At 40.8% G+C, this 144,179-nt stretch overlaps 1 protein-coding gene across 3 annotated transcripts; it reads right to left on the bottom strand.

Annotated features, from left to right (window-relative positions):
- Positions 1 to 32,967: 32,967 nt before the first annotated feature.
- Positions 32,968 to 116,123, bottom strand: CHST15 (carbohydrate sulfotransferase 15). 3 transcript variants are annotated; one of them, XM_045024906.1, is made up of 8 exons: positions 116,011 to 116,123; positions 62,764 to 63,841; positions 59,783 to 60,122; positions 54,812 to 54,958; positions 50,784 to 50,940; positions 41,546 to 41,702; positions 35,907 to 36,054; positions 32,968 to 34,656 (listed from the first exon to the last, which is right to left on the bottom strand). In XM_045024906.1, the coding sequence occupies exons 2-8, from the start codon at positions 63,304 to 63,306 to the stop codon at positions 34,466 to 34,468; spliced, it is 1,683 nt and encodes a 560-aa protein (XP_044880841.1). In that variant the 5' UTR covers positions 63,307 to 63,841; positions 116,011 to 116,123; the 3' UTR covers positions 32,968 to 34,465. The 3 variants fall into 3 exon arrangements, with proteins under 3 accessions (XP_044880841.1, XP_044880842.1, XP_044880840.1); XM_045024907.1 differs by lacking the exon at positions 116,011 to 116,123 and adding an exon at positions 115,482 to 115,597; XM_045024905.1 differs by lacking the exon at positions 116,011 to 116,123 and adding an exon at positions 114,526 to 114,858.
- Between the last annotated feature and the right edge of the window lie 28,056 nt (positions 116,124 to 144,179).

Here is a 144,179-nt window from a genome sequence, read left to right as displayed (position 1 = left end):
TGAGGAAATACATATGGTGTCACTGGTATGCTGTATGGGGGTAATCACTTATAACAATTATCTAGGCATGAGATACCCAACACATTTGGTAAGAAATGAGACTCCCATCGACTTATGTGGACTTTGGAGCAAGTCTAAGAACTAAATAATACCTTATCTAATAAGATTATGTAGAACACAACATTGCAAAGAAACCAAAGCCACATGCAAGATAGGATACCATATATTTTAGAGAAAATTTACCACTTCAGGATCTTAGATGCCACATGCAGATACAGCATACACTGCATTGCCCAAGTCCATGCATTCCCCTATGTACTATTCTTTCCAGATTTCTGCATCAGCTCATTCAGCTCCACTTTTCTTCCAGAGGTGTTTTGTGTTTTAAGCTCAGGCAATAGCAGAATTCCAAGATGAGCCAATAGCAGGGTTCTTCTGTAAATGATATGCATCAGTACTCAAAAGGAAATGTAGAACGGTAAGTAGCATTAGTGCTTATAACAGATATACTTTAGTTAAGAGGAGCTCTTGTAAGGATGCTTTGTTCAGTTTTTAGCATCATAAATCAAATTATCTGCTATCAGCAGTAGTTTCTCTGCCTTATTTTTACTTATTGTGGGGATTTTATTCACCTCCTAAAGCCTCCTAAACTGAAGGGAAAAGATGGAGTATTTTAATCATCACTGACTGTTCTGCTTACCAAACACATTATAAATGTCAGCCTTTCTAGTATTTCCATTTTGTAAACTCTCAATGCTGAAGAAACAGGCATCAGTTCCCAGCAGCTTAGGACCACCTGGAGCAAATTAGCATCAGAGTGTTTTAACAATTAGATGAGAACTTTTTCAAATAACTAGTGGGATTTGAAACAGAAGATAATCTTGCCAAACCTTTTAAAGTACATGAATTTTTGAAGACTCACCATTTTCTGCACTCCATCATTTCTAGATTTATGAGTAAGTTGGGTGCAATGTATCTCATTCGTTTTGACCAGTAGCTCTGAAAAGTGTCAGTAATCATAATGCTACTGTAAGAAGAGTTCTACCTGTTTGTTGCCAAATTGTGTCTGAACTGAATCAAAGGAAGGGGTGTACCCTTTGCAGGAGGCCACAGGAGTATCCCATCTTAGGGAATTTAGGGCCTGATCCAAAGTCTGTGAAACCTTAATTCAACCTCCTTGTGCATATGCCTTATGACACAGTCTCTAATTACATGATTAACAAGCTATGGTCACCTCGATGCAGAAATTATCAGCGAGGTTCTTTGGACTGTGTTATGCAGGAGGTCAGATTAGATTGTCATAATGGGCACTTCTGTCCTTAAAATCTATTTATCTGTGATCACATATTTTTTTTCCATAGGACCATCACTCTTACCCCCATCTTCTGCCCCCTCTCTCTCCTCCTGGCCCTAGCTTTTAGTCCCCTCCACCCCAGTCTATGGACCCTGTGCAGGGCCGGCTCCAGGTTTTCTGCCATCCCAAGTGGCAAAAAAAAAAAAGCCGCGGCAGCGCGATCACACCGCTCCACTCTTCGGTGGCAACTCCGCAGCAGGTCCTTTCCTCTGAGAGGGACTGAGGGACCTGCCACCGAATTGCCGCCGAAGACCCGGATGTGCCACCCCAATAGAGGCCAGAGTGCCGCCCCTTGGTATTGGCCACCCCAAGCACCTGCTTCTTTAGCTGGTGCCTGGAGCCGGCCCTGCCCCTGTGCTTCCACCTTGCAGCTAGCGCTTCCCCACTCACATTTGTCTCTGTTCTGCGGTGGTTCTCAAAGCGTGGGGTACGTCCCCCTAAGGGTCAGAGACAAATATTCAGTGGGGGGAGGAAGCGCCACACTTGCAGCCCTGCTCCGCCCCCCCCCATGCCAGCTCTGCCTCCAACCCCATGCGGCCCCCCCAGTCCCGCTCCACCTCCACCCTCACTCCCTCTCCATCCCCAAACCAGCTCCAATCCCAGTTGCAGCTTCACTCCATCCCCAGACCAGCTCTTCCCTCACTCCCTTTCTGCCTCCAAACCAGCCCCATCTCCAGCCAACGCTCCACTCCACCCCCTGCCTGGCTCTGCCATCACTCCCTTTCTGCCCCCAGACCAGCTCCATCCCCAGCCAACGCTCCACTCCGCCCCCGCCTGTCTCTGCCCCTCACTCCCTTTCTGCCCCCAGACCAGCCCCATCCCCAGCCAACGCTCCACTCCGCCCCCTGCCTGGCTCTGCCCTCACTCCCTTTCTGCCCCCCAGACCAGCCCCATCCCCAGCCAACGCTCCACTCCGCCCCCTGCCTGGCTCTGCCCTCACTCCCTTTCTGCCCCCCAGACCAGCCCCATCCCCAGCCAACGCTCCACTCTGCCCCCTGCCTGGCTCTGCCCTCACTCCCTTTCTGCCCCCCAAACCAGCTCTGTCCCCAGCCAATGCTCCACTCTGCCCCCTGCCTGTCTCTGCCCTCATTCCCTTTCTGTCCCCAGACCAGCCCCATCCCCAGCCAACGCTCCACTCCGCCCCCTGCCTGGCTCTGCCCTCACTCCCTTTCTGCCCCCCAGACCAGCCCCATCCCCAGCCAACGCTCCACTCTGCCCCCTGCCTGGCTCTGCCCTCACTCCCTTTCTGTCCCCAGCCAACGCTCCACTCCGCCCCCTGCCTGGCTCTGCCCTCACTCCCTTTCTGCCCCCCAAACCAGCTCTGTCCCCAGCCAATGCTGCACTCCGCCCCCTGCCTGGCTCTGCCCCTCATTCCCTTTCTGCCCCCCAGACTAGCTCCGCCTCTAGCCCAAGCTCCTCCCCTATCCCCTGTTCTGCCTCCAGCTCCACCTTCAGCCCAAGCTCCACTACTGAGGAAGCTTTAGTTGTGCGGGGGGCATGGAGCGGGGGCATGGACAGATTCCATTACTAGCAAGAGAGAGCATGACTGGAAAAGTCTGAGCACCACTGCCCATGTGCATTACAGTAAGGCAGCTTCTTCCTTCACCTCCAGGTTGCTTGGGCAGCAGCATGGGTAATATTAAGTCCACAGGAGAGAGTGTCCCAGTTCTCAGTTCCTGTGCCTGGTGCCACAGTGGCCTCTGGCACATAGGAGAAGCAATTGCAGAGAAAAACCCTTTCAGCCCCTGCATCCTCAGTTGGTCGGGAGGATGACACATGCACAAGCCAGTTAGCACATAGGTGCTGTGAGGGGATGGAGCATGCTCAGTGCAGACAGAACCTCTGGATAATTTAGCTGCCAATGCCATGCTGTCTGGAATGGCTCACAACTGTGAGTGCCAACCTCATGGCAGACTGTCAAAAAGCAGGGCAGACACCCCAAACTGGTGGTATGTTCTATAAGTAGATTTCACCAACCCAGTAACAAGTGTGAACTCCTGAAGCACTATACCAGTCTTACTATGGACTCAAAGACAGTCCCCTTGGGCACTCCAATATATCTTACCACCCAGGCAAATTGGACTAAGTGATAGTCGATTGCCATACACCAAAGATCACAAAAGAATCAAGTTGTTTCCAGACTCAAGAGATCAGTCCACTTACCCCAGGTTAATTTGTACATCTGATCTCACATGAAAACTAACGCTTGTAGGCAATCCTATAGTAAACTAACTAAGGATTTATTAACTAGAAAAAAGAAATAAATGAAATGCGGCATTTTAAAATGTTGAAATCAGTCCAAACACCTTATATCTATACTTTAACCCACACCTCAAAGACTTGAATCAAACTTTTAGTTCCTAAAAGCAGCAGTATTTTGTGTGTGTAGACTGATTGGCAAAATCTGGAAATTTGGCTCTCAACCCAAACTAAAGGCATAGTTTTCTTTTCTTTTCTTTTTTAGTTGAAAGATTATTTAACTTAACTAACAATTTTTCCCCAAAAAAGGAAGTAGATATGTCACATCAGTGGATTACACTTAATGGTAGCATTTATAATAATTGTTTCTGGAGATTTTGTTTGCTTGCAGTATCTGAACCCCAGGAATGAAGGAGGATTCCTTTGGAACCCTAGAATAAAAATCTCACATTTTAGAGATTAGCAAATAGATAATATATATTTCCCCTCATCCTTTAATTACGTTCTCTGAGCTCTTATTTTTTTCCCTCATGTTTTTTTTTGTTGGACATAATTTCTGATAGCCCAGTCTTATTTTATTTATGTGCCTGCAACAGTCTACAATTCTTGTTATAAGTACCAAGATCCTAAGGCTGGGTAAATTATACCACCACTGTGTCGGACCATTACTAAGATTCTGTCTACACTATGGACAGTGGCACAGTGGGTCTCCTGGCGGCATAATTAAACCACCGCCAGCAAGCAGCAGTAGCTATGTCGGCAGGAGAGTGTCTCCCACTGACATAGTGCTGTGCACACTGGTGCTTTTGTCAGCAAAACTTATGTTGATCAGCAGTGTGGTTTTTTTTTACACCTCTGACCGACAAAAGTTTTTCTGACAAAAGTGCTAGTGTAGACAAAGCCTTAATCTTGGTCAGTAGTTTTGGGATAGGATGACCCTCAGATGTATTTCAAATTATAACACAATAACCTTATTCTGAGAGGTCTGTTTACACTACCCTGAGATGATAAACCAGCTGAAGACTTGAACATAAGACTGTGGTCGTGTTATCCAGAATTTCATCAGTTAAAATGATTACAATTCAAGATGGGTTGGACCACTTGGGAGGGCCTCAGAGTTCCCTGTAAATGATTACACTTCCCTGTAAGACTATCGTGAGGCTGAACCATCCATTACATAAGTACCATAGATACCGCAAATGAAAAAGAATGATAAACAAACAGCTGCGCCTCTTGGGAAATGCCGCCCACTAAATGGCTTTTCCCATTGCTTAGAATAAAAGCATAACTACGGGATTGTTTGGATTAGACAGGCTGCTTGAAATTAATGATTCTTATCACATTTTCAGTCACTCTTTCGGAAAGGCATGGTAGCATCTCACTGAGACTTAGAAGATGGTTTTATGTTTACATTTTAAAGGTATATGCCTCACAGAACCTTACAGTGCCACATGCAGACCAGCTTAAGTGCATATACATAGCTAAAGTACAATATTTTCTCTCAAAAGAATATCTAATGCAGTACATGACTGTTTCTGTAATTTCGGTTTCCAAAAAAAAAATTTCTATTGGTTTCAATATGCAGTAAATCATCATAAACACAAGACGTCTGACTACAAAAATCCATTGCTTCTGTTACTATACATTTTAAATAGATTTTTAATATTTGAAGGGATTTTTAAACTCAGTAAATGTTACTCTACATATCCTTTCAGTATTTAATTTTTCTCTTATGACGAATTCACAGAAGTTGTTACTGAGCAATAATTCCTGGGTTTGTATCTCAGTTTATACATTCTAAGCATGCAATAACTGAAGGATGTCAATGCTAAAACATGATATTGTTTTGGTCTGTAATTTTGTTGATGTGTTATACAGTGCTACCAAGGGTCTAAGGATCATACCATATGAAATTAAATGCTACTTTCACCTTCATTTGTAATACTGGAAGTCTAAACTCATTCCTCTTCTTGACTTTTAGAAATACTGGACTGTGATCTCATGATTTGCCATAGGCCAAGCACATTGGGTCTGATCAATAAAAGGCCAGGAGGCCTCTGTGAAAAGCAATGGCATGGCAGGAAAAGGAACTGGTGATTCAGTACATGACATTCTCCCTCCGAGTCAGTGTTGAACCAATGTCCCATCATGGCATTAGCTGGCTCAGTGCACCCTGAGACACTGGTGTGTGATGAGATGGGCAATGGTATAGAGGCAAATAAGATGCTCCAGTTCCCCTCCCAGCCTTGGAACCAGAGCAAGTTAGAGCACTCTCAAGACTGTTCTAACTTGCACCTGGCTTCAGTGGCCTCCAAGGAGCTTTTCTGGCAGTCAGGAATCATTGGAGCACAAAGGGACACTGGCCACACCTCCCTCCTTCAGCTGGCATCTGCAAGTAAGATAGAACCATCTCTGCCAGCCCTATCATACCTGGGTGTTACCCTAAAGATGGTGAGATTAGGGTTCATGGTTAAAATATAACATGCAATACACAGAAGATATTATTAAAGTATTAGTAAACCACATGGGGAAATTGTTATATCCTTGGGGCAGCCGGTGTAGGAAGCAATCACTTGAGGCCAGAGAGCAGGCAGCTAACCAAAACCTCCATTTTATTTACAGATATACAGAGAGCTCACTCAGCCAGTTGAAACCGGCTGAGCTATCCCTTAATAGTCTAACTCAGTTGCCATAGTAACAAAACCCATGACAACCAAATACACAACAGAAATGGCTCCCATTAGTTTCAGAGGTGCACAGACTGGTGTTGAACTTTCTCACAGGGTTTTTGTGTATATATTATGTCTACTCATTGTCTGAATTATATTCTGCAGTGTTAGTCTGGGTCAAATTTATCATTACTATTCATACAATATATATTGCCGGGTTTGATACACATATATCCATAGATACTAACTGAATATTGAATTTAAGAGGATAATTCAGAATTGTTTGGCATTTTACGCAACTATCCTAAGTTATTATTGAGATATTTATTATTTATTGTTCTTTGCAAACATTTATAAGGCTGCCTAACCAGGGTGTTTGGACACATTTTAAATGGGGGCAGTTCTCATTATATTTGGGTAAATTTTAAATACAGCACTACCCACTCCCCACTCTCGTCCCCTGCTCCAGCAGTACAACTATCAAAAGCAATGATTCAAACAAACCTAGCAGCTTTAAGTTTACACTGGACATGCTCAGAAACTTAATATAGTCACTCCCTCATTAACATTACATCATCGCTTCAAGTGTATTCACTCCCACACTAGTAACATAATACCTTTTCTTACATCTTTCGGAGTGCAAAGCACAGCCTTGCTCTTTTCTCAAATATTTCCCTGGAGAGTATGAGGAAGCATGGGTACAGAAAGAGTCATGAATCTGTAGACACAGAAGGGATGATTAGCTTTTTTGGTTCACTTTTCAAACATATGGAGTAGTATAAAATCGTGTGTTTATTTAATTTTGTACATACTCTGCACAGATAATATTAACAGCAGGGGGTAGGAATGCAAGCCAAAATAGAGAAAGAACAGCTTAAAGAATATTTAAATAAGTTAGATGTACTCAAGTTGGCAGGACTTGATGAAATTCATCCTAGGGTACATAAGGATCTAGCTGAAGCAATCTCAGAACCATTTGCAATTATCTTTGAGAACTCCTGGAGGAAGAGTGAGGTCCCAGAGGACTGGACAAGGGCAAACATAGTACCTACCTTTAAAAGGGGGAACAAAGAGGATACCAGGAATTATAGACCAGTCAGCCTAACTTTGATACCTGGAAAGATACTGGAACAAATTATTAATCAATCAGTTTGTAAGCACCTAGAGGATAATAGGGCTACAAGGAATAGCCAGCATGTGTAACGCTGACAGACCTGGTCATCAGCGGGATAAGAACATAACATAAGAACATAAGAACGGCCGTACCGGGTCAGACCAAAGGTCCATCTAGCCCAGTATCCTGTCTACTGACAGTGGCCAATGCTAGGTGCCCCAGAGGGAGTGAACTTAACAGGCAATGATCAAGTGATCTCTCTCCTGCCATCCATCTCCATCCTCTGACAAATAGAGGCTAGGGACACCATTCCTTACCCATCCTACCTAATAGCCATTTATGGACTTAACCACCATGAATTTGGACTTAACCACCATGAATCAAACCAGGGACTTCTGGAGCTTAGTGCATGAGCCTCTGCAGCATGAGCTAAAAGCCAGCTGGCTGTTAAATAAGTAGCTCTACAGCCCTAACTCTCTCTAAGTCAGGGGTTCTCAAATTGGGGATCACAAGGTCATTACACGAGGGGTCGCGAGGTGTCAACCTCCACCCCAAACCCCTCTTGCCGCCAGCATTTATAATGGTGTTAAATATATTTAAAAGTGTGTTTAATTTATTGGGGCAGTCGCACTCAGAGGCTTGCTATGTGAAAGGGGTTGACAGTAAAAAAGTTTGAGACCCACTGCTCTAAGTGGTCTCGGTGCCACTAGATGGGGCAGAATACCACACCCAGGAGGTGTGTGGGTTACACATGGATTTGTCAAGAACAAATCATGCCAAACCAACCTAATTTCCTTCTTTGATGGGGTTACTGGCCTAGTGGATGAAGCTGTAGACATGATATATCTTGATTTTAGTATGGCTTTTTACACAGTCTCTTGTGACATTCTCATAAGCAAACTTGCAGTCTAGATGAAATTTCTGTAAGGTGGGTCCACAACTGGTTGAAAGTGTAGTTATCAGTGGTTCAGTGTCAAACTGGGGTGATGTAACTAGTGGCATCCCACAGGGGTCAGTTCTGGGCCTGGTACTATTCAATATTTTCACTAATGACTTGGATGAAGTGGCAAGCATGCTTAGAAAATTTGTGGATAATACCAACCTTGGAGAACAGCACTTTGGAGGACAGCATTAAAATTCAAAATAATCTTGACAAGTTGGAGAATCAGTCTGAATGCAACATGATAAAATTCAATAAAGATAAGTGCAAAGTATTTCACTTAGGAAGGAAAAAAACAAATGTACAACTACAGGATGGGGAATAACTAGCTAAGTAGTTTTACTTCTGAAAAGCATCTGTGGTTATAGTGGATCACAAATTGAATATGAGTCAACAATGTCAGGCAGTTGTGAAAAAGGCTAATATCATTTTGGGGTATATTAACAGGAATGTTGCATGTAGGGTGACCAGATAGCAAGTGTGAAAAATCGGGACGGGGGTGGGGGTAATAGGAGCCTGTATAGGAAAAAGCCCCAAATATTAGGACTGTCCCTATAAAATCGGGACATCTGGTCACCCTAGTTGCATGTAGGACATGGGAACTAACTTTCCTGCTCTACTTGGCACTGATAAGGCCTCAGCTGGAGTACTGTGTCCAATTCTGGGTTCCACCCTTTAGCAAAGATGTGGACAAATTGGAAAGAGTCTAGAAGTGAGCAACAGAATTGAAAAGAAGTTTAGAAAAACCTGACCTATGAGGAAATGTTAAAAAAACCTCGATATATTTAGTCTTGAGAGGAAAAAAAAACCACTGAGGTGGGACCTGATGCCGGTCTTCAAATAGGACTGTTAGAAAGAAGAGGGTGATCAATTGTTCTCGATGCCCACTGAAGGTAGAACAAGAAGTAATGGGCTTAATCTGCAGCAAGGGAGAGTTAGGTAAGATATTAGGCAAAACTTTCTAACTATAAGGATAGTTACGTATTGGACTAGGTTTCCAAGGGACGTTGTGCAATCCCCATCACTGAAAACTGGGTTGGACAAATATCTGACAGGGGTGGTTCAGCTTTACATGCTCCTGCCTCAGTGCAGGGGGCTGGACTTGATTACTTCTTGAGGTCCCTTTGTGATGTCCTGTGCCTTTAAATGTTTGAGCATTCTTCCCCACCTCAGTGAAATTCATCAGTTTCCTGCTGGTTTCAGTTTTGCTGTGTGAACAATTAACATTTCCACAGCAGGTAGCTGTGCTTAAATGAGCTCCTCTGTGTCTTTATCACCTTTTCTACTGGGTCCAGAGAGAACACCTTCCATCCCTACATTTCTATAATTGTATGATTTACACGGATCTTCATGGAAGTGACTCATTATATAGAGGAATAATGTTCTTATGGTACAGACACTCAGCTTGGATTTAGGAGAGGTGTGTTCAAGGCCTGACTCCACTATGGAGTTCCTGTGTGAACTTGGGCAAGTCTTTTAATCCCTTGGTGACTAATTTTCCCTGTATATCATGGGGATATATTAATATCCCCATCCTCTGTCTTGTCTATTCAGACTGTAACTTCTTTGGGAGAGGGATTGTCTTGCTATGCATATGTACAATGCCTGGTATACTGGGGATCCAATCTTGTTTATGACCTCTAGGCACCACAATAATAATTATTCTTATTTATCTTATAAATAAAAAATATAGCTGTAGTGACATATACACATGATGAACAGAGGGGTAAATATTGATTGCATCCACAGGAAATCACGCAGTGAAATCAGACATTAAGAATCATGAAAAGATACATTTTCAGATGAGTTTCACTAAAGTCACCATTTGCAGGCTCCATTTCAAGTAAACTTTTTGCAACCCCCTAATTTTGTTGCTACATTTGTTTGTGTGTGTGCATGCACGCGTGCAAGTGAATTCCAAGCACAAACACTAAGCATTGAATAGCTAAGTACAGTACGTTATTTAGCTAATACTTGTGTCTGTAGATTTTGTGGGTGGCAAAAAGCATGGGTTAAAATTTTGGTTACAAAGAAAAGGCCATTAAAACTAGAAGAAAAATTCTGAATTTAAAAATTCTTTAACAAATAAAGGGACTTCCTGCCCCTCCCCCAAATCTCACAACTAGCTCTGGAGGCTAACCTTTTGAAAATGTAGGCTGAGATGTCATATTAGGGTGAAAATTAGCAAAAAATTACAATGACCATCTTGTGCACAATGCATGAGGACTTACTGTGGTCATCTAGACTCTATAAATGACTAAATATAAGGAAAACAAAAAAAAACCCAACTGCGAAGATATTCATGATGATTTATTCATTTCAGATGTAGCTTCCACATGCACCTACATCAATCTAACCTGCAAACCTGATGCTTTGTTATTTGTATCAGTTCTGCTCATTAAAACAAGGCCGGTGTGAAAGATGCTTTGAAGATAACAAGGAACAAGAGTCTGCTTATCATGGAGAACTCGTGTGGGCTGCAGAAATGAAAATCTACAGAACTTGTCCAGGCTTCAGTCACTTTGAGGAAAACTAGGACAAATGTATCATGGCAAAATGGGACTAAGTGCAAATAAATAAAATACAATACTTTCTTTGTAGTGGAAATACCTTAGATTGACAATAAATTGAATGTAGCCTTAATAAATTAGGAGTGTTTTGCTCACTAAACAGTTCATAGACATAATACCAAACCGAAGTTAAACAAGGCCTCCTAAAAGAGTAATAGCACACAAAAGAAAGTTCATAGGCCTTTGTTAATATTGCTGGCATGCTCTAGGGAAAAATGTGAGGTACTGCCCTGGTAACCTGTGCTGTTAATTGAAACATTCTGTGCCCTGAAAGCAGGGAAGTTGATATTTGCTATAGATATTGCTCCATCGCTTTGAGTTCTGTTACTGCTTTCTCACCTTTTGAAGCATTAGTGCAGAAGACTCATATCTTCTGTTTGCAATTGATCCATACAAGCTAATGGATATATAATAAAAAATATTCAGTAAGAAACCTGGCTCAACTGCATGTCTATCAACCACAGGACTCCTTTGGGAGAGGGAACAACTGTGTGTAAAATGACAGTTAAGAAAAGAAAAGTATGTTTATCTTCTCTGGACAGAAATTTGATAAAACAGCCAAAATGGTTTCATTACACTTAGCTTCAAAGACGCACAGTAGCTGGCTGCTTTCAGATTGTTATACTGTTGTACCCATACTGGGTGAAAAAGTCTAATTTTCAAAGGACATGGTGAAGTATTTGAAGCCCACACTGAATATATTTTCCAAGTTGCATAGTTTAAAGGATTTTTCTGTTCGTCATATTACACTTTGATGTTGTTGTTTTTAAGTCCATTGATCCAGCAGGAAACAAGTTGGTCATTTGCAGCAGTGAAATTTCTCCCTACATTACCCCTACCAAAGGCCTTACAAAGCTGGCTAGGCTCTCTGAAAGCAGCTTTTGCTTTTCTCTGAGGCATTTGTCTTTGTGCTTGTACAGTCTCCTATTTGAGTAGAATCCCAACACCTGAAAAGTGGTCATGAATTTTGCCTCTCAACACCCCATGTGAGGTAGGGAACTTTTGTTATCTCTGCAGATGGAGAACCAGGGCACAAAGAGAATTCCTGGCATGCCCAAGATCACATAGGAAGTGTGTGATAGAGCCAGGAGTTGAACTGCCGTCTCCTGAGTCCTAGTGTAGTGCCTTAACTGCAAAACCCTCCTTCCTTTGCGTTAGTTACTGGTTAATACCTAGATATTTGATTCACTGGAGCAAATCTCTGATCCAACAAGGCACTTAATAAAAATTAAGAAAATTTACACAAAAATGTGTGCACATAGCACCACATTTTCAGTAGTGCTCAGGGCCACATTTTCAAGCACTCAGCAGTTAACACTGGGGACACCTTCAGCTTTACTATTATATATTATAAAATAGTTTAACTTAAAAATAATGAGTTAAAATGACATCGCTTTAGATCGAAGCTAATTTACCTTGGAATATAGCAGGTCTTGTGGGGATATCATAAACTCCCCTGGCTGACACACTTACAGTTTCAACCATTCTAGTCTCTGAGTCTCAACCCAGGATCATTTCTTAATTCCCTGAAGCCAAGTGAGGACAAGCAGCAGCCCATATTGTTCAAATGAAGAGTTCTTCGGTTCCCTTTACATTACAACTAAACTATTCTGGCCTGCTCCTGGAATCCCACTGAAGCAAAGTTGCCTCTGCTGAATACTAGAGCTGTATCTGGCCCTTTCATGGGTCTGGAACTTGAAACATCTAGTACTTCAAGTTCCTGAACCTCCCTACTAAAACCATTAACTTCCTGCCTCCTACTGCTCCTGCCTCCTACAGTTATCACATCCAAATTCTGAAGTTTCCGATTTTGATTGATTGCTGAATTGTTCTCTTTCAAACACACTTCTTAGTTCATGTTGTGTTTCTTTCAGCCCCACCTCAAATTACATAAAAATGCTCCCTTACAGGTATGTTAATTTCTGCTTAAGTAATACAGACTTTTATACTCATAAGGAATAAAGTCCTTTTAAAAACATTTCAGATGAATATAAGTATATGAAAACATTATATCGCAAATACAATAATCATAAATCATTATAAAAATATATTTTCCTTAAACCAAAGTTAAACTGCTCAGGACTGCCATCTAGTGACACTAAGGGGTGCATTTGACAAACAATCAAATTTCCAAAGCTGCCACAATAACTGTTATAACTATCCTTATAGATAGCATACATACTTAGCTTTGTGTTTGGAATAAATGTTTGGGGAATGATCCTGTTCTGTGAAACACAGCACTAACCAAATCTTTCATGGTACATGCCTGTGCAAGGATGGAGCCTTAAGTGTCTTTTGAGGAGTTATTGATGTTGCTTTTTAAAGTGTATTTACTTCTGCAGCATGGTAAAACTGAAAACCGCAAAAGATAGAGTTAAACAATCATTTCTTATTTCAATATACAGATATAAAAGCAAAACATGTTTGAGGCCTTAATACCACGCACATTGGGCGTATGACTTTGCCGGAAAATAAAAATGTTAAATATCTTTAAATAATTCAGTAAATTCATAAGCTAGTGGCTTTACATAAACACAAATGTGCTACAGAAATAAACGCATCTGTGAAGTAGATATATATAACAGATGTGTCAGTAGGGATGATGAGTTATTACTATGTCTTTTTTCTGTTGTATGATGCTGTGGGATGTATAAATAATGCATCTGAATAATAAACTGACAGAAGTAAGGCTGTCAGATTTAGGTTTGCCTCCAATATTCCCTAGCATCATAGGAAAATGGAGTTGTCACTTAGTGTCATCTAAATACTGTAATTTATTGTGTACAGATTTGGGGCCAGATTCTTCAGTGTAGTGGATTGGAATTATTTTTAATTTATACTGGTGTAGCTAAATGGCCAGACTATATATATATATATATATGTGTGCGTGTGTGTGTGTGAGAGAGAGAGAGAGAGAGATGTATGAGAGAAACAGGGGAAAAATCATAGCTAATGCAAATATCTATGTTTGGATACAGTCAATGCTAAGTCAAGTCTCTCAAGCCTTTTACTAAAACCACACAGATTAATGCTGTTCCAGTTCTTCTGTTTTTGTCCTTTTACACAACTCTCCCAGGGACTTTTTGTGCCGGTGAAACTGAATCTTCAAGTGGAGGAAAGGAAAGTAATAAATGTAACTGAAGTTGCCCCTCATGCTATCCCTTAGGGCTTTCATACAAGACCAAAAGGATGTGAATTCACAACACTCGTGTCTCATTTTAATGGCCCAGATTGTCTCACCAACATTACCCTCATGGAGAATCCTCTCCCCCCGCTCGCTACCCAAGGATCCCATCTTCCCACACAGAATATATTTGATGGGGAAGAGAGTCCCCTATAGCACCATTCCCTTGCCCTGGATGTCACAGAGTTACCTCCAGTGTGACGGTGGAATAGGTGGGGCATAAAGTGGAAGGCTGGGGTGTGCTAATGGAACATGCATTCTCAAGGTCCTCAGAAAAGTCAGCAGAGACTCAGTGCTGCTTGGGGTTTCATTAACAGTTCCACAGCCCTCCGCACTGGGGAAACCTTTACAGAGGTGTGTGTGTCCTGCACAGTGGCAGCTGGGGGAAGGACTAGAAATCTAGTGCCATTGGAACTATGTTCTTAGGGTGCCAAGGAGAGCCACATGGGGTCTTGGAGACAGTGGGGAAAGCCCCTGTGATGTATGACAGAATCACTTCCCATTTTTCAAGAGGGAGGGGCAGAACCCATCCTCACTCCTCTCCTGAAAAAATGACTCAAGACAAATTCTATGATGGAATCTTCCCAGATATTTCTTCTCCCGTGCATCCTTCCATGACAGGGTGTGACCGGTTCAGTTTGATTAGCCACAAACTCATAGTAACTTTCCAAATCCCATTCCTTTTCCTCACATTCCTTCCAACAGAAAGGGACCCAATGAAGTCCACCGCCAGCAGCAGCACTCTGGTATTAGCCTGTGCTGAACTTTCTCTAGTTCTTACATTAATGAGTCCTTTTTGATAATGCTAAATTTCCAGAAGTATCCTGCCCTCTTGTGGTACTTTGTTTCATTAATCCTGCACAAGTCCTTGACGATACTGTAACGGCAGCAGAAGTTTTAAAAAATGCACGTGGAACCAACTCTAAGCTGTATTTGTGTGCATAGGGGAGATGGATCATTGACCATTCCCGCTGTCCTTTGAGAACATTGCTTTGAAAGGCCCCGTAAGTGGGAGCAGGCTGTTAGAAACAACATTTTTGTAATTCCCGCCTCCAGGCCCAGCACCTCATCATTTCCATCAACAGCTTCAAACAGGGAAATCCAAAATTGTGAGGATGGCCTTTAAAATAAAAATTAAAACCTTCTTTTTGGCATCTGAAAATCTGCTGTGTTCTAACTCCCACCCAATCAGAACCCGCTTCTCTTGAACAGCTACTGTATGTCACTATCTATGAGTCAGGACAGAGAGAGTCACCTGAAAAAACTACTGGAATGGACCACAAAACAATGCCGATCTGAGTAAGATCATACAATCTAGCCCTTCCATGTGGAGTGGAGTGGAGTGGTACCAACCCTACAACAGTCACAGGACAAAACCATCCTACTGGTGCTCGGCAGAATGGCTCAAGATGAACAACTGCAGTACACAGTGAGCACTCGCTGCTGGTAGAGCTGAGAGAGAAATGGTTTTCCCATCCCACAAAACTTTTCAAGATTTCAAAAATTTTCCCACTGCACATCAGGACAAAGCCAACACCTTCCAAAGTTTTCCAGCAACACACACACACTCTAGGATAGCCAACAACCCATTGGTTATGCACTCCACTAGGATAATTAAATATTCATTGGGCCAAAGAGCTAGGACAACTGACTCTATAGCCCAGTGGTTAGGGCACTCATTTACAATGTAGGAAACCTAGGGTCAAGTTCCTGCTCCAAATAACATTTATTTATACAAAGTAGAATAGCTCCACCAGGGAAGATTGAGAAAGCACCCACCCCAGAATAGCCAATAGTCTGGTGGTTAGGTCACTGTGACCCAAAGACCTCTTGGCCACAGAGGGTACAGCAGGGCGGTGAAAAGGTTACAGGGATCCTCTGGGTCTTGCATCTACATACTAGTTCACCAAAGGATGTCATATAAGGTCTGTACTGAAAGCCTGTGTCACACTGGTCCTCATAATCATTGTGAAATGTACATATAAACATGTGTGAGGAGTTATGAACATATACAAAAAATTATGTTCTCTAGGTCTGTGAGCTAAGGCAAGTCACCAAAAGGTGATCCACATACTCCTGTCAGGCAAGGGGGGATGCTTATCTCTCTCTAGCTGTTCCTGGGCAAATTAAGTACAGTAGAATCTCAGAGTTACAAACATTTCAGGAACGGAGGTTGTTCCTTATTCTGTAATGTTTGTAACTCTGAACAAAACATTATGGTTGTTCTTTCAAAAGTTTACAACTAAACATTGACTTACTATAGCTTTGAAACTTTACTATGCAGAAGAAAAATGCTGCTTTTAACCATATTAATTTAAATGAAACACTCACAGAAGCAGTTTCCTTTCCTTGTCAAATCTTTTTTATAAACTTTCCCTTTTTTTAGCAGTTTACATTTAACACAGTACTGTGCTGTATTTGCTTTTTTTTTTTTTGGTCCCTGCTGCTTCCTGATTTCATACTTCCAGTTCCAAATGAGGTGTGTGGTTGACCGGTCAGTTCATAATTCTGGTGTTCATAACTCATAGGTTCTACTGTATTGTATGGTTCACACTAGATGCTTAGATACCAGCAGGCTATTGGCTATTCTGGTCTCTCTCTGGTTTTGACCAGACATTCCATCCTGTGCCTGAGAACTCTTTCCTGATGAAAGTTTTGTCAAAACTGGCACATTCCAACAAAAAGTTTTGGTTTTGATAAATTGGCATTTTCCAATGAAAAAATGGTTTGTCAAGAAACTCGCTACCAGCGGTAACTGCTGGTCTTCTGTAACAGTGTGCCCTGTTCTCCGACTAGCTTGATGGAAGCAAACTTACTAACTGGTTGGCTAACTGGCTATGCTCCCTGAGCTGGACAACTGCACTCCTATAATGGCTCCTAACTTCTCAAGGGGTCCATCTACACGGCAACATTTCACATCTGGTTTTCCAGTAGCTGTGCTGCAGGGTGCTAAGAACAGCATGAGTACTAGTGAAGAGAAGGACCAGGTGTTTTTATAATCTTGTCATGGAACTTTCACTCACCATAAGATCTGCCACATTATGCTCCTCCATGGGGATTTCTCATGTAATCTCAATGAACTGTCCACCACCACCACCAATGCCAAACACTGTCATTCAGTAAATATCTCCTCCAATGTTGTTGTAGCTGTGTTGGTCCCAAGATATGAACCTACAGAAATAAATCTTTCCCAATCTCCCTCTTCTGGCCTTCAAACAACTCCCGAATCTCACCAAGCCCAACATCCAAAGGAAGCTCCCCACAGACCAGGACACACCGACTCAAAGCAGCAACAGACCCCGCCAGAACAGCAGATGCAAAACCTGTAGACATATCTCCACTGCTACAATGATCAACACTCCCACAACACACTTTTCAAGATTCATGGGTCTTACACATGCCTATCAGACCATGTAGTATATCTCATGCAGTGCATCAAATGCCCCAATAACAACTATGTGGGTGAAACAAAACAACCACTGCATCCTCAAATGAACTCACTCAGAAAAATGATAAAAGACACCATATCATCTGTGGGTGAACATTTTTCACGAAGTGATCTCTTCATATCAGATTGTTCAATACGTCCTCAAAGGAAACCTGCACAACACCGTCAAAATGCAAGCCAGGAATTTAAATTCATAAATCTTCTAGACACCAAAAACCAGGGACTTAGCAGGAACACTGGCCTCATTGCTCATTATAACAATTTGTAACTCACCCCTCTGCCTGACTTCATTTTAAATGGTTTCCTGCAACGTTTCAACTCCTTATGCATAATAATCTAAATGATAATCCTCAATTGCCCACTTCAACATACGTGATTTATCCTTAACAATTTGTCCCAACTTGTATTTAGCTCAGACACTCTGATTTCCTTCCCTCGACCCGAAGAAGAGCTCAATGCCGCCCAAAGTCTTGTCCTTTCCATCAGCAGAAATTGGTCCAATACAAGATATTATCTCACCCACCTTGTCGCTCCATCATAAATGGTAATATAGAAACGAGAGAGAGGCGCCAGGGCCTATTCTTTGAGTTAATAGCTTTACCCCTGCAATATTTGTCGCCCAAATATTTGTCAGCCTCTTTACAACGATTTATAATAGTGACTTGTCTGGTGCCCTTGATAGTTTTAAACTACATATTAAATAACCTGTGTAAAATTCAAACCGACTATCGCTACCACCCACCCTTTCCTCTTCTTAAATTCATATATAGATTTACAAAAAGAACAGGAGGACTTGTGGCACCTTAGAGACTAACACATGTATTTGAGCATAAGCTTTCGTGGGCTACAGCCCACTTCATCGGATGCACAGAATGGAACATAGAGTAAGAAGATAGATATACATCCTCACACCTTCTTGTCAACTGTCTGGAATGGACCATCTTGATTATCACTACAAATTTTTTTTTCTCCTGCTGATAATAGCTCATCTTAATTAATTAGCCTCTTAGAGTTGGTATGGCAACTTCCATCTTTTCATGTTCTCTGTATGTATATCTATCTTCTTACTATATGTTCCATTCTATGCATCTAATGAAGTGGGCTGTAGCCCACGAAAGCTTATGCTCAAATGTGTTAGTCTCTAAGGTACCACAAGTACTCCTGTTCTTTTTGCAGATACAGACTAACACGGCTGCTACTCTGAAATATGTAGATTTAGCCTCTCTCCAGAATTCTTAATACTGCAGAATATCCCTTAATCTTATTTTCCCGCAGAGAATACAGATCAGAACTTTCTAACTCTTCATAATTTGTTCTTTCCCGAACTTGAAGAAAGGAAATGAAAGCATTTGCTGGAAGCAGCTGTAATGCAGTTTGACAGTGTGCAAGAAACTCTAGGGACCCTTTCTATCATGCCTCATTCCAGACCTGCACCTCCTTTGGTGTCATGATGCCAACTCTTATGATTTTGTCATAAATCTCATTATAATTATTGTTTTCCTTAAAGTCCCAGCTCCTGGAGTCAAGTAGATATGTGATTATTTCAGTCTTCATTCTTAAAGAAAAAGTAAGTTTCTAGCCCTCGTGGCTTTGAAGAAAGCTTCATAATGTGACCCAAGTGCACCCTAAAAGCTCAAAAAGCAGAAGGCAAATAAAAAGAACTCCAAATCTATTTTACATAATCTCATGATTTTAAAGCCAATATCATGATTTTTTGGTGAGCCAGACTTATGGTTTCTGAATATTTGGAGTTGGCAATACTGTTTGGTAGTTATTTCTGGGGCACTTCTGCAGTAGAGAATGACAGTGGTTCTGTGCCATGAACTGCAGAACGGGTTTGATGGTCTCTGGGTGTCTAAAATGAAACCTCCAAGGTCATGTTCACAATCAGACTGAGGACCCAATTCATCCTTAAGTTATTATTATTATTATTTATTTGTATTACCAAAGGAACTAGGAGCCCTAGTTATGGCCCACGACTCCATTGTGCTAGGCACTGAACAAACGCAGGACAAAAGGACAGTCTCTGCCCCAAGGAATTTACAATCTAAGTATAAGACAGGAGACAACAGACTGAGACAGGGGAGTACATATGAACAATGAGAACATACTGGTGAGTATGATAGACGGTGATATCTGTATACCAACAGCCTAGCCGCTGTCAAATTTGTTTAGGCATCATGGCAAAGGAGAGTTTTGAGGAGGGATTTGAAGATGAATAATGAGGCAGTTTTGTGGATGTCCACGGTGAGCATCTCTCAAGCTGTGGGGCAGCATGGGAGAAAGCACAAAGGTACTTGTATGAAATTTAACAAATAATCAGAAGTGAGCACTGACAGTTCAATAATGAATGAGAGATGATAGGTAGGGTGGGGGGATTAACCATCAAGGGCCTTAACAATGAATGCAAGCAGCTTATGTTTTATTCAATAGAGAGCGGGGAGCCATGGAGGGTTTCAAAGAGAGTGGTAGCATGATCAAAGCGATGGGTTAGGTAAGTGATCTTTGCAATAGCTTTCTCAATGGATCAGAATGGGGCAAAATTGCATTTGTCAAGGCCAGAGAGAAGGATATTTACAATGACAGAGATGCAAGAGGATGAGAGCTTGGATAAGAGTTTTAACTGTATGGATAGACAGAAAGGCTGTCTCTTAGAGATTTTATGCAGAAAGAATATGCAAGATGTAGCCATAATGAGGATCTAGAGGGAAGTCCAAGTCAAAGATGATGCCCAGGTTACTGATCTGGGTGACAGACAGATGGTGGTGTTGGCCATAGTGATCGAGTTCATCCCTATTCAGAAAAACCTGGAAGATATGCTTAACTTTAAGTATGTGCTTAAGTCCTGCTAAAGTCTGGGATTTAAGCACTTGCTGATGGTTAATCATGTGCTTAAGTGCTTTGCGGAATAAGGATGGATGACTGATTTGGGGCCAAGATAACTAAGTCTAGTTGGCAATAATTATTCTTTATTTAATAACTTTCTTCCGTTACCCTTTCTCCTTAATTGGTCACATAAACCCTGAAAACCATGACCATGTACAATGAATAATGTCAATATTACTTTTTTTCCTATTATGAACTGCTCCTATTCCAACTGTCCCAAGCTAAAGGAAAATTTTGATAAATACAAGGTTAGAATCCCAAATAATCACTTGAAATAATAAATCACAATACACCTCACTAAAATGTTATAAACATAGGACCAGCGCCATTAAAGGCATTCCAGCTACATCAGTTTACAGCACCCAGAAATATGACATGTTTGGTGTTTATAGGGTTTCTGTTAGTTTGTTTTTTCTTCTTTCTTGCAGTCATTTCAGCTTAAAAATTCAATTTTTCTCTTTTTTTTCCCTACAAGAAATAAAGTCTTTACTCTTTTTCTTATTTCTCAGTCTGATTTCTTTTATTTTTGGCTACATCTCCTGGTTTTATTTTCTTCAGTACAATTTTGACCTATCAATTTCTCTTACAACTCTAGGTTTTTATTTGGCTCAAGTGCATTTTTATGAGCTTTCTTTCTTCATTTTCACTCCTTTATACTGTTTTGTAAATGTTAGATATTGCATCTTTTTACTGCTCTTTTATTTAGAATTACACTGTTATTCCATATACTTCAGGAGAGTTATTCTGCACTGTGTCCTCTTTATGCATAGCTGATATAAGGTTGGGTAGTGCTTAGGGTTTGATTTTATAGAGGCCCATAATTATTTCTCACTCTCATGTCAAGTATTTCAATGTGTACTTCATTATTTCAGTCTCTTTATCCTTTATTTTGGTATAGAATCATAGAACCATAGGGCTAGAAGGGACCACAAAGCTCATCTTGTCTAACCTCCTGCCAAGATGCAGGATTTGTTGCATCTAAACCAGTGATACTCAGACCTCAGTGGTTCAGGAGCCAAATTAACAAACAACTTTAACCAAAAGATCCACAGTCGTGTGAATTCATTGTTTCATTTACTATAGTATGATATATTCAATTTTATACAGTATGACGGGAAATATTTAGTTATATATCATTCTCACAGCAAAATAACTGACCAAGTATTATTATTTTATCAACTTTATAACATAGTAAAAGCATCCTGATTGGTTAATCACTTAGATTGGTTAATAATTAAGTCACACAGTGTTTTAATATCATGTGCTGCAAAGAGCCGCAGGAGACAAATAAAGAACCATTTTCAGTTCCCAAGCCTCAGAGTATCACTGGTCTGAACCAGCCAAGACAGATGGCTATCCAGCCTCTTTTTGAAAACCTCCAGTGAAGGAGCTTCCATGACTTGCCTAGGCAGTTTGTTCCATTGTCCTACTGTTCTTACAGTTAAGAAGTTTTTCCTGAGATTTAATCTAAATCTGCTATGCTGTAGTTTGAACCCACTGCCTCTTGTCCTGCCCTATGTGGCAAGGGAGAACAACTTTTCTCCATCTTTTTAATGGCAGCCTTTCAAGTGTTTGAAGACCTCTATCATGTCCGCTCTTAATCTCCTCTTTCCCAAACTAAACATATCCAGTTCCTTCAGCCTTTGTTCATATGGCTTGCATTCCATCCCTTTGATCATCTTTGTGTCTCACCTCTGGATCCTTTCATAGAATCACAGAATATGAGGGTTGGAAGGGACCTCAGGAAGTCATCTAGTCCAACCTTCTGCTCAAAGTAGGACCAATCCCCAACTAAATCATCCCAGCCAGGGTTTTGTCAAGCTGGGCCTTAAAAACTTCTACGGAAGGAGATTCCTCCACCTCCCTAGGTAACCCACTCCAGTGCTTCACCACCCACCTAGAGAAAAAGTTTTTCCTAATGTCCAACCTAAACCTCACCCACTGCAACTTGAGACCATTGCTCCTTGTTCTGTCATCTGCTACCACTGAGAACAGTCTAGATCCATCCTCTTTGGAACCCCCTTTCAGGTAGCTGAAAGCAGCTATCAAATCCCATCTCATTCTTCTCTTCTGCAGACTAAATAATCCCAGTTCCCTCAGCCTCTCCTCATAAGTCATGTGCTCCAGCCCCCTGATAATTTTTGTTGGCTCCACTGGACTCTTTCCAATTTTTCCACATCCTTCTTGTAGTGTAGGTCCCAAAACTGGACACAGTACTCTAGATGAGGCCTCACCAATGCCGAATAGAGGGGAATGATCATATCCCTCGATCTGCTGGCCATACTCCTACTTATACAGCCCAAAATGCCGTTAGCCCTCTTGGCAACAAGGGCATGCTGTTGACTCATATCCAACTTCTTGTCCACTGTAACCCCTAGGTCCTTTTCTGCAGCACTGCTACCTAGCCACTCGGTCCCTAGTCTGTAGCAATGCATAGGATTCTTCCGTCCTAAGTGCAGGACTCTGCACTTGTCCTTGTTGAACCTCATCAGATTCCTTTTGGCCCAATCTTCTAATTTCTCTAGGTCCCTCTGTATCCTATCCCTACCCTCCAACATATCTACCACTCCTCCCAGTTTAGTGTCATCTGCAAACTTGCTGAGGGTGCAGTCCACGCCATCCTCCAGATCATTAATGAAGATATTGAACAAAACCGGTCCCAGGACGGACCCTTAGGGCACGTTGTTCTCTTATTTTCCACTTTATTTATTTTATACTAGTTTATCTTCATGCATATTTTATGGTAGTATGATTTTTTTTAATCTAACCTTTTTTTTTTGTATTTGTAACTCACTGTCCCATTTAAAAGTGGTTTCTTGACCCCAGCTATGATCTCATTTGACAGAATGACCAGATTGAATTCCAGAAACTTGTAGCATGTTCATTTTAGCCATCTTTTGGATACTGCATGAGGAGGAGGATCTGAAGGGGCAATAGCGAGTTGGCTAGATTTGATTCATGGCTGAAGTAAGAAGTAGCTACAAGTGGGTGTCACCCTGAGGATAGGATTGAGATGACAAAATTATGAAGAGAAATAAGTATATAAATAACTTTGACCCTTTGTATGGCTCCTTCCATATCAGAATTTCAAAGGTTAGATTGAAAACTAGAGAGAATTTAAAAAAAATAATTGTTAACATTATTGCAAATTTTGACTACTGTACAAACTGGAAAAAACAAAACAAAAAAGAAGGGGAGGGGAATGTTATAAAATATTTTGAATTTTTTCCCACAAATAATTTGTTTGAAGTTCCAAAAATCTGAGAACTTTTGACCAGCTCAGCTCTTTGCAAACAATAATCAATTGGGACTCACAATACCCCAGGATATAGGTAACCCCAACTATCTGATGGTCCCTGGGGAAATCCAAACATTTTGGGCAATGACGGGGACTGACCAACAGGTTTTAAGTCTGACCTCTCAGAGTTTCATTTCCCCTGGAGCTTACCCTTCAAATCCTGTTTGCTGGCTCCCTTGATAATATATATTGTGAGACAACTTCTTCAAGGCCACAAGTAGCGAGGTTGTGAGAACTCCCCTAGCTTGGAGTTCAGCGAAGAGGATCTGCTGCAGCCATCTAGCAATGCTGGTTGTCTCTGCTGGAGGAGACTGGAACTGTGCTGTGGAAGGTGTGGAGCACAGTAGAGGCAGGATATATTGGCTTAGGAAGTAAAACAACCACCAAGATGCATAATCACGCTCTGGTTCACCACGTTGGTTTTTTATTATTAAACCCTTTTTCAGGGGATAGAGAGATTAGGTAATTTACCCAAAATCACAAAAAGAGGAAATCCATGACAAAGCTGGGAATAGAAAATTTGAAAATCTTGAGAACTATGGCTGGTCTACACTAGGGGGGGTATCGATCTAAGATACGCAACTTCAGCTACGTGAATAGCGTAGCTGAAGTCGAAGTATCTTAGATCGATTTACCTCGGGTCCTCATGGCACGAGATCGACGTCCATGGCTCCCCGTGTCGACTCTGCTACTGCCGCTCACTCCGGTGGAGTTCCAGAGTCAACAGGAGCGCGTTCAGGGATCGATATATCACGTCTAGATGAGACACGATATATCGATCCCCGAAAAATCGATGGCTACCTGCTGATACGGCGGGTAGTCTGGACGTACCCCTAGTCTCTTGCTCTAATCACTAGATGATACTGCAGCATAAGATAAGTGAGGATAGGAGAGAGCATTGTCTGGCAGAGAAGAATCATATACAAATATGTGGGCAACACCTGAAATTCACACAGGTAGTATTCTCATGAGTCATCATTTCTGTGTGTTATTAAGGCCTGATTCGAAGCCACTGAAGTCAATGGAAAGATCCCAGTTGATTTTAAATGGGCCTTGATCAGGGCTGATAGCCTAAACAAACGCCATAGGAGTTATTGTCACATCACAGCACTGGCTCTCTGACGCCAACCCCTTCCCATCCAGCTTCAAATGCAATGCTGCCCCTTTCTTAACATAGAGGAAAAAAATTTAAAAGTGTGCAGCGCCTCAAATGTATTTCATTTAAAGAGAGCATGTGACTTAACCCATATTATTTTGTGACACTAAGAAGCAGTGTTCACTAATGGCTCATCTGTATTTTTCTTTAAAAAGGTGTCATATATAGGGTGACCAGACAGCAAGTGGGAAAAATCGGAACGGGGGTGGGGGGGTGATAGGAGCCTATATAAGAAAAATACCCTAAAATCAGGACTGTCCCTATAAAATCAGGACATCTGGTCACCCTAGCTATGTACCATAGCTCTCAGATGCCACAAGTGCCATGTGATGAGTTACCACAGCAACTGCTACTTTGGTAACAAATAGCAGGCTGAAAGCTCTTGTCGTTTGTACATGCTCTTTCATCATTTTCTCCCTAGATTTTCCATGTCTGTTATGCATAACCAAAAGGTGGCCACATACTGTACCATATTGGGGGAGAAGGAATTGGTAAACTTCAGGAAATAGTAAATTGTGCTTACAGCACATGTTCTGTGCTCTCTAAGCTTCCCCCCCCCTCCATTTCTGCAATCTACGCAGAAAATAATAAAATGATCTATGCATAAATACAGGTCTGAGAGAACTGTTGTTTTTTTTAAATCTGACTTCAAAGGCTCAAACTCAGATGGAATGATACTATTAAGATGTTTATCCATAGCTAGATACCAGTTATAATCAGGGACATCATTTGCAGGGTGCAGGGCCGGATTAACTCTCCTGGGGGCCGGAGGCTATTAGATTTTGTGGGGTCCCTGCATACATACAAGTCTTTTTCCTGGGAGGAAATGTGGGTGCAGGAGGGGATTCTGATCTGGGACAGGGGGTTAGGGTGAAGGAGGGGGTACGAGGTGCAGGCTCCGGCTGGGAGGCGCTTACCACAAGTGCCTCCCGGCCGGCGGCACAACAGGGCTCAGCCATGCCACTCCTGGAAGCGGCTGGCTGCTAGCACGTCTCTGCACGAGGGAGAAGAAGGGAGCAGGTCTCTGTATGCTGCCCACGCCCACAAGCTGTGGGGACAGTGCTGGGGGTGGGGGCAGTGCGCGGAGCCACATCTACCCCCCACCCCCTCACCAGGGGCCACAGAGCCATGCCAGCAGCCAGCCGATTCCAGGAGCGGTGTGCGGCTATGGCAGGCAGGCAGCCTGCCTGAGCGCCCCTTTTAGCGGCCCAGAGATTGCTGCGTGTGATTTATTTTTGCGGAACTCACCCTTGAGCCAGGGCCCTGGGCTGCAGCCCCTAAAGTCCCTGCCTTAATATGGCCACCTCCCACCCAGACTTCAGTGCAAAGATTAAAGGAGCAAAAATGCCATACATTTCTTATTTCTCCTCCAGTATGGGTCTGCGTATTTTCTGTGGCCTGAACTCCTTCTGGCCCCCTCACCGCCAACCACCGCCTGCCTTCCTGGAGCAACTTTAAGCCAACCCCACAAAGCTGAGCTGTCAGTTACAGCAAAAGAAGCATTTCAGATCTTCCGAGTGACAGTCTAGTAAGCTGGAAAATAGCTCTTGTGCATGACCGTTGGAAATGCATTACAAATGAGAAAGGGTTTTGTTGTTGTTTTGCAAAGTGAGCTTTTCCAATGTCACTTGAAATGGGAGGTACTCCCCATTTCTCACATAAGGCACTAACCAGTGAGTTGTGGCATTTTAGAGTACTTACAATACGATGGGACTGTTTCAAAGCCACCTGGAGTCAATGGAGATTCCCGTTGACTTCAGTGAGTGTCGGACCAATCTGTACAAACTCAGATTTAAATACTGCAGCTTTGCACCCCACGCTGGGCTGCTGCTGCTGCTGGTTAAGTTACAGTAACCTCCTTGGGCTGCCTTATGGACTGCAGCATGGCTTGGAATCTCTCCAACACTGTGTTGTGGCTCTGCTCCAGGCATGCTCCTGTGTCCCATCACCTGCCCCAGCCTGCTCTCCCTACAAGGGGGGCTTCTGAGAGGGTCCTCTGAGGTTAGCCCTATGGCTGCCTTCTGCAGTGCCTATGCAGGAACAATCCTGTCTTGCCAATTCCAGAGCGTTGAGAGACCCTTTATGCTACTCCAGCCCTTTTACTCAGAAGTATCCTCCAGCACTGCAAAGTACATGGATCACAAAAACTCTGGCTCCATGGGATTAGCCTGTGCCTTGTACCTCAGTCTCTGTTTTTATTTTGTTTTGCTTTGCCATATCAAAAAAAGCCTAGCCCACAAGAGCAAGCCGTTACAGTGAAATATATGCTTGCCCTGGAAGCAAGAGGTTGAGGACGAAGTGCCTCCAGTGCTGCTGAAATGCGTATATCTCACTACAACTCCTTGCCGAGGGTGCACTAGTGACAGCAGCACTTGCTCTTATGAAATGTTTTTGCTGGGCATTTAACTGATTGAGGCATTACGAAAATTATATGTACTTTGCACAGGCAATTGTTTTTATTGAGCGTAGGGATACTAAAATGGCAAAAAAATATCTCCTGCTTGTGAAATGTAATATGGTGATTACCACTTGGATCTTTTAAAAAAAATTAGTTCTGCTAAATGCAGCTTAATATATACACTGCAGGATCCTAATGCTGTATGGCATATTTGAGCCTGGCAATCCATTAGACCCCTGCCATGCAGACTTGACCAATAATCATTTTAAATGCCTTTGTATTGATGCAGTGCAGAGAGCAAGCAGAGTTTTTACGAAAGTTGATATTTAAGAATAGAGGTTCCCTGCAGAAGCTTACCAGTGCTGAAATCAACTGAGGCTAGTAACTGTTAAGGGACTGAAAATGTGGAGCCTGATTCAAAGCTCATAGACTCACAGTCTTTAAGGCCAGAAGGTACTATCCTGATCATCTAGGCCAGTGGTGGGCAAACTTTTTGGCCCGAGGGCCACATCGGAGTTGCGAAACGGTATGGAGGGCCGGGTAGGGAAGGCTGTGCCTCCCCAAACAGCCTGCCCCGCCACCTCCCACTTCTTGCCCCCGGACTGCCCCCCCAGAACCTCCAACCCATCCAACCCCCCTGCTCCTTGTCCCCTGACTGCCCCCTCCCGGGATCCCCGCCCCAACCTCAGGCTGCGGGAGAGGGGGAACAGCAAGGGAGGGGTCGGGGCCAGCCGGGAGCTCAGGGGCCGGGCAGGACGGCTCCGTGAGCCGTAGTTTGCCCACCTCTGATCTAGGCTGACCTCCTGCCCATCGCAGGCCATAGAACCTCATCACCCACTCCTGAAATAGGATCATAACCAAGTCCTCAAATCTTGATTTAAAGACTTCAAGTTACAGAGAATCCACCATTTACCAGCAAGTGACCTGTGCTGCACTCTACAGAGAAAGGTGAACCACCCCCCCCCCGAGTCTCTGACTGGGGAAAATTCCTTCTGACCCCACAATATGGCAGTTAGCCCCTGAGCATATGGGCAAGACTCACCAGCCAGACACCTGGAAAAAATTCTCTATAGTATCTCAGAGCCCACCCCATCTAGTGTCCCAGCTCTGGCTGTTGGAGATAATCGCTAATAGCAGTTGCAGATAGGCCATATGATATTGCAGGCAATGTCATCACACCATCCCCTTCGTACACTTATCAAGCTCAGTCTTTAAACACATGGAAACTTTCTATGGGGTTCAGTGGGTGTGGAATCAGGGCGATAAAGAACAACATAGATTGCCAGTGGAAGTGCTGACAGGCTTCGTACCAGAGCTGCTTTAGGATTTTGCACCACCACTCCCAGAGCCACAAGCATATTTTTAGCGACTGCTCTGCCCCATTCATTCTCCTTTGCCTGAGTAAGTGCATCTCCAAGTATCGATTACTATTACTAAGCAGCAGCCTTCACAGTCCTGTGCTGAATTAAGACTTTTGGGTCCCTGGCACAGGTTTGGCAATTGCCAGAAGTTGGCTCTACCTTTAATGAGATCTGTGCTAATGAACCCTTCGGTACAGAAGTCGACATTTTATCACCGTCTATTATCTGAGCTACAGTAAAAAAGAATCTTTTAGAATGAGGCAACATGGTCTAGACTCAGAGCCTCAGTTTCCCCACTTCTAAAATGGGGATAGCAATACTTTTCCTCTGAGAAGCATTGTGAAGAATAATTCATCAGTGGACATAAGCCTGAAAGCCACACACACACAGAACTCCCACTGAGTGGACAGGGGAGCTCGGTGAGTGCCAGTTTCTGCCAATGTCAAAGCTCCCACTGACTTAACTGGCACTGGAACAAAGTCATAGTATTCTTACGGGATCAGTGCTCCATAGATGGTTCGGCTTGTGCTCACAGTGGATTGTACCAATGGAATCTGGAGGACAAGGGCCTCTGGTGGGGGAAAGCCCACTTGGAAGGCATTTGTTGCAGCATGATATGCCTGCAGTGACTTCTCTGAAGGGAACCACCCATGGACAAAACCGGACTTAACTCATCTCCCAGACAGTATCTCCTGGCAGGGCTAAGAAGGAGCTGGAGCTAAAATGCAAAGCTATCCTTCCCGCGGTGGAGCCCGTGGGGGAGAGCATCTGTGCAAATGCTGCATGTCATTCACCAGTGCCTGGGTCTCTATTACTGGAAGGATGTGAAATTTGAATCTTTCTGCACCAGCAGGGCTGAATTAAATCCTTGAAATGTGAAGCATCGTCATTGTATCAAAGACTGAAAATGTATCCATTTGGAGTGGACGTTAGCAAATTTGCATAAGACCTCATGACAGTAATTAAAAAAGGTTTAGCACTTCCTTTTCCATCCCCTGCAGACACAGGGTTGAGAAATAAATTCCTGTTTTATACAGTAGGACAAATATTTGTGTAACTGAAATATTCTTATTTTACTCAGAGAAAATATAAGTTGGTTCATTGGACAAAATATTATTTCCCCACATTGACCATAAGGTGGCACTGCAACATAAGCATTTTTTTCTAAACTAGGAACCATAATATTTCAAAAACATGACGAAACACAGTCACTCCACAGTACAGCATGTTAATATTAAACATGCCTGTATTAGATTTACATGTTGTATCTACATGAATCACTTTCTGCCACACAGTTTTGTCTTGCCTGTTATAGAAGACTCTTGGCTTAGTTGGAAACTATATTAATTCTTGGCAGGAAGATATTTTCAACGCTGTAACAACTTCATTGTTTATGTCCAGTTTATTAAGCTGAAGCATACACGCCTATATACTGGAATCAATAGACAACAATGTATCATTTTCTATGTAAATAAGAAAGTATGTTTATCTTAGTAAGAGGCTTTTGTTATTGTTGTGTTTTTACTTCATTTTTTCCACCCATCAAAAATTCTTGGATTTAATGCCAAGGATCTTACAGAAAACACATTTTGCATTCTTCCGCCATGTTGCTGAACTACAGTGGAGACAATATTTGGAAATGGCCCTTCCCTTAGTGACTCTGGGACCAGAGTATCTACAGCTTTCCTGATTACTATTATTCAAAAGGAATAAGTGAAAACAGTGGGTGAGACACATGTATTCCATGTTCTTCAGGTTGTAAAGAGCCACTGACATACTTTGGCGAGCCTTAAAACACACTATACTTAAAATATATACACATTTTAAACAAAAGTATCATTATGGGGTTGCTGGATGGCTCTGTACTAGAGCAAATAGCATTGCTACTTATGCCTTCACCATCTAGTTTACCTCTTAGAACCCAACCCATGTCCAGTGTCCAACAGTTACCATCATTGAATTATTGTCCAGCAGAGGAACAAAGGGTCTTGGGAACTGAACTATCCATCTTCTGACTCATGGAGGGCTTCTTGCCAAGTCAGGCTTCAAGTCTCTGGATAGGCAGTGCTGGGAAGCTTGCATGATGCTGCCCATACTGTACCTGTTCTCTGGCTAAAAAGAGAGGGTTTGGATCTCGAGAGCTGTCAGTGTGGTATCTTTGAAGAGCACTAATTTACCAAATGCTAGTCTAGTTTGATATTTTCTTTCCAATCCTGGGAATAAACAGTGGTATCTGCACATAAATGGAAAAGTATCAGAGGGGTAGCGAAGTTAGTCTGGATCTGTAAAAAGCAACAAAGAGTCCTGTGGCACCTTATTGATGCCTTACAGATGGGTATTCACCCACGAAAGCTCATGCTCCAATACTTCTGTTAGTCTATAAGGTGTCACAGGATTCTTTGTTGCTTTTTATAAATGGAAAAGTCCCACTTTACCAACTTGCTCCTGCTGTTTTACCCAGTGATGTCATAATCCTGTATTATGATGCCACAATTTGTCAAATTGTGATGTCACTTTTAGGTGGTACCTGAAGAGCTGGGGCAATAAAATCAGCCTCATTAGAAAGAAGGTCACTTCCATTTTCCTAATGACTACCTGAGTAACCTGAGAAATCAGTAATAATAATTGGCATTTGATAAAGTACAGAGTTTGTTGGAGTGCAGCAATACATCTTAAATGTCTGAGGACACAAAATCATGAACAAGTGCATGATAACCTTAAAACATCCTAGCGCTTCTCAGATATTTTTCATTGTTTTTACATTCAAAAAAGGCAGAGATCGAGCCCGTGTACATTTAGCAGCACTTCTTTTGAGCACAAGGGAAATCTGATCTTTCCAAATCTTCATCAATCATTTTTCGGAATATACTAGGTTTTTTTTCCTTTCCATTTTTGAATCAATAACTTTTGTATCAATTATCAGCTGGCATCCTTCAAATACGTTGCTGTACATGATCTGGTTGCGACCCAATAGGTCTCTGGCTGTGGTCCCATTATTGTCCAACCTTGAGTAGGAATCCTCCAACACAAAGTCAGGGTGCAGTGGGAAATAATGCTGGTGAACAGGTAGGATGTGTTCTTCTGTACTATGAGTTAGAACTGAGTAATGCCCCAGCATGGTGTTGGGGGCAAAGAAGACTTAATACAAAGGTTTTGATCACTAAAAGTTAGTCTGTGATTTGGGCTATGCCCTACAGACTGGGGCTGGGGCAGGAAGCCTGGAACGTAGTGTTCCTCAAGGAGGGACGACGGCCAGCTGGAATGCAGGAGGTGGTAGGAAGTGACTCAGGGGAGCTGACTTGAGGCTGACATAAGATACCACAGGGTGAGTGAAGGTGGAAGCTGGTGGAGCGGGAGGGCCTGGGTTCCTCTTCCCTCGCCAAGAACTGTGCCCATTCGGTGGAGCTGCTGCCTGGAAACTGAACCCACTAGGTAGAGTTGCCGCCAACAACTGTATCCATTAGGCAAAGCTGCTGTTTGTGGACTGCATCAGTAGGTGAGGTTGTCACCAGAGATGAAACATGGGGTGTAACAGCCACCTGGGGCCCTAATTGCCTCCCACCCACAATCCCCTTTGCAACCACTGAATTCAATGGGACTAGTCATGTGAGCTAGCACTGCTCAACATGGATGAATGCTGTACAATCTAGCTCAATGCAATTTGGTCACATAGTCATTCCTGATACAAAGTGCTAACAAAAAGATCTTTAGCATTTAGCATTGGTAAATCTGTACCACCAGTTCAGGATCTGTGCTATTGACAACTGAATGGAAACCAGTGAAAATGAACTAGTACAATGAACTCACACAGAAAAATGCTTTTGGTAGTTTTTATCCACCTTTCCTGACTACTAATTCCTGACTACAATAGGGATGACCACAGGGTAAATAATATTTGTTGAAAATGTAGACCTTATTTCTGTTCACAGAGTGATCGAATCAATTCTGATTTCAGCAAATATGTCAAATATTCATAAGTATTCACTGAATAGTTCTCATGAACAATTATGAATATATGTTTGTAAACTATTTTTCCCTGACCTACAGATGAACTCTGTGTAAGCTTGTCTCTTTCACCAATAGAAGTTGATCCAATAGAAGATATTACCTCTCCCAACTTGTCTCTGTAAACTATTAACATTTGTGGTGTGAGAATGGGTCACCTGAATCCCGTGGTATTGTTTCTGCTCCCAGAATGGATGACAATCTTTTTAAACAGGAGATTTGCAAATAGTGAATACCCAATGATGAACTTCTTACATGAATTTTCACATGAATAATCATTTGTGAAATGTTCAGAATTTGTGAACAATCTCCACACTATATGTCAGTCAAGACATATATTCCACAGACAGCAATGCAGTGAAGTCAGTACAATTATTTGCGAATATGTTTCCACATCTGTTTTTTATTATTATTCAGCCAGCTCTACTATGGACACAGGCACAAGAACAAAATGACAGTATCCAAAAGTAAGAGCACGATATACTAGTTAGAACTGGTTCTTTGGACTTTGGTGCATCAGCTTTAGTTGATCCAGTTTGGATTCATTTCAGTGAAGGTATCACCTAGCCCTTGAGAAGAAACTATACTGAAATAAGTGTCTTTATTTTGCTACAATCCACTCTAATTTAAAAAATAAGTCAACTTTACGGTTAGAATATGCTGGGCCAAATTCTGCCTTCAATGAGGTTGTGTGGGTGTAACTGAAAGGTGAATGTAGCTTGCTGTATTGTAAATGAAAAGCAAGAAATATTGCACAGCTGAACTTACTTTGGACTAGAGGCATACAAATTGTCCAACCAGGGAAACAAAGAATGTGTGCAACTTCATCAGTTTATCTGTACCTCTCCTACTAGAATGTAAGGCATTATACTGTCATGCATGATACTGTATGGTACCCGTATATGAATTTAGTCATTAGGTTTTAAATGGTTTCAGAAATTCAACATGTTTCTTTATAATGGAAAATTACACAGTAATTCATGTAGGGCCTGATCCAAATTCCACTGAAATAAAAGACTTCCACTGATATCACTCGACTTAACATCAGATGCATTACTGGTTTCTTGGGAAAATATGTAGATGAGTGGACTCTACATATGTGCATTTAAATAAGTAAAATTAAAAAAAAATCAAATAGAAACTTGTATATTTCTGTTATTCTATATTATGCCCAAAAATATATAGTTTTTTCTTTAACTTAATACTTTCAAATTACTCATTCTTGCACTGAATATGCAATTCTTCTCTTACTACAAACTGTAGCATACTGGAGGGGTTAATTTGGTTTGGGAATTACTTAAATGGAGTAATACATTGAAAAGTCACTTGGTTATGTTTTTATATATCAGATTAGTTAATTAACTAAAGTAATAGCATTAATCTGGATGAACAGATTCTGCACTATGTGTTGATGCACTGTAGTAATAAAAAAAGAATTTTGGATTAAATTCAAATAGAGATTTTAATGGCTAATGGATATTTTTTATTACTTTGGAATGAATGAGGGGAGAACATACCTTGAAAGTGATGACATGAAGAGACCAATGCTAATTATGTATTGTACTGTTTTAGAGAAGATTAAACTTCAAAACCACAGCCAGACAGTGTAAAAGAACTCCTTCGTTCCAATGCTATTTCCATACTGCTCTGTTGCTGGGGGGGAAGAAATGGCAAGAGATTGATAAGCAGGCTGTTTTACATTCTCACAATGAAAATGTGATCTAGCTTCAGTGAAATATCATATGCTAAGGGGAAGAGAACTCTCATCTCATTAGATTTGCTTCTCCTTGGAATGGATAAAAGGTAAATATGTGCACTCAAAAATAGACTTTAAAAAATAAAAACTCCTTAAAGCAGTGTATTTGTGGAAGTGAATTTACATATTATGTCTTTTTCCATAAAAAAGCATCATCAAAAAGAACTTCCGCCAGTTTTGTATTAAAAGGCCTATAGAAGTCTCTTAGAATTGCCTTTGTCATTGGTAACATGGGTCCCAGATTTCGGTCTTCAGGACGTCTAGTGTTTGATGCAGGACTCTTTGTAATTAGAGCTTCTTGTTTCTCACTTATAGGCCCTGCAATCAAATAAAATGGTTTTAATGTATTTCTTCCCAAAATGTTAATGTTAAAGAATGCAAATGGCCAAGTAAATAGGTTTGACAAGAAAAAAATAATGCACTTTTGCTAGCAGTGGTTATGTTCCAGAATATTGATTATGGGTTTAGTTTAGTAAAATAAATTTCAGTTAGATTACATGGAAATACTTAGTTTTCCTTTCATATCAATTAATCATCCGTGCAATAAGCAACACAAATCATTTCTAGATGTAGAGACATGTTTTCAGAAAACAAATATGACAGTAAAAATAACCATTAATGTGCATTCTTCGGTAACAATTATTTCATTTCATTTCCTAATTTTTGTTATGTTATGAAGGAGCCACCTGATACCTTTTAGGGTGCAGTTCACCCAGTCAAACAGTGCAACACTTATATCTGACTTCAGTCCTCTTTAAGAACTTCAGTGGGATATAAGTGGTGTTACGATGACTCTCAGTATAGGAGCAAACTTTACCCCTCCTGAATTGTACTTGTGCACTGCAGGCCTGATTGTGCTAGCACTGACCTCTTTCAATGCAACTTAGATGGGAGGAGCAGGTACCAGGCTCCTTATCTGTTCAATCTGCTAAATCTAATTACCTAGGCCAATGTTTGGATTCAACCAGGTTAGTGTGCAGCCACATCTCCATCCTCCTCCTCCTCCTACTGTCTAACCAATATCAGACATTGTTCTGTCTGCCAATGTTGTTCTGACGATTAGCAACAGATGTCTCAGTCAATGACAGTCAAAACATATTCCCCAAGACACTAGAAATGCTGCCTTTTATAATACTCAGATTCTGGATTTACTGATTTGGCAACAAAACACATCATACCATTGAAGTATTTAACCTGGCTGTTTAGATCGCTTGGGCCAGCTCTTGCTCCTGCTGCAGTCCATCACAAAAACTCCCACTCACATCAACAGAAGTAGGATCAGGCCCTACATGCTCAAACACATGCATGAAGAACCATGTTTCTGATTTTGTAACATAGTTATTAATTCTTTGTACACTCTCTTGCACTGTCCTTACTCAGACAAAACTCCCATTGAAAACAATGCGTGCTTTGGAGCCAATGGTAATTTTGTTTGAGTTAGGCCAGCACAATTTGCTCCTCTATCAACACAGATTCACATCTTGGATGTTGTCTCTCCATAAGTATTAATAATCCAGAATGTAAGCATGACTTTTGCACTTCACTCAAACCAGCTAGATGATGCCTACCTAAATCCAGAAACTGGAACACCATATGCATGGTGTATTTAACATTGGATGCATGATCCTCTAAGCGGAGAACTAGTATCTGACCCTTGTCGAAAACAGTCAGCCAGTCCAAGAGATACACAACATATAGGCCAACCTGTAGCCTCACCTACAAAAAACAAACCAACAAAAAAGTGGAGTTAATTCATTTATTCTACCTTGTATCAAAATTAATGAATATTCATCCCACTGTTCTCCATTGGAAGGAAAAATCTATTTTGGATTTGATCTAGAAGAAGATTTTTAAAATATGATGCCTAGAAAAAGTTTAAACCTTGATCATGTAGCTCTTATGCTGGAGTAGCGCTATTGACTTCAGCGGGGCTACTTACATAGTTAAATCCTTCAGCGTTGGACCCCTATATTTGTAAATTATATCTCAATTTAGTAAAGGCCCGAGACCATGTGCTTAGGGCCCTGTCCAGATAAGTGCTGAGCACTCTGACCCGCAACCATTGAACTGAATAGGTATTCATGGAGATATTTAAAGCTAAACATATGTGTAAGTACATTCACCTTAATCAGGGCCAACAGGCGCAAGGCTGAGCACAATGGTAGCTGAAGGCACTCAGCACCTTTCAGAAATTTCTTACACACCTTATGATGTATTGGGGTTGCAATTTATTCCTCTATCTTATCAAACATGCATTCTGTAAGGACACTTCATACTCACAGTATTTCCGAAGAGAAAATACTTCAATAAAAGCTCTTATGATCAAAATATCTGCACCACCCTTCAGCTGTTGGACTATTGCGTAGAATGGGATTCATTGCTATGGCACACACCTCACTTTTTCAAGCCAATTAGAATGTGAGGAGATAATCTGTTAGCTTTTGCTTTATGAAGAATGATCATCGGATAGTTCGGCCTGGCAGATTCAACCTCACAAATGTCCTTTAATGAAGATGGCGGAGGACTTGTGTACTATTAAACTATACTCCTATTAGTCAATATTAGTAATTCCTAGAAAACCAAACAGATGCTCAGATGCTAAAGTTAGGAGCATGGCATAAATACCTAGACAGATTTAGACAGTACACCATCTAACTGTTCAACAGAAGACTTACACTGTAGTATACTGTAGAGGAAAATACGATCGTTCTCTTTTATGTGAAGGGACAAATTTTCAGTCTGGCGTTAACCTGATCTCCACTTTTGTTCAATTTTGCACAACAACAGGCAACAAACATTTAAGGGTGCAGTTTAGGCTTCTTAAAACTCCAAGTTCCTGTTTGTGCCTGTGTTTCTTTCTTTTTTACCCGTTCAGACATAGAAACAGAAAGGAAGACGTGAAAACCTGCCTTTGATAAGAGAAACTTGGTACATCTTGGAGTCACATTCAGTATAGAATTGATAAAAGCAGACGACAATGTCTTGTGCTTTTTTAGTTGACTTGAGTAATTACAGTTATGGCCTAAATACTTCTGAAAGAAATCATGTTTGAATCATAATGGACAGATTAATTTTAATAATCTATAAAACAATCTTCACATCAATAAACAACATGAAGTCATTTGAAAAGAAACACTCTGCTTTCCGAATTGCCAGTAAAGCACAGAAGGAACATTAATCCTATCCTCCAACTATTGTCAGATCATTGTTATTAAATTAAAATTCCAAATCAAGAACACAAATGTAATATTTTGGTTTCTACTTTTATGAGATGATGACAAGTAGAGAAACTAATCTATGCAATCTGACTCAATCTATTCAAACTTAAAGAGCCAATTTTCCAAAGCAACCTCTGCATAAGCACTTTCAAAACTGCACATCTAAATTTTTGGGCACTTAAGTTTTAATGCCTGAGTTTTTGCAAGCCAAACAACTTTTGGTTTGCACAAGGGTACCTGTTTGCATGTGCAAAACAGTCTTTGGGCGCACCGATTTAAAAACTATGATTCAAAAGTTTTCTCAACAAATTCAGTCCTTACTCTTGGCTCAGATGTTATGTGGAATATTTCCTTTCTGAGGAAACAGGCCCACAGTTTATTAACTCCTTGTATTAATATTATTATTATTTATTTGTACTATAGTAGTGCCCAGAGACACAATCATGATCATTATGATCCATTATGACAGGTACTGAACAAACAGAAAATAAAAGACAGTTCCTTTCCCAAAAATCTTACAGTCTAATAATTATTGTGACCTGACACTGGTCTTAGGCTGCTTGTCAGTTACAGGGTACCCTGTAGCAAAATTCCTTATGTACATATTGAATATAACACAAAAATTTAGGGCAAGTATCTCCCCCGCATTACATGCCAGAGCTATAAGCTCTAAATACTTTCTTTTAATTATTAGCCTCACATATGGTAGTATTACAAGATCAGAGCCACATTATGCCATGCACTGTACAATCATACAGCAAATCATCTATGTGTATTCCTCATCTTTATTCCTCTGTCTCCCACCAGGACGGTACTGGGGCAAGTAAGAAACCAGTCTCAGTCGTATAATGTAGGTTGGGATACAGTATTTTATAGCATTACTGAGCCTCTTTCCAACCAGTGAATTCTGGGATAGAATTAACACTCACTTCATCCAGCAAGAACTTCAAATGTAAAGTGCCTTTGTTGCTCAGGATAGTCACCTTCACTTCTCTTGAGATGTCTGAAAAATGGCACGATATACAGGCCTGTGTTTTGCCACTGTTGTTCCAAAATAAAATCCCCTTTTCAGGAAAGTTATTTGCTTCCCCCCTATAAATTATGCAATGCAACTGAGCATTTCCCAAAGAATCCTCCTTGACTGCAGTCTCTCCAATTTTAGTTTGACACCCCTGGCTCTCCTTCCCTTTCTTTGGTTAATACACTTTCTATTGATGGTAAGTGAAGATAAATGGATGAATGCCCCTTCTCTGTACAGAGAGTTACCTATCAGCTGTGGCAATCTCTATGCTACTTGTTTTTCTTGTCTCTTAGGAGTACTTTTTTCTGCTGTAGTCACACAGCTACTGATCTGACATCCAAGGTCATAGAAAAAATCTCTTTCAATATATAACAAATTACACATATATAGACTTTGTCAGCTATGCTTGAGAGGAAGCTGAAAAGTCCATTCAGGAGCCTGGCTAGAGTTCCATGCTTTATTAAGGATACCCACTGGTAGCTTTCTGGAAATATAAATGATCTCAAACAAAAGAACAATGAGTTAATTTTCAGAAGTACCTTCTTCAAGGTGCTGTCTAAGAAGAGGAATAAACTGTGGGACAAATGATGCCGGCCTAGGCACCTGGGGGAATACAAGGGGTCTGAGCAAGTGTATTCATGCCACAATTCAACTGCGTTTGTGCAAGGGAGACAGTTGGCAAGCACTGCATTACAGTGGTGCAATTCCCAGAGTGGGCTTGACTGGAGATCCTCAGAGCATGATAATCGGTCTCTGAGGAGGGAGGAGACTGTTGAAGCCAATTATTTTAGTTTTTTGTTCATTTATTGTGTGATGTTATAATTAACCAATAAGTTAGGTCATATATAATCATTGTATGCTAAACAGAGTTAAGTTGTAGGATTATAGAAGTATAAGATGGATCAGTAGTTAGAAGTGATAATTATGTATTAGGTATCTAAGTAAGTAGGGCTGAAACACAAGGCCTACAGGCTGAGACCTGTAAGATGTCATCTTAGCCATACTAGGCCATAGGCTTAAGAAATGCTTGACATACGTAAGTGACCAAAGATACTGTGAAAAATTAACAGCAAAAGTAATTTTTTGCTTACAAGATACCCAATAGTCACATTTTTCTAACACATGCCTTAGCTGCAGGGTACACTATGTGCATAAATGCTAATGAGGTTTAGTCAGAATCATTTATAAGAAGAGGGTGTCCAGATTAGGAAAACTGAGCTCCCTATGGGAAAGCTCCAGCAGGAACCATCCCTATACTAATGTTCAACTGGCAAGGCCGCCATCAGACCTTAAGAATATCATTAAGGATGTGAGTATAACTATATTTGTAACTTATGCAGCCATCTTCATAGAATGTATATATGCATGGGTGTAGCAGGGTGCTGGTGCAAAAGTATCTAATTAGCCACTGCCCAGTCAGCTCCAATCAAGGGAAGCAGATTGGGGCTGATGAAAAAGGCCTGATGCCAGCCTGAGAATTGGCAACAGCTGCTGGCCTGACAAGCCAAGGGCTATAAAGGCTGGGAGGGAGCCAGAAGGTGGGGGCAGCCAGAGAGAAGTCAGTCAGGGAAGGAACTGGAGGCCGACTAGCTGAAGGCTGACTCTGCCTGTAAAAGCGGTTGAATAATCCTGTAAAGCTTGTAAATAGATAGACACTGGTGGTGGGATAACTGTAGGTAAATAAAGACACGGGTGTTGCACAACTCTGAAGCCTCTCTGAGCCTTATTGGGGCAGCAAGCAGGCCCCAGGAAGAGGGGCGGGTTGTGAACCCTGTTACAATGGGTAACTGTAACTTTAATAAAACTTGTAAAACAGACTAGCCCTTGTACTTGTAAATGTGGGAGTGGTCCAGATCCTTGGTCCTTATGTGTTCCTAGAGACTCTAAATCTGAAAAAAGTAGTAGAGGTGACTTTCACTCTGTTGAGCTTGAAACTGTTGCCACAAGAGCCGAACCCCTGATGGCGTAATACCACATTACAAAATTCACTTTACATAAAATAAAAGGCGACACTGCCTCTTTTCAACTTCCATTTCTGAATGATCAGTATAGCAACGCTCAGGAACATGGGGCTTGATTCCCATTCTCAGTACGGGAAAGACTCCCACTGACTTCAAATGGCTTTGACTTGCGCCTATGATCCATGATTTCCTCTGAGGTTACTTTAGTAACTGGAGGAAATGATGAGATGAAATTTACTGCAATCTGGAGAGAGAGGAGGAAAGTGTCCTTCCACCCAAATCAAGAAAATGGGAGGTAAAGGGCTAGATGACAGAGACCTGGTACTTTACAAGTGCATCCCACAGTAAACATGAGATACTGCTACGTATCTCCTGAATATATATATAATATTTGCAAAAACTCTTTTTTTACCCTCAAACAAAATACAAAAACAAATCAACACTAAAAATGTGAATTTTGGAACAATCATACTGAGATTTAGCTCTGTGTTCTTTGCCAATATCTTATGTAATAGAATTCTCCCTTTTCTGCTGTGTACGGCTTAAAAAAAGCGGGAGAGTGCATTTAATCTAGCTATCAATAGCCTTTTCTTGGGAAAAAGATCCAGCATAAATGATGTATTCTTACGTGCAGTTCGGAAATTGCCTTATCTTTGCCAGAGCTATTTTTTGGATAGGTTTGCAAGTAAAGATTAAACTGTAATCTTTGCTAAATGTGCTCTTCATGCTCCTGCACACTAGAAAGAATGTATTATTACTGTTGGCATTCATCAGGGAACAGACTGAAGAGACAGCTGAGCCAGCACATCAGTTTTTACATGCATGAATATATTTTTATGTCACCAACTTAAAAAAAAAAGAAGAAAGCTTATTGGTAGTCACAAACTAAACCGTGTCTTGATTATAATTATTATTAACAGTTTGCTAAGGATCCTGGTATTTTAATAATCCAGACAAAATATTCTGTTTTTTTAAGCAAAGAATCAAATGTTATTGGAAATACATACAGGCATGGCATTGTTAAGGGTGTTGTTGTAGACACAGGCTCTCAGCGAGTAATCCAGCATGCAATTTTCAAACAGCTGCAGTGATTCTGCCACTTTTTCATGAAAGTCTTCTGCGGATTTATTCGCACTTGCAAAGTACAGATAATCCGAATACAATCTGTGAATGAAATACACGTGTAAATGATGAATAAAATTAAAGAAAATCAATTTAAATGATAATGAAAATAAGACCGCAACATTACTTGAGAAAATAGGGTGTGACTATAACATGTATTCATTAGCAGCTGATCCAATACCTGCTGAAGTTGATTTCAGCAGGTTTTGGCTCAGACTTTAGGGGTCCAATCCTGTGAGTTGCTAAGCATCCTCCTGTCAGCATCTAACAGGATTAGGCCCTAAGTAGTTAGGAGCCAATCCTTTTCTGAAGAGAAATTCTTGAAATATTCCTTTTTGTTTATTCTGTATTAATTATTATTATTCTGTATTGCAGTAATGCCTAGAAGCCCCAACCAAAAAGAGCCCCATTGTGCTAGGTGCTGAATGTACCCATAGTAAGAGACAGACCCTCCCTTAAACAATTTACTGTCTAAACAGACAAGATGGACAAAGTGGGAGAAGAAACTGAGGCACAGAAAAGTGGAGTGACTTTTCCAAGACAGCCCATAGGCGAACTGGAAATAGAAACCAGGTTTCCTGAGTCCTAATCCACACTGTCTCTCTGTATGCTTGGTATGCAGTGTGGTGAGGAGCTGTATCATGGCACAATCTGTGGTCTCACGCCTGCTGTCTCTATTCAGGCAAAGTTCCCATTTAGTTCAACAGGAGTTTTGCCTGAGTAAGAACTATAGGACCTATGGTCCACATATATATGCAATACCAATATTATATCTTGCTCTGCAGCTATTTACTAGCCATCTCAGCCATACAAATCTGAATTACAGTGCAAATGGCAGGGCGCACTCTCATTTCAAATATGAAATATTTGTTCAAATCATTTCAAACATTTATAGTTGCTTAAATATTACAAGACAAAGATGACAAATTCTGGTTCATTTGGATGGAAATAAAAATGTAAAATGAAATATTTATTTTATTTATTTTTAATCCCTGGGACTCTGATTAGAATCTCTAGATGTCAACATCATTTTAAACAGAACATAAGGGAAATGCCAGGATGTGACATAAACAGAAGATAGCGTGTCATTCCTTGAATGAGATACATAAGTAATTTTCACTTGTTTGGGGCTCATGAGAGATATCCAGAGTCCTGAAAATTCTGCAGCACTTCAGAACCAATTTCTGCAGCAAGGGTGAGAGTGCAGAAGTATTATGAGCCCAAATAATCCATTCTTGGACACACAATTCTAGAGACCCTGAATACACTTCATTCTCCGTAAGAGCATATGTTTATGTAAATCATTATCTAAATGTAAAATTGGACTTTATTTCATAGCTATAATGCCGGAGGAACACTGAATCCACTTCGATCTTCAATGCCCTTCCCATTTTTATTAAAACAAAAATATCAAGTTGGCCATACATTTCCACAGAAGCTTTCAAATACTACTTTTTATTTAGAGAGGTTAGGCTCTGCTTCAGGATAGTGTGTCATATAGACAGAACCTTAATTACTGAACTTTTATGTTTGTTTTTAATTTCATTTTTACATATTCAGAAAATATTACTGAAAACTGTTGAGAAACTGATGATGAGACACTAAGAGCTCTGTGCAACCTTTATTTAAATGAGTGAATATGGACTCATGCCAGTAGCCCTCTTGACTTCAAAGAGTATGTCTACACTGCAGCTGGAAGCGTGCCTCCCAGCCCAATTAGACAGACTTGCGCTCATTCTGCTTGAGCTAGAGTGCTAAAAATAGAAGTGTGGACGTTGCATGGGCAGCGGCTCAGGCTAGCTACCCAAGTCCAAGCCCACCCGACACCCTGGATCTGAGCTCCGGTGGCTAGCCCAAGCCACTGCTAATCCCACAATGTCCACATTGTTATTTTTAGTATGCCAGCTGGAGCAGAGCTAGTGCAGGTCTGTCTATCCAGGCTGGGAGGCTCTCTCCTAGCTGCATTGTAGACATACATACCCAGTGCTCGCCTAAATAAGAGTTCACCAACATGAATAAGGCTTGCACAATCAGATCCTTACCTAGCAATGTCAGGAGAAAGGACATGATTTGTATTTACTTCAAAATAATAGCCAAGCAAAAGATAACCTGTAGCTGTCTGTCACCAGAGACCCAATTAAGAACCCTGTCCTGTATGGTTTCTAATTTTTGGCCACTTCCCAGCCCAGCAATTCTGTTAGCAGATTGCAGAGAATTTCCATAGAGAAATATAGATCTTGTTTGGAAAATTTAACTGGTAGGCAGTCAGATCTTTCTGCTATTACATTTCTGCTCCTTGGCAGAATTTCAAGTGTGCATCAGTTCCTCTAGATTTATCTGCGGAAGGGGTCTGGGAGTGGGCCTACATTACTTGCATCTTTCTGTTTATGTACTGAAACAAAATTGGTTCTCGTGTGTTGTTGAAGTTAACAGTGTTTAATAATATTCTACTACAATAGGAGGGAGGTTAGAATTTAAAATTATCTTAATAAATTGGAGAATTAATCTGAAAACAATAATATGAAATTCAATAATGACAAGTGTAAAGTTCTGCACTTAGGAAGGAAAAATCAAATACACAAATACAACATGGAGTATGACTAGTTAGAGGCAGCGGTACTGCGGAAAAGGGGCTTTTGGTGGATTACAAATTAAATGAGTCAAGTGTGATGCTGCTGTAAAAAAGGCAAATGTCACTCTGGGTTGTATTAACAGGAGTGCTATATGTAAGACATAGGAAATAACTGTTCTACTCAGCACTAGTGAGATCTTAGCTGGAGTGTCCAGATTTGGGCACTATACTTTCAGAAAGATGTGAATACACTGGAGACAGTCCAAAGGAGAGCAATAAAAATGATAAGAAAACATGACCTATATGGAAAATTTGAAAGAATTGGGCTTGTTTAGTCTAGAGAAGACTGAGAATGGATGTATCTTCAAATAGGTTAAAGGTTGTTATAAAAAGGACAGATTAATCATTGTTCATGTCCAAAGGGGGTAGGATGAGAAGTAATCAGTTTAGTTTCCAGCAAGGGAGATTTAAGTTAGATATTAGGAAAAACTTTCAAACCATAAGGCTAGTTAACCACTGGACCAGCTTATCTAGAATCCTTCTTGGAGCTTTTAAAGAACAGGTTAGATACACATCTGCCAGGAATGATCTAGGTATACTTAACTCTGCCTTGACCCAGAGGGACGGACTAGATGGCCTTATTAGGTCTCTTCTTGCCTTACATTTCTGATTGTGCACAGTCATAGACACATTTCAATGCTCTGTTTAAGGACTGCTTATAAAATGTCTCATGGCCACCAATGGATTTAATCCTGACCTGCTATTTTTGATTATAGGAAATACTGACACTTTTTAAAGTATCAAGCTCCTAAGCCTCTCTACTTCAGAATTATTCTTCTCTTTAAGGAGAAGGCCAAAGAGTTAAAAGTAAGCAATAATTGTAACTGTATGATTCTCAAGCACATTACTCCAATCCAGTCGTGGAAACACCAGTTCTCTTTTAAGGAATGTGTTGACAAGACTCCATCATGAGAAGTGAAGGGAACAGGCTTCTGGCAGGAAAATCCTACTATCCATCCTGAAATGGCTCAATTTCCCTCCTAGCACCTGAGAGAGAGAACCAAGGCTCTGCATATTTCCCATCCATCTGCACAGGTGAGGAGGGAAATACCAGTTGAGCAGTCAAATGTTAGAGATGGGTTGTAGAAAAGCCATGAAGATGTAGGGGGGTGGGGGATCTTACTTTCTCACAGGCCTCCACGTAGTCCTGTAGGGTCAGGCCACAACCTGCTCCTAAATAAACTGATTAGTGTAATCTTTTTTTTTTTTTTTTTTAAAGAAAATCAGAAGTGCGGTAATTGTCGGAATAGAAGGCACCAGCTCTTAGTGTTTGGCTGATGAAAGCAGGCAGGGAAATGTATGCCCCTTTAAGCCCCTATTCACTGACAAGAAACAGCCACTAAGTATTTGGCTGCCCCTAATATTTTGCTGCCTTAGGCATCCGTCTGTTCTGGTGTCTATGGAAGATCTGGCTGCAGAGTGGAGGATATGAGAAAAAGATGGGGGAGAAGCTGAGGGACAGAAACAGCAGAGTTTAGTTAAATGTGGTAGGCATTAAGCACACAGCAGTATCTTCTCCTTGCAGAAATTCATGTGCGTGTAAAGACCGCTGTTTGCTAATGGCACGTTAACAAAAACCCGAAATGAGGATCATGCTGGAAGTATTTCTCTCCAGGAGAATAGGATCAGGCTGACAGCTCTTGCCATTCAGGGTATGGGAGAACAGGCGCTCACAGGAGAAACTGAGCCAGCAAGAATCATTTTGAAGATAAGCCATAACTGCAGTTTGTTTAAAATTGTTTAATTTTTCTGATAATTTGTTCTAATCATCCAATTTAAATAACATTAGTTTAAAGACCTGCTGACACCTTATGGAAAGCCTCTCTCTCTCTCCACTCGGTTGCCTATATTTTCTGTATTTTTTTCCATCTGTTTTTCAATTCTAGGGACATCTGCATGAAAATAAAATCTTTGTTCATTAGGATTTCAGCTGCTCCCCTGATACTTATTGCTCACTTGAAGTCATTATCCTCAATCATAATCTAACACAATTAAATAATGTGGCAATGACCATTATGTCACCCACAAAGGAGTATGAAAAAAGTCAACCTTGATATAAGCAGGTGCGACTCCTCCTGAAGCTAGTGGGACAGTTTCTGATCTCAATTACACTGGGAATCTACACAACTGATGTCACTGGGAGTTTTCTGATTGTCTTCATTGGCAGCAGGCTCAGGCCCTAAATGCAGAATGACTGTATTGAGCCAAATCCCCCTCTTTGCTAGCCAAGGACAGGATAAGGGGTTTGCGCACTGAGAGCAGCCCTAAACTGTACTGGCTGTCCAAGGACCATATGAGCCTTGCAACAACTTAAATCAAGCCTGGCCACAGCCCTTCCCATAACCCTGACTGCACCAACACATTCCAGAATGTCCTCTGTACCAGCAGTCTCTTAATGAATTGACAGAAGAATCTGGACCAATGAGAGTTGCAGCCATTTATGACAGGGCTAAACTTGCTCCTATGATTTCAGATGAGGCACAAGCAAAAAGGGCAAATGAAATCCTAAATATACAGAATCTAGTTCCCTGCAAATACAGAGTTAGTGGACTGGAACTCACTTTTTGTCTCACCTGTATTACAACTGGCAAAATGAAACACCCATTATTACAGAGGGTGGTTAAATAATGAGAGAATTGTGGATAATTTACATGAGGGAGGTACTTCAACCAGGTCTCTTGCATAAAATTACCATGTCTTAAACCTTAAGGTCAGGAGGCACATTTAACAGTTGGGAAATGCATTTCCCAGCATAGAGGATAGGAAGAGCCAGTATGGCTCTTTACTGCTGACAAACAGGGAGGGGCCACTTTGGCGGTTCCTGTTCTGTGAAGCCCTGATGTCAGGAAATATAGTCAAGGAGAAACCACAGCAGATGACCTGCCACCTAATACCATGCAACTTGACTGGATGTGTCAGCATCAGGGGTGGAGCTCATGTGGGTTAAACATTTCAGTGCCAACTCCCACTCTCGTCCACCAGAGAAAGTGGAAGGGATGTGCCCTGCTTTATTATGAAACATGTTCAGAATGCCTGCCTGGGATGACTTCTTATTAAATATTTATATGTCGATTGATGTAAATCAAAGCAATTTAAATAACTGATTTTAATCATGATTTCAAATCAGCAAGCAGGAAACTTTGATTTAAGTCATGCTTTGCATTTGTACTTTAGTTATTTTTCTAAAGAGAATTTGATTCTTATTGGTTGATACCAATAAACCATATTGATTTGCAATCAAATATAGCCTTCACACTAATTTTGGTGCTTCATTTCGCTAACAAGGAAGATACACACACAGACATATACACCCACACAATTATTTAAGTAGTTATCTCACTTATTTATTAAAATTCCTAAATTTTATATTTTAAATTTGTTATAAAATGGTGAATGATGCATTCTTTATTTACTAGAAGGTAATTAATTTTTACTTGAGATTTGTGTCAAGTTATATCGAGATGGAAATTCAATTAAATATGCACAACAGCAGCATTTTAGGTTTTTTAATTAAATAAAACTACCGTAAAAGTGCTGGATAAATAAGGAAAAAAAATATCTAGAAGCTTATCAAAATGTGTTTTGCTTTTAAAACTAACTGATTTATTACACAAAAGGAAGTATTAGCAGTAGTTAGTGAATTGAACGGATTGTTCTGATTAATATGTCCTTCAAGATGTTAGAACTAGTAGAACTCATCCTCTCACAACTAGTTTTTATTCATATGCTGGGAGAGGGAAGCAAGCATTCCTGCTTTTTCAACTCCTGATTGGTTTCTTAACTTTTAATGAACTAGTCATTGAACTCAGCTTGTTGAATAAACTGAAATAAATAAAATATTCTCCCTGCAGCTGCAAAAGAGACTACTGTTGTGAAAAGCCAGTTTTGCATTTCAACTAACTTTGGTTCCAGGTGCTTACCTAGTGGATTCCACCAGTTCAGTAGTTTGATAATTACTTTATCAGCGTTGTGCTAGGAACCATGAACTAAACTAGATGTGGAGGAAGGAGGTGATGGGTGAAGACTAGCCCTTTAAAATTTGGCAGCATGTGTGTTGCTTAATATTTTTTATATTTAATTTAAATGACTTTAATAGATTATAATAAGTTTAGGCCTTAGCATAGGTTGTCAATTTCCAATTGAAGATGTTAGCACCCAAATGTCCCAATGGGGACCCATTGTTCTGGGTGCTACACAAACGTACAACAGACAATTCCTGCTTTGAAGGGCTATCATCTCCTTCCTCCAGATCTAGTTTAGTGCATGGTTCCTAGCACAATGTTGATAAAATAATTATCAAAATTTACAGGACAGTAGAGAAGATGAGGTTTGCGCTTTCCTCTGTTGATGAACTGGAATTTCACTGTTGAGGTTTATCTCTGACTTAGTTAAAATGGAAGAAAACTCTGCAAGGTAATTACCCACCCTGTAATCATCTAATAACATTTAGATAGTTCATGTAGATACAGGAACTGATTAAAGACATACCCATAGTGCCTATGTCTACACTGCAATTAAACAGGCACAGCTGGCTTATATCACCCGACTCAGGCTCGTGTTTAATTGTGGTGTAGACATTCAGGCTCAGGCCCCCAATTAAACAGCTCCTTATCCCAAGCCACACAAACCTGTCAGCTTGCACAGGCCAGCCTTAGGTTTTAATTGCAGTGTAGACATACACTATGGGGCCAATCCAATGCCAACTGAAGTCAATGGCAGTCTTCCCACTGGTTCAATGGGTGTTGGATCAGACCTCAGAGGCACAAGCCTAGTGCCTCCAGATCAAGAGTTATGTGATGACATCAGCTGATGATCCTGAAAACGTGACCCAAGTGATATCAGTGCCTGAATCTGTAGACACCCTTTAACTATAGTTCTGATCTTAAATGGGAGAACTTCCCCATGTATTTTAATGGGTTATTAATTCAGCATTCTGCTGTTCTGGGGGACTCTGCCAACACTCACCCAGAGGGAGAGTATGCATGGGTAGCCCTTGCTGCCATCACCCTATAATGTTTTTTCTGGGGTGATAGCCTGCCCAAACAAACATGTTTGTGGGACCCCACCAATGTAGTAGATGCCTTTTATGTGGGTGAGCCATGGCAGTGTGACAGGGCACACTGGAACCCATGAAGCATGCGTCTAGGGCTGGAATGACTTGGTGCAACCCTGTTTTGGATAGCCTCTTTAGAATTATGTGCTTCCCCATACCCCTATTTTTGCGGCCCTCAATATATTGGCTTTATCTTTGACGCTACGTATCTGGCCAGATGTGTCTAAATCAGTAGTAAAGGAGAACTAACATCAAGAGTTCTCCAGTGCTATAGAAAATGGAGAAAGTACACCACTGTAGAGTCTCGCCACTTGTGTGTGGCATTAGAGGCTACCCAAAGAGTCATGGCCCACAACCACAAGCTACAGCATACATTGGAAACTCTGGCCCAAACTGTGTGGTCCTTATAGCACCAATGAAGACTGTCTACTCTTTCATTAACCTCTCAGGTCCCCTCACCGCTTTCCTGGGCAACTTAGGGACCTTTTACCTGAGACCTTGTCCTTGAAAGATGGTGAAGCCCTAGCCTGCAGATGGTTGAACTGCCCTGAAAATGTATATGTGACAAAATGTGTTGTTGCCATCAAGAGACTGTTAGCAAGAGAATCATGCTGCACAGCTTCACTCTGATTCACAGGGCCCCTGTTCTTTGCCTTTGCTACCCTCTGCACTACAAAGAAAACGGGAGCACAATTCATAGAAATCCCCCTCTACTGACACCTGCTAGGGCACAGCTGCCCAGGGAAGAGCTAAAACATAAATGGAAAAAAAGGCTGTTTGTATCTAATACACAGGAAAAATAGTTCAAGAACAGTTTATCTTTGTAAAAGTTCAACCCCATACCACTGCCAAAATCAGCAAGACCAAGGATGACCTGTTAAGTAAGTATCAGAGGGGTAGCCGTGTTAGTCTGGTTCTGTAGAAGCAGCAAAGAATTAGTCTATAAGGTGCCACAGGATTCTTTTCTGTTAAGTAAGTGTTAGCTATGGAAGTTAAATATGCCCCAGACATTTTAGCTTAGTACTATACCAAGTCTTCCCAAGATTTAAAAAAAAACAAAGAAACTTGTATAATTTGCTTAGTTGGGGGCCATTCCCAATCTTCCTTTTAAATATTCTGTCCCTTTGGAGATATAAACCCTACTACCCATTATTCCTAATTTGAAATGAAGCACTACACAGTGCCAGGGTTTTTTTTTTCAAATGTTATTAAAACTGAAAATTCCAAAACACTTGGAACAAAGCCATAAATATTTACAAAATCGAAAGTTAATTATAAATCAATAAAGCTACAGGGGTTTTACAAGTATTAACACTTATACCAGAAAAGAACTAGACCTCAGGCATATAAAACAGTGTAAGTACATTTATTACATCTTAAAAAAACCCCACCCTTGTTTCTAGTGAGAAAGAATTCCACGCATTGCTTTATTGCTAACCTTTCAACAGGATCCCTCAGCATGACGATAAGTTTGGCATGGGGCTGGAAAGCATGGATGAAATCCTGGATTAAAAATGGAGGTTCTCCATCAGTACTGTTGTCATAGAAGAAAACCCAGGCATTGTTATCCCACATTGTAGAAGCACTGGCCTCTCCTAGAAATGACAAGTATTTACAATGAGTATCTGACTAATTTTTTTTCTTTACATTGGCACTAAAGATGAAGATCCTGACCGTCAGCTTGTGTAAATCAGTCTGGCTCCATTGACTTTCATGGACTTATGCTGATTTACACTGCCTGAAGATCTGACCCATGTTTCTGCAGAATCAGGAAGCTCTTAGTTAAAGACACTTTTATATAATTACACAAATTATCACTGTCATTATGCTGTACTTCTGAAAATGGTTGATGAATATTCAAATATATTTAACTTTAAAAGGGTGTGACCAATTATATAATGAACAGAATTTGTAAGTTAGTGGTAGTAGAGCTATTTCCTACCATCCAGACAGAAAGAACATATATCCCATAAAGATTTTCAATTCCACCTTATCTTTAAGGTACTTTCTGAGAGTTACTTTAAACACTTCCCTAATTGCAGGGAATGACATCATTTGTAATTGGCTAGCCTGATAAAAAATGTAAAGAACCACTCCAGACAATCAGTATTGCTTAGACCATGAACTGAGGATTTGAGAGATACACAAGCAATGTGGGAAGAAAAGCATCAGTCAGATTGGCTGTGTCACAGTGTACTGAATCTTTCCTTCTCCTCAGTTATTATTGGAGCGTTACTATAACACCATCAGAGATACTGTACAATACCATCATGTCCCATAGTCTCAAGTACAGATATGCACTTAAAAGGAAGACAAAATCAACTGATTTCACAATGAATAATAAAATACAGTTAAAGACCAGATTCTGATATCTTTAGGTCAAGAAAAACCTTACTCTGAAAGTAGTGTCATTTATCTTAATAGGACTACTCCTGGAGTAGGTTGCTACTCAGTAACTACTCAACTGAGTAAAGGATATCAGAATCTAGCCAATAGTGCCACATACTGCATCTATCTCTTAAACTGTACTGTCTCCTTCTGCTGAGTAATACTAAAATTCATGAGACAAAATTTGCTTCAACAAAATGTATGTTTTAGCCTTTTCCAAGCTCTCTCTTTTTGCCAATGTGGGAGACACTAATTTCTGTTAATGAGTTTTTGAACCAAAAGGGATGAGAAAAAAAAACCCTGTAATTGATAGTTCTGTGATTTAATCATGTACAAGTACATATATGCAAATATATTCTTATTGTAGCGAATTTTCCTTTTCTCTTTCTTTGCCTCCTCTTCTTCTTTGTATTTGAATCCTCATTTTGGAAAAATCCAATCAAGTTTTTAAACTTAAAATAAAAATTGCCAAAGCCTTCATACTAAATAAGCATTTATCAATTCCTTTAGGCTCCACTTTTACCTACGGTACTTCACTAAAAGAGCCTGGAAGACATTAGAGACCAGAATTATTTACTGATATTCTCATTGTTACTGTTTTGAAAGGAGAAATTGGGGCTTTCAGTCTAAGACTGGAAGTCCAGAAGATCTTTGGTTTCTCTTTCCAAATCAATCATAAACACCATTACATGACCTTGAGCAGATCATCTGACATGTTAGTTCAGTAGCGGTCAGTTCAGCTCAAAAGCTGGGTAAAGTGGAACCGCAAAAGACTAAATGCAGCATTGGAGCAAAATCCCCACACCAAAACAGGAGTGAGAGTCTGTATTTGTATTACCGGTGCAATGAACAAGATCCAGTGCTGTAAATATGTGTGAAGGAATGTGTGGAATATAAATCCTGCATGGACTGAATAAGAGCAATGCATTTAGATATATGAGCACTCTGACAGTCCAGATCGGCACAGGTCCACTGAAGTCTATGGTATTACACCGATTTAAACCAGAGAATTTTCCCCACAGCCTGCAGCCAATTTAAGAGCTGTGTCAGGCCCCAGATGCATTGGAACCAATGTTGTCCTGCTGTGTGGGAAGAGGGCAGGAAGTGAGGAACCCAGACAGACAGTGGGCTCCATCCATCCTATTGCACAGAGGTATTGGGGGACCAAGCAGCTGTCCAGGGCATGGGTGCAGGCACAGGCATGAGTCCATATATTCATGACTCTACCCACCAAGGAAACCAGGGACATCAGCTACAGAGGCTATAGAAAGCCTCTGAAAATAACCTGCAGCCTTTCAACTATCTAGCCAGCCAGCCAGCTATACCACAGACATAAGCATAGTCTCTGAACAATTAAGATATTCCTTTACTCCTTTGGAACTCCTCTGCACAACAACCCATATAGGACCAGATTCTGCCATCCTTACCTACAAGAATAAGAATAGTGGAGTCTAGTCCTTACTTTGGCTGTGGATTTTGAACAACGTTTACTTTTGTATACATGCTCTCAGTTTACTCATTCAGGAGAGTGAACTTTAAGCTAAAGATGTTGTTTTTTGTGCAGTTAATTTAGTATAGCTTGTGTTCGGAACTAAAACAGGATGACTGTGAGGAACTAAAAGGAAAAAGAATTTAATTCCTACCCATTTGACAGTGTCTCTTTACACATAATACAGATTTAATATCTGCAAAGACGGTACCCTATTCAACACATCTTGAATTAATCACCGTTATATCCACTGCATTTATATATCAAATTATCATAGCACAATCAAATATATACTAATTTTTCATATGGACTTAAAGCACATACTGTATGATTAAACTGCCTACTTTAATTAAAGAATAAATGTACGATGTCCTTATCCTGAGATTAATGGAATAAAATCATGTCATGTTTTCATAAAACATTCTTGTGAATTTATCAGATTAATGATCGTAAATAAAAAAGTCCTGTTTAGAATGCCTGAAGCTAGAACAGCAGTGTACTCTACAGGTCTTCTAAAGATTTAGTGTTTTATTTGCGAAAATATATTACCTAATAAAGATATGACTCAAAGATGGTTAGAATTTGAAAATACTGTTACATGACAAAGTTAAAGGAATGTTTATAGTTTTAATTAAATTTCCCTTTTTAATAATCTGAAGTTTAACAATGCAACATTCTAAGGAAACCTGATTTTCATACATCATGTAGACTGTCTCTAGACTAGATTGTTTTTTTTACTGAGGTCATAAAAAACTGATTTAATGAGCATAGTAAATTCAGAAATTTTCCTGCAAACTTCATAAGGACCAAAGTAACCTTAGCGATAAGGGAACTGAGACTACAGAAAAAACATGAACTCTAAAAAAAGCTGTAACAAGAGGTAAAGGTACTTAAAAATGTACTCTGCTAATTTAAATAAGTGAACGGGGTTTATCTAAGCCAAGGGTCAGCAACCTTTCAGAAGTGGTGTGCCGAGTCTTCATTTATTCACTCTAATTTAAGGTTCCGTGTGCCAGTAATACATTTTAACATTTTTAGAAGGTCTCTTTCTATAAGTTTATAATATATAACTAAACTATTGTTGTATGTAAAGTAAATAAGGTTTTTAAAATGTTTAAGAAGCTTCATTTAAAATTAAATTAAAATGCAGAGCCCCCCGGACTGGTGGCCAGGACCCAGGCAGTATGAGTGCCACTGAAAATCAGCTCACGCGTCGCCTTCGGCACACGTGCCATAGGTTGCCTACCCCTGATCTAAGCATTTCACCTGTGAAAGTATTGTAGACTGTAATAAAAATAGCAGGAATATCTGCAGATGTCCCTGATGGCAGAACTTCACAGGACCCAGTACTGCAATCTTGCCAGGCACAGAACATCCATTTAGGTAAAGGAAAGCAACCTGCCTCCAGAGGAAAATAAATAATTCACCTATCTATAGACAGGGGCCTTACCTGACATCAAATGGCCCTCTGCTATGATTAATTTACCGCGGACATAAGACACTTTGATTAAGCTTATTGTACCATTGCTATAAATGTTACAACTAATTTAGGACCACTGACATATTTTCATAAGTAGTATTTGCAGTACCAATGATGATGTGGTTCATCTTGCTGTGCCCTTTTGTTACATCGCTCTGTAACACACCCTGAATCTGATATGCAGCCAAGTCAAACAGATCAAGGTAATCTTCCACTGGGTAGCGATCATGAAATCCATCCCTCAGACGAATTATTCCTAAAAACAAAACCCTAATGAGTAAAAAAGAAGCTAGAAAATAAAACTCAAGAGCCAGATCCACAGTTGGAGTTAATCAGCAAAACTCCATTGACATCAATAAATCTACAGCATTTTACACTAGCAAAGGATTAAGCCAAGGAGCATAACGTTAAGATAAAAAGGCAATTATTAAGTAGTTGTGATTCAAGATACTAGAATACTAAAATATAAATTCATGCCGAGAGGAAATATTTTAAAGTGCTATGTTTTACAGACCCTGAATGAATAGCTTGAACTTTCTTCTAAGTTTAGCTTTTGAAATGAACATAGAGGGCCAGATTCTGCTCATTTACACCAGTGTAAACTGGAGTCACTTCACTTTGGATTTACACTGGTGTGCCTGAGAGCAAAATCTGGCTCTGAATCTGTCAATTACACCCACACTTAACAAATCAGAAAATCAGCAGATTAACAACATTGACTGTCTTCCAAATTTGAAGAAAACAGCACCTTTCTGCAATTCTTGGCTTTGACAATTTTGCCTGAGGGTGAATGGCTTTCACAGACACTTTCAAACAAGATGGGAAGGGGGAATTAAAAAATTTGGAGGAGATGTTTTGTTTATTAATTCTTTTCACCTACCAATCTAATTAACAGTAATAGTAAATTGAACTGGTAACAAAATATCAAGGTATAATTCCTATTTTATTCTTTTGGGGTGGATCGAATTTCTATGAAAGCCAATAGCAAAACACTGTAATTCCCATGCTACTTTTTCCTCTACATGCACCTTGCAGTGTCACCGGCCCTCATTCTTCATCTCCAGCATCAGCGGCTCCTCTTAGGTATCCTCTGCTCCTTTTCCCTTTTTGTGCCTGCTCTCTCCACTTGTTCCTGATCCTCTTCCCATTTCCCTATTTCCTCTTGTGTGTTCCCCCCATTCTCTGCATTCCTGCGTCTTACTCTAGAGATTAGTAAGGCCGAGCTCTGAGAAGCTGCCCTTGCCTTACTTTGATTTACACATCCTGGCTCTTCAATTTCAAATTACGCCAATTTAGATCTATGGGAGTCTGAGTGCAAGGGAGTTTGTTAATGTAAGGAAATCTAATGTTACACGTCACCTCTGAATTTGGCCCTGCTCTCCCACATGCACCATCCTGGCAGACACAATCAGATGAGATGCTTTGGCCGGCAAGCCCTACATTTAAACATGTGGAGATTACCCTGCTTCTATTCTCTGTGGAAGGTTCTAGGATCTGAAATTCACTCCCTCCATTGATCTGACAGAACTTGAGCCTATTAACCATCAGGTCATGATATCAGGCTTATCATTTATTTCCAGGCTTTGGCCTGAGGGGCTGACTGTGAAGAATGAATTTGATGTTAATAGATTTTTAAGACCAGGAAAGAATGCATTATGATCATCTACTCTGACTTTCTGCTTTGTACAGCCCATAGAATTTCACCCAGTGATTCCTGAAGTAGAAGGAATTGTTTCTTTCCTATTATTTCTAATTTGGTGGGGGGAATCTATTTGAGGGTGACATTGTACTTGTGCTATACTGTGTGAATCCTAAATTATGACTGTGCACTCAAAATATCTGATGAGCACGTTTTAGAAATCTAAATATAATAATAAATTAAATACATTATTTATGGTAACAGACAAGAAAAATTAATGTGGAAAAGGAGATATCTATCCATCCTTTTCTTCATTCGTCTTGTTTCCCTGTGTGTATGTGTGTAAATACACACAAATATAAAATGTATGTGTAAACAGATATAGATACCTCCTTTTCCATGTGTGGGTGGGGTCAATATTTATATGTCTAGCCAGAGAAATGCAGAGTGTCTCCAATCTCCATTCAGCCAAATACTGAAATCCTAACTCAGGTTTTACTCAGTTATCACTCAAGGATATTTATATAAATAAACCATCTGTGGTATATATATAAACATTAAACAAAATATCACAGATGTTATTAGAAGTGAATCAGCAAAGTTGGGCTTTTCTAAGGTCTCGTCTACACTACAATCAGGTTGACACAAGACAGCTTACATTGACCTAATTATGGAAGTTTCTACACTTAATTTCACTCCTGCTGACGTAACTGCCCTGCTATGCCGACTTAGTAACTCCACCTCCTTGAGCGGCGTAGAGTCAAGGTCAATGTAGTTAGGGCAACGCAGTGTTAGTGTAGACACTGTGTTACTTATGTCGATTGTTACTAGCTTTTAGGAGCTGTCCCACAATGCCCCACAATCGATACAAGTGCTCCTGGTGAGGACGTGCACCGCTGACACAAGGAGCAAACTGCAGACATGCACAAGTGATGTAATTACTGTGGTGACTGTACGCCAAAATATGTGAAGGCAACTTAATTTTGTAGTGCAGGCACGGCCTAAGTCTGAGCCAACTTTCTACTGAGCTGCTGCTCCACAAATGAAACACTTATGTGTTCGCTAAGGGCTACTTTTCCAAGGAGTTTAAAGAAGAAAACAAATAACATCTAAAAAGGGCACATAACCATTTCCCTGTGCAAGACACAGAACTCCAGCAAAATAAAAAGATAAATACATTAGCAGAAAAAGGATATGCTTTTAAAACAAACTAAGGAATACAATCATAGAATCATAGAAATGTAGGACTGGAAAGGACCGTTATACGTCATTTGGTCCTGTCTCCTGCATTGAGGCAGGACATAGTACTATGTAGACCATCCCTGGCAGGTGTTTGTCTAACTTGTTCTTAAAAACCGCCAATGATAGAGACTCCACAACCTTCCTAAGTAATTTATTCCTGTGCTTAACTACCCTTACATTTAGGAAGTTTTTCTAAAGTCTAACCTAAATCTCCTTGTCTGCAATTTAAGCCCATTGCTTCTTGTCCTGTCCTCAGTGGTTACAAAGAACAATTTATTACCCTCCTCTTTATAACAATTTTTACATACTTGAAGATTTATGCCCCCCCTCAGTCTTCTCTTCTGTAGACTAAATAAAACCAGTTTTTCCCTCATGGGTCACGTTTTCTAGGCCTTTAATCTTTTTTGTTGATCTCTTCTAAATTTTCTTCAATTTAGCTACATCTTTCCTGAAGTGTGGTGCCCAAAACTGGACAATATACCAGCTGATGCCTTGTCAGTGCTGAGTAGAGGGGGGAGAATTACTCCTCGTGTCTTGCATGCAACACTCCTGCTAATACATCCCTGAATGATGTTTGTTTTTCTTGCAACAGTATTACGTTGTTGATTCATATTTAGTTTGTGATCCACTATAACTCCCAGATCTGTTTCTGCAGTACTTCTTCCTATGCAGTCATTTCCCGTTTGGTATTTGTGCAGTTGATATTTCTTCCTATGTGGAGTATTTCGCATTTGTCCTTATTGAATTTCATCCCATTCAATTCAGACCATGTCTCCAGTTTGTCAAAATCATATTGCATCCTAATCCTGTCCTCCAAAGCACCTACAACCCCTCCCACCTTAATATCATACACAAACTTTATGAGTGTACTCTCTATGCCATTATCCAAATCACTGATGAAGATAATGGATAGAACTAGACCCAGGACAGATCTCTGTGGGATCCCACTCAATATGCCCTTCCAGGGAGATTGTGAAAAATTGATAACTATTCTCTAACTATGGTTTTCCATGCAGTTGTGCACCCACCTTATAGTAGGTTCATCTAGGCTATATTTCTCTAGTTTGTTTATGAGAAGTGGGAATGTTCTTGCTGTGTTATGTGAATGCTGAGTTGGGAGTACTGACCTGGGAAGGTTGCAGGGGAGTTGTGCTGGGACGGCCTGCCTTGGGGAAGGGAGCATACCTGAGCATGTAACATGAGAACACAGGAGAGGGGTTGGAGGCCAGCTAACACCTCTGCCCAGGACACTGGACAAAGGCTGGGGGGCTGAGTGATAGGCTGGAGGGAGTTTGGGTAGGGAGCTGGCTGGGAAATGGAGAGGGGCTTCCCAACGGGGCTGTGGCCTCCCTGGGGCTCCAGATGGACCTAACTAAAGGGGGTCCTGTTGTCTGTACCGGCAAGACCTGTTTTGGACTGTGTTCCTGTCATCTAAATAAACCTCTGTTTTACTGCCTGGCTAAGAGTCACGTCTGACTGCAAAGTGGGGGTGTAGGACCCTCTGGCTTCCCCAGGACCCCGCCTGGGCGGACTCATTGTGGGAAGCGCATGGAGGGGCATATGCTGAATGCTCCAAGGACAGACCCAGGAGGTGAAGCCGTGTGAGCTTCTTGCCCTGAAGATAGTCTGCTCCAAGGGAGAGGAGGATCCCCAAAGTCCTGACTGGTTTTGTGGGGAGCAGTTCCAGAGCATCGCCCAGGGACTCCGTGATAAAGGTTATGTGAGACAGTATCAAAAGACTTACTAAAGTCAAGATATAACACATCTACTGCTTCCTCCCCCACAGCATACACAAGTCTTGTTACCCTGTCAAAGAAGGATATTAGCTTGGTTTGACATGATTTGTTCTTGACAAATCCTTATTAACTGTAGCTTATTACCTTATTTTCTTCTAGGTGCTTGCAAATTGATTGTTTTGATTATTTGCTCGATGATCTTTCTGGGTACTGAAATTAAGATGACTAGTCTATAATTTCCTGAGTTGTCCTTATTCCCCCTTTTTTAGATGGGTACTATATTTGCCCTTTTCCAGTCCTTCAGTATCTCTTCTCTCCTCCCCGGATATACTCCTCTATCATTTTATCAAAAGTTAATGGGGGACTTACTTATAACTTGAAAAAGGCATTACTCTCTGAAGAGATATGCTTCCATTTCAGTAACTGCAGTTCTTTTGAAATGTTAGAATCTATGTTTACTCACCAAATCGCTTCCTTGTCCACCAGTGTGGTTCTTTAATTGCTGAGAATCTAACATCTGGGTGTAACCGGAGCCTGTCATAAAGATCGGTCGTTCCACATTTTGGCTGGCCTATTATGTAGAAATGAGGAAGACAGCGCAGCCGATAGTGCTTATCCTTATAATGATACAAGTGGTTCCAAAATACTTTTTTGAGGTAATCAAATATGGTCCGAAAACGCTTTGAATACAGTGCATATGAGTTTGTTGTGTAAGGATCTGTTGTAGTATTTCCTCTATATTCTTCATACCAACAAGGATTCTTGCTATTTGGAAGGAATTTATTAGGAATTATTGAAAACATCTGCAACATAAAGAACAATAATTTCAGTCAAGGCAGCAGCAAAGTTTATAATGGCAGTTTCTTATTTAACACACTTAGTGAACACAACCCAACCACTATCATCATAATCTTTCTAAATATTTTTTTGGCAATTGCACAGCAGAGATAAAACTCTGCTGTTGACCAAATTGGAGCCAGATCCTGCACAGCTGCATGAGGTGGAGAGAGGTGCAGAGCTAGATGGAGAAGGGAGAATATTCATACATTCATCAATTTTAAGGCCAGAAGGGACAACTATGATCATCTAGTCTGACTTCCTACATAATACAAGCCATAGAATTTCACTCAGTAATTCCTACAGTGGAGGAATACTTCCTCCTGAATCCATAAGCGAATGTGATAAATCCCAGCAATTTATGGTCAAAGTACTGCACTTAAGCAAGAGTCATACAATGCCTCTCAGCATCCCTTTGAAATATGCACCTCTGTACCAACCCAATGGCTGCCGGCACTTTTACAGTCCAGCCCAATTCCTGTCAAAGGCAATGGAAAGGCTTCCAGTGACATCAATGGGGATTCGCTTAGGTCCTAAAGCAACAACTGAGCCCAGGAATATTTAAGAATAAAACTGAACATATTTTCCATTGTATCACTTAATACCAGAAGTATTTGGGGGGAGGGTGCTGGCGTGGGGGGGTGTTAATGAAGGAAAAGATTGAGGACAAAATCAACATAGTAAAAAACCACCTTCTGCTGTTAGCTCTGTTGGGTCTAACCAGAAGCACTGTATGACTCTTGCTTAAGTGCTGTACTTCAACTACAAACCGAGCACCTCTAGCCTCCATTCAGCCAAATCCTATCTCAAGTTTGACCCAGTCTTCACTCAGGGATAAATCCCATTTCTGACTTTAGTGAAAGACTTCCCAATTTAGCCCATTGACTTCAATGGGAACTGAGATGCTCAGCCTTCTCAGGATCAGGCCTCATCTTTATGCTGTGAGCGTAGCTAAACTCTATGAAGCCTGCTGGAATCTGTAGTACTACTTAATTTAAGGAATCCTTAAAATAAGCTTTCAAAGAATAATAATTAGGAACACTGATTTAGCCAAAGATAAAATAATCAGATGAAATTAACTTCCAGTTTTTAATTCTGAAATACAAGATTTGCATGAGTGATTGAAATACCAATTACTAGATTTCTGGGAAGGCACACTAGTAATCAGTTATTAAGGGAGGCTGTTTTTTATTTATCAGTTAAATGTTTTGGCACATCTGACTAACTCCTCTGAATTATTTTGAATAAAACGACAAGGAATAAGTTCAATGTAATTGTACTACTCATGCAAGATTGTCAGACTTCTTGTCTCAGATGTTCAGACCATTTATATAATCCATCTGTTTTGCCTATGGCTCAAATGCAGATCACACACACAGAGAGAGAGAAACGTGCATGGAATAACAGCAAATTATTGACTAAGGTGAAGACGCGAATTTACGAGACTTGCATGCGGTCATCCCTGCTTTATGGTTCAGAAACGTGGACTACATATGCTAGGCACATCAGGAAACTGAATAGTTTCTACATGAGATGCCTGCACAAGATCCTGAAAATAAAGTGGGAAGACAAAATACCAAACACAGAGGTGCTGGAGCGCGCAGACTGACACACTTAGAAACCACTATCCAGAAGAAGAGGATGCAATGGCTTGGTCATGTCAGGAGAATGGGAGAAGACTGTATCCCCAAGAATATTTTGTACGCTGAGATTCGAGACGGCTCTAGAAAGTGGGGTCACCCTTTATGTGGTACCACGATGTGTGCAAAAATGACATGAAGTTGTTCAGCATCAATGTAGAAAGCTGGGAGGAGCGCGAAGAATCCCAGTGCAGAATATCTGGCACTGGGTGCAGCTCAACATGAAGCAGCTTTGATCTAGAGCAGGGATCGGCAACCTTTGGCACGCGGTCCGCCAGGGTAAGCACCCTGGCAGGCCGGGCCAGTTTGTTTACCTGCTGCGTCCGCAGGTTCAACCGATCGCCACTCCCACTGGCTGTGGTTCACCAGCCCAGGCCAATGGGGCCGGCAGGAAGTGGTGGCCAGCATATCCCTTGGCCCGTGCCGCCTCCCACAGCCCCCACTGGCCCAGGACTGCGAACTGCGGCCAGTGGGAGCTGCAATTGGCTGAACCTGCGGACACGGCAAGTAAACAAACTGGCCCGGACCACCAGGGTGCTTACCCTGGTGAGCTGTGTGCCAAAGGTTGCCAACCCCTGATCTAGAGGATGGAAGCAAAGCAAGAAAGAAGAAAGCAGCGTACTGTAATCTTGGATTACAACTCAGACAACACATGGAATGGTGAAATTTGTAACAAGCTGTGTCACTCTCGTTTTGGGCTTGTCAGCCATAAGTGGATTCATCAGGCACTTGATTAGACCTCTTATGCATACACTATGGTCCAGTGAATCGACAGTTGCATATTACAGATATACAGATAAATATATCTATATGAAGGGAAAAGACTGCAGCAGTTGGTGTTCCAGATCCATATCGACTTCAATTAGCTATACTGTTTTACCTCATCTGAGGATCCGGCCCAGAATACTTGAAATAAACGAACAAACATACATACATCAGTTTCAGAGGGAGTTTAGTTTATACTTACATGCAGTTCTTGTTTCTTCAGGTCTTCTAAATCTGGACGTTGTCTGTTTATAAACTCAATCTTTGAAGTAATAGTGTCAATAATTAATTTAATGCTTGGATAATCCCTTACATATGAAATATTAATTTTAGAAGGCTGGTAATGGTCTTTCATCTCACTAAGGCTTTCATTGTCCATTAAGTTTGGATTGCCAGTAAAAGCTCCATAATGGAATGGCGAAGGTATTAGCAATAGGCCATGTTTGGCTCCAGTCAGTATGTATGATGCCATCACTAAAGTCATTATTATCAACCCAAATATCAAGCTGCATAGCTTCCCTTTCCTCAAGCAAAAAAATCCATTCCAGCTTTCATTATGATGAGTCCTTACTTCCAAGACTGCTAGCAAGTTCATCTGCTTACTATCCACATACAAAGGAATTATATTGTCTTGTTTGCAGACAGGACACTTCTGGTTAATATGATTAGACCGACGGCATCTGAAACACCGTTTGTGCAAGTCATTTGGTAATAACTGTATGCAACAATTAATGCAATGCCTCATATTAGTACCGTTAAACTGCTATATTAATGAGCCATGAATAGCCATAAAATATTTCTGATGCATACAAATTATTTTCTGAAAACCTGAAATAATTTAATTCCTTGCATTATGATATATGTTGTAATTAAAAAAAACCAGGTTCAAAACAAAACAGCTAAAATATGCTGAAATTAATATACGGTCTCAGTCACAAATAAAAAACTACAAATAAAAGTATGGTGGACTTGTTTCATAAAGATCTGGCTCCTTAAGGGAAATCTAGTAAAATAAAAAGCAACCACAAGTCTTGCTCAAGTTTTTCCCATTGAACAAAATGAGATGGAAGAAACTTCACTATATAGTGTGAAAATACACAAAAAATAAAAAGACCTCATTGTTCTCTGATGTATTTAGGAGTAAGCAATATATGTAGCCCAGACAGATGGTGCCTTGGAAAGTCCCATATGCTCTCAAAAACGGTAGGTTCCAAAATGGAGTGCTGCCTCTGAAAGTGTCATCTACATAAAGGTCGCTTCAAAGATCTGTGTTGCATAACCTAAAAAAGCAAAAAAAAAATGTATATGGATATATGCCAATGAATAAGCCATTACATTAATCAGCTGCAATACAAGTATGATCTACCACTTGCAAACAAATTCTTAGTTAATTTAGCAACCTTAATTGAAAGGTATCTTCCACTTAAAAACAAAATATTATAGTTACAAAATTTAAACACACTAAAAATTTGGAAACTCAACTAAAAGTTTCCAATGAACTATCACTCTCTAACCCGTAATTAGACGCAGATTGAGAACCCTTTGCTCACACTCTTGATCTGTTACTCATGCACAAGTTGCACAATTGTCTTCAATAATTGCTCACCAATGTAAATAAACAGTTTGTAATTTGGCCCTTTCTTTGAATACGTGAATGCCCTTAGGCATTGCAAAGCAAAGTGTTTGGGCACCTAAGGTACCTAGAAAATCATAGGAACAACACTGTGATCCACAAACCTAGGCTACCTGTATGATGAATGGGAAGCAATGGGTGCCTTAGAATATAATTCACAAAAGACAGCATGGTAGAGGGCTCCCTACCTAAAATAACCAATGGGAGATGCTAATGTGCTAAGGCCACCCCTTTCTCAGAGCTAAGTGCCTAAGTCCAGGCTGCAGGGAGGTGCCTACCTCTAATAGCTACCCATGAATGGGAACTCCTCTCCTGACTTTGGTGCCTACATCATTTCTTGTAGGAATGAATTAGGTGCCTGACTCACTCCATATGAAACAGCCAGAGCCACAGATAGTAGTGGTTTTTCATAGATTCCAAGGCCAAAAGGGACCACTGTGGTTGACCTCTTGTATAACACAGGCCATAGAACTTCCCCCAAAATAATTCCTAGAGTATGTCATTTTGAAAATCGTTCAATCTTGATTTGCAGGATGTCAGTGACGGAGAATCTGCAATGACTCTTGGTCAATTGTTCCAGTGGTTATTCTCACCGGTAAAAACGTATGCCTTATTTCCAGTCTGAATTTGGCTAGATTCAACTTTCTGCCACTGGATCATACTATACCTTTCTCTGCTAGAATGAAGAGCCCCTTATTAAATATTTGTTTCCCAGGTATGAACCTATAGGCTTAATCCAGTTACACTTTAACCTTCTCTCTGTTAAAATAAACAGATTGAGTTCCTTGAGTTTATCAGTATAAGGCACATTTTCTAATTCTTTTATCTTTTTGTTGTTCTCCTCTGAGCCCTCTCCAATTTATCAACATCCTTTTCTAATTGTAAGCACCAGAACAGGAACAGTATACCAGCAGGGTTTACCCCAGTGCCATCATGTCAGTGGTGATGACTTAATAACTTTTAGCCACGGGGTTAGAGTACTCAACTGGGAAGTGGGAGACCCAGGTTCAATTCCCCCTTGCCTGGCAGAGGGGAGAAAAGATTTGAACATGGGTCTCCCACCTCTCAGGAGAAGGCTCTAACATCTGAGACTATGGTATATTCTCATGCGGGTTCCCTCAATCTGTCCCGTTGAATCTGATTCACTGTAGAATAATACTTAAACAGTCACTCGGACGGACGGACGGACACACACACAGAGGTTGGGGCATCCACCTGGGGGCAGGAAACCCTGGATCAAATCCCCCTGTTTCAATCACTCTTTATTTATCCACAGTGGTACAGCTTCAACAGGATCATAATGAGGGACTTAGGCACCCAAAAAACAGAACTTATTTGCCTAAATCTGGGTTTAGGCACTAAGTAGCATCCTGGATTCCACCTGTTCTGCTCCATGCTCAAGAGTCTAATATGTGAATACCCAACCCTCTTCCTGCTCATGGAAACTCCCTCTGTTATATTCCCAGACCAGAGAGAGCATAAAACAAAAAGCAAAACACACACAACTTGCACAAGCCCTTGTGCTGCTCAGTCCTTTCACAGGGCACCCACTGCAACCAGAGCTGTCCCCTTTGACCTCCTCAGCAGACTGTCAATCCTTAAAGGAACAGAGCAGAGGTAAATCTAACCCTGATATTCCCTTAGGAGTGCTGCAAATCCATTTAACCGGGGTGGGGAAGGTGTACTAGAAGCAGTGGTTCAAAAGGTTGGATAGGGGTGTTTCTGACATTTTCTTTCAATGCTGCAGGGCCTTCTAAAGACAGAGTGGAGTGTCCAGTTGAGTGAAGGTTGTGGATGTGCTGGCAGTCAAGAGCAAGAACTCAAAATAGGCGCTCTGGTGGTTGGACTGGGTACCTCTGGGATGTTGTGGCGGCCTACAGATGGCCCATGATATACAGAAAAATCACTGAGAAACTTACCATTAGCAGTCAGTTTACATTTTGGAAGGGCACTTTTGCAACACAAAGTAAAACTATTTCCCCATATTTATTCCCCCCCCCGCCACACACACACACACACACATACACATACACACACTGTTCCTCACAGCTTCTTGTCAACAGTTGCAAATGGACCATTTTCATTACCATTACAAAAAGTTTCTCTCTCTCATGCTGGTAATAGCTCACCTTAACTGATCATTCTCATTAGCGTGTGTATGGTAACACCCATTGTTTCATGTTCTCTGTGTGTATATATATATCTTCCTACTGTATTTTCCACTGTGATCCGATGAAGTGGGCTGTAGCCCACGAAAGCTTATGCTCAAATACATTTGTTAGTCTCTAAGGTGCCACAAGTACTCCTGTTCTTTTTGCGGATACAGACTAACACAGCTGCTACTCTAAAACCTAGGAATGTTGTGTTTCTTTAATAAAAATATATATTAGCAGAGTCATTTGAGAGCTACGGCCCCAGCAAAAGCACTTAAGCATGTGCATATCTTTAAGTATGGGAGTAGTCCCATTGAAGTCATGGTTGACGGAGTTCCTTTGTTTAGAGTAAAGACTGTATATCTCATACAAAGACTTCCAAGCACTGAGAAGACTTCAGTACCACTACTCACAAGCTTAAGTTTACACAGGTGCTTAAGTGTTTATTAGACTGAGGTCTAAATCATTCTCAATTAAATACTTCACCATACAGGTGCTCATGTAGAACCAGGGAGCAAAGTCATTAATAACTTCTTTATTTAAAACCACTTTTGTTTGAAATTACCCTATTACAGGAAAAATTCAGAGCAGAGAAATCAGAAGTGATAAATCCAAGCATTAGCTTCCCAAAAAGAGTTAGATTCTTTGAACTAAGGTCAGAAACTTACATTTTTAGTATCTTAACTCAAAATCAGATATGCTGATTTGCTTCAAAGTTTTTATTTTATTTATTCATTTAGTTAATATCTTCTTTTAAGCTAGGCTGACCAGATAGCAAGTGTGAAAACTTGGGACGGGGTTGGGGGGGTAATAGGAGCCTATATAAGAAAAAGCCCAAAATATCAGGACTGTCCCTATAAAATCGGGACATCTGGTCACCCTATTTTAAGCTTCCACATAGGAAAAAATAATAATTTGATTTGTTCTGTTTTTGATGAAGTTCAGAGGGCAGAGGTGTCCAACATAGAGCTTTTGGGGTAACAAACAAAGTATACCAGCCTCCAGTATCTTTAACATCTACTAATCCTTTGGTTTGGGCAAAGTATGCTGGAAAAGCTTTTAAAATAATTTTGAAAAAAAATCAAATATAACAGTGAATGTAAGGTGAGAGATACAGCAAAATGATGAAGGAAGCCAAGGAGGAAAACAGCTGGAATGCATCGTTATCAATGGATAATGTTTAATTTTGTTTTTAATATACCAGTAAACTGTGTAAACATCTCTTTACAAAGCGAGGGGGATCTTACTGAAGTCCATCTCTTTCCCACAGACTTAAGAATCAAATACCAATAAGCATCTTTTTTTCTGATTTGGAGCTCATTGCAAAGCCTACTGAAGACACTGGAAAGACTCCCATTGATTTCAATGGGCTTTGGATCAGGACACTATGCAGTGGAGACGTGGACACTGAAAGAGTTATCACTCTGTAGCATGAGACAATACCAAAATTATTGCTTTGATTAAATATATTTTGATATACACCATGAAGCCAATTAAGGCTTCACCACTTCTTAAAGAGCTGAAGATTAAAAGCTGCTTAAATACTCAGTCTCCCTGCAAAGTGATACCATGACAAGGACGTGCACAACCTGGATACATATACAGTACTCCAAAGTAATCCGATGTTGGGCAAGAACAAAGATGCCTACTTCCAGGGGGTGAATATACTTGGTCTGACCTAAGTGCTATAAACTGAATACAAAGTAACAATTGAAGACCTAATACCTCTCTACAAATCTCTGCTACTGAAGTATTTCTCCCTAGAGGCAGTGTCACCATTGTCAGACAGGGGAATAATGTGACTCACATAAATAAAAAAGTTGCACGCTTAAGTAGATAAAATGTGACTGATGAAGGAGAAATAGTCTATTTGATTGAATCTGTGACAGTGCTTAAGAAGCATATTTCCTATACAGGATTCTCAAGAGACAAATGGCCTGAACAATGAGCAGTGAGGTCCATCCGGTCCCATAGCGAGCTTGGGGGGCTGTCCTCATTTAGGAGGGTGTAATCTGCTTCCCCCCCCCCACGTGACTTGAGAAACTTTAGTTCTCAAAACACACACACACACACACACACACAATGAAAATAACTCTTCAGCTAAGCAAGTAAAATGAGGAGGAAGGGGCATATGAGATGGGAAGTACTGAATGCCTTATGGTCCTGAAATACAAGCCAAAACATCCTTAACTTGGTCCCTGTTTTCTATCTCCTTCTTCTTCGCACACATGAAAGGAGATTGCATTTTCTCTACATTGCTCTATCACTTTCTAAGCCACACTGCATTGCGAAGCATCATGCACCCTTCATATATAGTTTTTATTTCAAAATCAGGCAGTTACGTTCCAAAATAGGAGTTGCAAGGAGAAAATGGAAACTAGAAGCTGAACCACAATGATGGGTTTTGTTGGAGATGAAATAACTTCCCCAGAAATAAAAGAGCATTCTATTTTCTAGTCCCTGCGTGAGCAGCCTCAATATTAACCTGAGCAATAGAAGGATCATTAGCAAACCATTTATAAAAAAATTGTAATTGAGAAACCCTGCAGGTTAGATAATTGAATGTCCCTTCCGTGCAAGATCGATAAAGGGCATCCAGTTTCCCCATAAGAATCATATCAAATTATTGCAGATAAAAGCTGAGATAGCAGAGAAGAGAGAGCCTGAAGAGTTCAAGAGAACATTAACTTTAATCCAGTGGAGAGAGAGAGAGAAACACTAGGTAATTAAATTATTGTTTTAATGAAATTAATCTAAGGCCTTGACTAAGACAGAGAACCTTCTGCCAGCTTTTATGGTATCCCTAAAGGCTCAAGACCATCTTCTGACTATTTAAATGGAAATACATTTTTCAAGGAGCCTTAATCAAAATATGAAATAAAACAGATGTTTGGCTATTCATATTTAAGAAAAAATGATTCAATAATATCAGTGTGGCACAGAAAATGTACTAAGGAATCGCTACAATAAAGAGCAACATGTCATCTGCAAATAGGTCCAATTTATAAACAATGTCCCCAATACAGACATGCCTTGGTTAGCTCTGACTTCAACTGCTGTGATGGTCTCTCTGGCCTCCCTACTTCCTGACTTGCCATGGTCCATCTATCCAAAAAGATGCTGCTACAATCATCTTCCTTGCCTGCTGCTGCCATCAATACCCTTCTCTAGTTTCTTTTACTACCAAGATCTCATCCTCACTTTAAAGGCCCTGTACAACTTTTTCTGCCTGACTTCCAAACATCTTTGTTCTCTCTTCTTCCTCCTAATACCTCTGGCTTCCTTCATTCCATCCAAGATTCCAGCCTAATTCTTTTGTTTCTTTCTCTCACTATTGCCTTCCTCCATGCTAACCATTATGACCAGGAATCACTCCCTCTGCTGACACATCAAGGAACCACCACATCTTTCAAATCGCAGCGTAATACACTTTTCCCACAAAGCTTATTACTGTTAATCCACCAAGGAAAGAAGGGTCACAGAAAAAAACATTGATGTATTTTAAATCTACATAAATATATACGTACACACGCATTTATAAAGTGCATATTTTGCACTACTTTAAGATAAGCCTACCTTCTGATCATCTAGTGCAGTGGTTCTCAAACTAGGGCTGCCGCTTGTTCAGGGAAAGCCCCTGGAGGGCCGGGCCAGTTTGTTTACCTGCCAGGTCCACAGGTTTGGCCGATTGCAGCTCCCACTGGCCGCAGTTCGCCACTCCAGGCCAATGGGGACTGCAGGAAGGGCGGCCAGCACGTCCCTCAGCCTGAGCCACTTCCTGCAGCCCCTATTCGCCTGGAGCAGCGAACCACCACCAGTGGGAGCCGCAATCAGCCGAACCTGCAGACCCAGCAGGTAAACAAACCAGCCCGGCCCGCCAGGGGCTTTCCCTGAACAAGCGGTGGCCCTAGTTTGAGAACCACTGATCTAGTGTATTATTTATTATTACTAAAGTGTCATAATCTATGAGTCCTGGCACTTAAAAATAACAGGTCCCTACCTTGAGGAATTTGAAATCTAACTAAAAATATTCAACAGCAAGGAATGACAATATACAAAGGTTGGAGAAAAGGGTAAGAGAGGACAAAGATGAAAGAGCTGAGATATACTTGCTTTCAAGTATGTTCTTGAAAAATCAATTTTTTTCTGATTTTAAAAGACTGTATATATTTATCTTAAACAATACATATTGAAACTCAAAGCAGTGTCCAGAATGAAGTCTAAGGTGAAGATCAGTGATGAAAGTAAGTTCTGAAGAGGGTTATATCTACACTGCAATGAAAGACCCATGGCAGCGAGTCTCAGAGACAGGGTCAGCTAACTTGGACTTGTGGTGCTAAAAACAGCAGTGAAGATGTTTGGGCTCAGGCTGGAGCCCAGGCTCTGAAACCCAGGGAGGGAAGTGGGTCTCAGAGCCCAGCATCCAGCCGGGACTGAACATCTAGACTGCTGTTTTTAGCTCTGCAGCCATGGGCCGGAATCAGTTGATCTGGACTATAAGACTTGCTTCTACCTGTTTTTTATTGCAGTGTAGACATATACTCTGATGTTGCACATTACGTAGGGTTAGGAGGAGGTGTTTCAGGCATAGGGGCAACATATGAAAACAATAATTAACAGGAGCTTTAAAACGCCAAACTCAGAATGATGTTACAGATGAAAAAGTGCACCTTGGGATGAATAAATGATCAAAATAATACTAAACTGTGACTGAAGGGACAGCAGTGGTGTACTGGAGAAAAGTCTTAGTGGCTTGAATAGACTTGATCTCATCTAACTATAATGATTAACCTATCTAGGTGTAGTCTGCACTTGGATGGTTGACTACAGGATGAAAAACATGGTGTTATTATCGGGTCTTCTGCTCTGGTCATTAATGTAATAAACTAACACTACTACTACTGATACGACTACACTACTAAATGGCCAGAGAACAAAATGTGAGGTAGGTTGGCATACTGCTGCTAGTACCTTTGAAATTTGCTGTGATTCATTAGTGATGCTTTCCAGAGACCCTCAGGGTTCCAGTAAAATCTTCTCAAGATCTTGTTGCAAAAGAAATGTAGGGATAAGAAAACTTAGGGTATTCATTAGCATTAAAATAAACATTTATAAAATATCATGAATTTACATGCTACTTTGAAAATATATATCCTGCAAACCCTTATGCAAGTGTTTAATGTTACTGGCATGAGTGGCTTCATTGACCAACAGAATTATTTAGGTAAATAAGTTAAACACATACAGAAGTATTTGAGAGATCAGATCCTTAGCGTAAGACATGTTTCCTGCCTGAAAGAACTTGCAGTCTAAATCAGACAAAGCAAAGATGAGGCAAAGCATAACCATTTATGGAAGACACAGTAAGGAGATATTATGATTAAAGGGGAAAAAAGAGGAATAAAGCATTCCTGGAAGAAATTAGAGTTTTAATGACTGTTCCAAACAGTGGTGTTAAAAAAACCCACAAAATTGTTTATTTCCATGTCCGCAGTTCTAAAACTTCAGCCAGAATATTATTTGATTTATGTAAGGAGCAGTTTATTTGGATATTCTTGAATAATGGCATGTAATTTCCTGCTGTTGAAATTAATGGTACATTATTTATGGCCATCTCCATACAGTGTTTGACAATTGTATATAAACGTATACCAGTCTTAATCTAGTCCACCAGTCTTTGGGATTCAGCATCAAACTTTTGCAGTCCCCTTGGCCAGCAAATGGTCCTCTTCATAAAATGAAGGAGGAGCTGAAACTCTAGAGCAGTGGTTCCCAAACTTGTTCTGCCACTTGTTCAGGGAAAGCCCCTGGCGGGCTGGGCCGGTTTGTTTACCTGACATGTCCGCAGGTTTGGCCGATCACAGCTCCCAGTGGCCGCGGTTCGCTGCTCCAGGCCAATGGGAGCTGCTGGAAGTGGTGGCCAGTATGTCACTCGGCCCGCGCCACTTCCAGCAGCTCCCATTGGCCTGGAGCAGCGAACCGCGGCCACTGGGAGCCGCAATCGGCTGAACCTGCAGACGCGGCAGGTAAACAAACCGGCCTGGCCCACCAGGGGCTTTCCCTGCACAAGCAGTGGAACAAGTTTGGGAACCACTGCTCTAGACAGTAGGAAGCATGGATTGGGTATAAGGAATGATACAGAGGAGCAGAAAGGGGGGGAAAAAAGAACTAGGTATTTTAAAGACTCACAACTCAATCTCACAGAAGTCTATGGGAATTGCTCCACTGATTTTAGTAGAAGGATCATGCTCATGAACACATCTGTTGGTAATGGGAGAGCTTTCTCAAATTTCCCTTTCTACACTGCTTTCGCTGGCCTGTCATCCAGGGATGAATTGGGCAGAACAGGTGGCAGATACCAGAGAGACAAATGTGACAGGTAGTACTTATCTGAGGCAAGAAACTAACAATGTATGGCAGATCTGCTGTGTCTAAGAACTTTGAGAGAAAAATAGTAATAATCCTGGAACATCCACCAGCTTCTGCTCCAGAGCTATTTAATGTAACAAAAACTGGCCAGATCAACAATATAAAACAAGTGACAACGTCTATAATTCCTATATTTTTGTATTCTGGTATTTAGAAGGAAGATATTACAAGTTTCTATTTTTTAAAATTAAAAATCAGAATAGCTCAAATAATTTCCTTTCCCCCCCCACTCCATTTTTTTCCTTCTTCCATAAATGTAAAGGAAGCTGACTACTATAAATATATGGCTACTAAAAATTGCTTTCATATGCTAATAACTAAATCGCTCCTCATCTATATAATGGCAGGAGATAAAAAACAGATGGAGTAGTTCCCATTTTTCAAAATATGATAATATATTTCTTTTATTTTTCAGTTCTCTAGTCCTAATATTTGGTGTTATCTCTTTCATATAACTCTGTAAAATACAGATATAACTGAAACTTATAAGACTTGCATTAGTGTCCTTACCTGAACCCCAAATTTTATACTGACTTCATTATTCTTAAGTCATTTCAACTTTCCTTAGTACCACATGAAAGAGCAGCATGCTTTTAACCTATTTTAAACATACCAAATATATAGTTGGCCAATCATCAAATGGCATAAATTAGGATAGCTCTTTTGATGTCAATGGAGCTACCTCACTTGACACCTCAGAGTCAGTCTAAATGACGATCTGGCCTCAAGACCTTTTAATAAGAACAATCTCTTTTTGTGCATTTTAGGGCCATACACTCATCTGTCACACAAATTTAAAATAAGCTAAAATCTAAATATGAAAGACAGAATTGTAGATGCACTCCATTTACAAACACCATGTAGCAGATCTTGTTTAAAATCCAGCCCCAACTCTGTGGCCAGAGATCCCATCAGCAGTGGAAACAATGTGGTGCTGCTGCTGTGTATGGGAGTGGCCTGGATTTGCATTGAGGATATACAGAGAGTGGGCAACCCAACTGCAGTGGGCTCTTGCTACAGAGTTAGGGGCTTCACAGGACCACTCCAGCCACAGAGCTTAAGTAGTCTCCATGGAATGGTTGAGGAAGGGCTCTGTGGACTTGAGGAAATGGTGCCTTGTCCTATCTCCCTGGATCCTGGGCTTGTGCATCAGGTTGAGGATTTGACAGTTGATGTTGTTACCAAAGCTGTTTGGAAAAGGCTCTTTTCCAAGGAAAAGTTTGATTTTTTTTCAGGAAAAAAATGAAAACTGAAATATTTCCATATTGAAATACTGCCACAGTGCCTCATGTTCCCATTCTCCTCTACAGGACAGGTTCTCTTACCAGACTTCTCCTGTGATGCTCCATGGTCTCTGATCAAGGTGAGATGTCCCTGGCCATGGTACATTGCAGAAGATATAGTCCAGCTGGGGAATACTGCCATAGAAGAGAATGGGGACATGGGGAAATCAAACTACACCTCCATGAGGCACCATGCCAAGTATATGAACAGAAATATTTAGATCTTCAGGCTTTTGGTTTTCTGATGAAAAAAAATCAAAAATTTCAACAGAAAACTGATAGTTCCATGAAAAATTTCCTTGAATCAAAAAACACTTTTGATGGACAATTTATGACCAGAACCAGTGTTTACATTTTAATCCATAGCTGCATGTTCTAGGCATGATAGGCCTGATCCAACTGTCACTGAAGTCAAGAGAAAGATTCTGACTGACAGCAGTGGGAATTAGATTAGGTCCCTTACTTCTTAGCCATCAGTATAATCTGTGTGAGATGTAACATTCCTATTTCAGTCTGCTCAGTAGTTTCTATGGGAACAAATGGCCTCTAATATAATAAACCTAATGCCCTTCTGCAGATCTAAAATATGTTGTTTTATCAATAGTTTCATAACTGTTTAAAGCAATCTGGACAAATGTTTTCAATACCTGCTTGCTTTCCATGACAAATCAGGAAGATTTATGCAATTCTCAACTTGGGCTAGTGTTAACATTTGTTTTGTAAAAGTCTTAAAAGTAAAGCAGACTTAACATATTCCACTACAGCAACTCAAAAATGCACCTCTTTTTTATTAATATTTTACCGTCAAGCTACTGTGAATTTAATGTTGTAAGCAGTTTATAAAAAAGCTGTGGGTAGCCCTAAGTGAAAAAACTATCTACAGCTTTATCAGGATAAACTCTCTATTAGTGTGAAGGCAAAAAAAGGAAGGAAGTTGTTTTTTTTTTAATTGAGACCTTTATAACATTTTCAATTGTTTAAAAAGAGTTGAATTTCAGTATCCATGCAGAACATCATAATAATATAATTCCACCTCCCACCCACTGCACTGCATTTCCAATTTACTGGATGCCACCTGGTCCAGGTTAGTAGAAACTTGCCTCGTCGTGGTGATAATTCAATGGCATTTTTAAAATGAATTGATGGACTCAGTTCTGCTAACAAGTGTAGTAAGACAAGTGTTAATAAGAAAACCCAGAACACCATCGTCACTGGCCCTTATTAGCTAATGATTTCAGCAGAAAGGGAATGGATTGAATGGGAGTGGACACTGAATTATGTTTTCTCTAGAACAGGTTAAGTCATTTTGGCAGGGCAGTGTGGGGAAATTTACACTAGTGCTACACATGCTGTACTTGCTCAGTGAATAAACATATAAGCAATTAAAAATCACTTTAAAGAGGAAAAACGGGGGCGGGGGAAACAGAGGATAACTAATTCTCCTTCTGCTGGATGATGAACATTTTTGGCTTCTCATGTTAACATTCTGATAATAATAGGGTTACCATACATCCGGATTATCCCGGACATGTCCAAATTTTGGGGTTTTAAATAGCTGTCCGGGAGGACTTTGTAAAAATCTAAAAAGGCCCGGGATTTCCCTCCCAATGCAGAGCGCAGCCTGGCTGACCGAGCAGCCGGGCCAGATTGAGCCGCTCGAATCAGGGCCTCCAGCAGCCAGAGCCCCTCCCCTGCTCCCCCATCCCCTGCAGCCTCAGCGCGCCGCACCGGCAGCACTCGGGGGGGGGGGGGGCTGTGCACTCCACAGGGGAGTGTGACAGCGTGTCTGCAGCAGCGTGTCTGGCTCCACATGGAGGGAGGTTGGATGGAACGGGGGTTCTGGGGGGCCTGGCAGGGGGCGGGAGTGTGGAGAGGGGGCAGGGAAGTCAGGGGACAGGGAGCAGGGGGGATTGGATGGGTCGGGGTTCCTGGGGGGGCTGGGCAGGAGTGTGGATAGGAGTCGGGGCAGTCAGGGGACAGGTAGGGGTTGGGGTTCTAGGGGGCAGTTAGGGTGGTAGGGTCTCAGGAGGGGGCAGTCAGGGACAAGGAGAAGGGAGGCTTAAATAGGGGGTGGGGTCCCAGAGGGTGGTTGGGGCAGGGGATCCCGGAGGGGGACAAGGAGTGGGGGGTTGGATGGGTTGGGGGTTCTGTGGGGGGCAGTCAGGGGGCGGCAAGTGGGAGGGAGTGGATGGGGGCAGGGCTACCCTCCCCCCATGGAGTGTCCTCTTTTTTGAAAGTTCAAATATGGTAACCCTAGATAATAAACTTTGCCTGAACTCACAGCTATTTACTTCTGAGTAATCTACTATCTGCGCCTCCCCAGCTGCAAAAAACTAAATGATATGAGAAATTGTTGATATCTGTAATTTCACCACAAAAACTTCTTGTAATGGTTTTGAGAGCTAACATGACTCATTATGAAGGTCAGCAACCTTCTGCAGAAAACTTATTTCCTCACCTGCTAAAAAAAAGTCTCGAACAAAAATACTGTAAAAAAATGCTTGTCAAATGATTTCCTTAAGGGAAACACTAACATATTCCTTTTGTCAAAAGCTAGAACATTTGGTAACAGTCAAAAGATTATATACACAGCTTGCATAACAGTTGTTCAAATCTAAACTTGCCATAACTGTTTAAGGCCCCAATCTTTAAGTCTTTAGTAAAGCCGGAAAACTCCTACTGAAGTCAGTAGTTTTGACAGTAATAATGTCTTCAGGATTGTTCTCCAACACTTAAAATTTGCCCTACCAGATTGAATCCAAACATGTTCTAATTCCTACTCCTCAGCATACTTATATAAAAAGTGCACACACTGAGCCACATCCTCATTTGTGTAAACCAGCAAGCTCCACTGAAGTAAATGGATCTACAGCAACTTAAACCAGGCTGAGGATTGAGCCCAGACCTTTTGTGTTTATTTCTTGAAAGAAGCTTGACAATTTTTGAGCCTGGTTCTCTTTTCACTTACACTGGATTTTAGAGCTGGTCAAAATCTGTGGAGGAAGGATCCCCACAATTATATTTTGTTCTGAAATGTCCCATTGAAAATGTTGGGTACAGAGGACATACACATGAAAAAATATTTTTTTAAAAAACAAAACATTTTTAAGTGGGAAATATTTTTGGTCAAAAAACATTGCCCAGCTCTAGAGGTTTTACACCTGTGCTTCTCCAATTTACTCCCATGTAGAAGCAGACTGTCCATTTCTATACTTTATTTTCAGAATAAAATTATTTCTAGTCAGAAAATACTGTAGAAATCTTGTGTACTGATGGGAATCAGGCCAATGGCTTCTCTGGTATTGACACTGAAGATAGGCCAAGAAAGATTTTAAGGACTGCCTGGGAGCAAGACTCCCCTGATGCTTTGCAATTAGATAAAGAAGTTTAACAAAGAATGAAATTTTACTGAACAGTAATCCTTAACCTATTTTGACAGCTGTTTTAAGACATATTTTTATAATGTGCTAACCACAAGTTTTATAACCAATGAAATTATTCAAAAAAGGACAAACACTGACTAACCATCAGGTGCTAAGACAGTTGGAAAGTTGCGATGGAACAGGGAACCTTGGAAATAACTTAAGTACACAACAGAAAGAGGAAATAGATAAGGATCAGAATGATACGTAATAAGGGTAACAAGATCACAACAGCCCCTAAATTACAGGGGAACTGAAATCAGCAGCAGACTAGATGCAAGCTGTCAGAAACTACAGGGAAGATCTTCCACAGCTGTTGGCAATGGTATGCTTCTCTATGTGCCGTCTTTGCTAACTGTTTGATTAATAAATCCAATCAACTTATCGGTGTTCTGTTGTTATTAAACTAAGCCGAACTGGAGAGAACGCTCTCACTAAATGTATAATCACAGTTAAAATTCCCATCAGTTTTTGATTTACAAATGATTGATAATTGACTGATTATCCACACAGGTAAACACCGTGTTACATCAGAGCATCACCATGCTACATTAGAACCGGCTCCTTAAACTACCATTAGCATTTAGACTACATTGTTATTGATCTGTATTTGGGGTAGATAGATTGTGTGTCTGGCTAACAACAACAAAGACCCACACAAGAGCCTTTCCCAAAACTGAATCCCATTTAATATTCACATCAAAGATTTTAATAGGGTTTAAGTCGGGCAACAGAGCCTTGGGCAAGGGCTCTGCCCTGGAGTGAATTGGACCATAGACTATTTCCAAAGAAAGGGAGGAAGAAAAGAAAAAGGCATTGACAGTTACCTGGCCCATGAATAAATCTCAGATGATGAGAATGCTTTGACATATGTCAATTCAGAGCCCATTGCCAAGCTAGCATACCTGAGTCCTTTACCTCAAAAAACACAAGGTGAAATTCTGTTCCCACTCACACCTGAGGTGTAATAGAGCAGAATTTGGCCTGTAACACCTCATCCTTTCAAACACTTTTAAAAAACATTGTGGCCCCTGATGTGTAACATCTCCAGCCATCTATATTTTAATATAATTTAGTTTCTATGCATATCTCATAGATATTCACTCCAGAAATACTGACTCACATTTACTGAATAAGAAACAAATTGCACTGTAGTAAAACTTCATCTTTGCATAAATTACTCCAGCACAAGGTTCCACAGAAGGAGATGCACAAAAATGGCCACACTTAGTACAAAGTGTCCAAAATTGTTATGTGTGGTCAAAATTTAATATAGCTTTTCCATTCTCACAGCTACTCTTAGCAAACCTCCCTATATTGTCCTTGAGGTCATACCACAAAACTAGAGATGCTCTAAAGGATGCATTCCATTTGGATCACAGTCAGTCATTCTTTTCTCAGAAAAGCAACTTGGAAAGATATCTAAAACCTCAGATATTCAGAATAAAACTAGAAATCAAAGCAGTGTATGATGGATGCATCCACAATTCATCATTAGCAGTGAAGATTAGGGCCAATCAAGAAATGTCACAAATGCTACAAAATACCACTGTTTATAGTAATTAAGTTTCATCCCTAATCAACAGAAAGGATATAGTATTCACTTGATGATCCAGAATGACAGCCAGTTCTCCCAGTTAGAGTAAAAGGACCACCTAAAAAGAAACTATACTCACATCAATTGAATTTGCTCATTCACTGACATATGACTATTGAGGAATTTTCAAGTTGAGTTTGCCATGTAGGGATATTAAAGGTTTATATTAAACATGGTTTATATGAAAAATGATTTATTGATTTATTTTTAATTGATACTTTATAACTTAAGGTTTATGTTAGAAGTAAATTTGTGATTGTCAACATTTAGCCTCTAACCTGCAAGCCACCAGCTGTGTCTGTGTGAAGCCTGCTCAAAGAGATACTTGGTATAAAACTTGTTAAGCTCAAAGAAATACTTTGTATAAAACTTGCTAAACATTAATTAACTCTAAGTAAGCCAAAACAGTAGCTGTTATAGTGTATAGATAGAGACCCCCACCCTCTGTACGTTTTCATCTCACTTTATCTTTGCTTGTTAAAAGACAGGGAGTCTCACATAAATTGGTAACACCCCAAAAGGTAAAGAGACAGTGAAATAGATGTGATTAAGATAGAGAATGTATGTGAATAAATGATTAGGGAGTTACCAGCCTGAAGAATTCAGTGTCAGCTGAAGAAGGTGTCAAGTGGGATCAACCAGATGACCCCGGAGGGCAAACTGGAATCCACCCACCACACCTCAAAGGAAAGAAAAACCAAACATCTAATAACATGGAGCCAGCCATCTGCTGATTGATTTAGCAACAGCAGAATGAAGCAACTCCTATGAACTAACATAGGGAAAAATCCCTATAAAACTGGACTCTAAAGAATAAGGACTTTGAGTCTATGGTTCTGCTGCCAGCCTCCAGGAGCATCAGATGCATCTGACACAGACTCGGCTCCATCCTCATGACCAAGATACCTGGCCAGTAACTTGGCATGAGCAACATCTAGGCTGGTAACTATAACATCTATACAGAACCTGAATGAATGATTGTGTAAATGAATATATATGTGTGTGTGTGTATATATAAGGAATAAGTAGTGATAGAAATAAGTAGTAAAACAACGTTGTTTGCTTTTGTCTTTTGCTGTCTTTTGTTTTCTTATGGTATTTACAATAAATGTGGCATCTTTGCCTTATCCCTCTTAATAAGATCCTGCTGGTTTTTATTATATTGGTATAACAGCCATATTTATTTTTCTTTGGTTATATCACTAAAGGAAAAGAATCAGCTTTTCCCATGATAAGGACAAAAGGAGTCTCCAAAATGCAAGTCCAGTTGGAGTTAAGAGAAATAGTGTGACAAGTCCAACCCCTCAGCAATTTATTTTAATTAATTTTAAAAGGGTCTAATAATCAATATGCTTTTCTAAAGAATAAATCACACTATCATCCCATGTTAAAAGGAATAAAATAAAGGGGAGATTTAAAGTCTCAGTAAACATGAAAACTGATTCTGTTATGGAGCTCTTCCACTCAGGGTATTTTTACCATCACAGTCTATGGGGTTTTGGGGTTGGCAGGCAGGAAAGACTATTGTATCTAAATACAGCTCCCCTGTGTCCTGCAGGTATGCTATAGTAAAAATGAATAATGAGTACTTATCCTGAGAAAACTCCAAAGGCAAAGAATTGGTCTAGTATTAACAGAATTCCCTTATCAAACACAGACTGTTTTCATCATGCATTTCTTCTGACAGCTGAATGTCCCACTTTATTTTCAAGCTTCCAAGTCTCCTTCCTCATCTGACTTTCTGGACAGATATCGCTTGCAATCATCTAAAGTAGCTCTTCTGCAGCACCTATTTCAAAAGAGGAGCAGCTTTTTCCCCCCTCATGTAAAACTTAGTTTGGTAGGAAAGATGATGTATTTGTTCCCATTCCTTTATCTGAATATAGGGAAATACACCTTCCTTATCTGTTCTGCATAGCTGGGTTGCTTAGGTCTGCAAAAAAATGACATGCCAATCAACATTAATGTCCTTGATACTTGCAGCTGACTGCAGCATTCAATATCTGCTATGGGAATCTGGAAAGAATATAGCAACTGTGTCCCCAACCCCTCACGCCACGCCACGCCACGCCATGCCACACTGGCTTGCTGCTGGAAAGTTCTACTCATGTTCCTAAATGTTCTTTTTAAAACACATGAAGACTTCTTGAATAATTAATTAATTTTCAGAAGTTCTGAGCACCCAAAACTCCAACTGAAGTCAATGGGAACACCAGATGCTCAGTATCTCTCAATACCAGCCCCTTAGTTTCAAAAAGTTTGGTACCTCTTCCTCTGCAAAAGGAACTGAGAATTTAACTTTGCTTTCAAATGTATACATGCAGTTCTCATTTGAGACAGATGTAGTACTGGGCGCATATTTAATTGGTTGGGGCCAGATTGTGAGCCCCTTACCTACACTGACAAGCCATTATCCATAGGAATAGTTCTAGTGACCAATAATAGTCTCACAATCTGGTCTTTGTTACTAATCAGCATGATAGAACACTCAAAGTTAGATGGAAAGAGTACTCAGGGGAGAATTTGGCCTTGAATTTTTTTTCGTTTTTAAATCAAGAGAGTACAAATTACAACTGTGTCCAGATCCCCTAATTCCCTGGTTATGAGCATGTTGCAACAGCCTAGACAGGCTTCTTGTTCATCCTTTGAGTGAATGTTGCAGAGGCTAGACACAATCTGGCCCTACAATGTGTAGAGATTAAAAAAAAAAAAGTCTCGAAACAAAAGAAAAGATGCCATTTTCCCTGTCATTACCACTCCTGAGATGAATGAACATATTTTCCTACTTCTTTTTATGAGTTTACTAAAAGGTCCATCCTTCCTCTCAATTCACAGCAGATGTGAAAACATAATTATTCGACCCTTAACTTTTCATTGACGAAATGTTATAGAAAACAATGGCTTCTTAACTACAGAGGTACATGAGCACAGATCATGATGCAATGTGATCTTCTACGATCTACAAAACTTCACTTAAACTCAAGAATATGATTAATGTAGCAATGCTAATAAAACCGCATTAATCTCTATCAAATTAACTTTTTGAATTGCAAACAGGAGATTAATTACAATTCTTCTTAAGTGGCACATTGCTTCTGTAGCCTAATTTTCAATTGATATTCTTGTATTTGCCTGCATCAATCAAGAGTTATTCGAACAGATGTGTTCAGATTTCTTGGATCTGTTCAACTAAACTAGACCTACATCCAATCCAACATTGTAATATTTTGATTGGATATAAGGTTATTAAAACTCACATTCCAGGAACATGTTTTGCAAGCAAAGATCACATGAATTCAATGCCAGTAAAGCTTTTAAAATCTCAGTGTGAAAAACAAGGGAGAAACAGGAAAATACTGAAGAATTTACATCCTGGGTGCTATGTTGGAGTAAGGGCTTCTGCATCTGGCCTTTAAAGATATAAAGACCTGAACCAGTGAATGCTGAAATTAATGGAAAAAGACTCCCCTTGACTTCAGTGGGCCCCAAGTGCTTGTAGTTAATTCACTAATACAGCTATAATTTCCACTACACTTTGTCTCCCTTCTTTGTTAAAGGCAGAAAAATCCCCTTCATCTAGTCCTCCAGCCAATTCCCAGTTATCCACACATGATTACAAATTGTCCAAATAAGATCATTACTGCACTTTTTAACAATTCTGCAGGCATGTTATCTATCCCTGATGCTTTCTCAGGCTTCATTTTCATAATAGCAAACACCACTTCCTATCAGAGGATCGATGGCTCTGGCTCCCATGCTCTCTTTTCTGTCATCCTGCATTATGAGTGGCTCTGGTAAGGCATAGAAATTGGCACAATAATTTCTCCACCTGAGTTTAATATCATCAGCAAGAATTCTGCCATCATGATCTCTTATTATATCTGATCACAGGGAAAACCTTTCGGTAAGAAATCTTACCACTGTGAACATACCTTTTGGATTATTACTCTACTTTAAAATTCTCAAATTCCATACATTTTCACTTCATATTTGCTCATCTCACCTAGAATGCCTCTGACTCTGTGTGCTCACTTACATTCTCTCTTATGTTCTTCCATCTCTTTCACTCTGTCACTTTTCTGCCAGTTCAAACAGCTTCTCAGTTAACCACGATGACTTTTCAGAAAGTGTGCTTTGGTGGTTTCAACAACAACAGTTTTCATTTTATTCCACAGTTTGTAATCACGTCAGCAAAGTTCTGCTCTACATAATTCAGGATCCCAAGAAATGACAAGTACAAACAGAACTATCACTGCAACAAACTGGTTTCAAAGACGTTAAGGCATGCATGACCAAATCATGAATACCCATCACATGACTGGAACGCAGAGAGTACAATCACCCATTGATTATGTGCTTTCTTGACTACTCAAAAGCATTTGATATTGTCCAATATGATTTTCTTGGCAGGATACTGGCAGGTATGAAGATTCCAAAGCATCTCACTGAATTCACGACAAGTCTCTACCGCCACCAACAGACCACAGTAAGAACAGGAGTTGGAGACAGCGACTGAGACAAGAGCATACTTTGTCACCAAGTCAATAAATTCTGCATACATGTTAAAGAGAGAGAGACGAGCCTTGAAAGGTTTTGACAAAGTGGAAGGAGTTGGGATTTCTATGCTGGACACCTCTTAATCGACCTCAGACATGCTGATAACGTGACATTCTTTATTACAACCACCAATACAATACAACATATATTCGAATCTGTAAAAACAGTTAGTGAGGAACACGGACTACTCCTGACCATGATGAAAACAAAATGCATGTATGTTGACATGACTACCAAAACAGAATACAAGAAGACATCACGATTAATAGACAAACTTAGAGGCAGTGGGTTAATTTAATTATCTGCGATCATATATATCCAAACAAGGAGGCTATTCCAAAGAAATCAGACAATGACTAGGAATGGCTCGTTCAGCAATGGCCTCCCTTAAGAAAGTGTGAAAAAAGTGGTATCTGGAAATGTACAAAGGTGTAACTGGTGAAAAGCCTAATTTTTTTCCATTCATGGATGTGAATCCTGGAAAGTTAATGCTGCTGACAAATAAAACACTGAAGTTTTTGAAATGTGGTGCTAGTGAAAACTTTTGCATATCTCCTGGATGGACAAAAAGGTGAATGCTTATGTGAGAAATATTATTGGATGGAAGCAGAACCTGATGCTGGAAATCGACACAAGCTTATGTACTTTAGTCACATTAGGAGTAGAGATGGAAATAACCTAGAGATAGTCATAATGGAAGGCATGGTGGTGCGTCGTTGTAGGTGTGACTAGCAAGAAGATGGATGAATGGTGTGCAGCAGATCACTGGTAGATCAGCTGCTGAGTGCTCAAAGTTAGCGAAGGATCATGAGGGCTTCTGAAAATTCTGCTGCAATGTCACTGATATTCAGACACGAATAACTGGATTTACCTACTTAATTTCCATTTTAAAACTGCCTTTGATACATTGCACAATATTATAGACTAAAATTCTGCCCTCAATTACATCCATGCAAAACCACTGAAGTCATAGGTATATGTGTGGCAGTATTTGGCCCACTATATTAATAAGCAATGTAAAGGGAAAATGTTAAAGAGTTTTATAAAAGGGTTTATCTTTAGCACCATAGTTTAGAATCAAAGTGCTGTAATTTCATGGCACGAATAATCTTTGGTTGTCTATTTCTCACCCAAATCATTGTAAGAATATTGTACTAGCAGTACTGTGGCAGCACCTTGTTTAGAAACTGGCAACAGTTAAATGTCAGGAGAGGTAGCTTCTTTAATAATATACATTTATAGGGAAGAGAGAACACCCTGTACCTTTTTGTCAGCGCTTTATTAACTGGGTAATGAAAAGAGTACAGGAAAACACCCATGAAGATGCCAGGTTAAACATCGCTCTAAACCACATGTGACCACAAGACTACTTCAGTTACGTCTGCAATAGACACAAGATGGAAGTTAAGCCAATTATGCAGTGATAGTAAGATTTAATGAGCATGCTAGTAAAACAGAATAAAACTCTCACTGACTGATATCCTGTCTGCAGGATTAAAGATTTAGGCTGAATTACTGTTTACCGAAGGTGTATAACAGTAATGAGGATTGGAATATGCTGACCTCAGAAAGGTACAGAAATCAGTCTTCTGGGACAGGAGAGCATAGCTTACGGCAGCTAACTAGCAGTGAGTCACACCTTGATACTGCACCAAGAAAGAGTAGTGTTTATCCTTCCCCCTCCCCTTTATTGCACACTGCCAACTTCAGCCTATACTCAACAACGAGCAGCCTGAACTCAAGGTCAAAGTGTCACACTTCACTCCCTTTGGCTGCAATATGTAAGGGCAAAGAACCATCATGGCAGGTCCCCCAGTCTAGCACTATCTTGAGTGCCAGATTGCCATTCAGCCCTGCTATTTTAGCAATGAGAAGGTGAAGGTGTCTTTAATCTTAAAAATTGAGTAGTCAGTAAATGTTCCTAGTTTGTGCAAGACAAAAATCATTCCATTACTCTTCATTACAAGAGACATCAACCCATCTTAGATATTAATTCACTTCTTTTCTACAGAGATATAAAAATGCAGCACAACATAGCTGAGATTATAGAAAATGTTAACACTAAATGAATCAATCCTTCAGTCACTTTAAAAAGGGATTCATTTCTCTCTATTGATTATCAATATAGGGCCAGCGCTTGGAAAAGTTTTGTCCTAAAGCCCTAAAGCGTTTCTAGCTTTGGCATATTGCAAAATGATGGACATTAAAAAAAAATCACATTATTTTGATTACCATGTTGTTCTTTTTCCACTTCAAGACTTACATGATTGTACCAGCTGCTATCTCAAGAAAATTTAGAGCTGGAAATTCTTTACATCATCTGAAAACGAATGCTTTATGCCGTCTTTTAAATGGCATAAAGCATTAATCGCTAACTGTAGAGTTTTTGAGTCATCAGCTGCTAACTTAAGGATTCTTTACATGGATGAATACCATTATGAGTAAAAGGACTAAATGGAATGTGAATAACATAACATCGCCATTGCCTATTTATTCTGTGCTTTGGTAAAACATGTTTTTTTATACAGCCACATGCTCCACTGAAATAATGCAACAAAATGCTATCTACTAGAATTTATTTGATAATACTTTCCACTCTGCAATAAATCAGTGTTCTTGGTGTAAAGGGCTGCTTTAAGGTAGATTCTTAATATTGGTATAATATAGTTGTGACCGGAATCCCAGGGGAGCCAGCTGAGGTTACTCAATTAGAGTGCACTGCAAAGAATGGGGCAAGCAATCCCCAAAGCTGGCAGATATTCCAATACTTACATTTACCAAGCCAGCACAAAGCAGCTTCTATTATACCTCACTGGTTACTCAGAAGTCAACAACAAATTGGATAAATTGGAGAGAGTCCAGCGGAGGGCAACAAAAATGATTAGGGGGCTGGAGCACATGACTTATGAGGAGAGGCTGAGGGAACTGAGATTGTTTAGCCTGCAGAAGAGAAGAATGAGGGGGGATTTGATAGCTGCTTTCAACTACCTGAAAGGGGGTTCCAAAGAGGATGGATCTAGACTGTTCTCAGTGGTAGAAGATGACAGAACAAGGAGTAATGGTCTCAAGTTGCAGAGGGGGAGGTTTAGGTTGGACATTAGGAAAAACTTTTTCACTAGGATGGTGGTGAAGCAGTGGAATGGGTTCCCTAGGGAGGTGGTGGAATCTCCTTCCTTAGAGGTTTTTAAGGTCAGGCTTGGCAAAGCCCTGGCTGGGATGATTTAGTTGGGTTTGGTCCTGCTTTGAGCAGGGGGTTGGACTAGATAACCTCCTGAGGTCCCTTCCAACCCTGAGATTCTATGATTCTATGAACACAATTCCCTTAAAGTAACACAAGCTCAGGCCTCCACCTAAACACCCAAGTCAAAATGATGAGGATTACTGAAAATCTTATTCATCATATTAAAAAGGTTCTACCAATCCCAAGGATTGGACACATCACCTCCCAGGTTAATGAATATTCCAGACCTTTCCCAAATAGACACAGCCAATTCTTATTAACTAAACTAAAATTTATTTAAAAAGAAAAGAGAGAGATCAGTGTATATACAGACATGAGTCAATCTTGAGATTCAGATTCATAGCAGAGATGGAGAGCGTTGTAGATCCAAAGAGTCCTTTCAGAAATAGTTCATAGGTCATAGACCAATGTTTGTATTCAGGGTGGTCCAGTCAGAACTGGGACCTCAGTCCTTGTGGTTTAGGCTTCCCCTGCATGAAGCCTCAAGCAGATCTGAGATACACAGGAGGAGGACCCAAGCCATTTTTTACACAGTTTCAGGCCTTCTTTGACACGTTGGGGTCCCTTTGCAAACAACAGACACATTTCCCTAAGCATCACCCGTAATTATTCACACAGATCAACATAAGGCAATTGCGTGTTTTTCCACCATTCACAGTTTATTTGCTATACATTTCAAAGAGAGATGAATACAGCAATATCCTATGTTTACAGTTCATTTAAATGTTAAAATGTTCTGTTGATCTCTGAATTTACAAAATACTGCATAGACAGGAACTGTTTGATTACATTGTTGACCTCTACCAATATATATGTAAATACACAAAAACACAAACATTATCTCCCCGTATGTTTTTAAGGGTTGAATTTGAGTCATTTATCCTGCAGGATGCTTAACACTTTCTGGTCATGCATCACAGTAGTATTTGTGTGAAAATTCTAAATCCACATGTATTTTAACAGCCGCCTACCTGATCATAACACTACAACAGGGGTCAGCAACCTTTCAGAAGTGATGTGCCGAGTCTTCATTTATTTACTCTGATTTAAAGTTTTGCGTGCCAGTAATACATTTTAACTTTTTTAGAAGGTGTCTTTCTATAAGTCTATAATATATAACTAAATTATTGTTGTATGTAAAGTAAATAAGGTTTTTAAAATGTTTAAGAAGCTTCATTTAAAATTAAATAAAATGCAGAGGCCCCGGTGGCCAGGACCTGGGCAGTGTGAGTGCCACCGAAAATCAACTTGTGTGCTGTCTTTGGCACATGTGCCATAGGTTGCCTACCCCTGCACTACAAGAAAGGGGGTTTTCTCCACATCCTGAATTGATTTATCTTAATAAATCTCTGTTTGCCTAAACCACACATCTAAATTAGATTTATCTTTATGAATCAAGTATGGTATCTTCTCCAAAAGACATGCGTTAAAAATTGGGTGGAAAAAATGTATCTAGACTATACACGACTACTGTGTACGTATTTTTTTCATGAATAGGGCACTTCATCTTTCATCTACTGCTGAGTGGGTGAAAGGAAACATACACAGCTGCATCCTGAAAAGACAAACTATTAGAGTCTGTCATTAAAGTTTCTTGTAAATTCAAACAAAAATTAGTCTACCAAAACTAATCATTGATAACAAATGACAACTTTATATTTTTTGCTTTAATCATTTTAAAAAGTGTTCCACGCTCAACAACAACTTTTACAAATTTTCAACAACTTAAGTTTTTAAAATATTAACACAAGGTATAAAAATCCATTTAATTAAAACACTAAAGGATTACACACTCGTTCCATAGATAGATAGTTGATTAGTAAATTACAGTCCAAGGATTGGACTAAAGCTAGGTCTAAATATTCATAAGAAATCACAATAGGGAAGCTCCTATTTTGGAATGTAAAAGTAATGTGGCATCACTGGATGAAACCCAAACTGCCCGCAAATAACTTCTGGCTACAACCAGAAGCAAACCTTTCCTATGGAATATGTGGCTTGCAATATCCTAGACAAAGTGTTTCTATTCCAACAGTCATATGACATTTATTTCCAGCATCTCCTTCCCTATTCAACAACTACATACCAATGAATCTAAGGCTTGAACTCTACCACTTTTCTCTTATTCTTTCACCCATCCCTTAACAAGTGGAATGACTTTATTGACCACTTTATAAAATACTACTACTCTCAATTGTCTCCATATGGATATGCTTAGTTTGTGTCACGATTACTGTAGTACTTTTCTATGCGGCTTATGCAAGAACTAAGTGTCACTCACACTTGATATAGTGCCTACGACACGTTCATAATTCATAAAAACGAAATCACAGTTTAAAAACTAATCACTACCTACATCATCCACTTCCACCAACACACACATGCACTACAATATACAACTCACCCTTTCACCAGCCTGTCAGCATTCAGGATTCTCCAACATAGGACTTAAATCACTATGTATATGTCTACACTGTAGCTGGGAGCGAGCCTCCCAGGCCAGGTAGACAGACTCGCACTAGCAGGGCTCAAGCAGTGTGCTAAAAATAGCAGTGTGACCTTTGTGGCTCAGGTTGCAGCTCAGGTTCTCAAGCCCACTCAACCCCCAAGACTTAAGAGCCCAAGCTGCAGCATCCACACTGCTATTTTTAGTGCAATATCAAACCTTGCTAGCAGGAGTGTGTTTACTCGGACTGCTCCCAGCTGCAATGTAGACATACCCTATGAGACCTGGTCTATCATACCTATAACTTGGTCAGGGGACCCAGTTATAACACAGCAAAATGTTGTAGCATACATGGGCCCTCACCAGGCCCCAGTAAATAGGTTAAAACTCGGAGAAGCACAGGACAGTCCATACCACAACTGTGTGATAAACTAAGACCCTTGACTTTAACTGTATGTTTAGTACAGACATGTCCTAACCTCAATATAACTGTGTGTGCTTAGTTTCAAACTCCTAACTTTGCATGAGGAAAAAATACAACCAATGATATCTGAACATAAATTATGATGTACATAACGTGGACTGCACATCAAACAAATAAGAGAAAAATCTCACACCTTTCCCTATCAAAAATTCACATGGAAAGAAACCAGGAAAAAACATCAATTTTGCACAATGATTAATGAGCTAAGAAGAATTTGGCATGCACTCTCTCTCACCCTCTCTGCTGAAAAGGCAACATTTGCCATAGTACAGCAGACAGTGTTAATTTGTAGTCAAGAGCCAAGCCAAAGCAAGCGCTTCAATAGATTTTTATTATTGTTATTTTTCAACACAGGTGTTAACCACTTAATTCTTATTGTATTAGATATAGAGACTGGCTCAAACTAAACCCAATCTAAATTATAAAGGGCTCAAGTGTGCTTTTAAGGCCCAGTCATGCATTGAGGGAGTGGAGAATGCCCCCCCATCCCAAGAAGCAGAATGCTTTCTGAAGCACCATGGGGTGCAAAGGAGCATGCATGATGCTATGCTTCTTCAGGGCGTTCTGTCTACTCCTCCAACATGCTAACCGGTGAGCAGTAGGGAATGGGACTGTGTCCCTGCCACTCCCTGTTCCCTTTGGGGTGCATCTTGTGTCTCACGGGATGCATGGAGAAAGAAGTCACTGTTGGAATGGGGACTGCAATTTTCCCCCAGTATCCCATAGAAGTACAGGACACAAATCTTTCTGCCCTCTACAAACACCACATGCCCTGCAGAGCAGCAGGACACACTCTGGCCCAAAGTGAGCAGAGGAAATGGAATGATCTTCGCTATAGGTGCTTATTCTGATCATCAGCTGTACAAATTCAGTTCTGTACAAACATATTAAGACATAGTCTCTTCCCCCCAGAGGTTACAATTGAAATCAGACAGACACATATAATATGGAGTGTTTTTGTTCGACTAACAGAGAGATCATTTGCTGAAATGTTTCTCATGGGGAAATGTGTTTTAAGGAAAATGGAAAGAAAAAAAGATGATCATATTGTGAGCAGTCAAACATTTACATTTGATAAAATGACCCAAATTCTATCAATTACTGTTGGCAGCTAGCTTCTCTCACAAACACAGGCAAAAACCTGTGATTTAGAAACTGAGTAAGCTATGGTTGTTCTGTTGAAAAGGATTCCAATTACTAACAAATATAGGATCAATTCTACAACAGTTTACCCGTTTAAGGGCAGCTTGTTTCCAGACATCCCTAAATTTGGTTGTTACATTCTCTTTTGAGATTTTGCTTCAACAGCAACACTCCAAAATATATGGAATGGGTTTAGTTTATTGTAGCCACCCATGATTTCAGTCTCCACCCTATGGCATCAGCATGAGCAATCAAGGCCCACTGTCATCACAGTTTTACGAAAATCATCAGGGATGCAAGGAACTTCCCCTTGGAGAACATAGTTTCACTTCTAATCAATTCCCTCAGCATTCACTGACATAGACATGAGACCCTTTCATGAAATATTCCATAGAGGAGAAACCAACAAAACAACCCCAAAACTCCAGTCCCTGATGCCAGAGTAATTGAGTTAGAACATTTGACTTAAAAGGCTCTGAGAACTAAATAAAAATCTCCAGCAAAATTCCAGGCAAATACCACTCAAGGTTCTGTAAACCCAAACTTTAGTATTATTAAAAGTATTTAATCCAAGAACCATCTTTGTTTAAAGGAATTCCTAAGTACTGAAATACATTTACCGACTCTAGCTCATCTTTTTCAATGTGCCAATATTATTCATTATGTCCCAAATCAAAGACATAAATCATTAATTTCATGAGATTTAATTTAATAACTTGTCTTTGGCTGCAAACACATTCTAGGCTCTTAGAAGCACATGAGCGTAGGATGCACCATGAGCATAAAAAAGTATTCAGAGAGAATCGCTCTTGAAATAAAATGCGAAAAATTAGTTGCAGTTTGAAGACTTTTTATGACTTCGTTAATGCCACGGTAGTGAGGACGCACTCCGCTGACTTAATGTGCGTAGCCTGGACATCCGCAATCAACTGTACAAAATCGATTTCTAAAAATCAATTCCTATAAAATCGACCTAATTTCATAGTGTAGACATACCCTTAGAGAGACTGGGAGAGTTAGCCTTCCAGTACAACCTTTATTTTAGAGTACGGTCTCATAAAATATTTTGTGACCCATCAGAAATTTGCCTGGATTGGTGGCAATATGGTGAGAGGGAATGGACCCCTCAGAGGCTTTTCTTGTGACCACAGCCAGGGCCAGCTCCAGACCCCGGTGCGCCAAGCGCGCGCTTGGGGCAGCGTGCCGCGGGAGGGCGGCAGGCGGCTCCGGTGGACCTCCCTCAGGCATGCCTGCGGAGGGTCCGCTAGTCCCGCGGCTTCGCTGGAGCATCCGCAGGCGTGCCTGCGGGAGGTCCACCGGAGCTGCGGGATCAGCGGACCCTCCGCAGGCACGTCTGCAGGAGGTCCACCAGAGCCGCAGGACTGGCGACCGCCAGAGCTCCCCCCGCAGCGTGCTGCCCTGCTTGGGGCGGCGCAATTCCTAGAGCCGCCCCTGACCACAGCCTCCTGGGCTGTGATGTGGGGGAGGGCAGAAGCAGTGGCCCCTCCCCATCCCTGTTGCTCCTGGATGCACCGCTTTGGTGTTGGTTACTGGGGCCACCAGCAGGGGTTAGGCTCTGCCCCCCTCCGGAGACACTTGGGGCACAATGCTGGAGGAACAGGCAGCCGGTGAGTTCCCCACCTTCCCAGGGTGGAGGGCTCAGGTTTTGGGCTTTAGCCCTGGTGTGCTGGCGAACTCTGGCTGCTGGGCTTCGGGGTCCAGCCCCAGGGTCTGGCCACATGGCTTTGAGCTCTGTTCCTGGGCCCCGGTTGTAGGGCTTCAAGCTCCGGCTCCCCTTTTGCTCCCCGAGCCACCCACCCACCCCCACTGCCCCTGGTGCCCACTGCCCCCTACCCCGTCCAGGGCTTAATTTGTCCCCAGACTTGCCAGGGCTGAGTAAATCTGCTGTGAAAAGTAATACTTGTATGTTTGTTAATATCACTTTTCAAAACAGACTCATTAGCTAGCAATAAATAAATTCCAATGATTTGGACGTGTATATGTGCATCTTTATTTGTTTTTCCTAAAACACTTAATTAGCTTTAGGAAAAAGTGTGAGGGCAGCCACCAGCATGAGTGGGTGGCCACACTCTGAGGCCACCAAATAATTTATCCTAAGAACCCCTGCGCACATATACATAATAAGAGACTCTCCCCGCCCCAAAGAGCTTATATTCTAAATTGATGACTCAACGGGTGAGGGAAAGGAAGTATTATTAATCCTATTTTACAAATGGGGAACTAAGATACAGAGAGATTAAGTGTCTTGTCAAAGGTCACAGAAAGCCTGAAGCAGAGCAAGGAACTGAAGCCAGGTCTCCTGTATTTCAGTTCAACGTCTTAATTGCAAGCTTATTCTTCTCTTTTAAAAAATGTATATGGCAGCCAAATAAAGATGACAAAAACAGCTATAAATAAAATATCTGTGTTTTTTCATGCAGACAATGCTAGAAAAAATAAACATGATACAAGTAAGATATATTTACCTGTACTAATAAGAGTCCAGATAACACTGCTCTGCAGGCAAAATGCTTCTGAAATAAATGTAGTCAAACTTTACTAATTCTGGGTCACTGAGAACAAAAATGATGCTTAAAATTGTTGATTGGCTCTAGTTTTCAAGATATGCTATTGGGTCAGTATATACGACCCTTGACTTGGGAATAGCGGAGGATAAGTGAGTTATAAAGGGAAGGGATCTCAATTTAAACCAGATATGACTAAAATTCATCTTTGACTGGATCTATGAATAAATCTATGACTGGGTTTGGACAGTACTTGCTTTTTAAGCAAAATAATGAATGGTGCAATCTGAAGCTGGTATTGCGTCATACATGATATGAATTGCATCATGTTATTCCTAGAAGTCATGGATGATGCAATCATAACGAAGCTTACATCACTCTGCTGAACAAATTGCCCTAGATCAGCTCTAGAAATCATACAGTGTCATGCTCTCTTATTTGTCAGTGTTTGATTTTGCAAAGGGACACATTTCTGTTTAGCCAAAGTGAGCAGAGATGCCTCGTACTTGTGTGAACAGTGCAAATAACTTCTGCTATGTTTGTGGTGAAGTGACTTTTGCATCACGAAAGTGCAGTATAACCACTATGGTTAAGAAAGCCTATCACCTTTATTTTGGCTGCAAAATTGGAGATCAGGACAAGAGGTGGGCCCCACAAATATGCTGCAACACTTGCGCAACAAATCTTGGCCAGTGGTTGAACAGGAAAAGGAAATCTATGCCTTTTGCAGTGCCAATGATTTGGAGAGAGCCAACAGATCATACCAGCAATTGTTACTTCTGCAATGGTGACTCCAGTTGGGAAAGGTGTGTCAAAGAAGAAAAAGTGAACTGTGCATTATCCAAACATTCCATCAGCTATACGCCCAGTACCCCACGGAGAAGGGCTGCCGGTTCCTGATGCACCAGAATCATTCTCACTTGAGTCAGACGAGGAAAGGAAGAGGATGAAACTTCTGGTCCTGAACCATCAATGTCACAGGACCCACATTTTCTCCCATCCTCTTCCTCTGAACCACACCTCATAACACAAGGTGAACTGAATGACCTTGTCAGGGATTTGGAACTACCCAAGAGTAGAGGGGGGGAGGGATAGCTCAGTGGTTTGAGCATTGGCCTGCTAAACCCAGGGTTGTGAGTTCAATCCTTAAGGGGGCCACTTAGGAATCTGGGGCAAAAATTGGTCCTGCAGGTGAAGGCAGGGGGCTGGACTCAATGACCTTTCAAGGTCCCTTCCAGTTCTAGGAGATTGGTATATCTCCAATTATTACCTTTTTTTAAGACAGAGCTTTTGGGCTCCAGACTATAGCAGTGGAATCTCCTGGCAGGTGATGTTAGGGTTTCCATGTTCCGTGACCGTCAAAAGGATCTTGTCCCATTCTTCTTCATGGAAGGTGATCTTGTAGCCTGCAACAACATCGATGGTGTGATGGCAGCCCTCAACATCGTTCACGATCCAGATGAGTGGAGACTGTTCATTGAAGACGAGTCTTAAAGCTGTTTTACTGCATAATGGCAATGTTTTGCCATCAATTCCAGTTGGTCATGCAGTCCATATGAAGGAAACCTATGACAACATGAAACAACTTTTGAGGTGCATAAACTATGATCAACATCAGTGGCAGCTTTGTGGCGATTTGAAGGTTGTTGCTCTCTTGCTTGGTCTGCAGACTGGATACACAAAGTACTGCTGTTTTCTCTGCGAATGGGATAGTCGTCCAAGAGATTCCCACTACATCAAGAAAGATTGGCCACTCCGACAGTCATTGGAGCCTGGGAGGAAAAGTGTTCAGCATCCACCACTTGTTGAATCAAGGAAGATTTTGTTACCACCCTTACACATCAAGCTGGGTCTGATGAAGAACTTTGTCAAGGCCATTGACAAAACACAAGCAGCTTTCAAGTACCTCCGTGGAAAATTTCCAAGCTTAAGTGAAGCTAAGATAAAGGAAGGTGTCTTTGTTGGTCCTCAGATTCGTGAACTTCTTCGAGATAACGCATTTGACCATGCACTGTGTGGCAAGGAAAAGACGGCATGGAAAGCCTTCCAGTTAGTGGCAATAAATTTTCTCGGAAACAACAAGGCAGACAACTACAGGTTGTTGGTGGAAAACCTCCTCAAGGCATACAAAAGCCTTGGTTGCAACATGTCACTAAAGATACATTTTTTGCACTCTCCTCTAGATTTTTTTCCACCGAACTGTGGAGCAGTGAGCAACGAGCACGGCGAGCGATTTCACCAGGACATTGCAAAAATGGAGAAACGCTATCAGGACAAATGGAGCCCATCAGTGCTTGCAGACTATTGCTGGACAGTGACAAGAGATGCTCCATTTAATGAATACAAGAGACAAGCCAAGAAGCACCGAGTAGTCACTGAATAGGACTAAACTATGTACATAATAGTTTTTTGCCTTTTGTTTCATAATAAATTTTAGTTAGATAACCCTTTTGCTGATTTTTAAAGTGTTACATAAACAGGACAGGTGAAATATTATCTTGTAAAGCAACCATAAACACATGAAAAGACCTAGGTTTACAATTTATGATTAAAACTCTATTATCTACACAACATACATAGACATAAAATGTAAAAACTTAAATATCTTAGAAACAGTAGCCAATCAGTTGTTTTAATTGTCATATTTGAATTCAGCACATGAAAATACATAATAAATAGCACATTTTATCTCTGAAGCAGACGACTTCTCAACAATTGTAGACCAGTGTAATTAGTCACACTGCAGTTCTAGAGATGTTAGAAATACGTTATTTTGGTAAGCGCCTCACAAGAGTAGAGAGGTTTGAAAAAATGGATTCCATGTTGATTTGTTTCATAAGCAATACCACCATGATGCATGTGCCAATGTTTTTATGTGATATGAAGAGCAGCCTTACAGTTACAGAAATATCTCTTCCCGCATCATGATAAAAGCTCAAATTCTTTTTATACTTTTTGCTTTCCTTCCCAGGAATGCTCTTGTCCCTTTGACTATGTATTTTATTGCATAACACAATGACTTTCATAGCAGCCTTACTTAACTGTTAGTTTCAACAGAGGGTCAACATGGAATATCTTCAAAGCTAGTGGCTGTTGAGCCAATTATAGTCCCAAGTGCCTCTGGCATGCTTCTTCATAAAACTGATCCTTGTAGCCCTTGAGAAACTTTAAAACAAACAAACAAACTTTTCCTGCAACTTTACATAAACATATTTCTCAGGGCTGTAAGGAACATTTTCTTTAAAAACAAACAAAAACAAACAGAACAGAAGCACTTGGGTAGATGAGGAGCTTAAGATAACAAACAACTTGTAAAGTAGCTCAGTCTGAGGCCAAATGAAGTTGACAGTGTCTCTTTTACCAAGCTTGTTGAAGCTCTTAGGGATAGAAGCCATTGCTGCAGGGATGTTGATGTCTCCACAAACATGCTCCCGTTACCTGCAGAGGCAAGGAGGTAGTTCTTTTCCTCTCCTATTTTCTGTATGTAACCCTTCTGCCGGGCCGAAACGATAGCAGCAAGGGCCGGGTTCAATACATAGGGGTCCCTTCCCCACAACATAATGCAAAACCAGCTCGAGCCCACACCCGGTGACCTGGGAAAATCTTACACACACCCCTGGGCGCCTTGAGGAGGCAATACTTCCCCTCTCACAAGCACAGAGTCTTGGTGTAGCAGAAAAGGTTTAATTACATGATAAACAACAAGCATTAAATTGGGAAAATACCTCAGCTAGAGTTCATAGGTCAAACCGTGAGCAAAGACCCACCCCAGCAAATTGGGCCGTGTCCTTCTCTCGGGGCCCTTGAGTCCAGCAACCCCCAAATCACCCACAGTCCCAAAAGTCCCACAATCCAAAAGTCTCTGTCCCGGGTCAGTGCAGCCCCAGAGTTCAAGAGTCTCTCTGCAGAGGTCCCCCTCCCCAGCCTGGGTAGAAAAGGGCACCTTACGTGGTTTCGGGGCCAACTGCCCTGCCTCTTCGTGGGGTTCTGCTTCCACTAGTTGTCCCCGCAAACAGCTCAGCTCCGCTTGCTCTGTGGGCTGCTCCACTCAGCCAGATGCTCTGGTCCACCAGCTGTCCTGTGAGCCACTCCAGCCGTCCTCGCGAGCTGCTTGGCTCCACTCACCCAGTGGCTGCACAAACTGCTCCACTCCGCTCTGCCAGCTGCTCTGCTCCATGGTATTGCTTCAGGCTCCCCCACTCATTAGCACAGTACTCAGTGCTCTCAGCTCAGCAAGTCCAGCTCTTCAGTGATTTCAGCTCTTAGTGATTCCAGCTCATAGTAGGGGAGCCCCAGTGCCAGTGAATTCAGCTCAGTAACCTGTATCTAGACTCTTAAGGGAATCAAAAAATTAACTCTGACATTCCACAGTGGAGAGAGGCATAGGTGGAACTGGTGCTTCTGGCTCACACAAGAAGCCTGCACCACCCAGTACAGATATCTGTCCCCAGCCTCTCTCTCTTGACTGGGTTTTGGAACCCATGTCCCTTGTCTAGCAAGTGCTATTTAGTTGACAATTAAACCCTCTATCATAGGACAGTTTTGTAGTTCCTCATTTACTTAATCGGGATGACAACATTTTATTGCTCCTGCCCCAATAACAACGAAATTGGGGCTCCCACAGCTGTGAAAATAACCATCCCAGGCTGCTGTGCGGTATGCTAAGTGGGGTGGGAGTGCCAATGCAAATAACTGAAATGCTAATGCGAATACTTGAAACTTCTTTCTGCACTCCCCATAATCTACCACCAGATGTCAGGGTAGAGCTCATCCTGACTCTGCTTACATGTAAATAATAGATATAAATAATTAAAAAAAATATGCTTGCACAAACACCATAGCAAACTATCATCATTCCCTGTGTGATGAGAATTATGATCTAGACAGAGAGCAAAGAAAATCCCTATTGGACAAAACCTGTATTGGACAAAGTCACTTAGACCTCTACTCTATTAAAAAAATTAAAAAAAGAAAAATCAGCAGCTTTGTCCATGGAGCTTCAATAGACCTTCTCAGGCTCAGATGCAATGGAGCTTCATACGGAGCCCAATGCAAGAGCCAATATTTTTGGTACTGCCCCCATGGAACATCCTCAGCTTTTGGAAATCTCCTCTTTCTGCTAATTCAGCTCGTCCCACATGTCACTTACACCAGTTTTCTACCACTGTAGCTCCAGTGCGCTGGTTCTTTATTTACTCTGCTGTAACTGAGATCAGAATCAAACTCATGGCTGACTTTATAAGACTGACCGAACTGGACATGTTGAGAGAGAAAAAAGGAATCAGATGCTGTCACAGGAAATCCTTGCAGTAGATCAAAGGAAAGCATACTATTTCTCTTATGTTTGGAGGGGTATGCCAAAACGAGGTATTTTCAGGCTACGGACTGTAACAGCCAAAGTGCTTAATCACTTCTTAATATAGAGGGACTTGGAATGAGGTTAAGCCACTGAAATTTCGCAAAGCAGGGGTTAGTAATGTGATAGTGATCAGAATCTAGCTGCCTCTTTTTACCTTAGCACCTCCAGGCTAAGGCATTCCAGAATGTAATATCATGGTGACCTGATAACATCAATATGATAAGATTAATACTTCTTTCCCCACCTAAACCACTTTATGCCAGTTTCCCATTGCTTTTATACCACTTACTTCTGTTTACACAGTAGAAAGAGAAAAACAATTCATGTAAATGTCCTAAACCAAGAGGGGAAATGAAATCTTCATGCGGTACTATCAAATTTAATCTACAGTTTTCACCCAGATTTAAATCCTGTCAATCTTTCTACGCTTACAGTATTTACAATCCAAGTGACTACAGTATAAAATTAATCCATAAAAAGAGGTTCAGGAAAGCTGGCAGTTTCTCAAGGAGACAATATTAAAGGCACAACAGCAAACTATCCCGATGCAAAGGAAATATGGGAATAATAGTAAGAGGCCAATATGGCTCCATTAGGAGCTCTTTAATAGACTGAAAATCAAAAAGGAATCCTATAAAACGTGGAAACATGGACAAATTGCTAAGGAGGAGCACAAAAGAATAGCACAAGAATGCAGGAACAAAATCAGAAAGGCTAAGGCACAAAATGAGTTACACCTAGCAAGGGAGGTAAAAGGGAATAAGATGAGGTTCTTTAAATACCTTAGGAGCAAGAGAAAGACAAAGGAAAAGCATAGGTTCCCTACTTAGTGGGGAAGGAGAGCCAATAACTGATGACTTCAAGGCAGCTGAGGTTTTTAATATCTGTTTTGTGCCATTGTTCATTAAAAAGGCCAATGGTGATCAGATACTCAAACACAACTAATATTAACAAAATTGGGGAAGAAACACAAGCCGAAATAGGCAAAGAACAAATTAAAGAATATTCAGATAAGTTAGATGTATTCAAGTCAGCAGGGCCTGATAAAATCCATCCTAGGACACTCAAGGAACTAGCTGAATCAGTCTTGGAACCATTAGCAAGTATCTTCGAGAACTTATGGTATAGGAGAGGCCCCAGAGGGCTGGAGATGGGTAACTATAATACCATTCTTTAAAAAGGGGGACAAAGAGGACTCTGGGAATTACAGGCCAATTAGTCTACCTGTAATACCTGGAAAGAGAAAGGAACAAACGACTAAACAATCAATTTATAACCAATGGGGGCTGTGGGAAGGGTAGCCAGCATATCCCTCATCCCATGCTGCTTCCCACAGCCCCCAATGGCCTGGAGCAGCAAGCCACAGCCAGTGGGAGCCGTAATCGGCCGAACCTGCGGACGTGGCAGGTAAACAAACCAGCCCGGCCCGCCAGGAGCTTTCCCTGCACAAGCGGCGGCCAAAGCTTGAGAACCACCGCCATATACAAATCTAAGACAGATGTGACATCCCAGAGGGTGCAACCTGAACCACTGAACTGCTGTGTCACCTTAATTCTCCAGACCAGGGTGTCTCTTACAGTGCTCTGCTAGTGAAAATCAGCCTCTCCAGGCCCTTCTCACACAGTCGTTAGCATGTAAAGGCACACCCAGAAAAGTTACACGAATGCTCTCCCAGCCACTTATGAACTATGCATAGGGAAACCCCAGACAGTTCTCTAGTTCCAGACTTGCACCCTGAGAAATATAAATCTCGCACTGCCCAGTTCACTCACTATACAGCCTAAGCTCATAAAAAGTTCATCATTCCATTAAAGGGTAATGAATATGAAACAGCCTTTGTTCACCTGAGTAGAGATTCCCCAGACACATCAAGCAAGAACATATTGGTTTAGATAAAACATTAAAACAAGTTTATTAACTAGAGAAAGATAAATTTTAAGTGATTTCTAAGTGATAACGGCATACAGGTCAGAATTGGTTATGAAAAATAAAAAAGAAACATGCAAGCTATTTCCTAAACTTTACCAAGACTAATAGTTCTAAAAACAAAACAGGCTGTCTCACCATAAGCTGCAATACATTTCACAGGCTATCTCCTTCCAGCCTGGGACCACCCATCCCACAGTTCAATGATGGTTTGTCTTCCAAACGCTCTGTCACTGTGTGTAGATATGGGGGAGGAGCGGTCATGGGGAAGCCATTGTCTCTTATTTTATAGGCCCCTCCTCTCAGTGAGTAATACCTCCTCTCGCCACCATCCCTCCACGCCCCAGCCAGAGTGCAGATAATCAGTGTGTGGTGTACATGAGATATAAAGCATCTTTCAAGTGAATGGTAATTTTTTTGCCCGTGCTTTCTGTGCATGTAATGTCTGAAGCATCTTCACAGCTGACAAGCAAGGCCTTACTTTAGAAATAACAAAAGGACTCTAAGGATCTAGTCTGTGGGCCTTCCCCAAACTCACGTTTCAGTAACAAACATATAGCAAAATGTCATAACTCCATATACACATATGGAGATACACATATGTTAACAAGACAACAATGTTCAGTAAAACATGCGTTTTCAAATGATACCTCACAAGGCATGCTTTGTACCAAATATATGATAACCATACAAAAGTGGTGAACATGGGGTACAGATAGGGTACGGGGTGTCACAACAGAATCACAGAAATGTAGGGCTGGAAGGGAGTTAAAGAGGTCATCTAGTCCATCCCCTGCACTGAGGCCAGACCAAAGTATACCGAGATGTTTGTCCAACCTGTTCTTAAAACCTCCAATAATGGGGATTCCCAAAATAACCAGTGTCAGTGCTTAATTAGCCTTATAGTTAGAATGTTTTTGCTAATACCTAACCTATATCTCCTCTGTTGCAAAGTAACCCAGTTAACACTTCGCCCTTCCCTCGGTGGACATGGAGAACAATTGATCGCTCTCCTATTATATAGCTCTGACTACGTGCATAAGAGGATAACCTTTGTAAAGTGGGGAGAATCAGCCAGGGATGCTGCCCCAGCTGTAGGGTGAGGTCATGCCCAAAGAGATGGACTTATTCATGTGTGGAGGAATATGGTGAAATTGGCCTTGTAATGAAAATACAAAATAAAAACTTCACAACTGCCCTGCTGACAAACTCCTTGATGTGTCTTCTCAGCTAGCCATATCTTCATTCAGAAGGGCACTTACAGTGTAAGTGACTTTTGAGAGGCTAGGTTAGCTTTCTACTTGGCAGAGCAGCCTCTTCTGCTCTTCTCCAAAAAACAGGAAACTACTCTCTCGCAGACATGCTCATATTCGGTGCCTAATAATACTGAGCAAAGTAATTATATACCACCCAAAGAAAGGACAGATACTGTCTCATTTTCACCAGTGCAAATTCAGAGTAACTCTAGTGACTTCAGCTGAGCTAAACCTGATTTACTGAGGTGCAACCAAGATCCAAATTTGACTTAAAGATGCCAATATATATCCATTTCTCAGACTAAATATTCTCAGTTTTTGCTGCTATACTTAGTAAGGTACAAAGTCTATTCTGCAAAGAACATAAGTATTTAAAATAGTCTGGTAGTGTGCAAGTGAATGTTTTCCCTTTCTGATAATGGGACTCATTTAGCTTAGGTTCACCTTCTCACATCTAGTTTCTTGTTAAAACTATTTTAAAGCTGGTATAAATAGCCTTGCAAAGTAATTCTAACACTAAATGTCAAAAGTGATTGTGGTTTCATCTTGATTTATTCTTCTATATCCCCTAGGCAGGTCAATCCTCAATGTGAGATACTGAACTGTTTTATAGCATTATTATTTATAAAAATTTCTCATTTTTTTTAACTTCAGGAAAGGTTCCAATGAGACACACACAACCTGGACCAGTAATGCTCAACCTTGACTAACTGCTTTGATATGGAAGAGAGTTGAAAAAAAAAATCACACAGTAATTGTGAAGTGATCCTTGTATTACTGTTCTTTCCCACTGAAGTTGAGTCATTGTGACCTATCGTTACATATGCAATAAACAGAAAGTCACGACACAAACATCACCATGTAATCTCAGACAATCACTATGTGATTTATTGGCTTTCTAGAGCCCCAATGCCAAATCAGGGTCTCTTGGCATAGATCCATGCTCCTGTGCAGAGTCCAATTGACATCAATGATGCAAGGGTCCAGCTGCTGATCCCAATGCACAAAGAGAAGGTTACTTAACCTGTGCAGTAACTGAGGTTCTTCAAAACAGTTGTCCCTGTGGGTCCCTCTGGTCCAATCAACCACAGCCATGTTGAGACACTTTTCCTGCTTGCTCCATGAAAGGGATATGCAGCATAAAATGGCAATAGTTTTTTGTTTGTTTGTTTTCTGAAGCCATATCACATTACACCTCATGTTTAATTTTCTGTCCATTATCTCTCCTACTTCCTTCAGTATTACCGTTTCCCCCATTGCTTCCTTCTCCTAGGTGTATGAGTTTCAAATAATTCTCCTGTTATTTAAGTTTCTGGCTATTTTTCCCCCAGATGTCTTATAGAAACTTGCATTTTTCAAAGGCAAATCTTATTTTGGCCTTTTCTGCTCATGTTTCTTATCTCTATATATTATTTCTTTGGTCTCACAGCTCTTTCCAGTTTGGGATAGATTGAGTCATCACAGTTGTCCAAATTTAACCAAAAGAACTTTAATTAGACTGCATGCTCCTCTGGTAAGGGACCACGTCTATGTATTTGTACAGCACCTAGCATAATGGGATGCTGATCAAATACATGTAATAAGTAACAATATTAATGAGGCCTTCTGCAATCTTATTAGCTTTGTTTACCTTATGCTAAGATTGCTGCTTAAGGTATATTTAAAATGATTATTTTCTAAAGGATGAAGATGGAAATCTTTGTTAAATGTATATTTCTTCACACTGAAAACTATGTACAGAGTAAAAATGTCAGTTTTAATGAGTTTCTGTTGAAAACATATGTTGGAGACTGTCTATGTCACAGAGAAACAGTATATTTAAAATGCAGACACTGTACAACAAAATACAAATATTTATAAAATTAAGTATGTGCACTATAAATCCAAAGGCTTGTAAATTAGCTTATAAAAAGACACTCTGTATATACTACACAGTGTCAAATATAGGAGAACATCTATCATCTAGTACCTGCAAATGCTGTGTGGTTTCGAATCATTGGGCCCCATTCTGCAATTCTTAGTCAGCCAAAACGCCAACTGGAAACATCATAATGGTGTTATTTTGAAGCGAACAGGAGTTCTGCTTAACTAAAGCTACAGAATTGGGCCCATAATGCAGTGACTGAGGCTTTTATATTTCAACTTGCTTTAAAATCAACCTTTCCTCATACACTCATTCAAATTTTCTAGAACCCAAACAATCTGTTCCAGTTTAGTGCAAAAATTAAACACAATATTCCTGGTCCAATCAACCACAGCCACGTTGATATTATATTTCAACTTGCTTTTGACCCACCTGCATCTGTTTAATTTTGCACATTCTAGTCCCTGAGCAATTACAGTCAATGAATTTTTGATCAACTCCCGGAACGTTATTGCTGACCATCTTCATTATCACTGACCACCACAAAAACTAACAGCATTTTTTTTAAGTACATCAGAAGTAGGAAGCCTGCCAAACAATCAGTGGGGTCACTGGACAACCAAAGTGCTAAAGAAGCACTCAAGGAAGACAAGGCCATTGCAAAGAAGCTAAATTAATTCTTTGCATCAGTCTTCACTGCAGAAGATGTGAGGGAGATTCACACATCTGAGCTATTCTTTTTAGATGACAAATCTGAGGAAGCATCCCAGACTGAGGTGTCAATTGATGTAGGTTTGGAACAAATTGATATATTAAACAGTAATATGTCACCAGGACCAGATGGTATTCACCCAAGGCTTCTGAAGGAACTCAAATATGAAATTGCAAAACTTCTAACTGAGGTACATAACCTATCACTTAAAGCAGCCTCTGTACCAGATGACTGGAGGATAGCTAATACAACATTAAATTTTTAAAATGGCCCAAGAGGCGATCCTGGCAATTACAGGCTAGTAAACCTAACTTCAATACCAGGCAAATTGGTTGAAATTCTGGTAAAGAACAGAATTATTATACCCATGGATGAACACAATATGTTGGGGAACTGTCAACATGGTTTTTTAATGCCTCATCAGTTTATTAGAATCCTTTGAGGGTGTCAACAAGCATGAGGACAAGGGTAATCCAGTTGCTATAGTGTAGCTGGACTTTCAGAAAGCATGTGACAAGGTCCCACACAAAAGGCTCATAAGCAAAGTAAGCAGTCATGGGATAAGAGGGAAGGTCCTCTCATGGATCAGTAACTGGTTCAAAGATAGGAAACAAAGGGTAGGGATAAATGGTCAGTTTTCAGAATGGAAAGAGGTAAATAGTGGGGTCCCCAAGGATCTACACTGGGATATGTGCAGTTCAACATATTCATAAATTATCTGGAAAAAAGAGGTAAACAGTGAGGTGGAAAGTTTGCAGATGAGTAGTTAAGTCCAACACTGACTATAAAGAGTTAACAAGGGATCTCACAAAACTGGGTGACTGGGCAACAAAATGGCAGATGAAATTCACTGTACAAAGTACAAAGTAATTCTCATTGGAAAAAATAATCCCAACTATATATCCAAAATGATGGGTTCCAAATTAGTTCTTACCACACAAGAAAAAGATCTTGAAGTCATCATAGATCATTCTCTACAACATCTACTCAACGTGGAGCAGAAGTCAAAAAAGCTAACAATGTTAGGAACCATTAGGAAAGGTACAGGTAATAAGGCAAAAATATCATAATGCCACTATATAAATCCATGATATGCCCACATTTTGCATACTTTGTGAAGTTCTGGTCACCCCATCTCAAAAAATATACATTAGAAATGAAAAAAATATAGAGAAGGGCAACAGAAATTATTGTAAAAAGAACAGGAATACTTGTGGCACCTTAGAGACTAACAAATGTATTTGAGCATAAGCTTTCATGGGCTACAGCTCACTTCTTCAGCCCACTTTTCTTCAAAAACAGACTCCAAGGAGAAACTGCTAAACTTGAATTAATATGCAAACTAGATACATTAATTTAGGCTTGAACAGAGACTGGGAATGGCTGAGTCATTACACAGATTGAATCTATTTCCCCATGTTAAGTATCCTCACACCTGTTGTCAACTGTCTGAAATGGGCCATCTTGATTATCACTACAAATGTTTTTTTTTCCCCTGCTGATAATAGCTCATCTTAATTAGCCTCTGAGGGTTGATATGGCTACTTCCACCTTTTCACGTTCTGTATGTATATCTATCTCCTTACTATATGTTCCATTCTATGCATCTGAAGAAGTGGACTGTAGCCCACGAAAGCTTATGCTCAAATAAATGTGTTAGTCTCTAAGGTGCCACAAGTACTCCTGTTTTTTTTTGCAGATACAGACTAACACAGCTGCTACTCTGAAACCAAACATTATTGTGTGCAAGTGTGTGGAACAGCTTCTTTTGGAGGAGAAGCTAAAAAGACTGGGACTGTTCATCTTAGAAAAGACATGACTGGGAGGGGGGTGGATATGATAGACATCTATAAAATCATGAATGGTATGGAAAAAGTGAATACAGAAGTGTTATTTCCCCCTTCATATAACACAAGAAGCAAGGGTCACCCAATGAAATCAATAGGCAGCAGGTTTAGAACAAACAAAAGGAAGTACTATTTCACACAATGCACAGTTAACCAGTAATACTCATTGCCAGGGGATGTTGTGAAGGCCAAAAGCATAATTTGGTTCAAAAAAGAATTAGATAAGTTCGTGGAGGATAGGTCCATCAAAGGCTCTTAGCCAAGATGGTCAAGGACATACCTCCATTCTCTCGATGTCCTTACACCTATGACTGCCAGAAGCTGTGACTGGAGGACAGGGGATGGCTCACTCAATAATTGCCATGTTCTATTCATTCCCTCTGAAGCATCTGGCACTGGCCACTGTTGGAAAACAGGATACTGGGCTAGATGGACCATTGGTCTGACCCAATATGACCGTTCTTATATTGTTTTACAGACAGAGTCTACTTGGAATTTACATCAGTTTCACTCAACAACTTCTGAAGAGGACACGTCGACTATGTATGAGAAACACTGGGCAGGGGACCCAATAATGTAGTGTTTGTTTTCATTAACATTCACAATACCATTTTTATTAATGTTCACAATAATATCTTGGATCCCTGGCCTCTGGCCACAGTGGAAAGAGCACAACTACACTGTTTCTCTCCTCATCAGTAATCATTATGATTTGGCATCTTAATTCTGTTTGTTCTTGCTAAGAATCATGTGTTAGAAGTTCTCCATTTTATGTTCATTATCTAAACTATCATGAATGATAGTAGGTTCCTTAAAGCTAGCATTTAAAAGCAGTGTTCAACAGTGGCTAGAAACTAGGCATAATATAAATGAAATATTCCATGCAAAAGCTACATTAACCCTTTGCCCTTAAAGTGCTATTCATTGCCTACAATGTCTGTGTAATCAAAGACTTGTAGTGCTCTCATTGCACTCAAGTTCCCAGATAGCCTGCCTCTCCTGCTCATTATGTAAAAATCAGATCAAGCAACCAGTCCAGGATCATGATCATATTTTCAGTTATTTGGTCAAAACACACAAGTGAAATTGGTCATAAGGACAAATAACTAGTGTGACTGTAAAACATACCCTTAATTAAATAGAAACATTACATTCTGACATACATACATTAGACTGAATTAACAATCTGTACATAACTGTGCAATACTGTTCAATCTTATGGACACATCAGTGGAATCTCTAGACTTCAGGTTGCATGGAGATTTGCACTTTAAAGCACTATTAAAAACTCTCTGTTTCACACTTTAACTGTTGAATTTAATCTCCAATTTTGCCACAATGACCCTTCAGATGACAATGGAATTTTAGTTTTTATTTAGTACAGTATAAAATTTAGTATATTTTTTGTAAAATAAACTACATTTGGACAGGATATATTTTTAAATGCTCCCTCTTGAAAATTTCCCCATTTCCCCCCATATTTCATTAGGTTCCTCTAGCTAAATAACCAGAGTTCCCATCAAGGAACATGATGGGACTCAAAGTCATTTGTCAGCTGTTCGGGATGAGAGGAAAATAGATCGACTATGTGGGTGGTGGAGGGATGCACTGAAGGCTGAGAAGGGGAACCGATGAGTGCCATATAAATGGGAGACAAAATTGTATCTATGACAAATTACACCAAAGAATCTGCCCTGGAGTGTTGAATCACTTAACTGCATATTTCTTTGCCGTTTCTGATCTGTAGGCTATTAAGTTTAGTAACCTTAATGTTAATGAAGATTCTTGTGTGAGAATGTCATGACACATATTTTAAGTCTGGTTATTTTCTGCTGAGTTGAAGTATCTGTACAAAAGGAGTAAAACATTTGGATGTTCTAACTTCCTAAATCCATATATCATTAAGGCAAGTACAGACCATTGGTGTTAGTTTAAATCTAAAGAAAGCACATCTGACATTATTAAAGCTAACAATGTAATTGCAATGGAAACCTAAATACACTGCTAAGTACAAGATCTCCAACTTTGTTTTTTTATTTGATTAATACATAAATGTGAGGAAGCACTAAATAATGCATGGTTTGTTTAAGACATAATAGGCTATGTTTACACCTGTTGTTTATCAGAGAAATTTTGGTAAGCTCTCCAGTTACTTTTTAATTTTTGTGTATTATTATTTTTTCAATGTGGAAGGACTAACACTCCATCCACTTAACAAACAGGCCTTAAATATAAATAAATAAATCCTTAGAGAAATGTATGAGTGTTGTTAGGAACGTAGATCATCATTGGAAAAAAAACCCTGCATATATACTGCAAATGTAATTTTCAGAAACAGAGGCGTATTTCTCTCCCTTCCCCCTCTACCGCCTCCCCCCCACCCCCAGTTTCTTCCATATGCTGCCTAGTGGCATCAGTATTAACAAAAAAAATCCCCAATATTTTACAGTATTTACGGTCATTTAAAGGACACTGTGGTTATTGTGGGGGTGGAGATTAAATGACGTGTCAATTGATTTTGAAACTGTCTACGTTTTTACAATTGGTTTTGAAGTGACATTTTCTGTCTACCTTGCAGATTTTGTTTCTCAACAAAAAAAAAGTATCTCTAGCTTGGATTATGCTTCAGACATTACTTTTACTTAGTGTTCTGCATTTTCAGTTTCCTTTTATCAATCCATTCAGTATTTTTGGGGTACTTATTTTTGTTAGACACTAAAGCTTTATGTGATTGTTGTGTCCTGCAGCTCTGACACTGAAGGAGTTCCACAGTGTAAAACACAGAAAACATACACGGTGGAGGTCGGAATACCAAACAACATTAACATTGTGCTATGATTGGCTCACAAGGAGATGCTGCCTGCCTATCTCTTTGCGGCCGTTTAGTTTGGCACTGAATTTAAACAATTAATCCTCCACAGATATGTAATGCCCGCTATCCACCCGGTTACCTCCTTTGGGTGCCAATCTCCTTACGGGTTTGGATGGATGAGCATGGGTTCTTCTGGATCCACACACAGCCAGTCCTGCCCTTTCTTTGGCTGGGTCCAGATTACTCCCAAAATGGCTTCTCCCGCCTCCAGGGCTCCCAGGGAAGGGCCTCTCACTCCCTATTGATCGGGCTACCTCTTCTTCCTGGGCTTTCCCTTGTCAATGATGTGACTCTGCCCCTTCGTCTGAGCTGGCACACCTACAATCCTTCCCCAAACCCACAGAGGCTCCATTGTTCTACACAGTGTCTCTCCTCTCTTCCTCTCCGTTGCCTGGCAGACTCAGTCTGCCCTTGGTTCCCCATTCCTACCTGGGACTGTGTGCCTCTCCTGAACTACCAGCACACAGAGCCCCAGGAACCCAGGTAAGCTCCTTGGGGTTACAGACGGATAAGATAAAACGGTAAACATGGGGCAAAAACGCAAATCTATCAAGAAAATCAGTGGTTAGAAATTTTCAAGAAAAGTAAAGACAGAAGCGATGCATTGTGCTGCAAATACTGCAGCACTGAGGTCAGTGCTCGCACTGACAGAATAAAAGAGCATGTTGAAAGCCAGCAACGAAAGAAGCTTAAGGAAGAAAGTGGGCTTTGGGATAAACAGACAATATAAGGAGCTTTCACCAGAGCTTTAATGAAAGAGAGGATACAGCACAACTGTATCAATGAATCTGTGCGTGCTCTTTGTTTCACCCGACAATCACTGTTAATAGTAGAGGGGCCCCTTGGCGACTGTGCATCAATAATGCCCAGCAGCAAAAACCCTTCCTAATGCAGACCACCTCACTCGTAAGTATCTGAAAGAAAAAGACAATGCTTTAGTAGCTAAACTGATGGAATGAACTGATGGAAATGTGGTGTCTAGTCTGATATTTGATGAGTTTCCTGATGCTTTGGACCATCCAATTCTTGGCATTTTGTTTTCATTTTTTTTATTTCAAAGCGAATAAACCCACATTGTTTTGTGCTGATATGACAGTCATCCCCTCTGCTGACAGACATTTTCTCAACACAGCAATAACTCACATGTTGGAGATGTACCAACTAACTTGGGAAAATGTGGCCATAACTAACACAGATTCTGCTTCCTACGAGGCTCAGTTTTCCCAGGAGATTAAACTCAATCAGAAACCAGTGCTGCTGTGTATTACCTGCTCATCTAACTAACTCTGTACTGTCAACAGCTACTGCAACAGAAGAAATGAAAGACATGAAATCTTTATCATTGGATTTGGGACCATTTTCAAACATGCGAACGTTTAACAGTGCAGATAAGTGCAGAGCCAACTGCCATTTACCTACCCCTGTTGAGCCACATCTGTGGATGAGCTTGTACTTCACTGCCTGTCATGTAAATAACGTGTGGACTATGCTAATGTGTCTCCTAGATCATCCTGAGTTTGTTGGTTTTAAAGTAGAAACTCTCAAGGGACTGGCAAATCCAAAATAACTGCCAGATTCTAAGCACCAAGGTAATGTTAATTGCTGAAAACTTGGAATCACTGTGTGACATGCAGAAAACACTGGAGTTTTCTCTAACTACTGCCCACATGTTTGCCAGTACAGATGTTTACCAGATCCTGACAACCAAAAGCTCAGCTGAACTGAGCACAAAAGCTGAAGGAGAAACACACAGTGAGAAAACTCATCTGTTTCTGGAAATCTTTCCCACCCCGGAACATGTGAAAACCAAAATAGCGGTCAGAAACTTTAATATAACACTCAGGGAGAAATGGGAAATGACCGTGGCCCATAATCTGAATCCTCAATGTCCAAAATATTTTTTTGAATGTCATCCAGGTGTTGCACCTCTTCCTCAAGGTGAAATTTACAGCAGACTATGGTCTTTATGCCAGAGTGTTTCAACCATTTGCCACTAAAGAAATTTCAAATCTGAAAGGGGAATTTACTACATACATGAATTTGCCTAATCCTGACAATGTGAAACTGGATGTGCTGGTTTTCTGGAACAATCATCAAGACACACTTCCCAACCTCAGCAAAACAGCACAGCACGCTTTGAGCATACCCCCTGGATCTGTTGATGCAGAGTGCATATTTTCAAAGTTGGACTACCTCCAAGCAGCAAGAGGCTCAACATGAGTGAGGATACTTTGAAGAAAATTATGCGAGTGTACGATAACCAGGATTTCTGGAAAAAACTACTAGCTCTGAGAGAGACAAAATATACCTTTGTACATTAAAAAAAAGTTTCAATTATACTGTAGTAAAATGTGTATATTAAAAAAGTTTTTTTGTTTTCCTTTACGCCGTCCCTTTCCCCAATTTTTCCCGGGTTTTTAATTTTTAACCTGATTTCATCCCAGTTTTAATGTTTGGAAAGTAAACATTGGAAAAATCCCAGATTTTTTTGTCTTACAAATAAAAAGTGAAAACGTGAAACAGTAGTTTTATTTTTAAATTACCAGACTGTCTCAAGCAAACAAATTAAGGTCTGAGCAGCTTCCAATTTCTATCCTGACAGTAATTTTAGGAAAATTTAATGTAAAAAATGAACAGGTAAGAAAAGCAACAGTAAAATTTGGCTGCACTAAACTGTTTAAGCAAATTGCCTATATTGATTAAATAAAAGTATCAATAATATATGATGCTTATACACAGTATTAGACTATGCATCTATAACAAGAGTCTTGTTAGTAATGGTGGTGGATTGTCTAGTCCAATCCTTGTATTTTAGGCACATGAAATAAAAGCAGAACGTTGATATTTCAGTTATCTTCTCCTTTGTACACTTTCCAACCATTGTAGTTTTTGCTTAGTAAAGATAATTAAGTCCATTATAGCATCCTCAGTTATAACAGCACAATTAAAAGTATTTTGTAATGCAAATTTCAACTGGTTAGCCACATTCCTATTATAAACCCTCATGGAAAACATTTTGCATTTGTAACTGGATTTTCTATCACAATTCTTGAACCATAAAATCAATTTGTGGTTGACTTCAGAATATCGCACTGGGCTCCATGTTGCCTGGATTTACAAACACAAGTCTGTTGTTCTGGCTCCCCCAAGTTCCAGTGTCATCAAAAATCTGGTAGCGTTCACTGACCTTCCATACAAGTTGTTCCTTCTTTTCAGCATTTCAATTAATTTTCTTTTTCTTGGCATGTGAAGAGCTAATTGACTACTTTGACTCAATGCCCAGGAGTGTGAGGTGGCACCAGCAGCAGAAAATACGAAAGGAGTTCTGATGGCATTAGAGGGAACACCATTTGCATCACTAACATGAACAAAACATTTTAAGACAGTTATACCATAGTATAGGGTGAAAAATACCAGTTTTTATGATTACTGGTTCAAGGAGATGTTCCTTTTTTGGCAAAAATCAAAAATAGTCTATAGTCAGCATTAAGCCTACTACTATTTAATTAGACATTTGTTGACACAAATGAGTAAACAAGGGCATTTTTCAGGTACTCCAAAATATTTACTCTTCATGAGTAATTCCAATGAATACAGGGCTTTGAATCTCAGCCTATAACTTGTTCTTTTGATTACTCTGGTTTGATCAGTAGATGATCATTTTCTGGACACAAAACAAAAGGTGTATGTTTGAGCTGCATCAGATGATAAAGATCTTCCAGGGCAAATCATTCCAAGTGATTCTCTTTTAATTACACATTTACAAGCAAACTCAACCAGTGTCTCCAAAGCAAGGGTTACAGAATGAAATCTATAGCTGAAGGTTTCATAACTACGTAGACAGTACCATCCTAAAATACTGTCCTGTTAACCTGCAACTCAAACTATGATCCCTGCAGAGCAAGGCTGTAGAATTATGATAAAACAAGGAGTACAACAAAAGGAAGATCACATGTGACATCTCCAAAGTTCAGACTGATTCATAGCTTAAAAGAGTCAATCATAATAAGCGGTCACTAAACCTTGACTACATTCTCAATAAATGCATACTATGAAGCTATTTTTAATTGTCAACCACTTGCCCTTAAGAAACATCTTTCATCATCCAAAAATATGCATCATTGAATGACAATACCCATCCACAATTTTATTCAAGGTACGTGCACACTGTGTGAGTTAATTGAAGGAAAACGCTCCAAATAAAAGCTGTTTTACAAATGTCTTCTCTTACAAATCACCGTAAAACTACTGTAATTAGCCAATTGGCAGTTCTCAGGCAGACTGGCATCAACCCAATAGGCAGCCCAGCACAATGACAGCAAAAATTGCATTATTGTAGGAATTATGCATTTTTTCCAAGGCCTCGCTACAGCTGGCTAACATTTTCACATTTTTAAAAAGTCAAGTACCCCTGATCTGTTTACAGAGTGGAAATGCTGAATAGCTCAGCATCTAGGCTAAATCCCTGAGCATGCATATTAAGAAATGACTAACCAAGAATGTATATAAAGAAGAGTAGACAACACACCTTAGCACATTACCTAGTATTTGCCCAGAAGGGAGTTTAAACACTTCACTGTTAAGACCTCAGAGGTAGTCCCTGCTCAATCAAGGATGCCGGTCCTCCTGTCTTTGATACACAGATATTCTGGGCAGTTACTGTCATACTTCACTTTGCAATGGGGGGGAGGGGAGATAAGTTAAAGCATTTTGCCGTCACCAGCAGTTGCTACTGAAAATTGTCAGCAAGAACGACCAGCACATGACAAAATCTCTTTTTTCCTGTACGGAGACTGTGACCAACACAAAGAGCATCAAAACCAGCACGGATGGATACCTTTCTCAAAGCAAATAAAACACAAACTCTTTCTAGCAAGAAATCTGATCACACAAATCTACATACCTGCACACAGAAACCCAACTCCCCTACAAGTACTCCGATGGTCCTCTCTGTAACAGATATAGCCCACAGAGATCCTCCCTAACTCCTGTAATATATACATCGCAACATACATTCACATACACACCCCGGTAAGCACACTCTCTCAACCTCCCTATGCATATACACCTTTAACCCCTCCCCCAGCTGATCTTATTACATACTTTATTACAATACATAAAGTAATAGCTAAGCTTATCAAGCTGATCTTAATGTAAAGGTTGAAATATCACAGTAACAGCAAGTCATTACTGTAACAAAGCCAAAAAACCCTACCTCACAGCTGTGTGTGGTTTCATGTCCTTAGGGCAGTAAACAGGAAACGCAGATCTCTAAATAGCTAATGCAGTAATGAAACAGATATGCAGAAACATGTGCGGATGCTTAGGTTAAATGCCTGCTTTACACAGCTCATTGTGTATGTTCGATAGGCAAAATTCCTGCTCGGCCCTCATAAGTCCTGTGTGTGTGTGTGTGTGGGTGGGGTGAGGCTGCAATGCCTGTTCTGCACTCCTCAGTGTGTGTGTGTTGCCGGTTCTGCGCTCCTCAGAGTGTGTGTGTGTGTTGTGCAGGTACAGTACCTGCTCTGCGCTCCTCAGAGTGTGTGTGTACGCACAATACTGCTCTGCGCTCCTCAGTGTGTGTGTGTGTGTGTTGTGCAGGTACAGTACCTGCTCTGCGCTCCTCAGAGTGTGTGTGTACGCACAATACTGCTCTGCGCTCCTCAGAGTGTGTGTGTGTGTGTTGTGCAGGTACAATACTGCTCTGCGCTCCTCAGAGTGAGCGTGTGTGTGTTGTGCAGGTACAATACTGCTCTGCAGTGTGTGTGTGTGTTGTGCAGGTAGGATGCTGGGTCTGCACTCAGTGTGCGTGTGTGTTGTGCAGGTAGGATGCTGGGTCTGCACTCAGTGTGCGAGTGTGGTGCGTGTGTGGTGCAGGTAGTGCGATGCCCGCTCTAGCACGCCGGGCGCCAGGACAGCGGCCGCCCTTCTGCAGAAGTTCCCCGGCGCCTCCCGTGAGCCAAAACTTGGGGCGCTCCTCGGCTGCTCGCTGAGAAAGGCACGTCGGGTCGCTGCCTCCCCGCAATCCCTGAGGCGGCAACTTCTCCAAGCGGAGCCGGCCAGAGACGTGAGCCGCTGCCGCCGCATCCCTCCTACCGCCCGCTGCACCTTTCCGAGCTGCCCGGGCTGCAGCCTCCCGCCCCGCTCCGGCGGGCAGAGCGCGGCACTCACCGCTTCTCCGCCTCTGGCCGGGCTCCGCGCCACGCTTCCCCCCAGAGGGCGGCGCCCGGCCACGCTCCCCTCAGCCCCGCCGCCCGGCTCCGCTCTGCCTCCCGCCCGCAGCCGCTAGGCGGGACGCCGGGCGGTGGGGTGGGTCCGACCGCCCCCGCTCGGCGTAGCGACTGGTCTGCAGAGCCGGCCCGCTCCGGCCAGCCAGACACCGCCGCGCCCGCGAGCCCAGCCGGCGCTGGGGAGCCAGGCAGCCGCGGCCACGTGAAGCTGCGGGCGGCGGCGGCGGCAGGCAGGGGCTTGCCAAGCGAGCTGCTGCTGCCGCCGCTGTTCCGCGGGGAATGGGCGCCACCCCGGCCTGGGCTAGGGCAGGGGGGCGGAAGTTTGCGCTTGGAGAGGAGCTGCGAAGCCCCGGCCAGCGGGTTGCAGCCCACGCGTGACCCCCTCGCCTTGGCCCGGGCATGGCGTCCTGCATGTGCAGCGCCAGGTGCAATGGGACCCCCCCCCAGCTCAGGAGAAGGCGCCCACTCACCAGCCAGAGGAGCAGCCCGCCTGCAGGACGCGTCTGCTATGGAGCTAGGGGGGAAAGCAGCCTCTGAGGGGCTGCTCCAACCACTGCAGCTGCTGGCCCTTCCACTGGGCCTCCTCTCCCCTCCTCCAACATGCACCCACAGCCAACAGACTGTGCTTTCCCACCTGGGCCCCTCCGCCCAGCCCTTTGTACTGTGCTCTTCCCTGGGGCAGACTGAGTGGGGTTAGGAGAAGAATGGTCTGGAACCAGCCCCTTGCCCATCTTTTGCAATTGCTTCCAAATGGAGTTTTCACTGTGCTTGTTCAGGTGAGGCTGGGAAGGCCCCAGTTCCATTGCATAGGCCCAGGTGGGCTAGGGAGGACCAGAAGCCTAGCTGCTGCCACCTACTTTAAGTCCAGGGGAGACAAAAGGCAGTATCTGTAGCTCATCCAACCAGTCCTCTTCCTCTTTGAAAGGTCCCAACCTCACTGCCCGGTCTAGGGACCAGAGGGGTAAAACAGCTTTCGTTGTCAGATCAGATTTCATTGCCAGTATCTCAGAACCAGGCCCGTCACATTGTCCAGGGGATGGATAGGCCAGGAAGGACCTTGAAACCAGCAGCAACATCAGCTCCTGGGGAGGGCTCTATTACCCTTATAAACAGATGGGCCTTTCCCAGAAAATGGGCAGATTCTGGCTGCTTGGGGTGCAGGTTAAAAACCAACATCTTAAATTCTAACTAGAAGCCAGAAAGCTGCCTGAGCAATTTATGGAGCCCAGGTGTGATATGCTCCTGAGAAGAGGCTCCACTCCCCAAGCAATTGCTTCCAAATGGAGTTGGATGTAGACTCACACGAAAGGGAACATTGCAATGGTTTAATGTTTAATGTTGAAGTCACAAAGGCACAGATGCTGGTAGCAAGATCTGTGTCCAAACTAAAAGGCTGTATCCCTCCAGTTAAGTGTAGATGAAGTGGGGGGAAGCTATTTTGGCCATAGATTCTCATTAGTCAATATAATCTTTCACAACTTTATTCTCCCAGCCCACCAACATCACCTCTTTTTTATCATTTTACTCTCACCCATGTTCCAGTTTCCATCAAACTCTAACTCAGATGCTCTTGCTAGTCAGTCAAGATGAAGAGACAAACCTATGTGTCATCAGCATACAGAAAATAATTAAACTTCTGCAGCTTAATCTCCCTGCGTATTCCTGAAGGCATCAAACCACACACAGATATAGCACAGCGGCAGAAGATGGAGACAACTCAAATGACAAAAGGCTCTTTGTGCATCTCACGAGATAATTCTATCCCTTCTGGCAAATCTTTCCTAAAAAGGAGATTCCCGTGTTCTTATATCAGATAATTTGTAATGTCTTAGAGAAAGCATCTTTGCAATTATGTCCTTTTGAGGGAAGAAAGTCATAATTTCCCTCATTCTTGAATAGATGAATGACCTTCATTAACATCTTTTAAGACATGTTTAGGTTCAGAGGATGGACAACTTTACTCCTTTCCTAAATCCTGCCACAAGTACTCCTGTTCTTTTTGTCAATACAGACTAAAACGGCTGCTACTCTGAAACCCACAAACTTACTTTCTCTTGGAACATGACCAGCTGACAGAGCAAAACTAACATTAAGGCACCTGCAGTACGATGCTTACATTGGAGAGGGAAAATACGAACTTCATGATAGGATTCACAGCAGCCTGAATGAGAGCTGAATGCCTTCAGCAGCACCAGTCCAATCAGCTAGATTTGCATGCACTCCTAGGATTGGGCCCCCAGAAAAAGGCTTAGCAGCCAATTTAAATTCTGCCTGATGTGAGGAAGAGGGAGATGTCTTACTAGCTTCTGTGGAGATCCCAGATTTATCCATTAAGGCCCACCACATAGAAGGATTTGGGCTCTGTAGGTGCAGCACAATCTCAGCCATCACTAATTTAGTAAAACCAATTATTCTCAGTCATGGTGATTAGAATGTTCAAACTCAGATTGGGGCACTCATCTTTCGGTTCATGAGCGTTTTTCTCTTCTACTGTGGGCTACATGCTGGGCCAGTCTTATTTGAGCAGCAAAAGAAAAGGAAGTTATGCCCATCCTGCTGTGCTTTATAGGGAAAGAAATGTCATAGGGCGTAGACCAGAGATTGACAGACTGGATGAGGATGGGATGGTTATATATATGCTGGTACATACACTGGGGAAAAAATAAATGTTGAGAAAACATTATTTTATTCTGCTGAGCAATAAAGGCAAGAATAGCTCTCAGTCCAAAGCCTCCTGCCTTGATTTACAAATCACAATGGAGGAGAGGCTTGTCACTGGATTATTCGTGCACTGTAACCAGGCACAGTGTATTGTCTGTATTGTAGACAGTAGAGTTTCCTTTAAAAAATGTTGATCACCCAAAGTTGTGGGGTTGCTGTGAGTCGCATGTGTTTTGCAGAGGCTGCATGTTACCATGTAGCCCTTTGCATTTCTTTCCCAACAGTGAATGTGCTCAGTGATTAGCTTTAATGTGTATGTTCAATGTTCTATAATGTTAGAGTTAACATTTCATTTACATTTAGCTAAGTGCAAAGCTGGTGAATAATACATCCTAGGGACATCTAAATTTGTGGGGGTTTCTTTTGAAGTGAAATCATTTTTGGTATAATAATAAGAGAAACATTCTGCTTTGCATTTTATTATTATGGAATCATCACTGGGAGCCAAGCAGTTTAAGTATTTCAAATGAATGATTATTCACTCACAAGACTAAGTTTAAGTAACTCTAAAGGGCTAATTTAAACCCATAGCTGCCTACAAATTCCTGTGCCACAGCACATATGGCTCTGGGTGTATCAGACAGGCTCATTCCATGTCAGATGTGAATTTCTCCTAACCCTGGGATTAAAAAAAGTTTTAAATAACAGATTCCAATTCACAGTTTACCACAACTGATTTTAAGACATCTTCCTGGGTAAAACACCTGGGTAGATACATGATGAAGCCTGTAATTTTAAAAAGTTACATATTCTTTGTTCCTATTCTGGGTTAAATATGACCTGCTTATGCCTCAAGGACTCTGAACAGCATTCTGCTTAGCAAGAATTTTGCATACTTATCATATTTTCAGACTTTTTTCTGTCTTTTTTATTGGTGTTTTAATATCTAAGTCATTGCCATGAAAACAGGATTCATCTACTCACATGGCTTACTCCCCACAAAAGTCATAGGGGCAGATCCTCACCTGGTATAAATTAGCATAGCTCCACTGACTTCAAATTTACACCAACTGAGGATCTGTTCTGTAATCTATGTAGGGGTCTGATTCTGTTTCCATTTAAGTCAATAAGAGTTGGATACATTCCTAGGTTCTAATGGTACTAGCAAATAGGTACTCCATAATGGTAGTCTTATCACTCCACAAATGTGAATGAATTTATGTTTGCAATACCCCAGTGAGGTAGAGGAGAAAAAATATAAACCTTCTGTGACATCATAAATCACCTCTGTAGCAACTAATTGTGATGTCACAGAACATTATGGCTTCAGAAGGGAAATAAACAGCAGGAGCAAATGAGTTCTTTAAAACCAAGATCCTGTTTTCACACAAATGAATCTAGTTATTAAAAGAAGGAAGAGAGGAGAGATTTATGCTGAGTATCAGTAAAACGGTCTCTAACTAGATTGATTTTCATAAGACATCAGCTCCTGGCCCCTCTCTCTGTAAATATAATGCATCGCTAGTTCCCATGTGCACCTTCCCCAGCACACAAAGAATGAAGTCACTTTTCAAACAAGTTTGTTCATATTGCTTGGCTCTGGGCAAATTTATCTGCTGAGAAAAGTTAACACAAAACTCTTTAGTGATGTTGGTAAAAAGAAGGCATGTAACTGGCAGCATCAGTGTGTGGCATCTAAAGGGGGTTTTATACATTTGTAGTTCCCATTGATATTAATTGGACTTAAGTGTGCACATCTGGAGAAGAAAATAGACCCCTCAGCCTGGCAATCGGCAGCACAGATTTGTCAATTTTAAAATTAAGCTCAGCGTGGGTGCACAGCTGTAATGGGATTCTGATTTTGGGGGTGGGAGTGAAGGTCTATTGTTCTGTGTGTCTATTATATTGTTAGGGTCTCCATGTTATTCCCACACACATGGATAGAAATTTGGGAGTTTCTGCCTTGTCATTTTTTTCAGGAGATGGAGCTTCAGAAAGAAAATTTCAGTCTCTCAAACCTGCACTACTCAGATCAACTAAAGGTCTGGCCCATCCATACTGTGACCTTGTGCTTCTTTATATATCACATCCCAATCTCACCCCCCTCAATGGTAGCACTGGCCACTGTCTCACAAAACCTTACTCATGGGATTTTGCTGTAGGATAGGAGGACCAGCATAAATTAACACAGATAAAGGCAACACTTATTTACACCAAGGAGCCTTTATAGTGTGTGTAGAGAGGAAGGGGAATAATGCCCCCAAAGCATCTGAGTCCTCTGGCCTGTCCCCACCCCACAACACATAGAGCCCATTGTCTTTGGAGCACCTCTGTAGATGGAGGAAAATTGGGGGAGGGGTATATTGTCAATGAGGCTGCACTTGCCCTCCTGAGAGTCCTTGAGTAGTATCTACCTGAACAAGCATGTCACAGCTTATGGAAGCAAAGAGATAACTGGGGGCAAAATAAAGTTACACCTCTACCTGATATAACACTGTCCTCGGGAGCCAAAAAATCTTACCGCGTTATAGGTGAAACCACGTTATATCAAACTTGCTATGATCCACCGGAGTGTGCAGCCCCGCCCCCACGGAGCACTGCTTTTCCGCATTATATCCAAATTTGTGTTATATTGGGTCACGTTATATCGGGGTAGAGGTATACTACTAAACAGTAGTTCCTTCCAACAGGTGGAGATCTCTGAATGGGGAATGGGAGTTCTCATGTGGTGGATCCAAAAACTGCAATGTACTGTAAATTAAATTACACTCCAGAGATTCCCACTACACTACTGATCTATACCCCCGAGCAGAAGGTGTGCATGCCCCTGGTGTCCAGCAAAGCTCAGCTTCATGGAGGCACTCACTGCTGCTGCACATAGCGTCTCTTTTGGGCAAGCAGGGGTTGGGAACAGCAGCAGCCCAATAACCACAGAGGATACTCCAGCCCTTAGTCTGAGTTATCAAGCTGTGCTCTGAGGCAGGATTTAGTGCTGTGGAAAGGGAAAGGATAGTCTCCTTAATAGTCTGTTCTCCCCTTAGTACTATTGCACAAGTCTCATTTAAAATAATGGGAGAGATGTTTGCTGCTGAGGATAAATTGTTAATTTTATTATTGCCATGGCACCATGGTGACAAGCACACTCCTGACAGAAAGACCACTCACTTCAGTTCTGGTAAACAAGAAGATGATCTCTTAAAGCTTGAAAATAGAGTTTGCTGTTTTCCTTACAAAGTTGCCCTTGGGAATGATGCTTATAGGCACAAACTCCTGGACCATACCAGGAGTCCTTTACTTTGTCTGAATTCTCATTGAAAATAATGGGAGTTTTGCCTCAATAAAAACCGAGTGAGAATTGAGTAAACATGTCAGCATTTGGCCTATCTGAAAATACACCCCCAGATTTTAAATGTTCAGATTCAGTTTTTTATTCCCAGTGGTACATCCTTGTAATACCCTTCAAGAAATATTTGAAGGACATAAACATCAATGAGGCAAAGGAATTACTTAGGACATAATTTCCCTTAGTCATTTTTTAGGCAACTTATACATATTTCATTCCTTTAATCTTTCCTAATAAGTCAATCTCTTCAGTCCCTTAATTATTTTTATTGCTGTTCTATGAATTCCCTTCCATTTGTCTATAGTTCTCTGGTGCCCAGAACTGAATGCAGAATTTTATATGTGATCTCACCACAGCAGCACAGAGAGGGGATATTACTTCCCTGCTACCTTTATCTATCACCAGTTTAATAACTTATTGGAATCATGGAGAGCAAGAAATTGATTCAAATAGCTTTAAACGGATAGAGGGTTCAGAAATATTGTAATGCTTTTGTGGCACTGCTTACATCAAGAAAAACGTCAAGCCAAGTTTAGCATGCTAATCTACTACAAATGTACAACATTTTAAATGCTTGGGGAAATTAAGGCATTAAAACCTGACAAGCACAGCCATGTGATTCTCTAAAGAAATATGAATAAAGAGTGACACAATTCAGAAGACAAATGAATAGGGTTCAAATTAGAACTACAAATAGCTCACACATGCACACGTCCTGAGGGTTTCATTACTGCACATTCTATAATTCACAGGTATATGACAGAACAATCAAAGATGACTCAGAATAACAGACCAGCTGGAGTAGAAGGACAAGACTATGTCTATTAGGAACTAGGCCCTGCATTGGGGCTGAGGCAGAGTTGCTCTACCTGAGGAAGAGCACCTGTATCTCAGGATGGCAGAGTTTCCAAGAGTGCAGGGGTGCACACAATGCCTCAGCCCATATTAGGGTACAGCATGCCTCCCATGATCTCGCTCTCTAAGCACACCTGGCTAACTGGGTAGGGGCAAGCAAGGCATTGCCTCATCTCCTGCCTAACCTTTTGGGGGTGACTAGCACCCCAACAGGCACTCGGAGGGAGCAGTCCCTGTGCAGTATGCTCAGTACCTACAGTTAGTCTGACACACACACCCCACACACACAAACACACACACACCCCAGCAGTGCAGTAACTGTGCTGGCTGCCTGCCGAGTGCTGGCTCATCGTCACCCTGTGAGGAGAACACTTCAACCTCCCTGGCCACACAATAGCAGATCTTAAGGTGGCCATCCTGCAGCAAAAAAGCTTCAGGACCAGACTTCAGAGAGAAACTGCTGAGCTTCAGTTCATCTGCAAATTTGACACCATCAGCTCAGGATTAAACAAAGACTGTGAATGGCTTGCCAACTACAGAACCAGTTTCTCCTCTCTTGGTTTTCATACCTCAACTGCTAGAACAGGGCCTCATCATCCCTGATTGAACTAACCTCGTTATCTCTAGCTTGCCTCTTGCTTGCATATATATACCTGCCCCTGGAAATTTCCACTACTTGCATCCGATGAAGTGGGTATTCACCCACGAAAGCTCATGTTCCAAAACGTCTGTTAGTCTATAAGGTGCCACAGGATTCTTTGCTGCTTTTACAGATCCAGACTAAAACGGCTCCCCCTCTAATACTTGACACAGTTAGTCTGATGCCAAAGGAAGGGGTGGGCATGGAACTCCGAATTCTAAGAGAGCTAGAGGGAATTAGAGAACTACTTACCTTCATAATGAGAAGGAACTCCCATAACAGCGAGACCAAGAAGCTTGCATATATTCTATAAGCCAGCAGCCAGAGGGGTTAAAGCCCTTATTTGCATTGAACTTTTTAACATGGCAGAAAAGTCTGCAGAAAAGCTCCTGTTAAATGCATAAGTATCATAAGTATTTAATATGGCAGGATCTAGTCACTTTGAAAATAGTCTAAAGGAGGAAATTATGGTTTCATGCTAGATGCTGAAGAATAGAGTGGATCCCTTATCCATGTTGCATTCATATTCTGAATAATAGGATATTAGGTTGTCACATTATTTTGAATCTAATTCTTGATTAGGAACCAAGAATCCCTTTCTGCTGCCATTGAAGTCAAATGGTAATAGCACTACTGGTTTCATCTTACACACATGAGTAGCCCCATTGTCTTCTACTGCTTAGATGAGTAAGGAGGGAAGGGCTTTTTCCCCCTCCTTGGAGGCATATAGTTTCTTGTTACCTGCTATAGAATAATCTATTCCACTCTACCTTGAATGGTCTATTAGAATACGTGCTAACTACTTATGCTAAAACAACGAAGAGTCCTTGTGGCATCTTAGAGACTAACATTTATTTTCATGTGCTTTATATTTATGCCTGCTTACTGTATTTTCCACTCCATGCATCTGATGAAGTGGATTATAGCCCCCAAAAGCTTATGCTGAAATAAATTTGTTAGTCTCTAAGGTGCCACAAGGACTCCTCATTGTTTTTACTGATACAGACTAACATGGCTACCTCTCTGATACTTATGCTAAGCAATCTGTTCCACTTTGCATTTAGCTGTGAGCCTTGGAGTACCTTTCCCCAGACCTGAAGAAGAGTTCTGTGTGGCTCAAAAGCTTGTTTCTATCAACAGAAGTTGGTCCAATAAAAGATATTACTTCATACACACACTTCTCTCTAATGTCCTGGGAGCGACATGGCTACAGCTACACTACATATTCCACTCTATCATACACGCAAAGAATATCACCTCCCAGAAACATTACATATGCTAATATATTTCATTGCTGTGCCAGAGATAAGGAATTGTAGGTCAGTGGGCCATTTTGTATGCACTTCAGTGCTCAGCATAGCTTTTCTTTTCATGTCATTTATTATTCCTCCCCCAGCTCCTGACTACAAAATACAGTGTTTAAAATTTGATCAGTGATGTATCCTAACTTGTCCTTGAATTATACAGGTTTTTTATTTCTCTTTCCTTAACCCCTCTTTTCACCTTAACTATCTCAAGAGAAATCAGAATGAAGCTTATTTTACAAGCTGCATTCCCCTCATATAGTACTTTTCTATCCGTTATCTCTGTTACTCCTCATTCAGAATCTGACCATGTGTTTCTTGTGCACCCAAAGCCACCATTACTTCAATGGGAGCTGTGGATGGTAAAGAAGCACAGATCAGCCCCTTTATATACATACACAATCTCTATCTTTTCAAGTGACTCATAAGAATTATTTATATTCTGGACAAATATTTTCATGCTGTTGGACAAAAATTATGTCTCCTGAAGCCATAAATGAAGAAATTTTCAACTGTCAAGACCATTTGGTTAATATTGATTCAGCTGCTGTATGTGCACAGTTTATGGAACTTACATTGACTTCACTGGGAATTCTGTACGTGAAGGGTGAGATTCATCCCTATGTAAAGAGCAAGTTTAAAGCCTGCTCAAAATGGGACTTAAATAGTCTTATGCAGTGTCTCTGTATGGGGTGAATTTTCCCTGGAGCACTTAACGGATCGAGCTCTGTATCATATTCCAGTGTAGTGGGAGTTGCTCACTTTTAGGATATAAAAATACAGTCATTTGATTTACCAGACACCATATGGAAATGTGGAGATGGAAAACCTCTTGTTTCATAAAAAAGAAAGAAAGAATAAGAAAATCTCCCTAATACATACAAACTCATCTCTTTCCTGAACCAATAAACAGAATAATCCTCCTTTTTTCCTTTTTTTTTTTGGGGGGGGGGGGGAGGGAATGGCTAACTCAGTCTTCATCACATAGTTGCTTCAGTTTGCAACAGTCTTCAATACATTTTAAAAATAATGATTAAAAATAGGTATCAATATTATCATTTTCAATTACTACCATAGTTGCAATGAAATTCTGGCTTCAGGAATATTAAAAGAAACATTGGAAAATAGACACAAATAAAAGTTTTAGGCCAAATTCACTCCATTGAGAAATAGGCCAGGAAAATAGAGCTTAAGCAATGCAGAACATTTGGGCTAGTGTTCTGTCTAAGGGTGAATTTCATGCTAAGTGCACAAATCTTTGTTGTTACCCCATCATCAGTACTTATTTTTCCTGGTATTTTTCTGTTCACATGGTTAAAATATTGGCATAGTTGCATTTGCATGAAGTCTCATCTTACCAGTAACTTTCTGCAGCCTGGTTCCTCAAAACCAGGAGTAGAATAGAAGAGCTTCTTCACGCAAGCTAATTTCTTGCTGACTCAGATAGTTTGGTGTGGAGCCAATTTCTCCAACTTCTGTGACTTTGCATCAGAAATTACTGTTGTTGAATAGACCTTTGCTTGTGACTTACAATATACTCCAAGAGCATCACAAGGTTTTTTATACATTTCACTACTTTTTACACTTATAGTGCCTTCCTCTGAGATTTAGACATGTTTTTCTTCTCTTATTCTCGCTACTAGTGATCTTATCAGGGCAGGAAGGAATTTAGAGGTAGTGTCTGTGAGGCAACCTCATGCAGCTCATTTAACTTCTCTTTCTCTTAACTTCCTAGTTCACCCATCTGTACAATGGGAGTGATAAATAATAGTCATCATAATAAGCACTTAGTCCCTGACTTCACACTCAAATACCCCCATTGATTCCATTGCATAGATTCAGCAGGTCTGTAAATGGTTGCAGGATCAGGGCCTTACCTACCATCCAATGATTTTTGTGAGGATGAATGAATCATTTAGTGTTTGAACAGTGCTTTGCATGTGTAAAACACTATACGAGTGTTATTAATTATCAATATCGTTAGTCATTATTTATTAGTGGTTAGATCAAGGAACTATGAGTCAGAATCCCTGGCTTTTATTGCCAGGTCTGCTTCTCACTGAGAGATATGGAACAAGGAGCCATGAATAAGAGTTCTGTGTAGCCTGAAAGCTTTTCTCTTTCACCAACAGAAGTTGGTCCAATAGAAGATATTACCCCCGCCCTCACATCATCTCTCTAATATCCTGGGACCAACGAAACTACAACATTGATACTGAACAAGTCATTTAATTTCTCTGTGCCTCATTTTTCCTGTTATTAAAGTGCCTACCTCTGTGTGATGAGAAGTTTAATTATGTTTGGAAAGTGCTTTGAGAACCTTGTATGAAAGGTGATATATATAGACGCAAAACATTATTCTACAACAGAGACAAACAGGTTATTTCACCTCTGTACAAAGAGTTAGCACCCGTCCTATGCACCATTTCATTGACAGTGGGGCTTTGTAGTAGGCCTCTGTAGAGGAGTGAATTTCATCCACTGAGTAATAAGATACATACTGAGCCAGAATTTCACACAGTGAGAGTCAAAGTCCATGCACTTTTGCATTTCATTTGGAAACCTTCTTTATGCCACTGCAGGAACTTCAGGACACTGGTGTGCACAAATGGGTATTTAAGCATTTAAACATTCACTTCTGGGTATAAAAGTGGAATTTGTATGTTAACTACAAAAGAATGTTGACATAAAAATGAGTCTCTGTTCTAGAAAATCTCATGTACAGTATTCAATGTTAGAGGTAGTCTTTGTGATGATTATATGAATAAATCCATGTTAAGGATGATTTTAGTGTCCCCCTCTGAAAATTAATGTGCTGCGTGCATAAATATATTGACCCAATAAGTTCCAGGTTCCATCATCAAGGTGTTTGCTACTATTTCAGGTTTTCTGACAATTATCAGAATATATATTTATTTTAATTGCATATTTCTGGAGACCAAAAGTTATGATTTTGGTTCTGGACACTTAATACTCTAGTAGCTTGATACAGTTGTTTTCCCAGTGCCATATTTGATCACATCGTTTTGGAACCTAACTACCTTTTTTCACAACTTTGGTTGCCATGATAACCCATGGCAGTTTTTAATCTATTCAGCTCACTTTTTGTGCATGAGAAACTGGCTGCTTGTTTCTGTCTGTTGGAAAAAGTTGCAACTGGACAAAATAAAGAATGCTGTCAGCATAAACCCCAGTATAATCTGATTTTAAGGACTGCTGTAAATCAGAATGGTGGATGAAGCTGCAACAGCACATGTAGAAAGTTGAGAGTACAAATATCTTTAATGATATTTATTTCACATCATATGTATACATATAGGATATAAAATGCATCTATTTATCATTGTAATAATAAATACTAATAGTGATGCAAAGCAAAGTTGACAAGTGGCCATTCTAAGAGCTACATAAAGCCCTCAGGACATATGTGACAATCCAAATGAGGTCACCGATCTAGTGAGTACACATTCAAATCCTCTTGATCCTTCCCACACAAACACTCCAAAGAGAGACATGTATAACTATTTGCAGCTGTCAGAACTTCCCAGCCCCATGGACAAGTACTGTATCTGCTTCCAACTTTAGGAGCTCTCAACTTTCATCCTCAAGAAAACTGTCCTTTCCCAATGTAAAAGGCATCTGGCTTCCCACAGTGACATCCATACCCCAGATGTGTTGAACATGCAACCCTTAGATAGTACAGTACCATGCTCATGTATTTCATCATTTGTTCAGTCCCTTATTGTGACATTCAATAGGTATGAATAATCCAGTGGCATAATCTACTATAGATTATCCAGTGGCATAATCTACTATTGACCCACAGTGTTTCCCTGGAAGTTGCTGGGAGATATTAAAATGTTGAATGCTTCTCACTTCCCCCGCACACACACATGCACACACGTCCTTCTTTCTTTACAAACACAATGACCCTAGGACAATGAAATGCAGAAACATACTGTAATGAATGTCATGGCTGAGCTTCTCACCGTGTTAAATGGGGAAATTTTAAAGTTCCACACCACAACCATGGCTTGGCTGCTTTTGCAGATACCGTATAAATGATTTTCTAGTACCATTTATGCTGTTAAATGTATGTATTAGTACAGGGGTCGGCAACCTTTCAGAAGTGGTGTGCCGAGTCTTCATTTATTCACTCTAATTTAAGGTCTCGCGTGCCATTAATACATTTTAACGTTTTTAGAAGGTCTCTTTCTATAAGTCCATAATATATAACTAAACTATTGTTTAGTAAATAACTATTGTAAAGTAAATAAGGTTTCAAAATGTTTAAGAAGCTTCATTTAAAATTAAATTAAAATGCAGAGCCCCCTGGACCGGTGGCCGCAACCCAGGCAGTGTGAGTGCCACTGAAAATCAGCTCATGTCCCGCCTTCGGCACGTGTGCCATAGGTTGCCTACCCCTGTATTAGTATATAAAATGTCTTTGAACTATAAAAATATATGAGCAGTATGACAGAGTTCAGTGTGGTAGGTACAATAACTTTAAAATATCTGACTTCTGTATGTTTAAAAGAAACAGTGCCTGTCCTTGATTAACTGTCAGTTTTTGCATTTAAAATATCTATGCTTGACATCAGAAACCTGGAAATATACTCTGATTGCACTTTCAGTAGTGTGGCTTAACTTCCATATTAGGCTAACAGTGTAGCCTATTTTTGATAGGTCTTTTTCATAACGGATTATGCTGTCATAACAGATTATGGAACATACTACTTGAGTGTAATTGCTCATATAAGAGATTTTAGCTCAATGGGGTTTATAATAAACCTAAGCAATAAGCATGCATGCCATTTCACACGCTCATAAATCTGATTTTGGCCTTCAGATGAATGTACTGTAAATATTTTGGACATATGCTTAATTCCCTTATGTTTTAATATTTTAAGTATTTATTTGGAGATGACATTCTCTTTTGTTTAAAATAGACGTGTGAAGAGGCCTGTGGCAGGGCTCTCTACTCACCGCTAGGATAGCTCCTCCTGCTGGCTACAATGGGGTTTAGCATCATAAGGTCAACACCCCGTCCTGGGGTTGCATGCTGACTCTCTGCCTTGCTCTCTTGGTTTGCAGCCCCACTCGCTCCACAAGCTGCTGCTGCCTCTTCATAACTCAGCCGTCCAGCCAGGTCATTATATACATTTCTCCTCCTGGGGTACTAAAGTCTTCCTCCAGCAGTCCTAAGCAGTCTTCCCATTCACTGCCTCAGTGGTTGGCAGAGAAACCTAGGTCCACTCCAGGTTTTGGCCCAGGGACCCTAGCCAGTAGTCAAGGTCTGTTCCCTCCTGGACCTTACTGCCTTTCCTTATCACCTGTCACTCCCGCCTCTCTAGGTTTGCCAGCCTTCTAACTCTCCCTCCTCTTAGGGAGTACCTGTCTCGGCAGCCTCTAAACTCTCCTCCCCTCTCCCAGGACATGACTGTAGACTTTCCCAACAGCCCCCTCACCTGCCAATTTCCTGCTGTTATAAGTCCAGCCCAGCTCATTCCTCCTCAGCTGGGCCCCCTCAGTCAGGTGATTACTTAGCCACCTGATTCCCCTCAGCTGTGATCTTTCAAGTTAATTAGCCCCCCTAACTCCTTCAGGGCAAGTGTGGAGTGAACACTCTACCACAGGGTCTCTAACATCACACCCTTACCACAAGGCTGCCCCATTTCCCCATGCCTGGACACAGCATTGCAAGGGGTCTGCATCGCTGGTGCCCCCTCACAGCCACCACTTTGGCTTTGCAATGGCCTGTCTCTCTCTGTCTTCTCCCAACCATCTATCTGGGTGCTCCAGGGCTTGGTCCTTTGGCCAAATCACATAAAAGTTCAGTCCCCTTCCATGGTAATGGAGATCCAACCATAAATTGGAATATTATCCAATTAATAATGTTTTAGCTCCTCTTGGGCTACACTGAAATTCTCCTGCAGAGCTTCCACTATGCTACTTCCCCTAGCAGGCTTTTCCCCACTGCCTCCCCTCCCCAAGGCCTTTAGCAGCTTCCCTTCAGGGCTTTCCCTGCTCCTTGTAGGCCTCAGCTCAAGGATTCCCCCCAAAAATCTACAAAGATCCCTGTGGGTCTTTGAGGCTGGTTTCCCCAGGTCTTTCCCCAAGAGACAGAGCGCTCTCCTTATTCCTTTCTCCTGAGTTTTTTCACCCAGACCAAGTTCATAGCTCTATGACTCTGATCCATGGCAGCTGGGATCTCTCCTTATAATTAAAGTTCCATCACACCCAGCAGGGATCACTAATGATCATTACATTAACACCTCACCAGTGAGGCTGAGGGATAGCTTCTAGGTCACAGGCAAGGCTGAGCCTTAAAGGGCCATCAGCCTGTGACAGGGCCCAATACAAGAAGGGAAATGCTGCTGTTAGATGCAGTGTTACTGTGAGATACATGCAGAGGTACATGATTCATCATCTTTGACTCTGTTTTCTTATAAAAATTAGGACCAAATTCACTACTAGTGTAAGCTGGCACAGTTAAGTCAACAGATTTGTGCCTTCTTATGCCGGTGGTGAATCTGGCCTGCAATGTTTGGACTATACCACCTATAGCTGTATGTTAGCATACAAATTGCAAGGCAAATTTCTGCATGAAGAAAAGCTGTTAACATAAGAAAACTCAGGACTTCATAGAACGGTACATATTGTTGCTGTGGCATGGATAGCATATGTAGATTCTTTTTACTCCTGAATCAAAAAGAAATATTAGCATGACCCATTTACCAAGATTGTTATGGCTCCATTACAAGGCAAGTATTTACATTTTAAAACAGCTATACTGGAATAAATTCATCCTTAGTGTAATTCCATTAAATTCAATATTGAAAGGCAATGGCGTTACCCCAGGGAAGAATCTGACCCAAGGCCAAGAAAAGATTGCAGTGCTCTATCAGTGAATATGCACTGTATCTTTTTCACAAACACAGAAATTCCTCTCCCCTTGTATTTTCATTTGCAATGCTGGCAGCAAATAGGCAGGGAAAGAAGGTTTCCTGTACTATTAGAGTATGAAAAACTTCCCAGCTAGTGGCTTTCTATCATATCAAGGTGACTGGTAACTTTATTAGTATTCATTTTCATTTACACTATTGAAAAGTCATTAATGTGATAAGAGTCTTATTATCTTTATAACAATGAGTGTTTATTAAAAGCATGTACAGTGAAAATCAGTACTATGATGCAGCATTGCAAAGTACAATGCAATGGATCATCTTAGGAAAAATAATATAGATTTCTAGTTCTTTTTTTTCCCAGCAACTTCACAGAAGAAAAAGCAAGATAACAATGAAGAGTTGAACTTATGCAACAGAATTTGCAAGTGCTTTGAATGCTTATACTGCATGCAGAGAGAGACCTGGAGGAATCATTTCTAGGAGATGATAATTGTCTGCCCTTTTAGCCAGAAACTGTCTAGCTGTTTAGTTTAATTAAAAATGCCACTGTCAATTACTACCTACAAATAACAGAAAAAATTTGAATAATTAATTTTATGGGACAATCTATTCAGTATGCAGTCACAAAACTGGATATGCCTCATCTTATAATCCATCCACATTTACTGCAGATGGCAGGTCTCTTATAGTATGTATTTTGCAGTTTTTACATAAACAAAAGTGATCCATAAATGAGGCATATGAGAAATTCCTAGATTTTGAAATTTGGTTCATCCAGAATCAGGATGAAAAATTGAAATCTCAGAATTTTTCACAAAACAAAAAATTCCAAAATATTTCATTTCAACCTTATGAAAACATTTTGCTTGGATAAGGTTGAAATGTTTAGGTTACATAACAGTTTATATTATAGATTCTATTATGTTATAACCACAGTTGCCAACTTTCACATGGTAAATAAACAACCCATCTTTCACAATAAGCCAAAAATCAAGCCTATCCCATTTCAAAACAAGCCAACCCCTAAAAACCCCAACACTCTATGTGACTAGATCCCCCCAGCACGTGGTGGGCCGGTGTGCACCCCTGACTCACTCCCCTGCTTGCCCCTTGCCTCTGCTTACCAGGAGCCAATCAAAAAAACCAGAAGCAACAAGTTTCAGAGTAGCAGCCGTGTTAGTCTGTATCCGCAAAACGAACAGGAGTCCTTGTGGATAAGTTTGAAATGTTTAGTCTTTTATGTTCTATTATAAAATATATCAATTTATATATATTATTGTTATGTTATAATATAAAAGCTGGTTTCAGCTATTATAAGACTTGAAATAAACAAGTTAAAACAAAATGTTTCAATAATTTCTTGTCAAAACTCTCAATGAACTCGATACATTAGTGTGAAACATTTCAACTTTGTTGAATAAGCATTTTCTGACAGCAAACTCATCCACTGGAAAATTTTCTACCAGTTGTACATGTGACTAATACACAGGGATGTTCTGTGTCCAGCCCTGTATAGATATGTAAAGTAAAATGTGGGTACAAGGATACCATCCGGATATTGCACTATGTGTGCAGAAGAAAACAAAATGGGAGCCTTTTCACGCAGTGAGCACAAGATCTTTGCAACGAAGGCAGGTAGGAGACAGGGAGGTTTGCTCACACATCTTTCTGACTCTCTGTGGAGGAGAGCACATGCAACACTGGAAAGTATTGTGGTTATATTAGGTACACTGCCTTCGAGATCTCATGTTGCAGAGATTCACTTCTACACTGTCCCTTCTCTTATCCCCCAACCTACAGGGCTTTAGCTAACTGCTACATGCCACTATGATTTGCTTACTTCCTCAGGTCACATTTACAGCATATAGAAAAACAGAATTTCCATGGACACTCATGATGTACCATAGTAGCTCAGCAACAGGGAAGATCATGGTGCCTCATGGGAGATGGAGACCTGTTGAGGAAAACAGCTCATAGGGCAGAATGGATTATAATGTACCCAGAACTACATTTTCCATGAGGCACCATGGTGGCTTAAACAAACATTTTGTCATATATTTTGTCATTCTATTTGGGTTGTGCAACACCCAGGTGATCTTCCAACACATTTAATAAATTACATCTTTAGGGACATGCTGGCCCAATTTGTCATCTTTTATCTGGATCACATCCTATTTTTTTTCCAAAAGTCAGGCCCTCCACAATCATCACTCTGCCAAAACCATCTGCAAAACTTGAGAAATGTGAGCTCAATAAAGACAAAGTGCAATTCTTGGGATATACTATTTCACCTAAGGGACTTCCCATTGATCCATGCAAGGTAGTGGCAATATCTGATGTGGCCACACCCAAGAACATGCCTGCGTTGTAGCAGTTCCAGGGGTTTGCCAGTTTATGCAGATGATTTACTCCCAGTTCCCGGTTCCTGCTTTCCTCCACGCTCCTGCTCCAGGCTCCTGCTTGTCTGCCTTACCCTGGATGCTGTCTCCAGCTCTGACCCCTGGCCTGGCACCCAACTTTGTCTCCAGCTCTGACCTTCGGCATGGTGCTTGATGTTGTCTTTGGTTTTGACCCTCTGCTCTAACCACTAGGCCTGACCACCCATTGCCCAGTCATTGCATTGGGCATGGCTGTTGTGTGTCTGTAGGCCTTTAGCACTAAGCCTATTGGTCAAGAACAGTGAGTCAGTGTACAATCATGGTGCAGCAGCAAAGGATACTGCCTAGAGACCTGGCAGGCCTGGGTTCAATAGTAAGGTCCTGACAAAAATGTCTTCCATTACTATGGCTTACTGACAGGCATTGTATCAGACTGGAGACCACAGTTCTGGTGGGAATTTCTCAGACTACTTGGTGTTGAGTCTCTCACTTTGTCTGCCTATCACCCACAGACTAATGGGCAAACAGAGGCTGTCAAGTCTTGGAGCAGTATCTTCACTGCTTTCTGGATGACTGCCTCTCCCTGCCGTGCTATGCCAAATTAACATAGAACAATGCAATCCATGCTTCAACCCACCATTGTCCATTCTTTGCAAACTATGGCTTTCACCCCTGCCTCCACTCAGATTTACTGGAAGTTCAGCAGCACGAGCTGCTGAGAATTTAACCTTCCACATGCACTGGGAGCTCAAGAAACTCTTGCTGTCCATCAAAGAAACCTATAAATACCGTGCGAACCAAGACTGTCAGGCTTCCACAATTTGACCATGGGGGATAAGGTGTGGCTCTCTGCCCAGAACCTTAAATTAAGCCTCCCAAATGCCAGGCTAGACTAACAATACCTGGGCCCCTTCAAGATTATAAAATGGGTAAAGCCAGTGACCTTCTGATTGCAGCTGTCTGAATCCTTGATGTACCTCATTTTTCATATCTCTCTTTTAAAGCCCACACTGAGCACACATGCCCAAAGCACTGCCCATAACAATCTGTGGACAGGAGAAGTACTTGGTCCACAGAATCTTCAGCTCTTAATGAGTTAAGGAAAGACTCCAGTACTTTGTGGACTGGGAAGGCTGCAGTCCAGACCTATTGCAAGAGTGCCACTGGAAGTATCCTGAGAAACTGGGATCTGAGGCCTAGCAGGTGCCCTCAACTGGGGGGTACTGTCAGGAATCAGGGCCTGGCAGCAAAGCCAGTCTCCAGGCCACCAAACAAGTACAGCTGGTGTGTAGTAGACTGCCTGATTGGATACAGCTCCTGACTGGTGGGCAGAGTCAGCAGAACAGCTCTTAAGCCCACAAGCAATAGCTTCTGGATGGCCGCTCATAGCATTTGTTCATGGCTATAATAGCTCCTGAACCTGCTAGTTCCCAGCCCTGTTCCTGCCTTGTCGCACTCCAGGTAACCCAGCTTTGATCTTTGGCTCCAATTCCTCACTTCAGACTTCGTATCCGACCCTGGTTCTGATTCCTGACAGCTGATTCCTGCCCCAACCACTAGGCATGACTGCCCACATCCTGGTCTGTTACAGGTTGGGTTTGATGACCTCCCAAGGTCCCTTCCCGCCCTACATTTCTATGATTCTATGATTTTGGGGAATAACAAATTACCTATATTCCATGCATGTATATCTATTTGTTGCTTGTAAAGTCCAGCAAGAGAGAATACAATAGCATAACAGGAGAAATAATAGACCAATACATTTATACTAGCAAGTTGCTATGAAATGTTCTGCCCATGGATATATTGGCCTCAATTCTCTACTCAGTGACATAATCTTTATGCCTGCGTAACTCCACTAAGCCAAGGCCATTAAGTTTTCCCCTTGTGCATTTTGATACTTCTAAACCATAGTTTCAGAAGCCTTTTTCTAATGTCTGGGAGATGAAAAATCATGTCATTCTATTTTCTTTACAGCTGCATCAGTCATTGTGCATCATATTATGTTTGCTCCTTGAACAGGCTTATAAATTCTCTAGCCAGTTCCTTAAATATGTTTGTGTGATCCTTTGGAAAGCTACAGACATATCATTACAAAATATATTGTGATACGACAAATATGGCTTTCCATCTGTACATAAAATTGAATTTTCCTCTTTTGCTTACAAAGATTTGTTGAGATAGTTTCAGATAAGGTGCATCAAGGTTTATAGGCTCAATGTCCTAATATAGTAAGACACTGGCTGATGCACAAAAAGGTTATAAATGCATGGTCTGAATGTATTATAATTACACTCAAAGGTGAAAGTAAGCCGGTACGGTCCAGTACGGCGTACCGGCAAGAGCCAGTATGCCGTGCCGGACTGACCGGCTTCCACAGTGGTGATTTAAAGGGCCCAGGGCTCCAGCTGCTGCGGGGAGCCCTGGGACCTTTAAAGCCCTGCCGGAGCTAGAGCAGCCGTGCTCCCATGGTGATTTAAAGGTCCCGGAGCTCCATGGTGGCCGGATCCCCGGGCCCTTTAATTCGCCTCTGAGCCCCAGGGCTCCCAGCTGCCTCTGCCCCCAGGGCTTTTAAATCTTGAAAGGCCCCACCTCTTCAGGTTGAGGCCACGCCTCTTCCGGCTGAGGCCCCACCCCCGCCCAGGACACCTGCGTAAGTCCTTTAAGTTACTTTCACCCCTGATTACACTCTATGGGTCAGATCCTCAACTGGTGTAAATTAAGGGCTCCCTTGATCTGGCCCATTATTTCTGTAGTACCAAATGAAAGAAGGAAACTGAACAAGGAATTTTTTCTCTTTCAAAACTATACTAGGAAAATATACAGTACTAGGGCTACAAGCTAGAGTTCTTAAGATCGCCAATACCAGTATCCTATGAAGCTATTATTGATTTCTTTCTTTATTCATTCATTCATACCTATAGCCTGTGAGTCACTGACTTTCATGTCAAATAGATTGGCCATATTTGTTTTAATCATTTCCTGTTTATGAAATTCACAAATGGAGAGTGGGATCTATCAGTTTTTAACTTGCTCTTTATTAATTGCAGCATGGTTGTTCATAGCACATTCAGATGTATGCTGAAGACATTGCTCTACTAAATACTTTCTAAATTATGCTAATTTTAATTTAATATCTTTAGGTAATTTTCCCTGTCTTTTTCATATTTCAGTGAAAATAGATAATTTATATTTGAACTGCTACTTCACTTCTACGTGAGAACAAGGACATTGTGGGAGACATGACGGTGAAGAACCCCAACTAAAATAATATCTGAATTCTATGTCCCACATCCCTTGGCTTTTTTTCTTACTTTCTGTTTTTCTTTCATATTACAGATTTGGTTTTGATCTACCCCAATAGAATGAACAATCTTTTGTAAAAAATCTTTTGAGTGTGAACCCTTTTTAGGGTAAGTGATAAGAAGTGAAATGATAAAGAAAGACGATTTAGATGGTTTATGTGACTAGACTATTGATTTTTCAGTCCAGTAAATGAGGGCAAATAAAAAGAATATGATTCTGAAGAACATGAATCTGACCAGGACAAGAATGGGTCCTAATGAACTAAATCATTGTACGGGTTTGTTTTGTTTTTGTCCTGTAGGAATGCAAATAGTTTTAGGAAATCAAGCTCAAAACTACAAGTGTTCTGTATGCAGAATTCTAGCTGAAGCCATTGAGGAGCCCTGGTCACCTGCTTCTCCGCTTTTCTCACAAACATCTTTGTGCTTCCTCCATTGCTGTCCCTTTCACTTGTGAAGAACTCGCCACCAAAATTTGCAAAGCCACCAACTTACCCTCTTTTAGGCCCCATGGTGGTTAGCACATGCCTAATTTTTGAAGCACAGGAATAGTCACAATTACCACTCTCTCACACTTAAAGTTAGGCACAATATTGAAGTAGATTGCTGATCTGGGCCATAAATCCCCCTTTCCAACCTACCCTTGCTAGGATGCCTAGAAATTGCTACCATCTGGACTTAGTTTGGCTGATGACCCTTTGTCATGACTACCACCTGTGGCCACTATTCCCTCCTCTGAGAATATGTACTAATGGAAATGCTTCTGTTCCTGCTATTATTTGTTGTTCCACCGTCTTCCACCAAATTTCTCTGTTTATATACTAGTTGCAAATTGTCTAAATCCTAGATAGTGAGTCTTTGTTATTTGTGCAGAGCCTAGCACAACAGTCCCTACTCCCTGTCTGGGAACAGTAGGTGTCACCACACTTTAAATAATTATTAAAAGAGACTGCAAGATTGGAATCTATTGATCTCATCATGATCACCTTAAGTACTTACATGGCCCCCTTTACTATAGTGTCTGAGCTGAGTGTCTTCCTCCTAAAAATCTTCTAACCTGCAAAAGTAGCTTCTAAAAGACAAGAACTAATAATACTAATAATACTTGGCGTTTATATAGTTCTTTTCATTTTCAGTGTACAATCACTGACTGGTATATATGTCCCATCCATCATGTAACCATAGCGTGTGGTGGTAATGTCTGTATTCACTATTAAGGGTGCACAAGACATGATTCTGGTATATATGTGCCCTTTTTTATTATGCTGCTTTTAATTGCTCTTTATTCCATGAGGTCAAAACTTTTGGCTTCTGTTTTTTGTTGACAATGCTCCTGATGGTTTTTTTTCCTATCCTGCCCTGCCACTTTACAAGTCGATACAACTTACCTGCCTGTATCCTTTCGTTTCCATTTCCTCAAAAACACCATTCTGGCCACCCTTGTTGGCTCTCAGTTTGCACTGAGTCATAACTCAAATAAGAGTCCCTGCACTGTCTGCCTCTTTGACAGCACTGACACACCTGCTGGTCTCAATAGATTGGAATCCATTTACAAAGATTTCTCTAGGGACCATTCTGTGTGTTTTGTGCTGATGCTATGCTGGAGCTCCAGTGCAATAGCATAGCAACCAGCAGTGTTTCTCCATGGATCTGGATACTGCTACTCTGGATACTCCATAGAGGAATACAAGGTAGGATAAACAAAAAACTTGTTTTTACCAATGTCATCTACTTGTGTAGCATGGATAGTAATATCTTCTGGTCTGCAAATGAAGATCCCATGCCCTGGTATTCAATCACCTATACCTATTGTATCCATATGCCAGTCAGGGCCGGCTCTAGACCCCAGCACGCCAAGTGCGCGCTTGGGGCGGCATGCCGCCGGGAGGGCAGCACGCGGCTCCGGTGGATCTGCCGCAGGCACGTCTGCAGGAGGTCCACCGGAGCTGCGGGACTAGCGACTGCCAGAGCACCCCTCGCAGCGTGCCGCCCTGCTTGGGGCGGCGCAATTGCTAGAGCCGCCCCTGATGCCAGTGTCCAGTTTCCTACCCATTGGGTGAACTATTCCATCCCAAGTCAGTGCAATTAGGGATTGAACTGCACTGAGCACAGGAATGCACTTTTCTGAACTTTTTGTGTTGAATTTTTCCTTCAGTAGAAAAAATATGCCCGTTTCTGCAAGGATTTCAGGTGCATCTTACTGCTCATTGCCAACTACTTATCCCTTTCCCCCACCTGAAGTGAGAATTTGGTACATCTTATTTTTGTATCAGATAGGTGGAATCTTCTGCATGTGAAACTAGAACTGGTGAAAGGCAGCTAAGGGATATTCTGCTTTCTCCAAGGGCAGTAAGGTCTTGTGCAATCTGCCCATTAGTCCAAAAAACAGGGAACACCCCAGTGTTTTTTACTTTATTCATACTGTGGAAGGAAGCAGTATTGTACTTCCTGAATTATATGGCACAATGGGAAATACTGGCTGGCTGATGTTATGATATCATCCCAGAAAATCTGCTTCCCTTGTAGGTTTGAACTGAGTGCTGCATTCCAAGTTCTGAAGGAAGATTTTAAGTGCCTTTATGACAGTGGACAGGGTTTTTTTCTTTCTGTCTTTTTCCACCCTAAAAATGTTCTTCTGTGCCCAGCCCCTACTTAGGAGTCTAATTAGTGACATGATGTAATTTAATGACCATCACTATGTTGTGCCCTGATTGACCTTTACTGCCTCTCTCACTCTCTCGCTCTCTCTTTGCCAGTGTATTTTGATGTCATAGGTCTGCAAGGTCGATGCTTATTCTTCTGTGCTTTGAAACATCTCTGCATCTAGATGACAATTTTCTTGATCCTTTACTGAAACAAAATTGAACTATGGAAGGACTGTGAATTTTCAGCCCTAAGTGGCTCTTCATTAGGCAAATTTAAGCAACAGATACTACTCTACCTACTTTATATTATCTGCCTATTAGTTGCTATGGCATATAAGTTCCACTCAGCTTGCATACCTAATGCATACTAGATCAGTGCAAGTTATATTAGTTTATTATTTACACCTGTTTTCCAATGATCTTCCACTGAACATATAAGCTACACTACCATTTATGTCACTGCTGAATTTGCATCATTTTTCCATAGGTCTGAATGTTTCCTGTGTGTATGTATTTTGATTTTAAAGGATGTGCCGATCCCTCACTCTAGAAGTATGTACTGTAAATAAAACCTCTTTGCTACAGATTTTACTAAATATATCAGTGGGTCCAGATTCAGATCCCCTCCCTTCATTCATGTTGAATGGCACCTTACACTATAAACACCACCCCTGAAGTTAATGGAGATGGAGCAAGGTGCTATTCAACGTAAGTAAGGGCATCAGACTGTGGCACTTAATAACTAGTTATGAGTGTTCTTGTTTTCTAACCCAAAGTAAGCTGGTCCATGAAATAAATCATTATTGTGTCAAAGATCAATAAACTGATGTTGCTCTGAGATACATTCATGTAAATCCAGAATAACTTCATTGGCTCTAGTGCAGTAACTATGGATTAACACAGATGTAAACTGAGACCAGATTTTGACCTCACGTAGTACTTGCGGGGAGGAGAAAGCTGCTTTTATACATTGGTTTGTGTAAGTATTCTTGGATATACAGGTATACTTTTGTAATAATTTTATTCCCATCAGAAAACAGAGATGCTTCTATCCACAAAAAGTTTCAGATCATGGGCCAAATTTATCCTTAATGTAACTACACAGAGAGCAATATCATTACAGTAGCTTGAATCTGGCCAGCTGGTAGCATGATGGGTTGCTCATAAGAAAGTATTTCTAGCTGTTTTTGGTTACCTTTCTGTAGCAAATATATGGGTCCGTCCATATTGTATTTTTAATTTTCAAGGTGCAACCTGTATATACAAGCCCAGCACCAGGAAGTGTGCTGTAAAACAAATCTCTCTTTGCCACTGAAGTGTATTATTAAAACTGCTGCCTCATAAATCTGAAATAGATAACTCTCTCCATGTCATCTTGTAAAATAAGCAATTTTCTGCTACTAAGGAAACATTATTTTCCCTTAGTCACATCTAAACTCACGATGTTGACAGACACAACATTACACCTAAGCTTGTTTCTGAGCGCTTCATACACTTCTAACAGTCAAAAATCATGAATTTGTGAGGCTTTTCATTTTAGAAAGATAGAGTAAAATGTGCTTTCTAGGCACCTATGAAGGCCGTCTCTATACTACACTTTGTTCGCTAAAACTTCCCACAGTTGCTACCCCTGATTTAGTCCAGATGCCCAGAACTGGTGTGTGTGCTAATCAGATGGAAGATGCTGACGATTAAAGGGATAGATCTCCTAAGCTCCCATGAGGCACCACAGAGTTGTCAGTCAGCATGAAGCAGCTCACATTGCATATATTACACAGTGTTGGAGCACAAGCAGACAACTTCATGATAGCTTATCAAACTGTCCCTGCTGAGATGGGACATCATGAGCCAAGGACTTCCCATGACTGCTAGTTCGACAGCATTCACTGAAATAGTCATCAGAGTAGTCTAAAGGACACATTCGAGGCTGAATGTATCATGGCAATCGCACTCCATATTCGATAATAGAGCAGGTCGAAAAATTTTCAACTCAATAGTTTTCTGGCAGAAAATGGAAGTTTTGTCAAAACTGAATCATTTCATGGGAACTTCTCAATTTTCAACAACATTTTCTTATTTAATTTCAATAATGTTGAAACATTTCACTTTATTGTGGTAAAAATGTTTCATTTTGACTTTATCATGTCATGTTTTTGTTTTGACTTTTATAATATAATGAATATAATATAATAACATATATATCGTAATGTTTTGACATTATCAAAATGAACCATTTCAGTGGTTCCAAATCAATTTTTTTGGAATTTCTGTTCTGCAGGAAATTTTTGAAGTTTCAACTTTTCATTCCAATTTGAAAACAACATTTGAAATGTTGGAATATCCTGTAGAATGGAAATTCCATTTTCTAACCCACTTTACTTGATAGCCAATAAGAGTGAAAATAGTATGCCATTTTCACCTGTTGCAAATGTATATATGCATGTATGCAGATCTCTCTCGTAGAGTGATATATGGTTGTTCTATGTATTTATTGATCTCAAGGAGCTATTTAATTTCTCTCGCTCCTCTTCATTTCTAGGACAATTGCAGCCTGGGAGATAAACTCAATTGCTAAGTGTTTTTTTTATGCATTTCTTTGCATACAATGTATCTTTTGTATAGTGAGCACTTGCCAACAAAGTATTCTGCATCAACAGAGTTTACCAGATCCATAGTTGACCATAAATTTCAAACACAGACATGTCCTTTTTTAACTATATAAAGTCAAATAAACTTTATATTATTGATCCTTCAAGAAGCAGCCTCCCCCCTTAATACTCCTCAGGTGGATTAAATGGGATAGTGTTAACATAATCTAGTTACTGCTTAACATTAAACAGTGTTAAATAAGGTTTGGAGTTTGGTATACAGAGACTTTAGCCTACTTCATACTATGGTAAACACACTAATGAACATTTTATCTGTGTATTAAAGACTCAGAACAGAAGAAAAACAGTTAAAGTGTCTGAAATGTCAAACAGGAAATAAGGCTTTTCTTTTAACAACATTTTTTGTTTTCTTTTTTGTAGCTGAAGAGTTTTGAAGGAAGATGGTCTCTTAAATGGTATTAAACGTGGTAATAACTGTCCTTTTGGGGAACAGAGAAGAAGTTAGTTGAGATTGGCTGGAGCTGTTGTTGCTGTAAGTCTAATTTTATTTCATTCTAGGTAATGTTTGGGATTCAGCTGGAGCCGGTAGATGTGGGGATATCATCTGAGTCCCTCTCTTTGGACCACTGACAGCCAATGGGATTTAGACTCCCAACTGCCTAAATCAGTTTGAAAATGAGATATGTGGTCCTAAGTTATTTAGGCTTGCAACACTAAGTGCAGCAACACCTAAAAACAATTAAAAATTTGGGCCTTTACTCAGGCAAATTCTTATTGATTTCAATTAGGGGTTACCCATGCAAGAACTAAGTAAATGCCAGATAATGACCTCAGTGAATTTTTCTAGGCTAAAAGTAAAATAAAACATTTGCATAGTGAGTATTATTGTTAATTATAATTTGTCCTGCAGTACTGCCTAGGAGTCTCAGTCATGGATCAGAACCTTGTTGTGCAAGGTTCTGTACAAATCGTGCTATTGAAAGGTTTTTGCATCTGGAGCTCTACACTGAGAACTAGTTAGAGGGAGACCTTAAAGGTTGGGAGGCCTCAAATCTAATCTCCCTTTATTGTTGATTTTGGTTTATAAAGTTTTCCATATGCTATTTTCCTTCTATCTTAAAATAAATGATTTCATGTTCCATTGTCCTCCCAGGAAGAACTCCCACAGCCCAGTGTACATGAGAAAAGGCCTCGGTGTCACCAAACCCTGAAAGGACAAGCAATTAAAACTCTTTAAGGAGACAGAGTTAAATTTTCCAAGGGGTTATTATAAATAATGAGTAACAACAATGTTTTTAATCTGTGGGAAATACTTTGACAATGTCCTCTTCATCTTGATGTAAATATTGCTCCTGTCTTGCTGCCAAGGAACAGCCTAAGCTGTTTACTGCTGAAAAACCCATTCCTGTTCATGTCAAGGGGCCTTAAGTATTATCCATAGTTAAGGTGGTGAAATGCCCATGAGCTGCACTCAAGAGCTCTAGGGGTTCACTGAACATCTGGACTAGCTCTTCTCTATGCTCGGACTCCTCTGTAGCATTTCACTGATGACTATGGCAGGGATTAGGACAATTTGATCTGCTGAAAGAATTTTCTAATTTCACCTATAATTAAGCACTGACTTTATATTCCTGTTGAGATCCTGCTTTGGATTTGAAATGATCTGAGTTTATTAGTTTCATCTGAGTCTCAATGTCTGGCATAGTATTTGGTCAGGCTAGCAATATAAAGGGCCTCTTTCCCTTGAGTGCTGTAGAAAAAGCCAGGAGCAAGGAACTGCTAGCTTTCCATCATAGGAGACAGATTATTTAAAGTGCACTGTTGATTTAAGAACAGTGAGCTGGTGAACCAAGTGGGAAATTTGGCCTGAATCACAGATGCTTATCCATCTACAAATACCATTTGTACTTCTTGATGTATAAGGGATTTAACTTGGACCTATGTCACACCTAAACGATAGATATCCATATGTATGACTAATTGAAATAGTT

Source organism: Mauremys mutica, chromosome 7, assembly GCF_020497125.1.
Source record: "Mauremys mutica isolate MM-2020 ecotype Southern chromosome 7, ASM2049712v1, whole genome shotgun sequence".
NCBI lineage: Eukaryota > Metazoa > Chordata > Testudines > Geoemydidae > Mauremys > Mauremys mutica.
This window is presented reverse-complemented; position numbering and strand designations above follow the sequence as displayed.

Coding starts and splice junctions, on each gene's coding strand:
- CHST15 (XM_045024906.1), bottom strand. CDS start 63,306: ATGAGGCATTGCATTAATTGTTGCATACAGTTATTACCAAATGACTTG. Junction 60,123..62,763: donor TGAAGAAACAAGAACTGCAT/GTAAGTATAAAC, acceptor TTTATGTTGCAG/ATGTTTTCAATAATTCCTAA. Junction 54,959..59,782: donor GTGGACAAGGAAGCGATTTG/GTGAGTAAACAT, acceptor TTTTGTTTTTAG/GAATAATTCGTCTGAGGGAT.